Source organism: Manis javanica, chromosome 8, assembly GCF_040802235.1.
Source record: "Manis javanica isolate MJ-LG chromosome 8, MJ_LKY, whole genome shotgun sequence".
NCBI lineage: Eukaryota > Metazoa > Chordata > Mammalia > Pholidota > Manidae > Manis > Manis javanica.
This window is the reverse complement of record NC_133163.1, coordinates 79448629-79592807: the sequence shown is the minus strand read 5'-3', so window position 1 is coordinate 79592807 and position 144179 is coordinate 79448629.

Here is a 144179-nt window from a genome sequence, read left to right as displayed (position 1 = left end):
TTAGAGCTCAGTTACCCCAGAACAATTTTCCATTGCACGTTTGAATTAAGCCTCGCTAGCCATAAAGAGGAGCTTCCTTGACAGATTCTCCTAGTGCTGCCTGCTTTTCGCCTGTGGAACAGAACCTCCAAACGTCCTGCTTCCAATGAATGCTGTACAGAAAGCAACTTGCCCCGCCTCTTCCCCTGAGGCTGGGCGGAAGACCTCTTCACAGTATCCCTGTGTCTGGGAGTAGAAGTGTGTATAAGAAGCTCGCCTTGACACAGCAGTGTTTAGCTGCCAGTCTGGATATGGCTGAGCAGGAAATCCCTTGAACTGAGACAGCCTCAGATCCTTCTCTGCAGGACAACGGCCCTGACGCTTCGGGCCCATCCGCCACCAGGCTTTGCAGAAGCTTGCACACACCTCTCGCTGACATGATGGTTGGGGACTGAAGCCAATGGGCACTTAGTTTTCAAAGCTCAGACTGTGGCATGGGAAACCGGCTTACATACCACACAGACCAACCTGGGCCTCTCTGGAGCGGCCACGTAGTAGCAGACGAAAGCGACTTTTTGCACTGCCAAGCTAAATTCGTTGTATGCGGGCGTTTTCCTGACAGCCAGGCTTCCTCAGCAAGGCCTCGCGCGAATGGCCACCCAAGCGAGCGCACGCCGCTCAGCACACACAGAGCTCTGCGCAGCAGACTCCACTCAGGCGCTTAGAGTGCAGGCACACACGGCAGACACGGGAAGCACATTGCAAGCGGAATTCGTTGTATGCGGGCAACTTTCTGACAGCCAGGCTGCCTCAGCAAGGCCTCACGCGAATGGCCACCCAAGCGAGCGCACGCCGCTCGGCACACACAGAGCTCTGCGCAGCAGACTCCACTCAGGTGCTTAGAGTGCAGGCACACAGAGGGCAGACACGGGAAGCACTTTGCAAGCGGAATTCGTTGTATGCGGGCAACTTTCTGACAGCCAGGCTGCCTCAGCAAGGCCTCACGCGAATGGCCACCCAAGCGAGCGCACGCCGCTCGGCACACACAGAGCTCTGCGCAGCAGACGTCACTCAGGCGCTTAGAGTGCACGCGCACACGACAGACACGGAAAGCACATTGCAAGCTCAGTTTCAACTTCCACCGCCACGGCTTCAATGATTCCTTGGATGGGCCATCCCGCACTGGTTTCTTTCACTCACATAAGCTGAATCCATAGCTGGCTTGCCTCCACTGCTGTCATTTCAAAGCATCTTGTTCTGCAGCTTCCTGTGTGGCTAGTGCGAAGGCCTATTCGCGGCTCACTTCGGTCTCTGAGACAGAGGGCGTACAGAGAAGACCGCCTTCTACTGCAATGTTTACTGTTTTCCTTATCACGTAGGAGCAAGTTGCATGCAAGGCGAAAGCAGCCTAGTATTCTCTCAGGGAGGGTCTCCTCAGTGCACGGTGGATTGTTTCCCCAGCAGAGTTTGGCACAAGGCTCTCCCGCAGCAGTTTCTGACAGATTACTACAAAGGCATCGTCAGGGCCTTGCTATTAAAGGGATGACGTGGCTCTTTGCACCCTCAGGAAACAACGCCCTCCTGGAGGATTACAAACCTGTGGCGAAAACGGACAAGCATGAGAGGCTACCTTCTGTGCACTTGAATGCAGAAGTCCCTCAACGCACAGCACATCACACCGAGAACATAACTGCACGCTATACACATGAACCACGGTTCTCAGAGTGAACACAACACCCACAGTGAGGCCCACTGACCAAGCTTGACCATACACAGTACACGCATCACAAAGTACACTCATTGCTCAAGGAGCCAACCACGCACACAACCTGTCAAACACAACCACACACATAGCAACCCCCATGCAAAACACACACAAACCACCACAGAAAGAACACCGAATTTATGCAACACACATTTCACACAGTGCACACATCACTCCAAACACACATAAAACATACAGCACACAGAGCCTCGCAGAATGCACAATGCCAAACACGCAACATATACACAAGATATCGGTCCTAACACGCAATATCTCACTCAACTTGCAAAACACACAGACCACAGAACACACAGAGTAGGACACACACAGCACAAACACAAATCACAGAACAACACAGCACACGACACACACAGAAAGTACCACAACTCCTAACACACACGACACTCCCAAATCCATGGGCAAAACACATATAACCAACCAAGAAGACAAGTAGCACCCATTTCACACACTACGCACTACACACACAATCACGCACAGACACACCACACATACATCCTCACACAGGAGCACAACGCAGTGCACACACACACAACACAGAAACACGCCACACAACAGACACCATAAACACACCACACCCTTGAAAGGCAGGCACATAGCTACTGCTCACAATACGCGCGATAAACACTGCACAGACCGCAGACTGCGCACAAGAGACGTACAAAACAAGCACAACCACACACAGTCAACACATCTCACATCACGTGCATAACTCAAACAGCCAAACACACACACACAGCCTCTCTAACACAACAGCACACAAATCACAATCTCACACACACAAAACTGACACAGCACCTACAAGTGCACACACGCAACTGACGAAAACACATGCAACACACATAGAACGCACTACACACAACACGCACAACCACAAGCATACAATACTGCGCACACGCAGACCCACACGCAGACAGCACGAACGAAAACGCACAAACACACACACACAACATGCACATGCACACAACACGTCCGACACAAGGCAAACTCAACTTTGCACACAGTGCTCAAATTACACAGCCCACCCAACATCGACCCAGTATGCAACACACGGAAAGCCGAAAGACAGCACTCGCACAACCCAGAACACAGTACACAACACAGCAGACAACAGAAAGACCAGACACACATTTCACACTACACATTAGACGGGAAGCCACACACCAAACGCACAACATATGCAACCGCCAACAGAGAACTCATCAAAAAAGGCGAAATGTACAATGCACGAAGAACCACTCAACACACACCACTCACAAATACCAACATCTCACATAACACACAGCACAGTGAAAAATACACAGAACTGTGCACTCAGCAAGCAGTGAGGAACACATACCGCACATACTACATACAAGATACACACAGCACGGACAACACACAACACAGAAGACAAGCAGGTCCCGCAGGCCGTCGGCAATACATCGCCAAGCACACAAGAACACAGCGTACCGCAACAGAATTCTACTCTGTATTTGGCGATTCCACTCTGTATGAGTTAGGAGAAAGTAGCTGCAAGTGTTAGAGCGTGAAGTTAGAGCTCAGTTACCCCAGAACAATTTTCCATTGCACGTTTGAATTAAGCCTCGCTAGCCATAAAGAGGAGCTTCCTTGACAGATTCTCCTAGTGCTGCCTGCTTTTCGCCTGTGGAACAGAACCTCCAAACGTCCTGCTTCCAATGAATGCTGTACAGAAAGCAACTTGCCCCGCCTCTTCCCCTGAGGCTGGGCGGAAGACCTCTTCACAGTATCCCTGTGTCTGGGAGTAGAAGTGTGTATAAGAAGCTCGCCTTGACACAGCAGTGTTTAGCTGCCAGTCTGGATATGGCTGAGCAGGAAATCCCTTGAACTGAGACAGCCTCAGATCCTTCTCTGCAGGACAACGGCCCTGACGCTTAGGGCCCATCCGCCACCAGGCTTTGCAGAAGCTTGCACACACCTCTCGCTGACATGATGGTTGGGGACTGAAGCCAATGGGCACTTAGTTTTCAAAGCTCAGACTGTGGCATGGGAAACCGGCTTACATACCACACAGACCAACCTGGGCCTCTCTGGAGCGGCCACGTAGTAGCAGACGAAAGCGACTTTTTGCACTGCCAAGCTAAATTCGTTGTATGCGGGCGTTTTCCTGACAGCCAGGCTTCCTCAGCAAGGCCTCGCGCGAATGGCCACCCAAGCGAGCGCACGCCGCTCAGCACACACAGAGCTCTGCGCAGCAGACTCCACTCAGGCGCTTAGAGTGCAGGCACACACGGCAGACACGGGAAGCACATTGCAAGCGGAATTCGTTGTATGCGGGCAACTTTCTGACAGCCAGGCTGCCTCAGCAAGGCCTCACGCGAATGGCCACCCAAGCGAGCGCACGCCGCTCGGCACACACAGAGCTCTGCGCAGCAGACTCCACTCAGGTGCTTAGAGTGCAGGCACACAGAGGGCAGACACGGGAAGCACTTTGCAAGCGGAATTCGTTGTATGCGGGCAACTTTCTGACAGCCAGGCTGCCTCAGCAAGGCCTCACGCGAATGGCCACCCAAGCGAGCGCACGCCGCTCGGCACACACAGAGCTCTGCGCAGCAGACGTCACTCAGGCGCTTAGAGTGCACGCGCACACGACAGACACGGAAAGCACATTGCAAGCTCAGTTTCAACTTCCACCGCCACGGCTTCAATGATTCCTTGGATGGGCCATCCCGCACTGGTTTCTTTCACTCACATAAGCTGAATCCATAGCTGGCTTGCCTCCACTGCTGTCATTTCAAAGCATCTTGTTCTGCAGCTTCCTGTGTGGCTAGTGCGAAGGCCTATTCGCGGCTCACTTCGGTCTCTGAGACAGAGGGCGTACAGAGAAGACCGCCTTCTACTGCAATGTTTACTGTTTTCCTTATCACGTAGGAGCAAGTTGCATGCAAGGCGAAAGCAGCCTAGTATTCTCTCAGGGAGGGTCTCCTCAGTGCACGGTGGATTGTTTCCCCAGCAGAGTTTGGCACAAGGCTCTCCCGCAGCAGTTTCTGACAGATTACTACAAAGGCATCGTCAGGGCCTTGCTATTAAAGGGATGACGTGGCTCTTTGCACCCTCAGGAAACAACGCCCTCCTGGAGGATTACAAACCTGTGGCGAAAACGGACAAGCATGAGAGGCTACCTTCTGTGCACTTGAATGCAGAAGTCCCTCAACGCACAGCACATCACACCGAGAACATAACTGCACGCTATACACATGAACCACGGTTCTCAGAGTGAACACAACACCCACAGTGAGGCCCACTGACCAAGCTTGACCATACACAGTACACGCATCACAAAGTACACTCATTGCTCAAGGAGCCAACCACGCACACAACCTGTCAAACACAACCACACACATAGCAACCCCCATGCAAAACACACACAAACCACCACAGAAAGAACACCGAATTTATGCAACACACATTTCACACAGTGCACACATCACTCCAAACACACATAAAACATACAGCACACAGAGCCTCGCAGAATGCACAATGCCAAACACGCAACATATACACAAGATATCGGTCCTAACACGCAATATCTCACTCAACTTGCAAAACACACAGACCACAGAACACACAGAGTAGGACACACACAGCACAAACACAAATCACAGAACAACACAGCACACGACACACACAGAAAGTACCACAACTCCTAACACACACGACACTCCCAAATCCATGGGCAAAACACATATAACCAACCAAGAAGACAAGTAGCACCCATTTCACACACTACGCACTACACACACAATCACGCACAGACACACCACACATACATCCTCACACAGGAGCACAACGCAGTGCACACACACACAACACAGAAACACGCCACACAACAGACACCATAAACACACCACACCCTTGAAAGGCAGGCACATAGCTACTGCTCACAATACGCGCGATAAACACTGCACAGACCGCAGACTGCGCACAAGAGACGTACAAAACAAGCACAACCACACACAGTCAACACATCTCACATCACGTGCATAACTCAAACAGCCAAACACACACACACAGCCTCTCTAACACAACAGCACACAAATCACAATCTCACACACACAAAACTGACACAGCACCTACAAGTGCACACACGCAACTGACGAAAACACATGCAACACACATAGAACGCACTACACACAACACGCACAACCACAAGCATACAATACTGCGCACACGCAGACCCACACGCAGACAGCACGAACGAAAACGCACAAACACACACACACAACATGCACATGCACACAACACGTCCGACACAAGGCAAACTCAACTTTGCACACAGTGCTCAAATTACACAGCCCACCCAACATCGACCCAGTATGCAACACACGGAAAGCCGAAAGACAGCACTCGCACAACCCAGAACACAGTACACAACACAGCAGACAACAGAAAGACCAGACACACATTTCACACTACACATTAGACGGGAAGCCACACACCAAACGCACAACATATGCAACCGCCAACAGAGAACTCATCAAAAAAGGCGAAATGTACAATGCACGAAGAACCACTCAACACACACCACTCACAAATACCAACATCTCACATAACACACAGCACAGTGAAAAATACACAGAACTGTGCACTCAGCAAGCAGTGAGGAACACATACCGCACATACTACATACAAGATACACACAGCACGGACAACACACAACACAGAAGACAAGCAGGTCCCGCAGGCCGTCGGCAATACATCGCCAAGCACACAAGAACACAGCGTACCGCAACAGAATTCTACTCTGTATTTGGCGATTCCACTCTGTATGAGTTAGGAGAAAGTAGCTGCAAGTGTTAGAGCGTGAAGTTAGAGCTCAGTTACCCCAGAACAATTTTCCATTGCACGTTTGAATTAAGCCTCGCTAGCCATAAAGAGGAGCTTCCTTGACAGATTCTCCTAGTGCTGCCTGCTTTTCGCCTGTGGAACAGAACCTCCAAACGTCCTGCTTCCAATGAATGCTGTACAGAAAGCAACTTGCCCCGCCTCTTCCCCTGAGGCTGGGCGGAAGACCTCTTCACAGTATCCCTGTGTCTGGGAGTAGAAGTGTGTATAAGAAGCTCGCCTTGACACAGCAGTGTTTAGCTGCCAGTCTGGATATGGCTGAGCAGGAAATCCCTTGAACTGAGACAGCCTCAGATCCTTCTCTGCAGGACAACGGCCCTGACGCTTAGGGCCCATCCGCCACCAGGCTTTGCAGAAGCTTGCACACACCTCTCGCTGACATGATGGTTGGGGACTGAAGCCAATGGGCACTTAGTTTTCAAAGCTCAGACTGTGGCATGGGAAACCGGCTTACATACCACACAGACCAACCTGGGCCTCTCTGGAGCGGCCACGTAGTAGCAGACGAAAGCGACTTTTTGCACTGCCAAGCTAAATTCGTTGTATGCGGGCGTTTTCCTGACAGCCAGGCTTCCTCAGCAAGGCCTCGCGCGAATGGCCACCCAAGCGAGCGCACGCCGCTCAGCACACACAGAGCTCTGCGCAGCAGACTCCACTCAGGCGCTTAGAGTGCAGGCACACACGGCAGACACGGGAAGCACATTGCAAGCGGAATTCGTTGTATGCGGGCAACTTTCTGACAGCCAGGCTGCCTCAGCAAGGCCTCACGCGAATGGCCACCCAAGCGAGCGCACGCCGCTCGGCACACACAGAGCTCTGCGCAGCAGACTCCACTCAGGTGCTTAGAGTGCAGGCACACAGAGGGCAGACACGGGAAGCACTTTGCAAGCGGAATTCGTTGTATGCGGGCAACTTTCTGACAGCCAGGCTGCCTCAGCAAGGCCTCACGCGAATGGCCACCCAAGCGAGCGCACGCCGCTCGGCACACACAGAGCTCTGCGCAGCAGACGTCACTCAGGCGCTTAGAGTGCACGCGCACACGACAGACACGGAAAGCACATTGCAAGCTCAGTTTCAACTTCCACCGCCACGGCTTCAATGATTCCTTGGATGGGCCATCCCGCACTGGTTTCTTTCACTCACATAAGCTGAATCCATAGCTGGCTTGCCTCCACTGCTGTCATTTCAAAGCATCTTGTTCTGCAGCTTCCTGTGTGGCTAGTGCGAAGGCCTATTCGCGGCTCACTTCGGTCTCTGAGACAGAGGGCGTACAGAGAAGACCGCCTTCTACTGCAATGTTTACTGTTTTCCTTATCACGTAGGAGCAAGTTGCATGCAAGGCGAAAGCAGCCTAGTATTCTCTCAGGGAGGGTCTCCTCAGTGCACGGTGGATTGTTTCCCCAGCAGAGTTTGGCACAAGGCTCTCCCGCAGCAGTTTCTGACAGATTACTACAAAGGCATCGTCAGGGCCTTGCTATTAAAGGGATGACGTGGCTCTTTGCACCCTCAGGAAACAACGCCCTCCTGGAGGATTACAAACCTGTGGCGAAAACGGACAAGCATGAGAGGCTACCTTCTGTGCACTTGAATGCAGAAGTCCCTCAACGCACAGCACATCACACCGAGAACATAACTGCACGCTATACACATGAACCACGGTTCTCAGAGTGAACACAACACCCACAGTGAGGCCCACTGACCAAGCTTGACCATACACAGTACACGCATCACAAAGTACACTCATTGCTCAAGGAGCCAACCACGCACACAACCTGTCAAACACAACCACACACATAGCAACCCCCATGCAAAACACACACAAACCACCACAGAAAGAACACCGAATTTATGCAACACACATTTCACACAGTGCACACATCACTCCAAACACACATAAAACATACAGCACACAGAGCCTCGCAGAATGCACAATGCCAAACACGCAACATATACACAAGATATCGGTCCTAACACGCAATATCTCACTCAACTTGCAAAACACACAGACCACAGAACACACAGAGTAGGACACACACAGCACAAACACAAATCACAGAACAACACAGCACACGACACACACAGAAAGTACCACAACTCCTAACACACACGACACTCCCAAATCCATGGGCAAAACACATATAACCAACCAAGAAGACAAGTAGCACCCATTTCACACACTACGCACTACACACACAATCACGCACAGACACACCACACATACATCCTCACACAGGAGCACAACGCAGTGCACACACACACAACACAGAAACACGCCACACAACAGACACCATAAACACACCACACCCTTGAAAGGCAGGCACATAGCTACTGCTCACAATACGCGCGATAAACACTGCACAGACCGCAGACTGCGCACAAGAGACGTACAAAACAAGCACAACCACACACAGTCAACACATCTCACATCACGTGCATAACTCAAACAGCCAAACACACACACACAGCCTCTCTAACACAACAGCACACAAATCACAATCTCACACACACAAAACTGACACAGCACCTACAAGTGCACACACGCAACTGACGAAAACACATTCAACACACATAGAGCGCCCTACACACAACACGCACAACCACAAGCATACAATACTGCGCACACGCAGACCCACACGCAGACAGCACGAACGAAAACGCACAAACACACACACACAACATGCACATGCACACAACACGTCCGACACAAGGCAAACTCAACTTTGCACACAGTGCTCAAATTACACAGCCCACCCAACATCGACCCAGTATGCAACACACGGAAAGCCGAAAGACAGCACTCGCACAACCCAGAACACAGTACACAACACAGCAGACAACAGAAAGACCAGACACACATTTCACACTACACATTAGACGGGAAGCCACACACCAAACGCACAACATATGCAACCGCCAACAGAGAACTCATCAAAAAAGGCGAAATGTACAATGCACGAAGAACCACTCAACACACACCACTCACAAATACCAACATCTCACATAACACACAGCACAGTGAAAAATACACAGAACTGTGCACTCAGCAAGCAGTGAGGAACACATACCGCACATACTACATACAAGATACACACAGCACGGACAACACACAACACAGAAGACAAGCAGGTCCCGCAGGCCGTCGGCAATACATCGCCAAGCACACAAGAACACAGCGTACCGCAACAGAATTCTACTCTGTATTTGGCGATTCCACTCTGTATGAGTTAGGAGAAAGTAGCTGCAAGTGTTAGAGCGTGAAGTTAGAGCTCAGTTACCCCAGAACAATTTTCCATTGCACGTTTGAATTAAGCCTCGCTAGCCATAAAGAGGAGCTTCCTTGACAGATTCTCCTAGTGCTGCCTGCTTTTCGCCTGTGGAACAGAACCTCCAAACGTCCTGCTTCCAATGAATGCTGTACAGAAAGCAACTTGCCCCGCCTCTTCCCCTGAGGCTGGGCGGAAGACCTCTTCACAGTATCCCTGTGTCTGGGAGTAGAAGTGTGTATAAGAAGCTCGCCTTGACACAGCAGTGTTTAGCTGCCAGTCTGGATATGGCTGAGCAGGAAATCCCTTGAACTGAGACAGCCTCAGATCCTTCTCTGCAGGACAACGGCCCTGACGCTTAGGGCCCATCCGCCACCAGGCTTTGCAGAAGCTTGCACACACCTCTCGCTGACATGATGGTTGGGGACTGAAGCCAATGGGCACTTAGTTTTCAAAGCTCAGACTGTGGCATGGGAAACCGGCTTACATACCACACAGACCAACCTGGGCCTCTCTGGAGCGGCCACGTAGTAGCAGACGAAAGCGACTTTTTGCACTGCCAAGCTAAATTCGTTGTATGCGGGCGTTTTCCTGACAGCCAGGCTTCCTCAGCAAGGCCTCGCGCGAATGGCCACCCAAGCGAGCGCACGCCGCTCAGCACACACAGAGCTCTGCGCAGCAGACTCCACTCAGGCGCTTAGAGTGCAGGCACACACGGCAGACACGGGAAGCACATTGCAAGCGGAATTCGTTGTATGCGGGCAACTTTCTGACAGCCAGGCTGCCTCAGCAAGGCCTCACGCGAATGGCCACCCAAGCGAGCGCACGCCGCTCGGCACACACAGAGCTCTGCGCAGCAGACTCCACTCAGGTGCTTAGAGTGCAGGCACACAGAGGGCAGACACGGGAAGCACTTTGCAAGCGGAATTCGTTGTATGCGGGCAACTTTCTGACAGCCAGGCTGCCTCAGCAAGGCCTCACGCGAATGGCCACCCAAGCGAGCGCACGCCGCTCGGCACACACAGAGCTCTGCGCAGCAGACGTCACTCAGGCGCTTAGAGTGCACGCGCACACGACAGACACGGAAAGCACATTGCAAGCTCAGTTTCAACTTCCACCGCCACGGCTTCAATGATTCCTTGGATGGGCCATCCCGCACTGGTTTCTTTCACTCACATAAGCTGAATCCATAGCTGGCTTGCCTCCACTGCTGTCATTTCAAAGCATCTTGTTCTGCAGCTTCCTGTGTGGCTAGTGCGAAGGCCTATTCGCGGCTCACTTCGGTCTCTGAGACAGAGGGCGTACAGAGAAGACCGCCTTCTACTGCAATGTTTACTGTTTTCCTTATCACGTAGGAGCAAGTTGCATGCAAGGCGAAAGCAGCCTAGTATTCTCTCAGGGAGGGTCTCCTCAGTGCACGGTGGATTGTTTCCCCAGCAGAGTTTGGCACAAGGCTCTCCCGCAGCAGTTTCTGACAGATTACTACAAAGGCATCGTCAGGGCCTTGCTATTAAAGGGATGACGTGGCTCTTTGCACCCTCAGGAAACAACGCCCTCCTGGAGGATTACAAACCTGTGGCGAAAACGGACAAGCATGAGAGGCTACCTTCTGTGCACTTGAATGCAGAAGTCCCTCAACGCACAGCACATCACACCGAGAACATAACTGCACGCTATACACATGAACCACGGTTCTCAGAGTGAACACAACACCCACAGTGAGGCCCACTGACCAAGCTTGACCATACACAGTACACGCATCACAAAGTACACTCATTGCTCAAGGAGCCAACCACGCACACAACCTGTCAAACACAACCACACACATAGCAACCCCCATGCAAAACACACACAAACCACCACAGAAAGAACACCGAATTTATGCAACACACATTTCACACAGTGCACACATCACTCCAAACACACATAAAACATACAGCACACAGAGCCTCGCAGAATGCACAATGCCAAACACGCAACATATACACAAGATATCGGTCCTAACACGCAATATCTCACTCAACTTGCAAAACACACAGACCACAGAACACACAGAGTAGGACACACACAGCACAAACACAAATCACAGAACAACACAGCACACGACACACACAGAAAGTACCACAACTCCTAACACACACGACACTCCCAAATCCATGGGCAAAACACATATAACCAACCAAGAAGACAAGTAGCACCCATTTCACACACTACGCACTACACACACAATCACGCACAGACACACCACACATACATCCTCACACAGGAGCACAACGCAGTGCACACACACACAACACAGAAACACGCCACACAACAGACACCATAAACACACCACACCCTTGAAAGGCAGGCACATAGCTACTGCTCACAATACGCGCGATAAACACTGCACAGACCGCAGACTGCGCACAAGAGACGTACAAAACAAGCACAACCACACACAGTCAACACATCTCACATCACGTGCATAACTCAAACAGCCAAACACACACACACAGCCTCTCTAACACAACAGCACACAAATCACAATCTCACACACACAAAACTGACACAGCACCTACAAGTGCACACACGCAACTGACGAAAACACATGCAACACACATAGAACGCACTACACACAACACGCACAACCACAAGCATACAATACTGCGCACACGCAGACCCACACGCAGACAGCACGAACGAAAACGCACAAACACACACACACAACATGCACATGCACACAACACGTCCGACACAAGGCAAACTCAACTTTGCACACAGTGCTCAAATTACACAGCCCACCCAACATCGACCCAGTATGCAACACACGGAAAGCCGAAAGACAGCACTCGCACAACCCAGAACACAGTACACAACACAGCAGACAACAGAAAGACCAGACACACATTTCACACTACACATTAGACGGGAAGCCACACACCAAACGCACAACATATGCAACCGCCAACAGAGAACTCATCAAAAAAGGCGAAATGTACAATGCACGAAGAACCACTCAACACACACCACTCACAAATACCAACATCTCACATAACACACAGCACAGTGAAAAATACACAGAACTGTGCACTCAGCAAGCAGTGAGGAACACATACCGCACATACTACATACAAGATACACACAGCACGGACAACACACAACACAGAAGACAAGCAGGTCCCGCAGGCCGTCGGCAATACATCGCCAAGCACACAAGAACACAGCGTACCGCAACAGAATTCTACTCTGTATTTGGCGATTCCACTCTGTATGAGTTAGGAGAAAGTAGCTGCAAGTGTTAGAGCGTGAAGTTAGAGCTCAGTTACCCCAGAACAATTTTCCATTGCACGTTTGAATTAAGCCTCGCTAGCCATAAAGAGGAGCTTCCTTGACAGATTCTCCTAGTGCTGCCTGCTTTTCGCCTGTGGAACAGAACCTCCAAACGTCCTGCTTCCAATGAATGCTGTACAGAAAGCAACTTGCCCCGCCTCTTCCCCTGAGGCTGGGCGGAAGACCTCTTCACAGTATCCCTGTGTCTGGGAGTAGAAGTGTGTATAAGAAGCTCGCCTTGACACAGCAGTGTTTAGCTGCCAGTCTGGATATGGCTGAGCAGGAAATCCCTTGAACTGAGACAGCCTCAGATCCTTCTCTGCAGGACAACGGCCCTGACGCTTAGGGCCCATCCGCCACCAGGCTTTGCAGAAGCTTGCACACACCTCTCGCTGACATGATGGTTGGGGACTGAAGCCAATGGGCACTTAGTTTTCAAAGCTCAGACTGTGGCATGGGAAACCGGCTTACATACCACACAGACCAACCTGGGCCTCTCTGGAGCGGCCACGTAGTAGCAGACGAAAGCGACTTTTTGCACTGCCAAGCTAAATTCGTTGTATGCGGGCGTTTTCCTGACAGCCAGGCTTCCTCAGCAAGGCCTCGCGCGAATGGCCACCCAAGCGAGCGCACGCCGCTCAGCACACACAGAGCTCTGCGCAGCAGACTCCACTCAGGCGCTTAGAGTGCAGGCACACACGGCAGACACGGGAAGCACATTGCAAGCGGAATTCGTTGTATGCGGGCAACTTTCTGACAGCCAGGCTGCCTCAGCAAGGCCTCACGCGAATGGCCACCCAAGCGAGCGCACGCCGCTCGGCACACACAGAGCTCTGCGCAGCAGACGTCACTCAGGCGCTTAGAGTGCACGCGCACACGACAGACACGGAAAGCACATTGCAAGCTCAGTTTCAACTTCCACCGCCACGGCTACAATGATTCCTTGGATGGGCCATCCCGCACTGGTTTCTTTCACTCACATAAGCTGAATCCATAGCTGGCTTGCCTCCACTGCTGTCATTTCAAAGCATCTTGTTCTGCAGCTTCCTGTGTGGCTAGTGCGAAGGCCTATTCGCGGCTCACTTCGGTCTCTGAGACAGAGGGCGTACAGAGAAGACCGCCTTCTACTGCAATGTTTACTGTTTTCCTTATCACGTAGGAGCAAGTTGCATGCAAGGCGAAAGCAGCCTAGTATTCTCTCAGGGAGGGTCTCCTCAGTGCACGGTGGATTGTTTCCCCAGCAGAGTTTGGCACAAGGCTCTCCCGCAGCAGTTTCTGACAGATTACTACAAAGGCATCGTCAGGGCCTTGCTATTAAAGGGATGACGTGGCTCTTTGCACCCTCAGGAAACAACGCCCTCCTGGAGGATTACAAACCTGTGGCGAAAACGGACAAGCATGAGAGGCTACCTTCTGTGCACTTGAATGCAGAAGTCCCTCAACGCACAGCACATCACACCGAGAACATAACTGCACGCTATACACATGAACCACGGTTCTCAGAGTGAACACAACACCCACAGTGAGGCCCACTGACCAAGCTTGACCATACACAGTACACGCATCACAAAGTACACTCATTGCTCAAGGAGCCAACCACGCACACAACCTGTCAAACACAACCACACACATAGCAACCCCCATGCAAAACACACACAAACCACCACAGAAAGAACACCGAATTTATGCAACACACATTTCACACAGTGCACACATCACTCCAAACACACATAAAACATACAGCACACAGAGCCTCGCAGAATGCACAATGCCAAACACGCAACATATACACAAGATATCGGTCCTAACACGCAATATCTCACTCAACTTGCAAAACACACAGACCACAGAACACACAGAGTAGGACACACACAGCACAAACACAAATCACAGAACAACACAGCACACGACACACACAGAAAGTACCACAACTCCTAACACACACGACACTCCCAAATCCATGGGCAAAACACATATAACCAACCAAGAAGACAAGTAGCACCCATTTCACACACTACGCACTACACACACAATCACGCACAGACACACCACACATACATCCTCACACAGGAGCACAACGCAGTGCACACACACACAACACAGAAACACGCCACACAACAGACACCATAAACACACCACACCCTTGAAAGGCAGGCACATAGCTACTGCTCACAATACGCGCGATAAACACTGCACAGACCGCAGACTGCGCACAAGAGACGTACAAAACAAGCACAACCACACACAGTCAACACATCTCACATCACGTGCATAACTCAAACAGCCAAACACACACACACAGCCTCTCTAACACAACAGCACACAAATCACAATCTCACACACACAAAACTGACACAGCACCTACAAGTGCACACACGCAACTGACGAAAACACATGCAACACACATAGAACGCACTACACACAACACGCACAACCACAAGCATACAATACTGCGCACACGCAGACCCACACGCAGACAGCACGAACGAAAACGCACAAACACACACACACAACATGCACATGCACACAACACCTCCGACACAAGGCAAAGTCAACTTTGCACACAGTGCTCAAATTACACAGCCCAGCCAAGATCGAACCAGTATGCAACACACGGAAAGCGGAAAGACAGCAGTCGCACAACCCAGAACACAGTACACAACACAGCAGACAACAGAAAGACCAGACACACATTTCACACTACACATTAGACGGGAAGCCACACACCAAACGCACAACATATGCAACCGCCAACAGAGAACTCATCAAAAAAGGCGAAATGTACAATGCACGAAGAACCACTCAACACACACCACTCACAAATACCAACATCTCACATAACACACAGCACAGTGAAAAATACACAGAACTGTGCACTCAGCAAGCAGTGAGGAACACATACCGCACATACTACATACAAGATACACACAGCACGGACAACACACAACACAGAAGACAAGCAGGTCCCGCAGGCCGTCGGCAATACATCGCCAAGCACACAAGAACACAGCGTACCGCAACAGAATTCTACTCTGTATTTGGCGATTCCACTCTGTATGAGTTAGGAGAAAGTAGCTGCAAGTGTTAGAGCGTGAAGTTAGAGCTCAGTTACCCCAGAACAATTTTCCATTGCACGTTTGAATTAAGCCTCGCTAGCCATAAAGAGGAGCTTCCTTGACAGATTCTCCTAGTGCTGCCTGCTTTTCGCCTGTGGAACAGAACCTCCAAACGTCCTGCTTCCAATGAATGCTGTACAGAAAGCAACTTGCCCCGCCTCTTCCCCTGAGGCTGGGCGGAAGACCTCTTCACAGTATCCCTGTGTCTGGGAGTAGAAGTGTGTATAAGAAGCTCGCCTTGACACAGCAGTGTTTAGCTGCCAGTCTGGATATGGCTGAGCAGGAAATCCCTTGAACTGAGACAGCCTCAGATCCTTCTCTGCAGGACAACGGCCCTGACGCTTAGGGCCCATCCGCCACCAGGCTTTGCAGAAGCTTGCACACACCTCTCGCTGACATGATGGTTGGGGACTGAAGCCAATGGGCACTTAGTTTTCAAAGCTCAGACTGTGGCATGGGAAACCGGCTTACATACCACACAGACCAACCTGGGCCTCTCTGGAGCGGCCACGTAGTAGCAGACGAAAGCGACTTTTTGCACTGCCAAGCTAAATTCGTTGTATGCGGGCGTTTTCCTGACAGCCAGGCTTCCTCAGCAAGGCCTCGCGCGAATGGCCACCCAAGCGAGCGCACGCCGCTCAGCACACACAGAGCTCTGCGCAGCAGACTCCACTCAGGCGCTTAGAGTGCAGGCACACACGGCAGACACGGGAAGCACATTGCAAGCGGAATTCGTTGTATGCGGGCAACTTTCTGACAGCCAGGCTGCCTCAGCAAGGCCTCACGCGAATGGCCACCCAAGCGAGCGCACGCCGCTCGGCACACACAGAGCTCTGCGCAGCAGACTCCACTCAGGTGCTTAGAGTGCAGGCACACAGAGGGCAGACACGGGAAGCACTTTGCAAGCGGAATTCGTTGTATGCGGGCAACTTTCTGACAGCCAGGCTGCCTCAGCAAGGCCTCACGCGAATGGCCACCCAAGCGAGCGCACGCCGCTCGGCACACACAGAGCTCTGCGCAGCAGACGTCACTCAGGCGCTTAGAGTGCACGCGCACACGACAGACACGGAAAGCACATTGCAAGCTCAGTTTCAACTTCCACCGCCACGGCTTCAATGATTCCTTGGATGGGCCATCCCGCACTGGTTTCTTTCACTCACATAAGCTGAATCCATAGCTGGCTTGCCTCCACTGCTGTCATTTCAAAGCATCTTGTTCTGCAGCTTCCTGTGTGGCTAGTGCGAAGGCCTATTCGCGGCTCACTTCGGTCTCTGAGACAGAGGGCGTACAGAGAAGACCGCCTTCTACTGCAATGTTTACTGTTTTCCTTATCACGTAGGAGCAAGTTGCATGCAAGGCGAAAGCAGCCTAGTATTCTCTCAGGGAGGGTCTCCTCAGTGCACGGTGGATTGTTTCCCCAGCAGAGTTTGGCACAAGGCTCTCCCGCAGCAGTTTCTGACAGATTACTACAAAGGCATCGTCAGGGCCTTGCTATTAAAGGGATGACGTGGCTCTTTGCACCCTCAGGAAACAACGCCCTCCTGGAGGATTACAAACCTGTGGCGAAAACGGACAAGCATGAGAGGCTACCTTCTGTGCACTTGAATGCAGAAGTCCCTCAACGCACAGCACATCACACCGAGAACATAACTGCACGCTATACACATGAACCACGGTTCTCAGAGTGAACACAACACCCACAGTGAGGCCCACTGACCAAGCTTGACCATACACAGTACACGCATCACAAAGTACACTCATTGCTCAAGGAGCCAACCACGCACACAACCTGTCAAACACAACCACACACATAGCAACCCCCATGCAAAACACACACAAACCACCACAGAAAGAACACCGAATTTATGCAACACACATTTCACACAGTGCACACATCACTCCAAACACACATAAAACATACAGCACACAGAGCCTCGCAGAATGCACAATGCCAAACACGCAACATATACACAAGATATCGGTCCTAACACGCAATATCTCACTCAACTTGCAAAACACACAGACCACAGAACACACAGAGTAGGACACACACAGCACAAACACAAATCACAGAACAACACAGCACACGACACACACAGAAAGTACCACAACTCCTAACACACACGACACTCCCAAATCCATGGGCAAAACACATATAACCAACCAAGAAGACAAGTAGCACCCATTTCACACACTACGCACTACACACACAATCACGCACAGACACACCACACATACATCCTCACACAGGAGCACAACGCAGTGCACACACACACAACACAGAAACACGCCACACAACAGACACCATAAACACACCACACCCTTGAAAGGCAGGCACATAGCTACTGCTCACAATACGCGCGATAAACACTGCACAGACCGCAGACTGCGCACAAGAGACGTACAAAACAAGCACAACCACACACAGTCAACACATCTCACATCACGTGCATAACTCAAACAGCCAAACACACACACACAGCCTCTCTAACACAACAGCACACAAATCACAATCTCACACACACAAAACTGACACAGCACCTACAAGTGCACACACGCAACTGACGAAAACACATGCAACACACATAGAACGCACTACACACAACACGCACAACCACAAGCATACAATACTGCGCACACGCAGACCCACACGCAGACAGCACGAACGAAAACGCACAAACACACACACACAACATGCACATGCACACAACACGTCCGACACAAGGCAAACTCAACTTTGCACACAGTGCTCAAATTACACAGCCCACCCAACATCGACCCAGTATGCAACACACGGAAAGCCGAAAGACAGCACTCGCACAACCCAGAACACAGTACACAACACAGCAGACAACAGAAAGACCAGACACACATTTCACACTACACATTAGACGGGAAGCCACACACCAAACGCACAACATATGCAACCGCCAACAGAGAACTCATCAAAAAAGGCGAAATGTACAATGCACGAAGAACCACTCAACACACACCACTCACAAATACCAACATCTCACATAACACACAGCACAGTGAAAAATACACAGAACTGTGCACTCAGCAAGCAGTGAGGAACACATACCGCACATACTACATACAAGATACACACAGCACGGACAACACACAACACAGAAGACAAGCAGGTCCCGCAGGCCGTCGGCAATACATCGCCAAGCACACAAGAACACAGCGTACCGCAACAGAATTCTACTCTGTATTTGGCGATTCCACTCTGTATGAGTTAGGAGAAAGTAGCTGCAAGTGTTAGAGCGTGAAGTTAGAGCTCAGTTACCCCAGAACAATTTTCCATTGCACGTTTGAATTAAGCCTCGCTAGCCATAAAGAGGAGCTTCCTTGACAGATTCTCCTAGTGCTGCCTGCTTTTCGCCTGTGGAACAGAACCTCCAAACGTCCTGCTTCCAATGAATGCTGTACAGAAAGCAACTTGCCCCGCCTCTTCCCCTGAGGCTGGGCGGAAGACCTCTTCACAGTATCCCTGTGTCTGGGAGTAGAAGTGTGTATAAGAAGCTCGCCTTGACACAGCAGTGTTTAGCTGCCAGTCTGGATATGGCTGAGCAGGAAATCCCTTGAACTGAGACAGCCTCAGATCCTTCTCTGCAGGACAACGGCCCTGACGCTTAGGGCCCATCCGCCACCAGGCTTTGCAGAAGCTTGCACACACCTCTCGCTGACATGATGGTTGGGGACTGAAGCCAATGGGCACTTAGTTTTCAAAGCTCAGACTGTGGCATGGGAAACCGGCTTACATACCACACAGACCAACCTGGGCCTCTCTGGAGCGGCCACGTAGTAGCAGACGAAAGCGACTTTTTGCACTGCCAAGCTAAATTCGTTGTATGCGGGCGTTTTCCTGACAGCCAGGCTTCCTCAGCAAGGCCTCGCGCGAATGGCCACCCAAGCGAGCGCACGCCGCTCAGCACACACAGAGCTCTGCGCAGCAGACTCCACTCAGGCGCTTAGAGTGCAGGCACACACGGCAGACACGGGAAGCACATTGCAAGCGGAATTCGTTGTATGCGGGCAACTTTCTGACAGCCAGGCTGCCTCAGCAAGGCCTCACGCGAATGGCCACCCAAGCGAGCGCACGCCGCTCGGCACACACAGAGCTCTGCGCAGCAGACTCCACTCAGGTGCTTAGAGTGCAGGCACACAGAGGGCAGACACGGGAAGCACTTTGCAAGCGGAATTCGTTGTATGCGGGCAACTTTCTGACAGCCAGGCTGCCTCAGCAAGGCCTCACGCGAATGGCCACCCAAGCGAGCGCACGCCGCTCGGCACACACAGAGCTCTGCGCAGCAGACGTCACTCAGGCGCTTAGAGTGCACGCGCACACGACAGACACGGAAAGCACATTGCAAGCTCAGTTTCAACTTCCACCGCCACGGCTTCAATGATTCCTTGGATGGGCCATCCCGCACTGGTTTCTTTCACTCACATAAGCTGAATCCATAGCTGGCTTGCCTCCACTGCTGTCATTTCAAAGCATCTTGTTCTGCAGCTTCCTGTGTGGCTAGTGCGAAGGCCTATTCGCGGCTCACTTCGGTCTCTGAGACAGAGGGCGTACAGAGAAGACCGCCTTCTACTGCAATGTTTACTGTTTTCCTTATCACGTAGGAGCAAGTTGCATGCAAGGCGAAAGCAGCCTAGTATTCTCTCAGGGAGGGTCTCCTCAGTGCACGGTGGATTGTTTCCCCAGCAGAGTTTGGCACAAGGCTCTCCCGCAGCAGTTTCTGACAGATTACTACAAAGGCATCGTCAGGGCCTTGCTATTAAAGGGATGACGTGGCTCTTTGCACCCTCAGGAAACAACGCCCTCCTGGAGGATTACAAACCTGTGGCGAAAACGGACAAGCATGAGAGGCTACCTTCTGTGCACTTGAATGCAGAAGTCCCTCAACGCACAGCACATCACACCGAGAACATAACTGCACGCTATACACATGAACCACGGTTCTCAGAGTGAACACAACACCCACAGTGAGGCCCACTGACCAAGCTTGACCATACACAGTACACGCATCACAAAGTACACTCATTGCTCAAGGAGCCAACCACGCACACAACCTGTCAAACACAACCACACACATAGCAACCCCCATGCAAAACACACACAAACCACCACAGAAAGAACACCGAATTTATGCAACACACATTTCACACAGTGCACACATCACTCCAAACACACATAAAACATACAGCACACAGAGCCTCGCAGAATGCACAATGCCAAACACGCAACATATACACAAGATATCGGTCCTAACACGCAATATCTCACTCAACTTGCAAAACACACAGACCACAGAACACACAGAGTAGGACACACACAGCACAAACACAAATCACAGAACAACACAGCACACGACACACACAGAAAGTACCACAACTCCTAACACACACGACACTCCCAAATCCATGGGCAAAACACATATAACCAACCAAGAAGACAAGTAGCACCCATTTCACACACTACGCACTACACACACAATCACGCACAGACACACCACACATACATCCTCACACAGGAGCACAACGCAGTGCACACACACACAACACAGAAACACGCCACACAACAGACACCATAAACACACCACACCCTTGAAAGGCAGGCACATAGCTACTGCTCACAATACGCGCGATAAACACTGCACAGACCGCAGACTGCGCACAAGAGACGTACAAAACAAGCACAACCACACACAGTCAACACATCTCACATCACGTGCATAACTCAAACAGCCAAACACACACACACAGCCTCTCTAACACAACAGCACACAAATCACAATCTCACACACACAAAACTGACACAGCACCTACAAGTGCACACACGCAACTGACGAAAACACATGCAACACACATAGAACGCACTACACACAACACGCACAACCACAAGCATACAATACTGCGCACACGCAGACCCACACGCAGACAGCACGAACGAAAACGCACAAACACACACACACAACATGCACATGCACACAACACGTCCGACACAAGGCAAACTCAACTTTGCACACAGTGCTCAAATTACACAGCCCACCCAACATCGACCCAGTATGCAACACACGGAAAGCCGAAAGACAGCACTCGCACAACCCAGAACACAGTACACAACACAGCAGACAACAGAAAGACCAGACACACATTTCACACTACACATTAGACGGGAAGCCACACACCAAACGCACAACATATGCAACCGCCAACAGAGAACTCATCAAAAAAGGCGAAATGTACAATGCACGAAGAACCACTCAACACACACCACTCACAAATACCAACATCTCACATAACACACAGCACAGTGAAAAATACACAGAACTGTGCACTCAGCAAGCAGTGAGGAACACATACCGCACATACTACATACAAGATACACACAGCACGGACAACACACAACACAGAAGACAAGCAGGTCCCGCAGGCCGTCGGCAATACATCGCCAAGCACACAAGAACACAGCGTACCGCAACAGAATTCTACTCTGTATTTGGCGATTCCACTCTGTATGAGTTAGGAGAAAGTAGCTGCAAGTGTTAGAGCGTGAAGTTAGAGCTCAGTTACCCCAGAACAATTTTCCATTGCACGTTTGAATTAAGCCTCGCTAGCCATAAAGAGGAGCTTCCTTGACAGATTCTCCTAGTGCTGCCTGCTTTTCGCCTGTGGAACAGAACCTCCAAACGTCCTGCTTCCAATGAATGCTGTACAGAAAGCAACTTGCCCCGCCTCTTCCCCTGAGGCTGGGCGGAAGACCTCTTCACAGTATCCCTGTGTCTGGGAGTAGAAGTGTGTATAAGAAGCTCGCCTTGACACAGCAGTGTTTAGCTGCCAGTCTGGATATGGCTGAGCAGGAAATCCCTTGAACTGAGACAGCCTCAGATCCTTCTCTGCAGGACAACGGCCCTGACGCTTAGGGCCCATCCGCCACCAGGCTTTGCAGAAGCTTGCACACACCTCTCGCTGACATGATGGTTGGGGACTGAAGCCAATGGGCACTTAGTTTTCAAAGCTCAGACTGTGGCATGGGAAACCGGCTTACATACCACACAGACCAACCTGGGCCTCTCTGGAGCGGCCACGTAGTAGCAGACGAAAGCGACTTTTTGCACTGCCAAGCTAAATTCGTTGTATGCGGGCGTTTTCCTGACAGCCAGGCTTCCTCAGCAAGGCCTCGCGCGAATGGCCACCCAAGCGAGCGCACGCCGCTCAGCACACACAGAGCTCTGCGCAGCAGACTCCACTCAGGCGCTTAGAGTGCAGGCACACACGGCAGACACGGGAAGCACATTGCAAGCGGAATTCGTTGTATGCGGGCAACTTTCTGACAGCCAGGCTGCCTCAGCAAGGCCTCACGCGAATGGCCACCCAAGCGAGCGCACGCCGCTCGGCACACACAGAGCTCTGCGCAGCAGACTCCACTCAGGTGCTTAGAGTGCAGGCACACAGAGGGCAGACACGGGAAGCACTTTGCAAGCGGAATTCGTTGTATGCGGGCAACTTTCTGACAGCCAGGCTGCCTCAGCAAGGCCTCACGCGAATGGCCACCCAAGCGAGCGCACGCCGCTCGGCACACACAGAGCTCTGCGCAGCAGACGTCACTCAGGCGCTTAGAGTGCACGCGCACACGACAGACACGGAAAGCACATTGCAAGCTCAGTTTCAACTTCCACCGCCACGGCTTCAATGATTCCTTGGATGGGCCATCCCGCACTGGTTTCTTTCACTCACATAAGCTGAATCCATAGCTGGCTTGCCTCCACTGCTGTCATTTCAAAGCATCTTGTTCTGCAGCTTCCTGTGTGGCTAGTGCGAAGGCCTATTCGCGGCTCACTTCGGTCTCTGAGACAGAGGGCGTACAGAGAAGACCGCCTTCTACTGCAATGTTTACTGTTTTCCTTATCACGTAGGAGCAAGTTGCATGCAAGGCGAAAGCAGCCTAGTATTCTCTCAGGGAGGGTCTCCTCAGTGCACGGTGGATTGTTTCCCCAGCAGAGTTTGGCACAAGGCTCTCCCGCAGCAGTTTCTGACAGATTACTACAAAGGCATCGTCAGGGCCTTGCTATTAAAGGGATGACGTGGCTCTTTGCACCCTCAGGAAACAACGCCCTCCTGGAGGATTACAAACCTGTGGCGAAAACGGACAAGCATGAGAGGCTACCTTCTGTGCACTTGAATGCAGAAGTCCCTCAACGCACAGCACATCACACCGAGAACATAACTGCACGCTATACACATGAACCACGGTTCTCAGAGTGAACACAACACCCACAGTGAGGCCCACTGACCAAGCTTGACCATACACAGTACACGCATCACAAAGTACACTCATTGCTCAAGGAGCCAACCACGCACACAACCTGTCAAACACAACCACACACATAGCAACCCCCATGCAAAACACACACAAACCACCACAGAAAGAACACCGAATTTATGCAACACACATTTCACACAGTGCACACATCACTCCAAACACACATAAAACATACAGCACACAGAGCCTCGCAGAATGCACAATGCCAAACACGCAACATATACACAAGATATCGGTCCTAACACGCAATATCTCACTCAACTTGCAAAACACACAGACCACAGAACACACAGAGTAGGACACACACAGCACAAACACAAATCACAGAACAACACAGCACACGACACACACAGAAAGTACCACAACTCCTAACACACACGACACTCCCAAATCCATGGGCAAAACACATATAACCAACCAAGAAGACAAGTAGCACCCATTTCACACACTACGCACTACACACACAATCACGCACAGACACACCACACATACATCCTCACACAGGAGCACAACGCAGTGCACACACACACAACACAGAAACACGCCACACAACAGACACCATAAACACACCACACCCTTGAAAGGCAGGCACATAGCTACTGCTCACAATACGCGCGATAAACACTGCACAGACCGCAGACTGCGCACAAGAGACGTACAAAACAAGCACAACCACACACAGTCAACACATCTCACATCACGTGCATAACTCAAACAGCCAAACACACACACACAGCCTCTCTAACACAACAGCACACAAATCACAATCTCACACACACAAAACTGACACAGCACCTACAAGTGCACACACGCAACTGACGAAAACACATGCAACACACATAGAACGCACTACACACAACACGCACAACCACAAGCATACAATACTGCGCACACGCAGACCCACACGCAGACAGCACGAACGAAAACGCACAAACACACACACACAACATGCACATGCACACAACACGTCCGACACAAGGCAAACTCAACTTTGCACACAGTGCTCAAATTACACAGCCCACCCAACATCGACCCAGTATGCAACACACGGAAAGCCGAAAGACAGCACTCGCACAACCCAGAACACAGTACACAACACAGCAGACAACAGAAAGACCAGACACACATTTCACACTACACATTAGACGGGAAGCCACACACCAAACGCACAACATATGCAACCGCCAACAGAGAACTCATCAAAAAAGGCGAAATGTACAATGCACGAAGAACCACTCAACACACACCACTCACAAATACCAACATCTCACATAACACACAGCACAGTGAAAAATACACAGAACTGTGCACTCAGCAAGCAGTGAGGAACACATACCGCACATACTACATACAAGATACACACAGCACGGACAACACACAACACAGAAGACAAGCAGGTCCCGCAGGCCGTCGGCAATACATCGCCAAGCACACAAGAACACAGCGTACCGCAACAGAATTCTACTCTGTATTTGGCGATTCCACTCTGTATGAGTTAGGAGAAAGTAGCTGCAAGTGTTAGAGCGTGAAGTTAGAGCTCAGTTACCCCAGAACAATTTTCCATTGCACGTTTGAATTAAGCCTCGCTAGCCATAAAGAGGAGCTTCCTTGACAGATTCTCCTAGTGCTGCCTGCTTTTCGCCTGTGGAACAGAACCTCCAAACGTCCTGCTTCCAATGAATGCTGTACAGAAAGCAACTTGCCCCGCCTCTTCCCCTGAGGCTGGGCGGAAGACCTCTTCACAGTATCCCTGTGTCTGGGAGTAGAAGTGTGTATAAGAAGCTCGCCTTGACACAGCAGTGTTTAGCTGCCAGTCTGGATATGGCTGAGCAGGAAATCCCTTGAACTGAGACAGCCTCAGATCCTTCTCTGCAGGACAACGGCCCTGACGCTTAGGGCCCATCCGCCACCAGGCTTTGCAGAAGCTTGCACACACCTCTCGCTGACATGATGGTTGGGGACTGAAGCCAATGGGCACTTAGTTTTCAAAGCTCAGACTGTGGCATGGGAAACCGGCTTACATACCACACAGACCAACCTGGGCCTCTCTGGAGCGGCCACGTAGTAGCAGACGAAAGCGACTTTTTGCACTGCCAAGCTAAATTCGTTGTATGCGGGCGTTTTCCTGACAGCCAGGCTTCCTCAGCAAGGCCTCGCGCGAATGGCCACCCAAGCGAGCGCACGCCGCTCAGCACACACAGAGCTCTGCGCAGCAGACTCCACTCAGGCGCTTAGAGTGCAGGCACACACGGCAGACACGGGAAGCACATTGCAAGCGGAATTCGTTGTATGCGGGCAACTTTCTGACAGCCAGGCTGCCTCAGCAAGGCCTCACGCGAATGGCCACCCAAGCGAGCGCACGCCGCTCGGCACACACAGAGCTCTGCGCAGCAGACTCCACTCAGGTGCTTAGAGTGCAGGCACACAGAGGGCAGACACGGGAAGCACTTTGCAAGCGGAATTCGTTGTATGCGGGCAACTTTCTGACAGCCAGGCTGCCTCAGCAAGGCCTCACGCGAATGGCCACCCAAGCGAGCGCACGCCGCTCGGCACACACAGAGCTCTGCGCAGCAGACGTCACTCAGGCGCTTAGAGTGCACGCGCACACGACAGACACGGAAAGCACATTGCAAGCTCAGTTTCAACTTCCACCGCCACGGCTTCAATGATTCCTTGGATGGGCCATCCCGCACTGGTTTCTTTCACTCACATAAGCTGAATCCATAGCTGGCTTGCCTCCACTGCTGTCATTTCAAAGCATCTTGTTCTGCAGCTTCCTGTGTGGCTAGTGCGAAGGCCTATTCGCGGCTCACTTCGGTCTCTGAGACAGAGGGCGTACAGAGAAGACCGCCTTCTACTGCAATGTTTACTGTTTTCCTTATCACGTAGGAGCAAGTTGCATGCAAGGCGAAAGCAGCCTAGTATTCTCTCAGGGAGGGTCTCCTCAGTGCACGGTGGATTGTTTCCCCAGCAGAGTTTGGCACAAGGCTCTCCCGCAGCAGTTTCTGACAGATTACTACAAAGGCATCGTCAGGGCCTTGCTATTAAAGGGATGACGTGGCTCTTTGCACCCTCAGGAAACAACGCCCTCCTGGAGGATTACAAACCTGTGGCGAAAACGGACAAGCATGAGAGGCTACCTTCTGTGCACTTGAATGCAGAAGTCCCTCAACGCACAGCACATCACACCGAGAACATAACTGCACGCTATACACATGAACCACGGTTCTCAGAGTGAACACAACACCCACAGTGAGGCCCACTGACCAAGCTTGACCATACACAGTACACGCATCACAAAGTACACTCATTGCTCAAGGAGCCAACCACGCACACAACCTGTCAAACACAACCACACACATAGCAACCCCCATGCAAAACACACACAAACCACCACAGAAAGAACACCGAATTTATGCAACACACATTTCACACAGTGCACACATCACTCCAAACACACATAAAACATACAGCACACAGAGCCTCGCAGAATGCACAATGCCAAACACGCAACATATACACAAGATATCGGTCCTAACACGCAATATCTCACTCAACTTGCAAAACACACAGACCACAGAACACACAGAGTAGGACACACACAGCACAAACACAAATCACAGAACAACACAGCACACGACACACACAGAAAGTACCACAACTCCTAACACACACGACACTCCCAAATCCATGGGCAAAACACATATAACCAACCAAGAAGACAAGTAGCACCCATTTCACACACTACGCACTACACACACAATCACGCACAGACACACCACACATACATCCTCACACAGGAGCACAACGCAGTGCACACACACACAACACAGAAACACGCCACACAACAGACACCATAAACACACCACACCCTTGAAAGGCAGGCACATAGCTACTGCTCACAATACGCGCGATAAACACTGCACAGACCGCAGACTGCGCACAAGAGACGTACAAAACAAGCACAACCACACACAGTCAACACATCTCACATCACGTGCATAACTCAAACAGCCAAACACACACACACAGCCTCTCTAACACAACAGCACACAAATCACAATCTCACACACACAAAACTGACACAGCACCTACAAGTGCACACACGCAACTGACGAAAACACATGCAACACACATAGAACGCACTACACACAACACGCACAACCACAAGCATACAATACTGCGCACACGCAGACCCACACGCAGACAGCACGAACGAAAACGCACAAACACACACACACAACATGCACATGCACACAACACGTCCGACACAAGGCAAACTCAACTTTGCACACAGTGCTCAAATTACACAGCCCACCCAACATCGACCCAGTATGCAACACACGGAAAGCCGAAAGACAGCACTCGCACAACCCAGAACACAGTACACAACACAGCAGACAACAGAAAGACCAGACACACATTTCACACTACACATTAGACGGGAAGCCACACACCAAACGCACAACATATGCAACCGCCAACAGAGAACTCATCAAAAAAGGCGAAATGTACAATGCACGAAGAACCACTCAACACACACCACTCACAAATACCAACATCTCACATAACACACAGCACAGTGAAAAATACACAGAACTGTGCACTCAGCAAGCAGTGAGGAACACATACCGCACATACTACATACAAGATACACACAGCACGGACAACACACAACACAGAAGACAAGCAGGTCCCGCAGGCCGTCGGCAATACATCGCCAAGCACACAAGAACACAGCGTACCGCAACAGAATTCTACTCTGTATTTGGCGATTCCACTCTGTATGAGTTAGGAGAAAGTAGCTGCAAGTGTTAGAGCGTGAAGTTAGAGCTCAGTTACCCCAGAACAATTTTCCATTGCACGTTTGAATTAAGCCTCGCTAGCCATAAAGAGGAGCTTCCTTGACAGATTCTCCTAGTGCTGCCTGCTTTTCGCCTGTGGAACAGAACCTCCAAACGTCCTGCTTCCAATGAATGCTGTACAGAAAGCAACTTGCCCCGCCTCTTCCCCTGAGGCTGGGCGGAAGACCTCTTCACAGTATCCCTGTGTCTGGGAGTAGAAGTGTGTATAAGAAGCTCGCCTTGACACAGCAGTGTTTAGCTGCCAGTCTGGATATGGCTGAGCAGGAAATCCCTTGAACTGAGACAGCCTCAGATCCTTCTCTGCAGGACAACGGCCCTGACGCTTAGGGCCCATCCGCCACCAGGCTTTGCAGAAGCTTGCACACACCTCTCGCTGACATGATGGTTGGGGACTGAAGCCAATGGGCACTTAGTTTTCAAAGCTCAGACTGTGGCATGGGAAACCGGCTTACATACCACACAGACCAACCTGGGCCTCTCTGGAGCGGCCACGTAGTAGCAGACGAAAGCGACTTTTTGCACTGCCAAGCTAAATTCGTTGTATGCGGGCGTTTTCCTGACAGCCAGGCTTCCTCAGCAAGGCCTCGCGCGAATGGCCACCCAAGCGAGCGCACGCCGCTCAGCACACACAGAGCTCTGCGCAGCAGACTCCACTCAGGCGCTTAGAGTGCAGGCACACACGGCAGACACGGGAAGCACATTGCAAGCGGAATTCGTTGTATGCGGGCAACTTTCTGACAGCCAGGCTGCCTCAGCAAGGCCTCACGCGAATGGCCACCCAAGCGAGCGCACGCCGCTCGGCACACACAGAGCTCTGCGCAGCAGACTCCACTCAGGTGCTTAGAGTGCAGGCACACAGAGGGCAGACACGGGAAGCACTTTGCAAGCGGAATTCGTTGTATGCGGGCAACTTTCTGACAGCCAGGCTGCCTCAGCAAGGCCTCACGCGAATGGCCACCCAAGCGAGCGCACGCCGCTCGGCACACACAGAGCTCTGCGCAGCAGACGTCACTCAGGCGCTTAGAGTGCACGCGCACACGACAGACACGGAAAGCACATTGCAAGCTCAGTTTCAACTTCCACCGCCACGGCTTCAATGATTCCTTGGATGGGCCATCCCGCACTGGTTTCTTTCACTCACATAAGCTGAATCCATAGCTGGCTTGCCTCCACTGCTGTCATTTCAAAGCATCTTGTTCTGCAGCTTCCTGTGTGGCTAGTGCGAAGGCCTATTCGCGGCTCACTTCGGTCTCTGAGACAGAGGGCGTACAGAGAAGACCGCCTTCTACTGCAATGTTTACTGTTTTCCTTATCACGTAGGAGCAAGTTGCATGCAAGGCGAAAGCAGCCTAGTATTCTCTCAGGGAGGGTCTCCTCAGTGCACGGTGGATTGTTTCCCCAGCAGAGTTTGGCACAAGGCTCTCCCGCAGCAGTTTCTGACAGATTACTACAAAGGCATCGTCAGGGCCTTGCTATTAAAGGGATGACGTGGCTCTTTGCACCCTCAGGAAACAACGCCCTCCTGGAGGATTACAAACCTGTGGCGAAAACGGACAAGCATGAGAGGCTACCTTCTGTGCACTTGAATGCAGAAGTCCCTCAACGCACAGCACATCACACCGAGAACATAACTGCACGCTATACACATGAACCACGGTTCTCAGAGTGAACACAACACCCACAGTGAGGCCCACTGACCAAGCTTGACCATACACAGTACACGCATCACAAAGTACACTCATTGCTCAAGGAGCCAACCACGCACACAACCTGTCAAACACAACCACACACATAGCAACCCCCATGCAAAACACACACAAACCACCACAGAAAGAACACCGAATTTATGCAACACACATTTCACACAGTGCACACATCACTCCAAACACACATAAAACATACAGCACACAGAGCCTCGCAGAATGCACAATGCCAAACACGCAACATATACACAAGATATCGGTCCTAACACGCAATATCTCACTCAACTTGCAAAACACACAGACCACAGAACACACAGAGTAGGACACACACAGCACAAACACAAATCACAGAACAACACAGCACACGACACACACAGAAAGTACCACAACTCCTAACACACACGACACTCCCAAATCCATGGGCAAAACACATATAACCAACCAAGAAGACAAGTAGCACCCATTTCACACACTACGCACTACACACACAATCACGCACAGACACACCACACATACATCCTCACACAGGAGCACAACGCAGTGCACACACACACAACACAGAAACACGCCACACAACAGACACCATAAACACACCACACCCTTGAAAGGCAGGCACATAGCTACTGCTCACAATACGCGCGATAAACACTGCACAGACCGCAGACTGCGCACAAGAGACGTACAAAACAAGCACAACCACACACAGTCAACACATCTCACATCACGTGCATAACTCAAACAGCCAAACACACACACACAGCCTCTCTAACACAACAGCACACAAATCACAATCTCACACACACAAAACTGACACAGCACCTACAAGTGCACACACGCAACTGACGAAAACACATGCAACACACATAGAACGCACTACACACAACACGCACAACCACAAGCATACAATACTGCGCACACGCAGACCCACACGCAGACAGCACGAACGAAAACGCACAAACACACACACACAACATGCACATGCACACAACACGTCCGACACAAGGCAAACTCAACTTTGCACACAGTGCTCAAATTACACAGCCCACCCAACATCGACCCAGTATGCAACACACGGAAAGCCGAAAGACAGCACTCGCACAACCCAGAACACAGTACACAACACAGCAGACAACAGAAAGACCAGACACACATTTCACACTACACATTAGACGGGAAGCCACACACCAAACGCACAACATATGCAACCGCCAACAGAGAACTCATCAAAAAAGGCGAAATGTACAATGCACGAAGAACCACTCAACACACACCACTCACAAATACCAACATCTCACATAACACACAGCACAGTGAAAAATACACAGAACTGTGCACTCAGCAAGCAGTGAGGAACACATACCGCACATACTACATACAAGATACACACAGCACGGACAACACACAACACAGAAGACAAGCAGGTCCCGCAGGCCGTCGGCAATACATCGCCAAGCACACAAGAACACAGCGTACCGCAACAGAATTCTACTCTGTATTTGGCGATTCCACTCTGTATGAGTTAGGAGAAAGTAGCTGCAAGTGTTAGAGCGTGAAGTTAGAGCTCAGTTACCCCAGAACAATTTTCCATTGCACGTTTGAATTAAGCCTCGCTAGCCATAAAGAGGAGCTTCCTTGACAGATTCTCCTAGTGCTGCCTGCTTTTCGCCTGTGGAACAGAACCTCCAAACGTCCTGCTTCCAATGAATGCTGTACAGAAAGCAACTTGCCCCGCCTCTTCCCCTGAGGCTGGGCGGAAGACCTCTTCACAGTATCCCTGTGTCTGGGAGTAGAAGTGTGTATAAGAAGCTCGCCTTGACACAGCAGTGTTTAGCTGCCAGTCTGGATATGGCTGAGCAGGAAATCCCTTGAACTGAGACAGCCTCAGATCCTTCTCTGCAGGACAACGGCCCTGACGCTTAGGGCCCATCCGCCACCAGGCTTTGCAGAAGCTTGCACACACCTCTCGCTGACATGATGGTTGGGGACTGAAGCCAATGGGCACTTAGTTTTCAAAGCTCAGACTGTGGCATGGGAAACCGGCTTACATACCACACAGACCAACCTGGGCCTCTCTGGAGCGGCCACGTAGTAGCAGACGAAAGCGACTTTTTGCACTGCCAAGCTAAATTCGTTGTATGCGGGCGTTTTCCTGACAGCCAGGCTTCCTCAGCAAGGCCTCGCGCGAATGGCCACCCAAGCGAGCGCACGCCGCTCAGCACACACAGAGCTCTGCGCAGCAGACTCCACTCAGGCGCTTAGAGTGCAGGCACACACGGCAGACACGGGAAGCACATTGCAAGCGGAATTCGTTGTATGCGGGCAACTTTCTGACAGCCAGGCTGCCTCAGCAAGGCCTCACGCGAATGGCCACCCAAGCGAGCGCACGCCGCTCGGCACACACAGAGCTCTGCGCAGCAGACTCCACTCAGGTGCTTAGAGTGCAGGCACACAGAGGGCAGACACGGGAAGCACTTTGCAAGCGGAATTCGTTGTATGCGGGCAACTTTCTGACAGCCAGGCTGCCTCAGCAAGGCCTCACGCGAATGGCCACCCAAGCGAGCGCACGCCGCTCGGCACACACAGAGCTCTGCGCAGCAGACGTCACTCAGGCGCTTAGAGTGCACGCGCACACGACAGACACGGAAAGCACATTGCAAGCTCAGTTTCAACTTCCACCGCCACGGCTTCAATGATTCCTTGGATGGGCCATCCCGCACTGGTTTCTTTCACTCACATAAGCTGAATCCATAGCTGGCTTGCCTCCACTGCTGTCATTTCAAAGCATCTTGTTCTGCAGCTTCCTGTGTGGCTAGTGCGAAGGCCTATTCGCGGCTCACTTCGGTCTCTGAGACAGAGGGCGTACAGAGAAGACCGCCTTCTACTGCAATGTTTACTGTTTTCCTTATCACGTAGGAGCAAGTTGCATGCAAGGCGAAAGCAGCCTAGTATTCTCTCAGGGAGGGTCTCCTCAGTGCACGGTGGATTGTTTCCCCAGCAGAGTTTGGCACAAGGCTCTCCCGCAGCAGTTTCTGACAGATTACTACAAAGGCATCGTCAGGGCCTTGCTATTAAAGGGATGACGTGGCTCTTTGCACCCTCAGGAAACAACGCCCTCCTGGAGGATTACAAACCTGTGGCGAAAACGGACAAGCATGAGAGGCTACCTTCTGTGCACTTGAATGCAGAAGTCCCTCAACGCACAGCACATCACACCGAGAACATAACTGCACGCTATACACATGAACCACGGTTCTCAGAGTGAACACAACACCCACAGTGAGGCCCACTGACCAAGCTTGACCATACACAGTACACGCATCACAAAGTACACTCATTGCTCAAGGAGCCAACCACGCACACAACCTGTCAAACACAACCACACACATAGCAACCCCCATGCAAAACACACACAAACCACCACAGAAAGAACACCGAATTTATGCAACACACATTTCACACAGTGCACACATCACTCCAAACACACATAAAACATACAGCACACAGAGCCTCGCAGAATGCACAATGCCAAACACGCAACATATACACAAGATATCGGTCCTAACACGCAATATCTCACTCAACTTGCAAAACACACAGACCACAGAACACACAGAGTAGGACACACACAGCACAAACACAAATCACAGAACAACACAGCACACGACACACACAGAAAGTACCACAACTCCTAACACACACGACACTCCCAAATCCATGGGCAAAACACATATAACCAACCAAGAAGACAAGTAGCACCCATTTCACACACTACGCACTACACACACAATCACGCACAGACACACCACACATACATCCTCACACAGGAGCACAACGCAGTGCACACACACACAACACAGAAACACGCCACACAACAGACACCATAAACACACCACACCCTTGAAAGGCAGGCACATAGCTACTGCTCACAATACGCGCGATAAACACTGCACAGACCGCAGACTGCGCACAAGAGACGTACAAAACAAGCACAACCACACACAGTCAACACATCTCACATCACGTGCATAACTCAAACAGCCAAACACACACACACAGCCTCTCTAACACAACAGCACACAAATCACAATCTCACACACACAAAACTGACACAGCACCTACAAGTGCACACACGCAACTGACGAAAACACATGCAACACACATAGAACGCACTACACACAACACGCACAACCACAAGCATACAATACTGCGCACACGCAGACCCACACGCAGACAGCACGAACGAAAACGCACAAACACACACACACAACATGCACATGCACACAACACGTCCGACACAAGGCAAACTCAACTTTGCACACAGTGCTCAAATTACACAGCCCACCCAACATCGACCCAGTATGCAACACACGGAAAGCCGAAAGACAGCACTCGCACAACCCAGAACACAGTACACAACACAGCAGACAACAGAAAGACCAGACACACATTTCACACTACACATTAGACGGGAAGCCACACACCAAACGCACAACATATGCAACCGCCAACAGAGAACTCATCAAAAAAGGCGAAATGTACAATGCACGAAGAACCACTCAACACACACCACTCACAAATACCAACATCTCACATAACACACAGCACAGTGAAAAATACACAGAACTGTGCACTCAGCAAGCAGTGAGGAACACATACCGCACATACTACATACAAGATACACACAGCACGGACAACACACAACACAGAAGACAAGCAGGTCCCGCAGGCCGTCGGCAATACATCGCCAAGCACACAAGAACACAGCGTACCGCAACAGAATTCTACTCTGTATTTGGCGATTCCACTCTGTATGAGTTAGGAGAAAGTAGCTGCAAGTGTTAGAGCGTGAAGTTAGAGCTCAGTTACCCCAGAACAATTTTCCATTGCACGTTTGAATTAAGCCTCGCTAGCCATAAAGAGGAGCTTCCTTGACAGATTCTCCTAGTGCTGCCTGCTTTTCGCCTGTGGAACAGAACCTCCAAACGTCCTGCTTCCAATGAATGCTGTACAGAAAGCAACTTGCCCCGCCTCTTCCCCTGAGGCTGGGCGGAAGACCTCTTCACAGTATCCCTGTGTCTGGGAGTAGAAGTGTGTATAAGAAGCTCGCCTTGACACAGCAGTGTTTAGCTGCCAGTCTGGATATGGCTGAGCAGGAAATCCCTTGAACTGAGACAGCCTCAGATCCTTCTCTGCAGGACAACGGCCCTGACGCTTAGGGCCCATCCGCCACCAGGCTTTGCAGAAGCTTGCACACACCTCTCGCTGACATGATGGTTGGGGACTGAAGCCAATGGGCACTTAGTTTTCAAAGCTCAGACTGTGGCATGGGAAACCGGCTTACATACCACACAGACCAACCTGGGCCTCTCTGGAGCGGCCACGTAGTAGCAGACGAAAGCGACTTTTTGCACTGCCAAGCTAAATTCGTTGTATGCGGGCGTTTTCCTGACAGCCAGGCTTCCTCAGCAAGGCCTCGCGCGAATGGCCACCCAAGCGAGCGCACGCCGCTCAGCACACACAGAGCTCTGCGCAGCAGACTCCACTCAGGCGCTTAGAGTGCAGGCACACACGGCAGACACGGGAAGCACATTGCAAGCGGAATTCGTTGTATGCGGGCAACTTTCTGACAGCCAGGCTGCCTCAGCAAGGCCTCACGCGAATGGCCACCCAAGCGAGCGCACGCCGCTCGGCACACACAGAGCTCTGCGCAGCAGACTCCACTCAGGTGCTTAGAGTGCAGGCACACAGAGGGCAGACACGGGAAGCACTTTGCAAGCGGAATTCGTTGTATGCGGGCAACTTTCTGACAGCCAGGCTGCCTCAGCAAGGCCTCACGCGAATGGCCACCCAAGCGAGCGCACGCCGCTCGGCACACACAGAGCTCTGCGCAGCAGACGTCACTCAGGCGCTTAGAGTGCACGCGCACACGACAGACACGGAAAGCACATTGCAAGCTCAGTTTCAACTTCCACCGCCACGGCTTCAATGATTCCTTGGATGGGCCATCCCGCACTGGTTTCTTTCACTCACATAAGCTGAATCCATAGCTGGCTTGCCTCCACTGCTGTCATTTCAAAGCATCTTGTTCTGCAGCTTCCTGTGTGGCTAGTGCGAAGGCCTATTCGCGGCTCACTTCGGTCTCTGAGACAGAGGGCGTACAGAGAAGACCGCCTTCTACTGCAATGTTTACTGTTTTCCTTATCACGTAGGAGCAAGTTGCATGCAAGGCGAAAGCAGCCTAGTATTCTCTCAGGGAGGGTCTCCTCAGTGCACGGTGGATTGTTTCCCCAGCAGAGTTTGGCACAAGGCTCTCCCGCAGCAGTTTCTGACAGATTACTACAAAGGCATCGTCAGGGCCTTGCTATTAAAGGGATGACGTGGCTCTTTGCACCCTCAGGAAACAACGCCCTCCTGGAGGATTACAAACCTGTGGCGAAAACGGACAAGCATGAGAGGCTACCTTCTGTGCACTTGAATGCAGAAGTCCCTCAACGCACAGCACATCACACCGAGAACATAACTGCACGCTATACACATGAACCACGGTTCTCAGAGTGAACACAACACCCACAGTGAGGCCCACTGACCAAGCTTGACCATACACAGTACACGCATCACAAAGTACACTCATTGCTCAAGGAGCCAACCACGCACACAACCTGTCAAACACAACCACACACATAGCAACCCCCATGCAAAACACACACAAACCACCACAGAAAGAACACCGAATTTATGCAACACACATTTCACACAGTGCACACATCACTCCAAACACACATAAAACATACAGCACACAGAGCCTCGCAGAATGCACAATGCCAAACACGCAACATATACACAAGATATCGGTCCTAACACGCAATATCTCACTCAACTTGCAAAACACACAGACCACAGAACACACAGAGTAGGACACACACAGCACAAACACAAATCACAGAACAACACAGCACACGACACACACAGAAAGTACCACAACTCCTAACACACACGACACTCCCAAATCCATGGGCAAAACACATATAACCAACCAAGAAGACAAGTAGCACCCATTTCACACACTACGCACTACACACACAATCACGCACAGACACACCACACATACATCCTCACACAGGAGCACAACGCAGTGCACACACACACAACACAGAAACACGCCACACAACAGACACCATAAACACACCACACCCTTGAAAGGCAGGCACATAGCTACTGCTCACAATACGCGCGATAAACACTGCACAGACCGCAGACTGCGCACAAGAGACGTACAAAACAAGCACAACCACACACAGTCAACACATCTCACATCACGTGCATAACTCAAACAGCCAAACACACACACACAGCCTCTCTAACACAACAGCACACAAATCACAATCTCACACACACAAAACTGACACAGCACCTACAAGTGCACACACGCAACTGACGAAAACACATGCAACACACATAGAACGCACTACACACAACACGCACAACCACAAGCATACAATACTGCGCACACGCAGACCCACACGCAGACAGCACGAACGAAAACGCACAAACACACACACACAACATGCACATGCACACAACACGTCCGACACAAGGCAAACTCAACTTTGCACACAGTGCTCAAATTACACAGCCCACCCAACATCGACCCAGTATGCAACACACGGAAAGCCGAAAGACAGCACTCGCACAACCCAGAACACAGTACACAACACAGCAGACAACAGAAAGACCAGACACACATTTCACACTACACATTAGACGGGAAGCCACACACCAAACGCACAACATATGCAACCGCCAACAGAGAACTCATCAAAAAAGGCGAAATGTACAATGCACGAAGAACCACTCAACACACACCACTCACAAATACCAACATCTCACATAACACACAGCACAGTGAAAAATACACAGAACTGTGCACTCAGCAAGCAGTGAGGAACACATACCGCACATACTACATACAAGATACACACAGCACGGACAACACACAACACAGAAGACAAGCAGGTCCCGCAGGCCGTCGGCAATACATCGCCAAGCACACAAGAACACAGCGTACCGCAACAGAATTCTACTCTGTATTTGGCGATTCCACTCTGTATGAGTTAGGAGAAAGTAGCTGCAAGTGTTAGAGCGTGAAGTTAGAGCTCAGTTACCCCAGAACAATTTTCCATTGCACGTTTGAATTAAGCCTCGCTAGCCATAAAGAGGAGCTTCCTTGACAGATTCTCCTAGTGCTGCCTGCTTTTCGCCTGTGGAACAGAACCTCCAAACGTCCTGCTTCCAATGAATGCTGTACAGAAAGCAACTTGCCCCGCCTCTTCCCCTGAGGCTGGGCGGAAGACCTCTTCACAGTATCCCTGTGTCTGGGAGTAGAAGTGTGTATAAGAAGCTCGCCTTGACACAGCAGTGTTTAGCTGCCAGTCTGGATATGGCTGAGCAGGAAATCCCTTGAACTGAGACAGCCTCAGATCCTTCTCTGCAGGACAACGGCCCTGACGCTTAGGGCCCATCCGCCACCAGGCTTTGCAGAAGCTTGCACACACCTCTCGCTGACATGATGGTTGGGGACTGAAGCCAATGGGCACTTAGTTTTCAAAGCTCAGACTGTGGCATGGGAAACCGGCTTACATACCACACAGACCAACCTGGGCCTCTCTGGAGCGGCCACGTAGTAGCAGACGAAAGCGACTTTTTGCACTGCCAAGCTAAATTCGTTGTATGCGGGCGTTTTCCTGACAGCCAGGCTTCCTCAGCAAGGCCTCGCGCGAATGGCCACCCAAGCGAGCGCACGCCGCTCAGCACACACAGAGCTCTGCGCAGCAGACTCCACTCAGGCGCTTAGAGTGCAGGCACACACGGCAGACACGGGAAGCACATTGCAAGCGGAATTCGTTGTATGCGGGCAACTTTCTGACAGCCAGGCTGCCTCAGCAAGGCCTCACGCGAATGGCCACCCAAGCGAGCGCACGCCGCTCGGCACACACAGAGCTCTGCGCAGCAGACGTCACTCAGGCGCTTAGAGTGCACGCGCACACGAGAGACACGGAAAGCACATTGCAAGCTCAGTTTCAACTTCCCCCGCCACGGCTTCAATGATTCCTTGGATGGGCCATCCCGCACTGGTTTCTTTCACTCACATAAGCTGAATCCATAGCTGGCTTGCCTCCACTGCTGTCATTTCAAAGCATCTTGTTCTGCAGCTTCCTGTGTGGCTAGTGCGAAGGCCTATTCGCGGCTCACTTCGGTCTCTGAGACAGAGGGCGTACAGAGAAGACCGCCTTCTACTGCAATGTTTACTGTTTTCCTTATCACGTAGGAGCAAGTTGCATGCAAGGCGAAAGCAGCCTAGTATTCTCTCAGGGAGGGTCTCCTCAGTGCACGGTGGATTGTTTCCCCAGCAGAGTTTGGCACAAGGCTCTCCCGCAGCAGTTTCTGACAGATTACTACAAAGGCATCGTCAGGGCCTTGCTATTAAAGGGATGACGTGGCTCTTTGCACCCTCAGGAAACAACGCCCTCCTGGAGGATTACAAACCTGTGGCGAAAACGGACAAGCATGAGAGGCTACCTTCTGTGCACTTGAATGCAGAAGTCCCTCAACGCACAGCACATCACACCGAGAACATAACTGCACGCTATACACATGAACCACGGTTCTCAGAGTGAACACAACACCCACAGTGAGGCCCACTGACCAAGCTTGACCATACACAGTACACGCATCACAAAGTACACTCATTGCTCAAGGAGCCAACCACGCACACAACCTGTCAAACACAACCACACACATAGCAACCCCCATGCAAAACACACACAAACCACCACAGAAAGAACACCGAATTTATGCAACACACATTTCACACAGTGCACACATCACTCCAAACACACATAAAACATACAGCACACAGAGCCTCGCAGAATGCACAATGCCAAACACGCAACATATACACAAGATATCGGTCCTAACACGCAATATCTCACTCAACTTGCAAAACACACAGACCACAGAACACACAGAGTAGGACACACACAGCACAAACACAAATCACAGAACAACACAGCACACGACACACACAGAAAGTACCACAACTCCTAACACACACGACACTCCCAAATCCATGGGCAAAACACATATAACCAACCAAGAAGACAAGTAGCACCCATTTCACACACTACGCACTACACACACAATCACGCACAGACACACCACACATACATCCTCACACAGGAGCACAACGCAGTGCACACACACACAACACAGAAACACGCCACACAACAGACACCATAAACACACCACACCCTTGAAAGGCAGGCACATAGCTACTGCTCACAATACGCGCGATAAACACTGCACAGACCGCAGACTGCGCACAAGAGACGTACAAAACAAGCACAACCACACACAGTCAACACATCTCACATCACGTGCATAACTCAAACAGCCAAACACACACACACAGCCTCTCTAACACAACAGCACACAAATCACAATCTCACACACACAAAACTGACACAGCACCTACAAGTGCACACACGCAACTGACGAAAACACATGCAACACACATAGAACGCACTACACACAACACGCACAACCACAAGCATACAATACTGCGCACACGCAGACCCACACGCAGACAGCACGAACGAAAACGCACAAACACACACACACAACATGCACATGCACACAACACGTCCGACACAAGGCAAACTCAACTTTGCACACAGTGCTCAAATTACACAGCCCACCCAACATCGACCCAGTATGCAACACACGGAAAGCCGAAAGACAGCACTCGCACAACCCAGAACACAGTACACAACACAGCAGACAACAGAAAGACCAGACACACATTTCACACTACACATTAGACGGGAAGCCACACACCAAACGCACAACATATGCAACCGCCAACAGAGAACTCATCAAAAAAGGCGAAATGTACAATGCACGAAGAACCACTCAACACACACCACTCACAAATACCAACATCTCAGATAACACACAGCACAGTGAAAAATACACAGAACTGTGCACTCAGCAAGCAGTGAGGAACACATACCGCACATACTACATACAAGATACACACAGCACGGACAACACACAACACAGAAGACAAGCAGGTCCCGCAGGCCGTCGGCAATACATCGCCAAGCACACAAGAACACAGCGTACCGCAACAGAATTCTACTCTGTATTTGGCGATTCCACTCTGTATGAGTTAGGAGAAAGTAGCTGCAAGTGTTAGAGCGTGAAGTTAGAGCTCAGTTACCCCAGAACAATTTTCCATTGCACGTTTGAATTAAGCCTCGCTAGCCATAAAGAGGAGCTTCCTTGACAGATTCTCCTAGTGCTGCCTGCTTTTCGCCTGTGGAACAGAACCTCCAAACGTCCTGCTTCCAATGAATGCTGTACAGAAAGCAACTTGCCCCGCCTCTTCCCCTGAGGCTGGGCGGAAGACCTCTTCACAGTATCCCTGTGTCTGGGAGTAGAAGTGTGTATAAGAAGCTCGCCTTGACACAGCAGTGTTTAGCTGCCAGTCTGGATATGGCTGAGCAGGAAATCCCTTGAACTGAGACAGCCTCAGATCCTTCTCTGCAGGACAACGGCCCTGACGCTTAGGGCCCATCCGCCACCAGGCTTTGCAGAAGCTTGCACACACCTCTCGCTGACATGATGGTTGGGGACTGAAGCCAATGGGCACTTAGTTTTCAAAGCTCAGACTGTGGCATGGGAAACCGGCTTACATACCACACAGACCAACCTGGGCCTCTCTGGAGCGGCCACGTAGTAGCAGACGAAAGCGACTTTTTGCACTGCCAAGCTAAATTCGTTGTATGCGGGCGTTTTCCTGACAGCCAGGCTTCCTCAGCAAGGCCTCGCGCGAATGGCCACCCAAGCGAGCGCACGCCGCTCAGCACACACAGAGCTCTGCGCAGCAGACTCCACTCAGGCGCTTAGAGTGCAGGCACACACGGCAGACACGGGAAGCACATTGCAAGCGGAATTCGTTGTATGCGGGCAACTTTCTGACAGCCAGGCTGCCTCAGCAAGGCCTCACGCGAATGGCCACCCAAGCGAGCGCACGCCGCTCGGCACACACAGAGCTCTGCGCAGCAGACTCCACTCAGGTGCTTAGAGTGCAGGCACACAGAGGGCAGACACGGGAAGCACTTTGCAAGCGGAATTCGTTGTATGCGGGCAACTTTCTGACAGCCAGGCTGCCTCAGCAAGGCCTCACGCGAATGGCCACCCAAGCGAGCGCACGCCGCTCGGCACACACAGAGCTCTGCGCAGCAGACGTCACTCAGGCGCTTAGAGTGCACGCGCACACGACAGACACGGAAAGCACATTGCAAGCTCAGTTTCAACTTCCACCGCCACGGCTTCAATGATTCCTTGGATGGGCCATCCCGCACTGGTTTCTTTCACTCACATAAGCTGAATCCATAGCTGGCTTGCCTCCACTGCTGTCATTTCAAAGCATCTTGTTCTGCAGCTTCCTGTGTGGCTAGTGCGAAGGCCTATTCGCGGCTCACTTCGGTCTCTGAGACAGAGGGCGTACAGAGAAGACCGCCTTCTACTGCAATGTTTACTGTTTTCCTTATCACGTAGGAGCAAGTTGCATGCAAGGCGAAAGCAGCCTAGTATTCTCTCAGGGAGGGTCTCCTCAGTGCACGGTGGATTGTTTCCCCAGCAGAGTTTGGCACAAGGCTCTCCCGCAGCAGTTTCTGACAGATTACTACAAAGGCATCGTCAGGGCCTTGCTATTAAAGGGATGACGTGGCTCTTTGCACCCTCAGGAAACAACGCCCTCCTGGAGGATTACAAACCTGTGGCGAAAACGGACAAGCATGAGAGGCTACCTTCTGTGCACTTGAATGCAGAAGTCCCTCAACGCACAGCACATCACACCGAGAACATAACTGCACGCTATACACATGAACCACGGTTCTCAGAGTGAACACAACACCCACAGTGAGGCCCACTGACCAAGCTTGACCATACACAGTACACGCATCACAAAGTACACTCATTGCTCAAGGAGCCAACCACGCACACAACCTGTCAAACACAACCACACACATAGCAACCCCCATGCAAAACACACACAAACCACCACAGAAAGAACACCGAATTTATGCAACACACATTTCACACAGTGCACACATCACTCCAAACACACATAAAACATACAGCACACAGAGCCTCGCAGAATGCACAATGCCAAACACGCAACATATACACAAGATATCGGTCCTAACACGCAATATCTCACTCAACTTGCAAAACACACAGACCACAGAACACACAGAGTAGGACACACACAGCACAAACACAAATCACAGAACAACACAGCACACGACACACACAGAAAGTACCACAACTCCTAACACACACGACACTCCCAAATCCATGGGCAAAACACATATAACCAACCAAGAAGACAAGTAGCACCCATTTCACACACTACGCACTACACACACAATCACGCACAGACACACCACACATACATCCTCACACAGGAGCACAACGCAGTGCACACACACACAACACAGAAACACGCCACACAACAGACACCATAAACACACCACACCCTTGAAAGGCAGGCACATAGCTACTGCTCACAATACGCGCGATAAACACTGCACAGACCGCAGACTGCGCACAAGAGACGTACAAAACAAGCACAACCACACACAGTCAACACATCTCACATCACGTGCATAACTCAAACAGCCAAACACACACACACAGCCTCTCTAACACAACAGCACACAAATCACAATCTCACACACACAAAACTGACACAGCACCTACAAGTGCACACACGCAACTGACGAAAACACATGCAACACACATAGAACGCACTACACACAACACGCACAACCACAAGCATACAATACTGCGCACACGCAGACCCACACGCAGACAGCACGAACGAAAACGCACAAACACACACACACAACATGCACATGCACACAACACGTCCGACACAAGGCAAACTCAACTTTGCACACAGTGCTCAAATTACACAGCCCACCCAACATCGACCCAGTATGCAACACACGGAAAGCCGAAAGACAGCACTCGCACAACCCAGAACACAGTACACAACACAGCAGACAACAGAAAGACCAGACACACATTTCACACTACACATTAGACGGGAAGCCACACACCAAACGCACAACATATGCAACCGCCAACAGAGAACTCATCAAAAAAGGCGAAATGTACAATGCACGAAGAACCACTCAACACACACCACTCACAAATACCAACATCTCACATAACACACAGCACAGTGAAAAATACACAGAACTGTGCACTCAGCAAGCAGTGAGGAACACATACCGCACATACTACATACAAGATACACACAGCACGGACAACACACAACACAGAAGACAAGCAGGTCCCGCAGGCCGTCGGCAATACATCGCCAAGCACACAAGAACACAGCGTACCGCAACAGAATTCTACTCTGTATTTGGCGATTCCACTCTGTATGAGTTAGGAGAAAGTAGCTGCAAGTGTTAGAGCGTGAAGTTAGAGCTCAGTTACCCCAGAACAATTTTCCATTGCACGTTTGAATTAAGCCTCGCTAGCCATAAAGAGGAGCTTCCTTGACAGATTCTCCTAGTGCTGCCTGCTTTTCGCCTGTGGAACAGAACCTCCAAACGTCCTGCTTCCAATGAATGCTGTACAGAAAGCAACTTGCCCCGCCTCTTCCCCTGAGGCTGGGCGGAAGACCTCTTCACAGTATCCCTGTGTCTGGGAGTAGAAGTGTGTATAAGAAGCTCGCCTTGACACAGCAGTGTTTAGCTGCCAGTCTGGATATGGCTGAGCAGGAAATCCCTTGAACTGAGACAGCCTCAGATCCTTCTCTGCAGGACAACGGCCCTGACGCTTAGGGCCCATCCGCCACCAGGCTTTGCAGAAGCTTGCACACACCTCTCGCTGACATGATGGTTGGGGACTGAAGCCAATGGGCACTTAGTTTTCAAAGCTCAGACTGTGGCATGGGAAACCGGCTTACATACCACACAGACCAACCTGGGCCTCTCTGGAGCGGCCACGTAGTAGCAGACGAAAGCGACTTTTTGCACTGCCAAGCTAAATTCGTTGTATGCGGGCGTTTTCCTGACAGCCAGGCTTCCTCAGCAAGGCCTCGCGCGAATGGCCACCCAAGCGAGCGCACGCCGCTCAGCACACACAGAGCTCTGCGCAGCAGACTCCACTCAGGCGCTTAGAGTGCAGGCACACACGGCAGACACGGGAAGCACATTGCAAGCGGAATTCGTTGTATGCGGGCAACTTTCTGACAGCCAGGCTGCCTCAGCAAGGCCTCACGCGAATGGCCACCCAAGCGAGCGCACGCCGCTCGGCACACACAGAGCTCTGCGCAGCAGACTCCACTCAGGTGCTTAGAGTGCAGGCACACAGAGGGCAGACACGGGAAGCACTTTGCAAGCGGAATTCGTTGTATGCGGGCAACTTTCTGACAGCCAGGCTGCCTCAGCAAGGCCTCACGCGAATGGCCACCCAAGCGAGCGCACGCCGCTCGGCACACACAGAGCTCTGCGCAGCAGACGTCACTCAGGCGCTTAGAGTGCACGCGCACACGACAGACACGGAAAGCACATTGCAAGCTCAGTTTCAACTTCCACCGCCACGGCTTCAATGATTCCTTGGATGGGCCATCCCGCACTGGTTTCTTTCACTCACATAAGCTGAATCCATAGCTGGCTTGCCTCCACTGCTGTCATTTCAAAGCATCTTGTTCTGCAGCTTCCTGTGTGGCTAGTGCGAAGGCCTATTCGCGGCTCACTTCGGTCTCTGAGACAGAGGGCGTACAGAGAAGACCGCCTTCTACTGCAATGTTTACTGTTTTCCTTATCACGTAGGAGCAAGTTGCATGCAAGGCGAAAGCAGCCTAGTATTCTCTCAGGGAGGGTCTCCTCAGTGCACGGTGGATTGTTTCCCCAGCAGAGTTTGGCACAAGGCTCTCCCGCAGCAGTTTCTGACAGATTACTACAAAGGCATCGTCAGGGCCTTGCTATTAAAGGGATGACGTGGCTCTTTGCACCCTCAGGAAACAACGCCCTCCTGGAGGATTACAAACCTGTGGCGAAAACGGACAAGCATGAGAGGCTACCTTCTGTGCACTTGAATGCAGAAGTCCCTCAACGCACAGCACATCACACCGAGAACATAACTGCACGCTATACACATGAACCACGGTTCTCAGAGTGAACACAACACCCACAGTGAGGCCCACTGACCAAGCTTGACCATACACAGTACACGCATCACAAAGTACACTCATTGCTCAAGGAGCCAACCACGCACACAACCTGTCAAACACAACCACACACATAGCAACCCCCATGCAAAACACACACAAACCACCACAGAAAGAACACCGAATTTATGCAACACACATTTCACACAGTGCACACATCACTCCAAACACACATAAAACATACAGCACACAGAGCCTCGCAGAATGCACAATGCCAAACACGCAACATATACACAAGATATCGGTCCTAACACGCAATATCTCACTCAACTTGCAAAACACACAGACCACAGAACACACAGAGTAGGACACACACAGCACAAACACAAATCACAGAACAACACAGCACACGACACACACAGAAAGTACCACAACTCCTAACACACACGACACTCCCAAATCCATGGGCAAAACACATATAACCAACCAAGAAGACAAGTAGCACCCATTTCACACACTACGCACTACACACACAATCACGCACAGACACACCACACATACATCCTCACACAGGAGCACAACGCAGTGCACACACACACAACACAGAAACACGCCACACAACAGACACCATAAACACACCACACCCTTGAAAGGCAGGCACATAGCTACTGCTCACAATACGCGCGATAAACACTGCACAGACCGCAGACTGCGCACAAGAGACGTACAAAACAAGCACAACCACACACAGTCAACACATCTCACATCACGTGCATAACTCAAACAGCCAAACACACACACACAGCCTCTCTAACACAACAGCACACAAATCACAATCTCACACACACAAAACTGACACAGCACCTACAAGTGCACACACGCAACTGACGAAAACACATGCAACACACATAGAACGCACTACACACAACACGCACAACCACAAGCATACAATACTGCGCACACGCAGACCCACACGCAGACAGCAGGAACGAAAACGCACAAACACACACACACAACATGCACATGCACACAACACGTCCGACACAAGGCAAACTCAACTTTGCACACAGTGCTCAAATTACACAGCCCACCCAACATCGACCCAGTATGCAACACACGGAAAGCCGAAAGACAGCACTCGCACAACCCAGAACACAGTACACAACACAGCAGACAACAGAAAGACCAGACACACATTTCACACTACACATTAGACGGGAAGCCACACACCAAACGCACAACATATGCAACCGCCAACAGAGAACTCATCAAAAAAGGCGAAATGTACAATGCACGAAGAACCACTCAACACACACCACTCACAAATACCAACATCTCACATAACACACAGCACAGTGAAAAATACACAGAACTGTGCACTCAGCAAGCAGTGAGGAACACATACCGCACATACTACATACAAGATACACACAGCACGGACAACACACAACACAGAAGACAAGCAGGTCCCGCAGGCCGTCGGCAATACATCGCCAAGCACACAAGAACACAGCGTACCGCAACAGAATTCTACTCTGTATTTGGCGATTCCACTCTGTATGAGTTAGGAGAAAGTAGCTGCAAGTGTTAGAGCGTGAAGTTAGAGCTCAGTTACCCCAGAACAATTTTCCATTGCACGTTTGAATTAAGCCTCGCTAGCCATAAAGAGGAGCTTCCTTGACAGATTCTCCTAGTGCTGCCTGCTTTTCGCCTGTGGAACAGAACCTCCAAACGTCCTGCTTCCAATGAATGCTGTACAGAAAGCAACTTGCCCCGCCTCTTCCCCTGAGGCTGGGCGGAAGACCTCTTCACAGTATCCCTGTGTCTGGGAGTAGAAGTGTGTATAAGAAGCTCGCCTTGACACAGCAGTGTTTAGCTGCCAGTCTGGATATGGCTGAGCAGGAAATCCCTTGAACTGAGACAGCCTCAGATCCTTCTCTGCAGGACAACGGCCCTGACGCTTAGGGCCCATCCGCCACCAGGCTTTGCAGAAGCTTGCACACACCTCTCGCTGACATGATGGTTGGGGACTGAAGCCAATGGGCACTTAGTTTTCAAAGCTCAGACTGTGGCATGGGAAACCGGCTTACATACCACACAGACCAACCTGGGCCTCTCTGGAGCGGCCACGTAGTAGCAGACGAAAGCGACTTTTTGCACTGCCAAGCTAAATTCGTTGTATGCGGGCGTTTTCCTGACAGCCAGGCTTCCTCAGCAAGGCCTCGCGCGAATGGCCACCCAAGCGAGCGCACGCCGCTCAGCACACACAGAGCTCTGCGCAGCAGACTCCACTCAGGCGCTTAGAGTGCAGGCACACACGGCAGACACGGGAAGCACATTGCAAGCGGAATTCGTTGTATGCGGGCAACTTTCTGACAGCCAGGCTGCCTCAGCAAGGCCTCACGCGAATGGCCACCCAAGCGAGCGCACGCCGCTCGGCACACACAGAGCTCTGCGCAGCAGACTCCACTCAGGTGCTTAGAGTGCAGGCACACAGAGGGCAGACACGGGAAGCACTTTGCAAGCGGAATTCGTTGTATGCGGGCAACTTTCTGACAGCCAGGCTGCCTCAGCAAGGCCTCACGCGAATGGCCACCCAAGCGAGCGCACGCCGCTCGGCACACACAGAGCTCTGCGCAGCAGACGTCACTCAGGCGCTTAGAGTGCACGCGCACACGACAGACACGGAAAGCACATTGCAAGCTCAGTTTCAACTTCCACCGCCACGGCTTCAATGATTCCTTGGATGGGCCATCCCGCACTGGTTTCTTTCACTCACATAAGCTGAATCCATAGCTGGCTTGCCTCCACTGCTGTCATTTCAAAGCATCTTGTTCTGCAGCTTCCTGTGTGGCTAGTGCGAAGGCCTATTCGCGGCTCACTTCGGTCTCTGAGACAGAGGGCGTACAGAGAAGACCGCCTTCTACTGCAATGTTTACTGTTTTCCTTATCACGTAGGAGCAAGTTGCATGCAAGGCGAAAGCAGCCTAGTATTCTCTCAGGGAGGGTCTCCTCAGTGCACGGTGGATTGTTTCCCCAGCAGAGTTTGGCACAAGGCTCTCCCGCAGCAGTTTCTGACAGATTACTACAAAGGCATCGTCAGGGCCTTGCTATTAAAGGGATGACGTGGCTCTTTGCACCCTCAGGAAACAACGCCCTCCTGGAGGATTACAAACCTGTGGCGAAAACGGACAAGCATGAGAGGCTACCTTCTGTGCACTTGAATGCAGAAGTCCCTCAACGCACAGCACATCACACCGAGAACATAACTGCACGCTATACACATGAACCACGGTTCTCAGAGTGAACACAACACCCACAGTGAGGCCCACTGACCAAGCTTGACCATACACAGTACACGCATCACAAAGTACACTCATTGCTCAAGGAGCCAACCACGCACACAACCTGTCAAACACAACCACACACATAGCAACCCCCATGCAAAACACACACAAACCACCACAGAAAGAACACCGAATTTATGCAACACACATTTCACACAGTGCACACATCACTCCAAACACACATAAAACATACAGCACACAGAGCCTCGCAGAATGCACAATGCCAAACACGCAACATATACACAAGATATCGGTCCTAACACGCAATATCTCACTCAACTTGCAAAACACACAGACCACAGAACACACAGAGTAGGACACACACAGCACAAACACAAATCACAGAACAACACAGCACACGACACACACAGAAAGTACCACAACTCCTAACACACACGACACTCCCAAATCCATGGGCAAAACACATATAACCAACCAAGAAGACAAGTAGCACCCATTTCACACACTACGCACTACACACACAATCACGCACAGACACACCACACATACATCCTCACACAGGAGCACAACGCAGTGCACACACACACAACACAGAAACACGCCACACAACAGACACCATAAACACACCACACCCTTGAAAGGCAGGCACATAGCTACTGCTCACAATACGCGCGATAAACACTGCACAGACCGCAGACTGCGCACAAGAGACGTACAAAACAAGCACAACCACACACAGTCAACACATCTCACATCACGTGCATAACTCAAACAGCCAAACACACACACACAGCCTCTCTAACACAACAGCACACAAATCACAATCTCACACACACAAAACTGACACAGCACCTACAAGTGCACACACGCAACTGACGAAAACACATGCAACACACATAGAACGCACTACACACAACACGCACAACCACAAGCATACAATACTGCGCACACGCAGACCCACACGCAGACAGCACGAACGAAAACGCACAAACACACACACACAACATGCACATGCACACAACACGTCCGACACAAGGCAAACTCAACTTTGCACACAGTGCTCAAATTACACAGCCCACCCAACATCGACCCAGTATGCAACACACGGAAAGCCGAAAGACAGCACTCGCACAACCCAGAACACAGTACACAACACAGCAGACAACAGAAAGACCAGACACACATTTCACACTACACATTAGACGGGAAGCCACACACCAAACGCACAACATATGCAACCGCCAACAGAGAACTCATCAAAAAAGGCGAAATGTACAATGCACGAAGAACCACTCAACACACACCACTCACAAATACCAACATCTCACATAACACACAGCACAGTGAAAAATACACAGAACTGTGCACTCAGCAAGCAGTGAGGAACACATACCGCACATACTACATACAAGATACACACAGCACGGACAACACACAACACAGAAGACAAGCAGGTCCCGCAGGCCGTCGGCAATACATCGCCAAGCACACAAGAACACAGCGTACCGCAACAGAATTCTACTCTGTATTTGGCGATTCCACTCTGTATGAGTTAGGAGAAAGTAGCTGCAAGTGTTAGAGCGTGAAGTTAGAGCTCAGTTACCCCAGAACAATTTTCCATTGCACGTTTGAATTAAGCCTCGCTAGCCATAAAGAGGAGCTTCCTTGACAGATTCTCCTAGTGCTGCCTGCTTTTCGCCTGTGGAACAGAACCTCCAAACGTCCTGCTTCCAATGAATGCTGTACAGAAAGCAACTTGCCCCGCCTCTTCCCCTGAGGCTGGGCGGAAGACCTCTTCACAGTATCCCTGTGTCTGGGAGTAGAAGTGTGTATAAGAAGCTCGCCTTGACACAGCAGTGTTTAGCTGCCAGTCTGGATATGGCTGAGCAGGAAATCCCTTGAACTGAGACAGCCTCAGATCCTTCTCTGCAGGACAACGGCCCTGACGCTTAGGGCCCATCCGCCACCAGGCTTTGCAGAAGCTTGCACACACCTCTCGCTGACATGATGGTTGGGGACTGAAGCCAATGGGCACTTAGTTTTCAAAGCTCAGACTGTGGCATGGGAAACCGGCTTACATACCACACAGACCAACCTGGGCCTCTCTGGAGCGGCCACGTAGTAGCAGACGAAAGCGACTTTTTGCACTGCCAAGCTAAATTCGTTGTATGCGGGCGTTTTCCTGACAGCCAGGCTTCCTCAGCAAGGCCTCGCGCGAATGGCCACCCAAGCGAGCGCACGCCGCTCAGCACACACAGAGCTCTGCGCAGCAGACTCCACTCAGGCGCTTAGAGTGCAGGCACACACGGCAGACACGGGAAGCACATTGCAAGCGGAATTCGTTGTATGCGGGCAACTTTCTGACAGCCAGGCTGCCTCAGCAAGGCCTCACGCGAATGGCCACCCAAGCGAGCGCACGCCGCTCGGCACACACAGAGCTCTGCGCAGCAGACTCCACTCAGGTGCTTAGAGTGCAGGCACACAGAGGGCAGACACGGGAAGCACTTTGCAAGCGGAATTCGTTGTATGCGGGCAACTTTCTGACAGCCAGGCTGCCTCAGCAAGGCCTCACGCGAATGGCCACCCAAGCGAGCGCACGCCGCTCGGCACACACAGAGCTCTGCGCAGCAGACGTCACTCAGGCGCTTAGAGTGCACGCGCACACGACAGACACGGAAAGCACATTGCAAGCTCAGTTTCAACTTCCACCGCCACGGCTTCAATGATTCCTTGGATGGGCCATCCCGCACTGGTTTCTTTCACTCACATAAGCTGAATCCATAGCTGGCTTGCCTCCACTGCTGTCATTTCAAAGCATCTTGTTCTGCAGCTTCCTGTGTGGCTAGTGCGAAGGCCTATTCGCGGCTCACTTCGGTCTCTGAGACAGAGGGCGTACAGAGAAGACCGCCTTCTACTGCAATGTTTACTGTTTTCCTTATCACGTAGGAGCAAGTTGCATGCAAGGCGAAAGCAGCCTAGTATTCTCTCAGGGAGGGTCTCCTCAGTGCACGGTGGATTGTTTCCCCAGCAGAGTTTGGCACAAGGCTCTCCCGCAGCAGTTTCTGACAGATTACTACAAAGGCATCGTCAGGGCCTTGCTATTAAAGGGATGACGTGGCTCTTTGCACCCTCAGGAAACAACGCCCTCCTGGAGGATTACAAACCTGTGGCGAAAACGGACAAGCATGAGAGGCTACCTTCTGTGCACTTGAATGCAGAAGTCCCTCAACGCACAGCACATCACACCGAGAACATAACTGCACGCTATACACATGAACCACGGTTCTCAGAGTGAACACAACACCCACAGTGAGGCCCACTGACCAAGCTTGACCATACACAGTACACGCATCACAAAGTACACTCATTGCTCAAGGAGCCAACCACGCACACAACCTGTCAAACACAACCACACACATAGCAACCCCCATGCAAAACACACACAAACCACCACAGAAAGAACACCGAATTTATGCAACACACATTTCACACAGTGCACACATCACTCCAAACACACATAAAACATACAGCACACAGAGCCTCGCAGAATGCACAATGCCAAACACGCAACATATACACAAGATATCGGTCCTAACACGCAATATCTCACTCAACTTGCAAAACACACAGACCACAGAACACACAGAGTAGGACACACACAGCACAAACACAAATCACAGAACAACACAGCACACGACACACACAGAAAGTACCACAACTCCTAACACACACGACACTCCCAAATCCATGGGCAAAACACATATAACCAACCAAGAAGACAAGTAGCACCCATTTCACACACTACGCACTACACACACAATCACGCACAGACACACCACACATACATCCTCACACAGGAGCACAACGCAGTGCACACACACACAACACAGAAACACGCCACACAACAGACACCATAAACACACCACACCCTTGAAAGGCAGGCACATAGCTACTGCTCACAATACGCGCGATAAACACTGCACAGACCGCAGACTGCGCACAAGAGACGTACAAAACAAGCACAACCACACACAGTCAACACATCTCACATCACGTGCATAACTCAAACAGCCAAACACACACACACAGCCTCTCTAACACAACAGCACACAAATCACAATCTCACACACACAAAACTGACACAGCACCTACAAGTGCACACACGCAACTGACGAAAACACATGCAACACACATAGAACGCACTACACACAACACGCACAACCACAAGCATACAATACTGCGCACACGCAGACCCACACGCAGACAGCACGAACGAAAACGCACAAACACACACACACAACATGCACATGCACACAACACGTCCGACACAAGGCAAACTCAACTTTGCACACAGTGCTCAAATTACACAGCCCACCCAACATCGACCCAGTATGCAACACACGGAAAGCCGAAAGACAGCACTCGCACAACCCAGAACACAGTACACAACACAGCAGACAACAGAAAGACCAGACACACATTTCACACTACACATTAGACGGGAAGCCACACACCAAACGCACAACATATGCAACCGCCAACAGAGAACTCATCAAAAAAGGCGAAATGTACAATGCACGAAGAACCACTCAACACACACCACTCACAAATACCAACATCTCACATAACACACAGCACAGTGAAAAATACACAGAACTGTGCACTCAGCAAGCAGTGAGGAACACATACCGCACATACTACATACAAGATACACACAGCACGGACAACACACAACACAGAAGACAAGCAGGTCCCGCAGGCCGTCGGCAATACATCGCCAAGCACACAAGAACACAGCGTACCGCAACAGAATTCTACTCTGTATTTGGCGATTCCACTCTGTATGAGTTAGGAGAAAGTAGCTGCAAGTGTTAGAGCGTGAAGTTAGAGCTCAGTTACCCCAGAACAATTTTCCATTGCACGTTTGAATTAAGCCTCGCTAGCCATAAAGAGGAGCTTCCTTGACAGATTCTCCTAGTGCTGCCTGCTTTTCGCCTGTGGAACAGAACCTCCAAACGTCCTGCTTCCAATGAATGCTGTACAGAAAGCAACTTGCCCCGCCTCTTCCCCTGAGGCTGGGCGGAAGACCTCTTCACAGTATCCCTGTGTCTGGGAGTAGAAGTGTGTATAAGAAGCTCGCCTTGACACAGCAGTGTTTAGCTGCCAGTCTGGATATGGCTGAGCAGGAAATCCCTTGAACTGAGACAGCCTCAGATCCTTCTCTGCAGGACAACGGCCCTGACGCTTAGGGCCCATCCGCCACCAGGCTTTGCAGAAGCTTGCACACACCTCTCGCTGACATGATGGTTGGGGACTGAAGCCAATGGGCACTTAGTTTTCAAAGCTCAGACTGTGGCATGGGAAACCGGCTTACATACCACACAGACCAACCTGGGCCTCTCTGGAGCGGCCACGTAGTAGCAGACGAAAGCGACTTTTTGCACTGCCAAGCTAAATTCGTTGTATGCGGGCGTTTTCCTGACAGCCAGGCTTCCTCAGCAAGGCCTCGCGCGAATGGCCACCCAAGCGAGCGCACGCCGCTCAGCACACACAGAGCTCTGCGCAGCAGACTCCACTCAGGCGCTTAGAGTGCAGGCACACACGGCAGACACGGGAAGCACATTGCAAGCGGAATTCGTTGTATGCGGGCAACTTTCTGACAGCCAGGCTGCCTCAGCAAGGCCTCACGCGAATGGCCACCCAAGCGAGCGCACGCCGCTCGGCACACACAGAGCTCTGCGCAGCAGACGTCACTCAGGCGCTTAGAGTGCACGCGCACACGACAGACACGGAAAGCACATTGCAAGCTCAGTTTCAACTTCCACCGCCACGGCTTCAATGATTCCTTGGATGGGCCATCCCGCACTGGTTTCTTTCACTCACATAAGCTGAATCCATAGCTGGCTTGCCTCCACTGCTGTCATTTCAAAGCATCTTGTTCTGCAGCTTCCTGTGTGGCTAGTGCGAAGGCCTATTCGCGGCTCACTTCGGTCTCTGAGACAGAGGGCGTACAGAGAAGACCGCCTTCTACTGCAATGTTTACTGTTTTCCTTATCACGTAGGAGCAAGTTGCATGCAAGGCGAAAGCAGCCTAGTATTCTCTCAGGGAGGGTCTCCTCAGTGCACGGTGGATTGTTTCCCCAGCAGAGTTTGGCACAAGGCTCTCCCGCAGCAGTTTCTGACAGATTACTACAAAGGCATCGTCAGGGCCTTGCTATTAAAGGGATGACGTGGCTCTTTGCACCCTCAGGAAACAACGCCCTCCTGGAGGATTACAAACCTGTGGCGAAAACGGACAAGCATGAGAGGCTACCTTCTGTGCACTTGAATGCAGAAGTCCCTCAACGCACAGCACATCACACCGAGAACATAACTGCACGCTATACACATGAACCACGGTTCTCAGAGTGAACACAACACCCACAGTGAGGCCCACTGACCAAGCTTGACCATACACAGTACACGCATCACAAAGTACACTCATTGCTCAAGGAGCCAACCACGCACACAACCTGTCAAACACAACCACACACATAGCAACCCCCATGCAAAACACACACAAACCACCACAGAAAGAACACCGAATTTATGCAACACACATTTCACACAGTGCACACATCACTCCAAACACACATAAAACATACAGCACACAGAGCCTCGCAGAATGCACAATGCCAAACACGCAACATATACACAAGATATCGGTCCTAACACGCAATATCTCACTCAACTTGCAAAACACACAGACCACAGAACACACAGAGTAGGACACACACAGCACAAACACAAATCACAGAACAACACAGCACACGACACACACAGAAAGTACCACAACTCCTAACACACACGACACTCCCAAATCCATGGGCAAAACACATATAACCAACCAAGAAGACAAGTAGCACCCATTTCACACACTACGCACTACACACACAATCACGCACAGACACACCACACATACATCCTCACACAGGAGCACAACGCAGTGCACACACACACAACACAGAAACACGCCACACAACAGACACCATAAACACACCACACCCTTGAAAGGCAGGCACATAGCTACTGCTCACAATACGCGCGATAAACACTGCACAGACCGCAGACTGCGCACAAGAGACGTACAAAACAAGCACAACCACACACAGTCAACACATCTCACATCACGTGCATAACTCAAACAGCCAAACACACACACACAGCCTCTCTAACACAACAGCACACAAATCACAATCTCACACACACAAAACTGACACAGCACCTACAAGTGCACACACGCAACTGACGAAAACACATGCAACACACATAGAACGCACTACACACAACACGCACAACCACAAGCATACAATACTGCGCACACGCAGACCCACACGCAGACAGCACGAACGAAAACGCACAAACACACACACACAACATGCACATGCACACAACACGTCCGACACAAGGCAAACTCAACTTTGCACACAGTGCTCAAATTACACAGCCCACCCAACATCGACCCAGTATGCAACACACGGAAAGCCGAAAGACAGCACTCGCACAACCCAGAACACAGTACACAACACAGCAGACAACAGAAAGACCAGACACACAATTCACACTACACATTAGACGGGAAGCCACACACCAAACGCACAACATATGCAACCGCCAACAGAGAACTCATCAAAAAAGGCGAAATGTACAATGCACGAAGAACCACTCAACACACACCACTCACAAATACCAACATCTCACATAACACACAGCACAGTGAAAAATACACAGAACTGTGCACTCAGCAAGCAGTGAGGAACACATACCGCACATACTACATACAAGATACACACAGCACGGACAACACACAACACAGAAGACAAGCAGGTCCCGCAGGCCGTCGGCAATACATCGCCAAGCACACAAGAACACAGCGTACCGCAACAGAATTCTACTCTGTATTTGGCGATTCCACTCTGTATGAGTTAGGAGAAAGTAGCTGCAAGTGTTAGAGCGTGAAGTTAGAGCTCAGTTACCCCAGAACAATTTTCCATTGCACGTTTGAATTAAGCCTCGCTAGCCATAAAGAGGAGCTTCCTTGACAGATTCTCCTAGTGCTGCCTGCTTTTCGCCTGTGGAACAGAACCTCCAAACGTCCTGCTTCCAATGAATGCTGTACAGAAAGCAACTTGCCCCGCCTCTTCCCCTGAGGCTGGGCGGAAGACCTCTTCACAGTATCCCTGTGTCTGGGAGTAGAAGTGTGTATAAGAAGCTCGCCTTGACACAGCAGTGTTTAGCTGCCAGTCTGGATATGGCTGAGCAGGAAATCCCTTGAACTGAGACAGCCTCAGATCCTTCTCTGCAGGACAACGGCCCTGACGCTTAGGGCCCATCCGCCACCAGGCTTTGGAGAAGCTTGCACACACCTCTCGCTGACATGATGGTTGGGGACTGAAGCCAATGGGCACTTAGTTTTCAAAGCTCAGACTGTGGCATGGGAAACCGGCTTACATACCACACAGACCAACCTGGGCCTCTCTGGAGCGGCCACGTAGTAGCAGACGAAAGCGACTTTTTGCACTGCCAAGCTAAATTCGTTGTATGCGGGCGTTTTCCTGACAGCCAGGCTTCCTCAGCAAGGCCTCGCGCGAATGGCCACCCAAGCGAGCGCACGCCGCTCAGCACACACAGAGCTCTGCGCAGCAGACTCCACTCAGGCGCTTAGAGTGCAGGCACACACGGCAGACACGGGAAGCACATTGCAAGCGGAATTCGTTGTATGCGGGCAACTTTCTGACAGCCAGGCTGCCTCAGCAAGGCCTCACGCGAATGGCCACCCAAGCGAGCGCACGCCGCTCGGCACACACAGAGCTCTGCGCAGCAGACTCCACTCAGGTGCTTAGAGTGCAGGCACACAGAGGGCAGACACGGGAAGCACTTTGCAAGCGGAATTCGTTGTATGCGGGCAACTTTCTGACAGCCAGGCTGCCTCAGCAAGGCCTCACGCGAATGGCCACCCAAGCGAGCGCACGCCGCTCGGCACACACAGAGCTCTGCGCAGCAGACGTCACTCAGGCGCTTAGAGTGCACGCGCACACGACAGACACGGAAAGCACATTGCAAGCTCAGTTTCAACTTCCACCGCCACGGCTTCAATGATTCCTTGGATGGGCCATCCCGCACTGGTTTCTTTCACTCACATAAGCTGAATCCATAGCTGGCTTGCCTCCACTGCTGTCATTTCAAAGCATCTTGTTCTGCAGCTTCCTGTGTGGCTAGTGCGAAGGCCTATTCGCGGCTCACTTCGGTCTCTGAGACAGAGGGCGTACAGAGAAGACCGCCTTCTACTGCAATGTTTACTGTTTTCCTTATCACGTAGGAGCAAGTTGCATGCAAGGCGAAAGCAGCCTAGTATTCTCTCAGGGAGGGTCTCCTCAGTGCACGGTGGATTGTTTCCCCAGCAGAGTTTGGCACAAGGCTCTCCCGCAGCAGTTTCTGACAGATTACTACAAAGGCATCGTCAGGGCCTTGCTATTAAAGGGATGACGTGGCTCTTTGCACCCTCAGGAAACAACGCCCTCCTGGAGGATTACAAACCTGTGGCGAAAACGGACAAGCATGAGAGGCTACCTTCTGTGCACTTGAATGCAGAAGTCCCTCAACGCACAGCACATCACACCGAGAACATAACTGCACGCTATACACATGAACCACGGTTCTCAGAGTGAACACAACACCCACAGTGAGGCCCACTGACCAAGCTTGACCATACACAGTACACGCATCACAAAGTACACTCATTGCTCAAGGAGCCAACCACGCACACAACCTGTCAAACACAACCACACACATAGCAACCCCCATGCAAAACACACACAAACCACCACAGAAAGAACACCGAATTTATGCAACACACATTTCACACAGTGCACACATCACTCCAAACACACATAAAACATACAGCACACAGAGCCTCGCAGAATGCACAATGCCAAACACGCAACATATACACAAGATATCGGTCCTAACACGCAATATCTCACTCAACTTGCAAAACACACAGACCACAGAACACACAGAGTAGGACACACACAGCACAAACACAAATCACAGAACAACACAGCACACGACACACACAGAAAGTACCACAACTCCTAACACACACGACACTCCCAAATCCATGGGCAAAACACATATAACCAACCAAGAAGACAAGTAGCACCCATTTCACACACTACGCACTACACACACAATCACGCACAGACACACCACACATACATCCTCACACAGGAGCACAACGCAGTGCACACACACACAACACAGAAACACGCCACACAACAGACACCATAAACACACCACACCCTTGAAAGGCAGGCACATAGCTACTGCTCACAATACGCGCGATAAACACTGCACAGACCGCAGACTGCGCACAAGAGACGTACAAAACAAGCACAACCACACACAGTCAACACATCTCACATCACGTGCATAACTCAAACAGCCAAACACACACACACAGCCTCTCTAACACAACAGCACACAAATCACAATCTCACACACACAAAACTGACACAGCACCTACAAGTGCACACACGCAACTGACGAAAACACATGCAACACACATAGAACGCACTACACACAACACGCACAACCACAAGCATACAATACTGCGCACACGCAGACCCACACGCAGACAGCACGAACGAAAACGCACAAACACACACACACAACATGCACATGCACACAACACGTCCGACACAAGGCAAACTCAACTTTGCACACAGTGCTCAAATTACACAGCCCACCCAACATCGACCCAGTATGCAACACACGGAAAGCCGAAAGACAGCACTCGCACAACCCAGAACACAGTACACAACACAGCAGACAACAGAAAGACCAGACACACATTTCACACTACACATTAGACGGGAAGCCACACACCAAACGCACAACATATGCAACCGCCAACAGAGAACTCATCAAAAAAGGCGAAATGTACAATGCACGAAGAACCACTCAACACACACCACTCACAAATACCAACATCTCACATAACACACAGCACAGTGAAAAATACACAGAACTGTGCACTCAGCAAGCAGTGAGGAACACATACCGCACATACTACATACAAGATACACACAGCACGGACAACACACAACACAGAAGACAAGCAGGTCCCGCAGGCCGTCGGCAATACATCGCCAAGCACACAAGAACACAGCGTACCGCAACAGAATTCTACTCTGTATTTGGCGATTCCACTCTGTATGAGTTAGGAGAAAGTAGCTGCAAGTGTTAGAGCGTGAAGTTAGAGCTCAGTTACCCCAGAACAATTTTCCATTGCACGTTTGAATTAAGCCTCGCTAGCCATAAAGAGGAGCTTCCTTGACAGATTCTCCTAGTGCTGCCTGCTTTTCGCCTGTGGAACAGAACCTCCAAACGTCCTGCTTCCAATGAATGCTGTACAGAAAGCAACTTGCCCCGCCTCTTCCCCTGAGGCTGGGCGGAAGACCTCTTCACAGTATCCCTGTGTCTGGGAGTAGAAGTGTGTATAAGAAGCTCGCCTTGACACAGCAGTGTTTAGCTGCCAGTCTGGATATGGCTGAGCAGGAAATCCCTTGAACTGAGACAGCCTCAGATCCTTCTCTGCAGGACAACGGCCCTGACGCTTAGGGCCCATCCGCCACCAGGCTTTGCAGAAGCTTGCACACACCTCTCGCTGACATGATGGTTGGGGACTGAAGCCAATGGGCACTTAGTTTTCAAAGCTCAGACTGTGGCATGGGAAACCGGCTTACATACCACACAGACCAACCTGGGCCTCTCTGGAGCGGCCACGTAGTAGCAGACGAAAGCGACTTTTTGCACTGCCAAGCTAAATTCGTTGTATGCGGGCGTTTTCCTGACAGCCAGGCTTCCTCAGCAAGGCCTCGCGCGAATGGCCACCCAAGCGAGCGCACGCCGCTCAGCACACACAGAGCTCTGCGCAGCAGACTCCACTCAGGCGCTTAGAGTGCAGGCACACACGGCAGACACGGGAAGCACATTGCAAGCGGAATTCGTTGTATGCGGGCAACTTTCTGACAGCCAGGCTGCCTCAGCAAGGCCTCACGCGAATGGCCACCCAAGCGAGCGCACGCCGCTCGGCACACACAGAGCTCTGCGCAGCAGACTCCACTCAGGTGCTTAGAGTGCAGGCACACAGAGGGCAGACACGGGAAGCACTTTGCAAGCGGAATTCGTTGTATGCGGGCAACTTTCTGACAGCCAGGCTGCCTCAGCAAGGCCTCACGCGAATGGCCACCCAAGCGAGCGCACGCCGCTCGGCACACACAGAGCTCTGCGCAGCAGACGTCACTCAGGCGCTTAGAGTGCACGCGCACACGACAGACACGGAAAGCACATTGCAAGCTCAGTTTCAACTTCCACCGCCACGGCTTCAATGATTCCTTGGATGGGCCATCCCGCACTGGTTTCTTTCACTCACATAAGCTGAATCCATAGCTGGCTTGCCTCCACTGCTGTCATTTCAAAGCATCTTGTTCTGCAGCTTCCTGTGTGGCTAGTGCGAAGGCCTATTCGCGGCTCACTTCGGTCTCTGAGACAGAGGGCGTACAGAGAAGACCGCCTTCTACTGCAATGTTTACTGTTTTCCTTATCACGTAGGAGCAAGTTGCATGCAAGGCGAAAGCAGCCTAGTATTCTCTCAGGGAGGGTCTCCTCAGTGCACGGTGGATTGTTTCCCCAGCAGAGTTTGGCACAAGGCTCTCCCGCAGCAGTTTCTGACAGATTACTACAAAGGCATCGTCAGGGCCTTGCTATTAAAGGGATGACGTGGCTCTTTGCACCCTCAGGAAACAACGCCCTCCTGGAGGATTACAAACCTGTGGCGAAAACGGACAAGCATGAGAGGCTACCTTCTGTGCACTTGAATGCAGAAGTCCCTCAACGCACAGCACATCACACCGAGAACATAACTGCACGCTATACACATGAACCACGGTTCTCAGAGTGAACACAACACCCACAGTGAGGCCCACTGACCAAGCTTGACCATACACAGTACACGCATCACAAAGTACACTCATTGCTCAAGGAGCCAACCACGCACACAACCTGTCAAACACAACCACACACATAGCAACCCCCATGCAAAACACACACAAACCACCACAGAAAGAACACCGAATTTATGCAACACACATTTCACACAGTGCACACATCACTCCAAACACACATAAAACATACAGCACACAGAGCCTCGCAGAATGCACAATGCCAAACACGCAACATATACACAAGATATCGGTCCTAACACGCAATATCTCACTCAACTTGCAAAACACACAGACCACAGAACACACAGAGTAGGACACACACAGCACAAACACAAATCACAGAACAACACAGCACACGACACACACAGAAAGTACCACAACTCCTAACACACACGACACTCCCAAATCCATGGGCAAAACACATATAACCAACCAAGAAGACAAGTAGCACCCATTTCACACACTACGCACTACACACACAATCACGCACAGACACACCACACATACATCCTCACACAGGAGCACAACGCAGTGCACACACACACAACACAGAAACACGCCACACAACAGACACCATAAACACACCACACCCTTGAAAGGCAGGCACATAGCTACTGCTCACAATACGCGCGATAAACACTGCACAGACCGCAGACTGCGCACAAGAGACGTACAAAACAAGCACAACCACACACAGTCAACACATCTCACATCACGTGCATAACTCAAACAGCCAAACACACACACACAGCCTCTCTAACACAACAGCACACAAATCACAATCTCACACACACAAAACTGACACAGCACCTACAAGTGCACACACGCAACTGACGAAAACACATGCAACACACATAGAACGCACTACACACAACACGCACAACCACAAGCATACAATACTGCGCACACGCAGACCCACACGCAGACAGCACGAACGAAAACGCACAAACACACACACACAACATGCACATGCACACAACACGTCCGACACAAGGCAAACTCAACTTTGCACACAGTGCTCAAATTACACAGCCCACCCAACATCGACCCAGTATGCAACACACGGAAAGCCGAAAGACAGCACTCGCACAACCCAGAACACAGTACACAACACAGCAGACAACAGAAAGACCAGACACACATTTCACACTACACATTAGACGGGAAGCCACACACCAAACGCACAACATATGCAACCGCCAACAGAGAACTCATCAAAAAAGGCGAAATGTACAATGCACGAAGAACCACTCAACACACACCACTCACAAATACCAACATCTCACATAACACACAGCACAGTGAAAAATACACAGAACTGTGCACTCAGCAAGCAGTGAGGAACACATACCGCACATACTACATACAAGATACACACAGCACGGACAACACACAACACAGAAGACAAGCAGGTCCCGCAGGCCGTCGGCAATACATCGCCAAGCACACAAGAACACAGCGTACCGCAACAGAATTCTACTCTGTATTTGGCGATTCCACTCTGTATGAGTTAGGAGAAAGTAGCTGCAAGTGTTAGAGCGTGAAGTTAGAGCTCAGTTACCCCAGAACAATTTTCCATTGCACGTTTGAATTAAGCCTCGCTAGCCATAAAGAGGAGCTTCCTTGACAGATTCTCCTAGTGCTGCCTGCTTTTCGCCTGTGGAACAGAACCTCCAAACGTCCTGCTTCCAATGAATGCTGTACAGAAAGCAACTTGCCCCGCCTCTTCCCCTGAGGCTGGGCGGAAGACCTCTTCACAGTATCCCTGTGTCTGGGAGTAGAAGTGTGTATAAGAAGCTCGCCTTGACACAGCAGTGTTTAGCTGCCAGTCTGGATATGGCTGAGCAGGAAATCCCTTGAACTGAGACAGCCTCAGATCCTTCTCTGCAGGACAACGGCCCTGACGCTTAGGGCCCATCCGCCACCAGGCTTTGCAGAAGCTTGCACACACCTCTCGCTGACATGATGGTTGGGGACTGAAGCCAATGGGCACTTAGTTTTCAAAGCTCAGACTGTGGCATGGGAAACCGGCTTACATACCACACAGACCAACCTGGGCCTCTCTGGAGCGGCCACGTAGTAGCAGACGAAAGCGACTTTTTGCACTGCCAAGCTAAATTCGTTGTATGCGGGCGTTTTCCTGACAGCCAGGCTTCCTCAGCAAGGCCTCGCGCGAATGGCCACCCAAGCGAGCGCACGCCGCTCAGCACACACAGAGCTCTGCGCAGCAGACTCCACTCAGGCGCTTAGAGTGCAGGCACACACGGCAGACACGGGAAGCACATTGCAAGCGGAATTCGTTGTATGCGGGCAACTTTCTGACAGCCAGGCTGCCTCAGCAAGGCCTCACGCGAATGGCCACCCAAGCGAGCGCACGCCGCTCGGCACACACAGAGCTCTGCGCAGCAGACTCCACTCAGGTGCTTAGAGTGCAGGCACACAGAGGGCAGACACGGGAAGCACTTTGCAAGCGGAATTCGTTGTATGCGGGCAACTTTCTGACAGCCAGGCTGCCTCAGCAAGGCCTCACGCGAATGGCCACCCAAGCGAGCGCACGCCGCTCGGCACACACAGAGCTCTGCGCAGCAGACGTCACTCAGGCGCTTAGAGTGCACGCGCACACGACAGACACGGAAAGCACATTGCAAGCTCAGTTTCAACTTCCACCGCCACGGCTTCAATGATTCCTTGGATGGGCCATCCCGCACTGGTTTCTTTCACTCACATAAGCTGAATCCATAGCTGGCTTGCCTCCACTGCTGTCATTTCAAAGCATCTTGTTCTGCAGCTTCCTGTGTGGCTAGTGCGAAGGCCTATTCGCGGCTCACTTCGGTCTCTGAGACAGAGGGCGTACAGAGAAGACCGCCTTCTACTGCAATGTTTACTGTTTTCCTTATCACGTAGGAGCAAGTTGCATGCAAGGCGAAAGCAGCCTAGTATTCTCTCAGGGAGGGTCTCCTCAGTGCACGGTGGATTGTTTCCCCAGCAGAGTTTGGCACAAGGCTCTCCCGCAGCAGTTTCTGACAGATTACTACAAAGGCATCGTCAGGGCCTTGCTATTAAAGGGATGACGTGGCTCTTTGCACCCTCAGGAAACAACGCCCTCCTGGAGGATTACAAACCTGTGGCGAAAACGGACAAGCATGAGAGGCTACCTTCTGTGCACTTGAATGCAGAAGTCCCTCAACGCACAGCACATCACACCGAGAACATAACTGCACGCTATACACATGAACCACGGTTCTCAGAGTGAACACAACACCCACAGTGAGGCCCACTGACCAAGCTTGACCATACACAGTACACGCATCACAAAGTACACTCATTGCTCAAGGAGCCAACCACGCACACAACCTGTCAAACACAACCACACACATAGCAACCCCCATGCAAAACACACACAAACCACCACAGAAAGAACACCGAATTTATGCAACACACATTTCACACAGTGCACACATCACTCCAAACACACATAAAACATACAGCACACAGAGCCTCGCAGAATGCACAATGCCAAACACGCAACATATACACAAGATATCGGTCCTAACACGCAATATCTCACTCAACTTGCAAAACACACAGACCACAGAACACACAGAGTAGGACACACACAGCACAAACACAAATCACAGAACAACACAGCACACGACACACACAGAAAGTACCACAACTCCTAACACACACGACACTCCCAAATCCATGGGCAAAACACATATAACCAACCAAGAAGACAAGTAGCACCCATTTCACACACTACGCACTACACACACAATCACGCACAGACACACCACACATACATCCTCACACAGGAGCACAACGCAGTGCACACACACACAACACAGAAACACGCCACACAACAGACACCATAAACACACCACACCCTTGAAAGGCAGGCACATAGCTACTGCTCACAATACGCGCGATAAACACTGCACAGACCGCAGACTGCGCACAAGAGACGTACAAAACAAGCACAACCACACACAGTCAACACATCTCACATCACGTGCATAACTCAAACAGCCAAACACACACACACAGCCTCTCTAACACAACAGCACACAAATCACAATCTCACACACACAAAACTGACACAGCACCTACAAGTGCACACACGCAACTGACGAAAACACATGCAACACACATAGAACGCACTACACACAACACGCACAACCACAAGCATACAATACTGCGCACACGCAGACCCACACGCAGACAGCACGAACGAAAACGCACAAACACACACACACAACATGCACATGCACACAACACGTCCGACACAAGGCAAACTCAACTTTGCACACAGTGCTCAAATTACACAGCCCACCCAACATCGACCCAGTATGCAACACACGGAAAGCCGAAAGACAGCACTCGCACAACCCAGAACACAGTACACAACACAGCAGACAACAGAAAGACCAGACACACATTTCACACTACACATTAGACGGGAAGCCACACACCAAACGCACAACATATGCAACCGCCAACAGAGAACTCATCAAAAAAGGCGAAATGTACAATGCACGAAGAACCACTCAACACACACCACTCACAAATACCAACATCTCACATAACACACAGCACAGTGAAAAATACACAGAACTGTGCACTCAGCAAGCAGTGAGGAACACATACCGCACATACTACATACAAGATACACACAGCACGGACAACACACAACACAGAAGACAAGCAGGTCCCGCAGGCCGTCGGCAATACATCGCCAAGCACACAAGAACACAGCGTACCGCAACAGAATTCTACTCTGTATTTGGCGATTCCACTCTGTATGAGTTAGGAGAAAGTAGCTGCAAGTGTTAGAGCGTGAAGTTAGAGCTCAGTTACCCCAGAACAATTTTCCATTGCACGTTTGAATTAAGCCTCGCTAGCCATAAAGAGGAGCTTCCTTGACAGATTCTCCTAGTGCTGCCTGCTTTTCGCCTGTGGAACAGAACCTCCAAACGTCCTGCTTCCAATGAATGCTGTACAGAAAGCAACTTGCCCCGCCTCTTCCCCTGAGGCTGGGCGGAAGACCTCTTCACAGTATCCCTGTGTCTGGGAGTAGAAGTGTGTATAAGAAGCTCGCCTTGACACAGCAGTGTTTAGCTGCCAGTCTGGATATGGCTGAGCAGGAAATCCCTTGAACTGAGACAGCCTCAGATCCTTCTCTGCAGGACAACGGCCCTGACGCTTAGGGCCCATCCGCCACCAGGCTTTGCAGAAGCTTGCACACACCTCTCGCTGACATGATGGTTGGGGACTGAAGCCAATGGGCACTTAGTTTTCAAAGCTCAGACTGTGGCATGGGAAACCGGCTTACATACCACACAGACCAACCTGGGCCTCTCTGGAGCGGCCACGTAGTAGCAGACGAAAGCGACTTTTTGCACTGCCAAGCTAAATTCGTTGTATGCGGGCGTTTTCCTGACAGCCAGGCTTCCTCAGCAAGGCCTCGCGCGAATGGCCACCCAAGCGAGCGCACGCCGCTCAGCACACACAGAGCTCTGCGCAGCAGACTCCACTCAGGCGCTTAGAGTGCAGGCACACACGGCAGACACGGGAAGCACATTGCAAGCGGAATTCGTTGTATGCGGGCAACTTTCTGACAGCCAGGCTGCCTCAGCAAGGCCTCACGCGAATGGCCACCCAAGCGAGCGCACGCCGCTCGGCACACACAGAGCTCTGCGCAGCAGACTCCACTCAGGTGCTTAGAGTGCAGGCACACAGAGGGCAGACACGGGAAGCACTTTGCAAGCGGAATTCGTTGTATGCGGGCAACTTTCTGACAGCCAGGCTGCCTCAGCAAGGCCTCACGCGAATGGCCACCCAAGCGAGCGCACGCCGCTCGGCACACACAGAGCTCTGCGCAGCAGACGTCACTCAGGCGCTTAGAGTGCACGCGCACACGACAGACACGGAAAGCACATTGCAAGCTCAGTTTCAACTTCCACCGCCACGGCTTCAATGATTCCTTGGATGGGCCATCCCGCACTGGTTTCTTTCACTCACATAAGCTGAATCCATAGCTGGCTTGCCTCCACTGCTGTCATTTCAAAGCATCTTGTTCTGCAGCTTCCTGTGTGGCTAGTGCGAAGGCCTATTCGCGGCTCACTTCGGTCTCTGAGACAGAGGGCGTACAGAGAAGACCGCCTTCTACTGCAATGTTTACTGTTTTCCTTATCACGTAGGAGCAAGTTGCATGCAAGGCGAAAGCAGCCTAGTATTCTCTCAGGGAGGGTCTCCTCAGTGCACGGTGGATTGTTTCCCCAGCAGAGTTTGGCACAAGGCTCTCCCGCAGCAGTTTCTGACAGATTACTACAAAGGCATCGTCAGGGCCTTGCTATTAAAGGGATGACGTGGCTCTTTGCACCCTCAGGAAACAACGCCCTCCTGGAGGATTACAAACCTGTGGCGAAAACGGACAAGCATGAGAGGCTACCTTCTGTGCACTTGAATGCAGAAGTCCCTCAACGCACAGCACATCACACCGAGAACATAACTGCACGCTATACACATGAACCACGGTTCTCAGAGTGAACACAACACCCACAGTGAGGCCCACTGACCAAGCTTGACCATACACAGTACACGCATCACAAAGTACACTCATTGCTCAAGGAGCCAACCACGCACACAACCTGTCAAACACAACCACACACATAGCAACCCCCATGCAAAACACACACAAACCACCACAGAAAGAACACCGAATTTATGCAACACACATTTCACACAGTGCACACATCACTCCAAACACACATAAAACATACAGCACACAGAGCCTCGCAGAATGCACAATGCCAAACACGCAACATATACACAAGATATCGGTCCTAACACGCAATATCTCACTCAACTTGCAAAACACACAGACCACAGAACACACAGAGTAGGACACACACAGCACAAACACAAATCACAGAACAACACAGCACACGACACACACAGAAAGTACCACAACTCCTAACACACACGACACTCCCAAATCCATGGGCAAAACACATATAACCAACCAAGAAGACAAGTAGCACCCATTTCACACACTACGCACTACACACACAATCACGCACAGACACACCACACATACATCCTCACACAGGAGCACAACGCAGTGCACACACACACAACACAGAAACACGCCACACAACAGACACCATAAACACACCACACCCTTGAAAGGCAGGCACATAGCTACTGCTCACAATACGCGCGATAAACACTGCACAGACCGCAGACTGCGCACAAGAGACGTACAAAACAAGCACAACCACACACAGTCAACACATCTCACATCACGTGCATAACTCAAACAGCCAAACACACACACACAGCCTCTCTAACACAACAGCACACAAATCACAATCTCACACACACAAAACTGACACAGCACCTACAAGTGCACACACGCAACTGACGAAAACACATGCAACACACATAGAACGCACTACACACAACACGCACAACCACAAGCATACAATACTGCGCACACGCAGACCCACACGCAGACAGCACGAACGAAAACGCACAAACACACACACACAACATGCACATGCACACAACACGTCCGACACAAGGCAAACTCAACTTTGCACACAGTGCTCAAATTACACAGCCCACCCAACATCGACCCAGTATGCAACACACGGAAAGCCGAAAGACAGCACTCGCACAACCCAGAACACAGTACACAACACAGCAGACAACAGAAAGACCAGACACACATTTCACACTACACATTAGACGGGAAGCCACACACCAAACGCACAACATATGCAACCGCCAACAGAGAACTCATCAAAAAAGGCGAAATGTACAATGCACGAAGAACCACTCAACACACACCACTCACAAATACCAACATCTCACATAACACACAGCACAGTGAAAAATACACAGAACTGTGCACTCAGCAAGCAGTGAGGAACACATACCGCACATACTACATACAAGATACACACAGCACGGACAACACACAACACAGAAGACAAGCAGGTCCCGCAGGCCGTCGGCAATACATCGCCAAGCACACAAGAACACAGCGTACCGCAACAGAATTCTACTCTGTATTTGGCGATTCCACTCTGTATGAGTTAGGAGAAAGTAGCTGCAAGTGTTAGAGCGTGAAGTTAGAGCTCAGTTACCCCAGAACAATTTTCCATTGCACGTTTGAATTAAGCCTCGCTAGCCATAAAGAGGAGCTTCCTTGACAGATTCTCCTAGTGCTGCCTGCTTTTCGCCTGTGGAACAGAACCTCCAAACGTCCTGCTTCCAATGAATGCTGTACAGAAAGCAACTTGCCCCGCCTCTTCCCCTGAGGCTGGGCGGAAGACCTCTTCACAGTATCCCTGTGTCTGGGAGTAGAAGTGTGTATAAGAAGCTCGCCTTGACACAGCAGTGTTTAGCTGCCAGTCTGGATATGGCTGAGCAGGAAATCCCTTGAACTGAGACAGCCTCAGATCCTTCTCTGCAGGACAACGGCCCTGACGCTTAGGGCCCATCCGCCACCAGGCTTTGCAGAAGCTTGCACACACCTCTCGCTGACATGATGGTTGGGGACTGAAGCCAATGGGCACTTAGTTTTCAAAGCTCAGACTGTGGCATGGGAAACCGGCTTACATACCACACAGACCAACCTGGGCCTCTCTGGAGCGGCCACGTAGTAGCAGACGAAAGCGACTTTTTGCACTGCCAAGCTAAATTCGTTGTATGCGGGCGTTTTCCTGACAGCCAGGCTTCCTCAGCAAGGCCTCGCGCGAATGGCCACCCAAGCGAGCGCACGCCGCTCAGCACACACAGAGCTCTGCGCAGCAGACTCCACTCAGGCGCTTAGAGTGCAGGCACACACGGCAGACACGGGAAGCACATTGCAAGCGGAATTCGTTGTATGCGGGCAACTTTCTGACAGCCAGGCTGCCTCAGCAAGGCCTCACGCGAATGGCCACCCAAGCGAGCGCACGCCGCTCGGCACACACAGAGCTCTGCGCAGCAGACTCCACTCAGGTGCTTAGAGTGCAGGCACACAGAGGGCAGACACGGGAAGCACTTTGCAAGCGGAATTCGTTGTATGCGGGCAACTTTCTGACAGCCAGGCTGCCTCAGCAAGGCCTCACGCGAATGGCCACCCAAGCGAGCGCACGCCGCTCGGCACACACAGAGCTCTGCGCAGCAGACGTCACTCAGGCGCTTAGAGTGCACGCGCACACGACAGACACGGAAAGCACATTGCAAGCTCAGTTTCAACTTCCACCGCCACGGCTTCAATGATTCCTTGGATGGGCCATCCCGCACTGGTTTCTTTCACTCACATAAGCTGAATCCATAGCTGGCTTGCCTCCACTGCTGTCATTTCAAAGCATCTTGTTCTGCAGCTTCCTGTGTGGCTAGTGCGAAGGCCTATTCGCGGCTCACTTCGGTCTCTGAGACAGAGGGCGTACAGAGAAGACCGCCTTCTACTGCAATGTTTACTGTTTTCCTTATCACGTAGGAGCAAGTTGCATGCAAGGCGAAAGCAGCCTAGTATTCTCTCAGGGAGGGTCTCCTCAGTGCACGGTGGATTGTTTCCCCAGCAGAGTTTGGCACAAGGCTCTCCCGCAGCAGTTTCTGACAGATTACTACAAAGGCATCGTCAGGGCCTTGCTATTAAAGGGATGACGTGGCTCTTTGCACCCTCAGGAAACAACGCCCTCCTGGAGGATTACAAACCTGTGGCGAAAACGGACAAGCATGAGAGGCTACCTTCTGTGCACTTGAATGCAGAAGTCCCTCAACGCACAGCACATCACACCGAGAACATAACTGCACGCTATACACATGAACCACGGTTCTCAGAGTGAACACAACACCCACAGTGAGGCCCACTGACCAAGCTTGACCATACACAGTACACGCATCACAAAGTACACTCATTGCTCAAGGAGCCAACCACGCACACAACCTGTCAAACACAACCACACACATAGCAACCCCCATGCAAAACACACACAAACCACCACAGAAAGAACACCGAATTTATGCAACACACATTTCACACAGTGCACACATCACTCCAAACACACATAAAACATACAGCACACAGAGCCTCGCAGAATGCACAATGCCAAACACGCAACATATACACAAGATATCGGTCCTAACACGCAATATCTCACTCAACTTGCAAAACACACAGACCACAGAACACACAGAGTAGGACACACACAGCACAAACACAAATCACAGAACAACACAGCACACGACACACACAGAAAGTACCACAACTCCTAACACACACGACACTCCCAAATCCATGGGCAAAACACATATAACCAACCAAGAAGACAAGTAGCACCCATTTCACACACTACGCACTACACACACAATCACGCACAGACACACCACACATACATCCTCACACAGGAGCACAACGCAGTGCACACACACACAACACAGAAACACGCCACACAACAGACACCATAAACACACCACACCCTTGAAAGGCAGGCACATAGCTACTGCTCACAATACGCGCGATAAACACTGCACAGACCGCAGACTGCGCACAAGAGACGTACAAAACAAGCACAACCACACACAGTCAACACATCTCACATCACGTGCATAACTCAAACAGCCAAACACACACACACAGCCTCTCTAACACAACAGCACACAAATCACAATCTCACACACACAAAACTGACACAGCACCTACAAGTGCACACACGCAACTGACGAAAACACATGCAACACACATAGAACGCACTACACACAACACGCACAACCACAAGCATACAATACTGCGCACACGCAGACCCACACGCAGACAGCACGAACGAAAACGCACAAACACACACACACAACATGCACATGCACACAACACGTCCGACACAAGGCAAACTCAACTTTGCACACAGTGCTCAAATTACACAGCCCACCCAACATCGACCCAGTATGCAACACACGGAAAGCCGAAAGACAGCACTCGCACAACCCAGAACACAGTACACAACACAGCAGACAACAGAAAGACCAGACACACATTTCACACTACACATTAGACGGGAAGCCACACACCAAACGCACAACATATGCAACCGCCAACAGAGAACTCATCAAAAAAGGCGAAATGTACAATGCACGAAGAACCACTCAACACACACCACTCACAAATACCAACATCTCACATAACACACAGCACAGTGAAAAATACACAGAACTGTGCACTCAGCAAGCAGTGAGGAACACATACCGCACATACTACATACAAGATACACACAGCACGGACAACACACAACACAGAAGACAAGCAGGTCCCGCAGGCCGTCGGCAATACATCGCCAAGCACACAAGAACACAGCGTACCGCAACAGAATTCTACTCTGTATTTGGCGATTCCACTCTGTATGAGTTAGGAGAAAGTAGCTGCAAGTGTTAGAGCGTGAAGTTAGAGCTCAGTTACCCCAGAACAATTTTCCATTGCACGTTTGAATTAAGCCTCGCTAGCCATAAAGAGGAGCTTCCTTGACAGATTCTCCTAGTGCTGCCTGCTTTTCGCCTGTGGAACAGAACCTCCAAACGTCCTGCTTCCAATGAATGCTGTACAGAAAGCAACTTGCCCCGCCTCTTCCCCTGAGGCTGGGCGGAAGACCTCTTCACAGTATCCCTGTGTCTGGGAGTAGAAGTGTGTATAAGAAGCTCGCCTTGACACAGCAGTGTTTAGCTGCCAGTCTGGATATGGCTGAGCAGGAAATCCCTTGAACTGAGACAGCCTCAGATCCTTCTCTGCAGGACAACGGCCCTGACGCTTAGGGCCCATCCGCCACCAGGCTTTGCAGAAGCTTGCACACACCTCTCGCTGACATGATGGTTGGGGACTGAAGCCAATGGGCACTTAGTTTTCAAAGCTCAGACTGTGGCATGGGAAACCGGCTTACATACCACACAGACCAACCTGGGCCTCTCTGGAGCGGCCACGTAGTAGCAGACGAAAGCGACTTTTTGCACTGCCAAGCTAAATTCGTTGTATGCGGGCGTTTTCCTGACAGCCAGGCTTCCTCAGCAAGGCCTCGCGCGAATGGCCACCCAAGCGAGCGCACGCCGCTCAGCACACACAGAGCTCTGCGCAGCAGACTCCACTCAGGCGCTTAGAGTGCAGGCACACACGGCAGACACGGGAAGCACATTGCAAGCGGAATTCGTTGTATGCGGGCAACTTTCTGACAGCCAGGCTGCCTCAGCAAGGCCTCACGCGAATGGCCACCCAAGCGAGCGCACGCCGCTCGGCACACACAGAGCTCTGCGCAGCAGACTCCACTCAGGTGCTTAGAGTGCAGGCACACAGAGGGCAGACACGGGAAGCACTTTGCAAGCGGAATTCGTTGTATGCGGGCAACTTTCTGACAGCCAGGCTGCCTCAGCAAGGCCTCACGCGAATGGCCACCCAAGCGAGCGCACGCCGCTCGGCACACACAGAGCTCTGCGCAGCAGACGTCACTCAGGCGCTTAGAGTGCACGCGCACACGACAGACACGGAAAGCACATTGCAAGCTCAGTTTCAACTTCCACCGCCACGGCTTCAATGATTCCTTGGATGGGCCATCCCGCACTGGTTTCTTTCACTCACATAAGCTGAATCCATAGCTGGCTTGCCTCCACTGCTGTCATTTCAAAGCATCTTGTTCTGCAGCTTCCTGTGTGGCTAGTGCGAAGGCCTATTCGCGGCTCACTTCGGTCTCTGAGACAGAGGGCGTACAGAGAAGACCGCCTTCTACTGCAATGTTTACTGTTTTCCTTATCACGTAGGAGCAAGTTGCATGCAAGGCGAAAGCAGCCTAGTATTCTCTCAGGGAGGGTCTCCTCAGTGCACGGTGGATTGTTTCCCCAGCAGAGTTTGGCACAAGGCTCTCCCGCAGCAGTTTCTGACAGATTACTACAAAGGCATCGTCAGGGCCTTGCTATTAAAGGGATGACGTGGCTCTTTGCACCCTCAGGAAACAACGCCCTCCTGGAGGATTACAAACCTGTGGCGAAAACGGACAAGCATGAGAGGCTACCTTCTGTGCACTTGAATGCAGAAGTCCCTCAACGCACAGCACATCACACCGAGAACATAACTGCACGCTATACACATGAACCACGGTTCTCAGAGTGAACACAACACCCACAGTGAGGCCCACTGACCAAGCTTGACCATACACAGTACACGCATCACAAAGTACACTCATTGCTCAAGGAGCCAACCACGCACACAACCTGTCAAACACAACCACACACATAGCAACCCCCATGCAAAACACACACAAACCACCACAGAAAGAACACCGAATTTATGCAACACACATTTCACACAGTGCACACATCACTCCAAACACACATAAAACATACAGCACACAGAGCCTCGCAGAATGCACAATGCCAAACACGCAACATATACACAAGATATCGGTCCTAACACGCAATATCTCACTCAACTTGCAAAACACACAGACCACAGAACACACAGAGTAGGACACACACAGCACAAACACAAATCACAGAACAACACAGCACACGACACACACAGAAAGTACCACAACTCCTAACACACACGACACTCCCAAATCCATGGGCAAAACACATATAACCAACCAAGAAGACAAGTAGCACCCATTTCACACACTACGCACTACACACACAATCACGCACAGACACACCACACATACATCCTCACACAGGAGCACAACGCAGTGCACACACACACAACACAGAAACACGCCACACAACAGACACCATAAACACACCACACCCTTGAAAGGCAGGCACATAGCTACTGCTCACAATACGCGCGATAAACACTGCACAGACCGCAGACTGCGCACAAGAGACGTACAAAACAAGCACAACCACACACAGTCAACACATCTCACATCACGTGCATAACTCAAACAGCCAAACACACACACACAGCCTCTCTAACACAACAGCACACAAATCACAATCTCACACACACAAAACTGACACAGCACCTACAAGTGCACACACGCAACTGACGAAAACACATGCAACACACATAGAACGCACTACACACAACACGCACAACCACAAGCATACAATACTGCGCACACGCAGACCCACACGCAGACAGCACGAACGAAAACGCACAAACACACACACACAACATGCACATGCACACAACACGTCCGACACAAGGCAAACTCAACTTTGCACACAGTGCTCAAATTACACAGCCCACCCAACATCGACCCAGTATGCAACACACGGAAAGCCGAAAGACAGCACTCGCACAACCCAGAACACAGTACACAACACAGCAGACAACAGAAAGACCAGACACACATTTCACACTACACATTAGACGGGAAGCCACACACCAAACGCACAACATATGCAACCGCCAACAGAGAACTCATCAAAAAAGGCGAAATGTACAATGCACGAAGAACCACTCAACACACACCACTCACAAATACCAACATCTCACATAACACACAGCACAGTGAAAAATACACAGAACTGTGCACTCAGCAAGCAGTGAGGAACACATACCGCACATACTACATACAAGATACACACAGCACGGACAACACACAACACAGAAGACAAGCAGGTCCCGCAGGCCGTCGGCAATACATCGCCAAGCACACAAGAACACAGCGTACCGCAACAGAATTCTACTCTGTATTTGGCGATTCCACTCTGTATGAGTTAGGAGAAAGTAGCTGCAAGTGTTAGAGCGTGAAGTTAGAGCTCAGTTACCCCAGAACAATTTTCCATTGCACGTTTGAATTAAGCCTCGCTAGCCATAAAGAGGAGCTTCCTTGACAGATTCTCCTAGTGCTGCCTGCTTTTCGCCTGTGGAACAGAACCTCCAAACGTCCTGCTTCCAATGAATGCTGTACAGAAAGCAACTTGCCCCGCCTCTTCCCCTGAGGCTGGGCGGAAGACCTCTTCACAGTATCCCTGTGTCTGGGAGTAGAAGTGTGTATAAGAAGCTCGCCTTGACACAGCAGTGTTTAGCTGCCAGTCTGGATATGGCTGAGCAGGAAATCCCTTGAACTGAGACAGCCTCAGATCCTTCTCTGCAGGACAACGGCCCTGACGCTTAGGGCCCATCCGCCACCAGGCTTTGCAGAAGCTTGCACACACCTCTCGCTGACATGATGGTTGGGGACTGAAGCCAATGGGCACTTAGTTTTCAAAGCTCAGACTGTGGCATGGGAAACCGGCTTACATACCACACAGACCAACCTGGGCCTCTCTGGAGCGGCCACGTAGTAGCAGACGAAAGCGACTTTTTGCACTGCCAAGCTAAATTCGTTGTATGCGGGCGTTTTCCTGACAGCCAGGCTTCCTCAGCAAGGCCTCGCGCGAATGGCCACCCAAGCGAGCGCACGCCGCTCAGCACACACAGAGCTCTGCGCAGCAGACTCCACTCAGGCGCTTAGAGTGCAGGCACACACGGCAGACACGGGAAGCACATTGCAAGCGGAATTCGTTGTATGCGGGCAACTTTCTGACAGCCAGGCTGCCTCAGCAAGGCCTCACGCGAATGGCCACCCAAGCGAGCGCACGCCGCTCGGCACACACAGAGCTCTGCGCAGCACACGTCACTCAGGCGCTTAGAGTGCACGCGCACACGACAGACACGGAAAGCACATTGCAAGCTCAGTTTCAACTTCCACCGCCACGCCTTCAATGATTCCTTGGATGGGCCATCCCGCACTGGTTTCTTTCACTCACATAAGCTGAATCCATAGCTGGCTTGCCTCCACTGCTGTCATTTCAAAGCATCTTGTTCTGCAGCTTCCTGTGTGGCTAGTGCGAAGGCCTATTCGCGGCTCACTTCGGTCTCTGAGACAGAGGGCGTACAGAGAAGACCGCCTTCTACTGCAATGTTTACTGTTTTCCTTATCACGTAGGAGCAAGTTGCATGCAAGGCGAAAGCAGCCTAGTATTCTCTCAGGGAGGGTCTCCTCAGTGCACGGTGGATTGTTTCCCCAGCAGAGTTTGGCACAAGGCTCTCCCGCAGCAGTTTCTGACAGATTACTACAAAGGCATCGTCAGGGCCTTGCTATTAAAGGGATGACGTGGCTCTTTGCACCCTCAGGAAACAACGCCCTCCTGGAGGATTACAAACCTGTGGCGAAAACGGACAAGCATGAGAGGCTACCTTCTGTGCACTTGAATGCAGAAGTCCCTCAACGCACAGCACATCACACCGAGAACATAACTGCACCCTATACACATGAACCACGGTTCTCAGAGTGAACACAACACCCACAGTGGGGCCCACTGACCAAGCTTGACCATACACAGTACACGCATCACAAAGTACACTCATTGCTCAAGGAGCCAACCACGCACACAACCTGTCAAACACAACCACACACATAGCAACCCCCATGCAAAACACACACAAACCACCACAGAAAGAACACCGAATTTATGCAACACACATTTCACACAGTGCACACATCACTCCAAACACACATAAAACATACAGCACACAGAGCCTCGCAGAATGCACAATGCCAAACACGCAACATATACACAAGATATCGGTCCTAACACGCAATATCTCACTCAACTTGCAAAACACACAGACCACAGAACACACAGAGTAGGACACACACAGCACAAACACAAATCACAGAACAACACAGCACACGACACACACAGAAAGTACCACAACTCCTAACACACACGACACTCCCAAATCCATGGGCAAAACACATATAACCAACCAAGAAGACAAGTAGCACCCATTTCACACACTACGCACTACACACACAATCACGCACAGACACACCACACATACATCCTCACACAGGAGCACAACGCAGTGCACACACACACAACACAGAAACACGCCACACAACAGACACCATAAACACACCACACCCTTGAAAGGCAGGCACATAGCTACTGCTCACAATACGCGCGATAAACACTGCACAGACCGCAGACTGCGCACAAGAGACGTACAAAACAAGCACAACCACACACAGTCAACACATCTCACATCACGTGCATAACTCAAACAGCCAAACACACACACACAGCCTCTCTAACACAACAGCACACAAATCACAATCTCACACACACAAAACTGACACAGCACCTACAAGTGCACACACGCAACTGACGAAAACACATGCAACACACATAGAACGCACTACACACAACACGCACAACCACAAGCATACAATACTGCGCACACGCAGACCCACACGCAGACAGCACGAACGAAAACGCACAAACACACACACACAACATGCACATGCACACAACACGTCCGACACAAGGCAAACTCAACTTTGCACACAGTGCTCAAATTACACAGCCCACCCAACATCGACCCAGTATGCAACACACGGAAAGCCGAAGGACAGCACTCGCACAACCCAGAACACAGTACACAACACAGCAGACAACAGAAAGACCAGACACACATTTCACACTACACATTAGACGGGAAGCCACACACCAAACGCACAACATATGCAACCGCCAACAGAGAACTCATCAAAAAAGGCGAAATGTACAATGCACGAAGAACCACTCAACACACACCACTCACAAATACCAACATCTCACATAACACACAGCACAGTGAAAAATACACAGAACTGTGCACTCAGCAAGCAGTGAGGAACACATACCGCACATACTACATACAAGATACACACAGCACGGACAACACACAACACAGAAGACAAGCAGGTCCCGCAGGCCGTCGGCAATACATCGCCAAGCACACAAGAACACAGCGTACCGCAACAGAATTCTACTCTGTATTTGGCGATTCCACTCTGTATGAGTTAGGAGAAAGTAGCTGCAAGTGTTAGAGCGTGAAGTTAGAGCTCAGTTACCCCAGAACAATTTTCCAATGCACGTTTGAATTAAGCCTCGCTAGCCATAAAGAGGAGCTTCCTTGACAGATTCTCCTAGTGCTGCCTGCTTTTCGCCTGTGGAACAGAACCTCCAAACGTCCTGCTTCCAATGAATGCTGTACAGAAAGCAACTTGCCCCGCCTCTTCCCCTGAGGCTGGGCGGAAGACCTCTTCACAGTATCCCTGTGTCTGGGAGTAGAAGTGTGTATAAGAAGCTCGCCTTGACACAGCAGTGTTTAGCTGCCAGTCTGGATATGGCTGAGCAGGAAATCCCTTGAACTGAGACAGCCTCAGATCCTTCTCTGCAGGACAACGGCCCTGACGCTTAGGGCCCATCCGCCACCAGGCTTTGCAGAAGCTTGCACACACCTCTCGCTGACATGATGGTTGGGGACTGAAGCCAATGGGCACTTAGTTTTCAAAGCTCAGACTGTGGCATGGGAAACCGGCTTACATACCACACAGACCAACCTGGGCCTCTCTGGAGCGGCCACGTAGTAGCAGACGAAAGCGACTTTTTGCACTGCCAAGCTAAATTCGTTGTATGCGGGCGTTTTCCTGACAGCCAGGCTTCCTCAGCAAGGCCTCGCGCGAATGGCCACCCAAGCGAGCGCACGCCGCTCAGCACACAGAGCTCTGCGCAGCAGACTCCACTCAGGCGCTTAGAGTGCAGGCACACACGGCAGACACGGGAAGCACATTGCAAGCGGAATTCGTTGTATGCGGGCAACTTTCTGACAGCCAGGCTGCCTCAGCAAGGCCTCACGCGAATGGCCACCCAAGCGAGCGCACGCCGCTCGGCACACACAGAGCTCTGCGCAGCAGACTCCACTCAGGTGCTTAGAGTGCAGGCACACAGGGCAGACACGGGAAGCACTTTGCAAGCGGAATTCGTTGTATGCGGGCAACTTTCTGACAGCCAGGCTGCCTCAGCAAGGCCTCACGCGAATGGCCACCCAAGCGAGCGCACGCCGCTCGGCACACACAGAGCTCTGCGCAGCAGACGTCACTCAGGCGCTTAGAGTGCACGCGCACACGACAGACACGGAAAGCACATTGCAAGCTCAGTTTCAACTTCCACCGCCACGGCTTCAATGATTCCTTGGATGGGCCATCCCGCACTGGTTTCTTTCACTCACATAAGCTGAATCCATAGCTGGCTTGCCTCCACTGCTGTCATTTCAAAGCATCTTGTTCTGCAGCTTCCTGTGTGGCTAGTGCGAAGGCCTATTCGCGGCTCACTTCGGTCTCTGAGACAGAGGGCGTACAGAGAAGACCGCCTTCTACTGCAATGTTTACTGTTTTCCTTATCACGTAGGAGCAAGTTGCATGCAAGGCGAAAGCAGCCTAGTATTCTCTCAGGGAGGGTCTCCTCAGTGCACGGTGGATTGTTTCCCCAGCAGAGTTTGGCACAAGGCTCTCCCGCAGCAGTTTCTGACAGATTACTACAAAGGCATCGTCAGGGCCTTGCTATTAAAGGGATGACGTGGCTCTTTGCACCCTCAGGAAACAACGCCCTCCTGGAGGATTACAAACCTGTGGCGAAAACGGACAAGCATGAGAGGCTACCTTCTGTGCACTTGAATGCAGAAGTCCCTCAACGCACAGCACATCACACCGAGAACATAACTGCACGCTATACACATGAACCACGGTTCTCAGAGTGAACACAACACCCACAGTGAGGCCCACTGACCAAGCTTGACCATACACAGTACACGCATCACAAAGTACACTCATTGCTCAAGGAGCCAACCACGCACACAACCTGTCAAACACAACCACACACATAGCAACCCCCATGCAAAACACACACAAACCACCACAGAAAGAACACCGAATTTATGCAACACACATTTCACACAGTGCACACATCACTCCAAACACACATAAAACATACAGCACACAGAGCCTCGCAGAATGCACAATGCCAAACACGCAACATATACACAAGATATCGGTCCTAACACGCAATATCTCACTCAACTTGCAAAACACACAGACCACAGAACACACAGAGTAGGACACACACAGCACAAACACAAATCACAGAACAACACAGCACACGACACACACAGAAAGTACCACAACTCCTAACACACACGACACTCCCAAATCCATGGGCAAAACACATATAACCAACCAAGAAGACAAGTAGCACCCATTTCACACACTACGCACTACACACACAATCACGCACAGACACACCACACATACATCCTCACACAGGAGCACAACGCAGTGCACACACACACAACACAGAAACACGCCACACAACAGACACCATAAACACACCACACCCTTGAAAGGCAGGCACATAGCTACTGCTCACAATACGCGCGATAAACACTGCACAGACCGCAGACTGCGCACAAGAGACGTACAAAACAAGCACAACCACACACAGTCAACACATCTCACATCACGTGCATAACTCAAACAGCCAAACACACACACACAGCCTCTCTAACACAACAGCACACAAATCACAATCTCACACACACAAAACTGACACAGCACCTACAACTGCACACACGCAACTGACGAGAACACATGCAACACACATAGAACGCACTACACACAACACGCACGACCACGAGCATACAATACTGCTCACACGCAGTCTCACACGCAGACAGCACGAACGAAAACGCACACACACACACACACAACATGCACATGCACACAACACGTCCGACACAAGGCAAACTCAACTTTGCACACAGTGCGCAAATTACACAGAACACCCAACATCGACCCAGTATGCAACACACGGAAAGCCGAAAGACAGCACTCGCACAACCCAGAACACAGTACACAACACAGCAGACAACAGAAAGACCAGACACACATTTCACACTACACATTAGACGGGAAGCCACACACCAAACGCACAACATATGCAACCGCCAACAGAGAACTCATCAAAAAAGGCGAAATGTACAATGCACGAAGAACCACTCAACACACACCACTCACAAATACCAACATCTCACATAACACACAGCACAGTGAAAAATACACAGAACTGTGCACTCAGCAAGCAGTGAGGAACACATACCGCACATACTACATACAAGATACACACAGCACGGACAACACACAACACAGAAGACAAGCAGGTCCCGCAGGCCGTCGGCAATACATCGCCAAGCACACAAGAACACAGCGTACCGCAACACAATTCTACTCTGTATTTGGCGATTCCACTCTGTATGAGTTAGGAGAAAGTAGCTGCAAGTGTTAGAGCGTGAAGTTAGAGCTCAGTTACCCCAGAACAATTTTCCATTGCACGTTTGAATTAAGCCTCGCTAGCCATAAAGAGGAGCTTCCTTGACAGATTCTCCTAGTGCTGCCTGCTTTTCGCCTGTGGAACAGAACCTCCAAACGTCCTGCTTCCAATGAATGCTGTACAGAAAGCAACTTGCCCCGCCTCTTCCCCTGAGGCTGGGCGGAAGACCTCTTCACAGTATCCCTGTGTCTGGGAGTAGAAGTGTGTATAAGAAGCTCGCCTTGACACAGCAGTGTTTAGCTGCCAGTCTGGATATGGCTGAGCAGGAAATCCCTTGAACTGAGACAGCCTCAGATCCTTCTCTGCAGGACAATGGCCCTGACGCTTAGGGCCCATCCGCCACCAGGCTTTGCAGAAGCTTGCACACACCTCTCGCTGACATGATGGTTGGGGACTGAAGCCAATGGGCACTTAGTTTTCAAAGCTCAGACTGTGGCATGGGAAACCGGCTTACATACCACACAGACCAACCTGGGCCTCTCTGGAGCGGCCACGTAGTAGCAGACGAAAGCGACTTTTTGCACTGCCAAGCTAAATTCGTTGTATGCGGGCGTTTTCCTGACAGCCAGGCTTCCTCAGCAAGGCCTCGCGCGAATGGCCACCCAAGCGAGCGCACGCCGCTCAGCACACACAGAGCTCTGCGCAGCAGACTCCACTCAGGCGCTTAGAGTGCAGGCACACACGGCAGACACGGGAAGCACATTGCAAGCGGAATTCGTTGTATGCGGGCAACTTTCTGACAGCCAGGCTGCCCCAGCAAGGCCTCACGCGAATGGCCACCCAAGCGAGCGCACGCCGCTCGGCACACACAGAGCTCTGCGCAGCAGACTCCACTCAGGTGCTTAGAGTGCAGGCACACAGAGGGCAGACACGGGAAGCACTTTGCAAGCGGAATTCGTTGTATGCGGGCAACTTTCTGACAGCCAGGCTGCCTCAGCAAGGCCTCACGCGAATGGCCACCCAAGCGAGCGCACGCCGCTCGGCACACACAGAGCTCTGCGCAGCAGACGTCACTCAGGCGCTTAGAGTGCACGCGCACACGACAGACACGGAAAGCACATTGCAAGCTCAGTTTCAACTTCCACCGCCACGGCTTCAATGATTCCTTGGATGGGCCATCCCGCACTGGTTTCTTTCACTCACATAAGCTGAATCCATAGCTGGCTTGCCTCCACTGCTGTCATTTCAAAGCATCTTGTTCTGCAGCTTCCTGTGTGGCTAGTGCGAAGGCCTATTCGCGGCTCACTTCGGTCTCTGAGACAGAGGGCGTACAGAGAAGACCGCCTTCTACTGCAATGTTTACTGTTTTCCTTATCACGTAGGAGCAAGTTGCATGCAAGGCGAAAGCAGCCTAGTATTCTCTCAGGGAGGGTCTCCTCAGTGCACGGTGGATTGTTTCCCCAGCAGAGTTTGGCACAAGGCTCTCCCGCAGCAGTTTCTGACAGATTACTACAAAGGCATCGTCAGGGCCTTGCTATTAAAGGGATGACGTGGCTCTTTGCACCCTCAGGAAACAACGCCCTCCTGGAGGATTACAAACCTGTGGCGAAAACGGACAAGCATGAGAGGCTACCTTCTGTGCACTTGAATGCAGAAGTCCCTCAACGCACAGCACATCACACCGAGAACATAACTGCACGCTATACACATGAACCACGGTTCTCAGAGTGAACACAACACCCACAGTGAGGCCCACTGACCAAGCTTGACCATACACAGTACACGCATCACAAAGTACACTCATTGCTCAAGGAGCCAACCACGCACACAACCTGTCAAACACAACCACACACATAGCAACCCCCATGCAAAACACACACAAACCACCACAGAAAGAACACCGAATTTATGCAACACACATTTCACACAGTGCACACATCACTCCAAACACACATAAAACATACAGCACACAGAGCCTCGCAGAATGCACAATGCCAAACACGCAACATATACACAAGATATCGGTCCTAACACGCAATATCTCACTCAACTTGCAAAACACACAGACCACAGAACACACAGAGTAGGACACACACAGCACAAACACAAATCACAGAACAACACAGCACACGACACACACAGAAAGTACCACAACTCCTAACACACACGACACTCCCAAATCCATGGGCAAAACACATATAACCAACCAAGAAGACAAGTAGCACCCATTTCACACACTACGCACTACACACACAATCACGCACAGACACACCACACATACATCCTCACACAGGAGCACAACGCAGTGCACACACACACAACACAGAAACACGCCACACAACAGACACCATAAACACACCACACCCTTGAAAGGCAGGCACATAGCTACTGCTCACAATACGCGCGATAAACACTGCACAGACCGCAGACTGCGCACAAGAGACGTACAAAACAAGCACAACCACACACAGTCAACACATCTCACATCACGTGCATAACTCAAACAGCCAAACACACACACACAGCCTCTCTAACACAACAGCACACAAATCACAATCTCACACACACAAAACTGACACAGCACCTACAAGTGCACACACGCAACTGACGAAAACACATGCAACACACATAGAACGCACTACACACAACACGCACAACCACAAGCATACAATACTGCGCACACGCAGACCCACACGCAGACAGCACGAACGAAAACGCACAAACACACACACACAACATGCACATGCACACAACACGTCCGACACAAGGCAAACTCAACTTTGCACACAGTGCTCAAATTACACAGCCCACCCAACATCGACCCAGTATGCAACACACGGAAAGCCGAAAGACAGCACTCGCACAACCCAGAACACAGTACACAACACAGCAGACAACAGAAAGACCAGACACACATTTCACACTACACATTAGACGGGAAGCCACACACCAAACGCACAACATATGCAACCGCCAACAGAGAACTCATCAAAAAAGGCGAAATGTACAATGCACGAAGAACCACTCAACACACACCACTCACAAATACCAACATCTCACATAACACACAGCACAGTGAAAAATACACAGAACTGTGCACTCAGCAAGCAGTGAGGAACACATACCGCACATACTACATACAAGATACACACAGCACGGACAACACACAACACAGAAGACAAGCAGGTCCCGCAGGCCGTCGGCAATACATCGCCAAGCACACAAGAACACAGCGTACCGCAACAGAATTCTACTCTGTATTTGGCGATTCCACTCTGTATGAGTTAGGAGAAAGTAGCTGCAAGTGTTAGAGCGTGAAGTTAGAGCTCAGTTACCCCAGAACAATTTTCCATTGCACGTTTGAATTAAGCCTCGCTAGCCATAAAGAGGAGCTTCCTTGACAGATTCTCCTAGTGCTGCCTGCTTTTCGCCTGTGGAACAGAACCTCCAAACGTCCTGCTTCCAATGAATGCTGTACAGAAAGCAACTTGCCCCGCCTCTTCCCCTGAGGCTGGGCGGAAGACCTCTTCACAGTATCCCTGTGTCTGGGAGTAGAAGTGTGTATAAGAAGCTCGCCTTGACACAGCAGTGTTTAGCTGCCAGTCTGGATATGGCTGAGCAGGAAATCCCTTGAACTGAGACAGCCTCAGATCCTTCTCTGCAGGACAACGGCCCTGACGCTTAGGGCCCATCCGCCACCAGGCTTTGCAGAAGCTTGCACACACCTCTCGCTGACATGATGGTTGGGGACTGAAGCCAATGGGCACTTAGTTTTCAAAGCTCAGACTGTGGCATGGGAAACCGGCTTACATACCACACAGACCAACCTGGGCCTCTCTGGAGCGGCCACGTAGTAGCAGACGAAAGCGACTTTTTGCACTGCCAAGCTAAATTCGTTGTATGCGGGCGTTTTCCTGACAGCCAGGCTTCCTCAGCAAGGCCTCGCGCGAATGGCCACCCAAGCGAGCGCACGCCGCTCAGCACACACAGAGCTCTGCGCAGCAGACTCCACTCAGGCGCTTAGAGTGCAGGCACACACGGCAGACACGGGAAGCACATTGCAAGCGGAATTCGTTGTATGCGGGCAACTTTCTGACAGCCAGGCTGCCTCAGCAAGGCCTCACGCGAATGGCCACCCAAGCGAGCGCACGCCGCTCGGCACACACAGAGCTCTGCGCAGCAGACTCCACTCAGGTGCTTAGAGTGCAGGCACACAGAGGGCAGACACGGGAAGCACTTTGCAAGCGGAATTCGTTGTATGCGGGCAACTTTCTGACAGCCAGGCTGCCTCAGCAAGGCCTCACGCGAATGGCCACCCAAGCGAGCGCACGCCGCTCGGCACACACAGAGCTCTGCGCAGCAGACGTCACTCAGGCGCTTAGAGTGCACGCGCACACGACAGACACGGAAAGCACATTGCAAGCTCAGTTTCAACTTCCACCGCCACGGCTTCAATGATTCCTTGGATGGGCCATCCCGCACTGGTTTCTTTCACTCACATAAGCTGAATCCATAGCTGGCTTGCCTCCACTGCTGTCATTTCAAAGCATCTTGTTCTGCAGCTTCCTGTGTGGCTAGTGCGAAGGCCTATTCGCGGCTCACTTCGGTCTCTGAGACAGAGGGCGTACAGAGAAGACCGCCTTCTACTGCAATGTTTACTGTTTTCCTTATCACGTAGGAGCAAGTTGCATGCAAGGCGAAAGCAGCCTAGTATTCTCTCAGGGAGGGTCTCCTCAGTGCACGGTGGATTGTTTCCCCAGCAGAGTTTGGCACAAGGCTCTCCCGCAGCAGTTTCTGACAGATTACTACAAAGGCATCGTCAGGGCCTTGCTATTAAAGGGATGACGTGGCTCTTTGCACCCTCAGGAAACAACGCCCTCCTGGAGGATTACAAACCTGTGGCGAAAACGGACAAGCATGAGAGGCTACCTTCTGTGCACTTGAATGCAGAAGTCCCTCAACGCACAGCACATCACACCGAGAACATAACTGCACGCTATACACATGAACCACGGTTCTCAGAGTGAACACAACACCCACAGTGAGGCCCACTGACCAAGCTTGACCATACACAGTACACGCATCACAAAGTACACTCATTGCTCAAGGAGCCAACCACGCACACAACCTGTCAAACACAACCACACACATAGCAACCCCCATGCAAAACACACACAAACCACCACAGAAAGAACACCGAATTTATGCAACACACATTTCACACAGTGCACACATCACTCCAAACACACATAAAACATACAGCACACAGAGCCTCGCAGAATGCACAATGCCAAACACGCAACATATACACAAGATATCGGTCCTAACACGCAATATCTCACTCAACTTGCAAAACACACAGACCACAGAACACACAGAGTAGGACACACACAGCACAAACACAAATCACAGAACAACACAGCACACGACACACACAGAAAGTACCACAACTCCTAACACACACGACACTCCCAAATCCATGGGCAAAACACATATAACCAACCAAGAAGACAAGTAGCACCCATTTCACACACTACGCACTACACACACAATCACGCACAGACACACCACACATACATCCTCACACAGGAGCACAACGCAGTGCACACACACACAACACAGAAACACGCCACACAACAGACACCATAAACACACCACACCCTTGAAAGGCAGGCACATAGCTACTGCTCACAATACGCGCGATAAACACTGCACAGACCGCAGACTGCGCACAAGAGACGTACAAAACAAGCACAACCACACACAGTCAACACATCTCACATCACGTGCATAACTCAAACAGCCAAACACACACACACAGCCTCTCTAACACAACAGCACACAAATCACAATCTCACACACACAAAACTGACACAGCACCTACAAGTGCACACACGCAACTGACGAAAACACATGCAACACACATAGAACGCACTACACACAACACGCACAACCACAAGCATACAATACTGCGCACACGCAGACCCACACGCAGACAGCACGAACGAAAACGCACAAACACACACACACAACATGCACATGCACACAACACGTCCGACACAAGGCAAACTCAACTTTGCACACAGTGCTCAAATTACACAGCCCACCCAACATCGACCCAGTATGCAACACACGGAAAGCCGAAAGACAGCACTCGCACAACCCAGAACACAGTACACAACACAGCAGACAACAGAAAGACCAGACACACATTTCACACTACACATTAGACGGGAAGCCACACACCAAACGCACAACATATGCAACCGCCAACAGAGAACTCATCAAAAAAGGCGAAATGTACAATGCACGAAGAACCACTCAACACACACCACTCACAAATACCAACATCTCACATAACACACAGCACAGTGAAAAATACACAGAACTGTGCACTCAGCAAGCAGTGAGGAACACATACCGCACATACTACATACAAGATACACACAGCACGGACAACACACAACACAGAAGACAAGCAGGTCCCGCAGGCCGTCGGCAATACATCGCCAAGCACACAAGAACACAGCGTACCGCAACAGAATTCTACTCTGTATTTGGCGATTCCACTCTGTATGAGTTAGGAGAAAGTAGCTGCAAGTGTTAGAGCGTGAAGTTAGAGCTCAGTTACCCCAGAACAATTTTCCATTGCACGTTTGAATTAAGCCTCGCTAGCCATAAAGAGGAGCTTCCTTGACAGATTCTCCTAGTGCTGCCTGCTTTTCGCCTGTGGAACAGAACCTCCAAACGTCCTGCTTCCAATGAATGCTGTACAGAAAGCAACTTGCCCCGCCTCTTCCCCTGAGGCTGGGCGGAAGACCTCTTCACAGTATCCCTGTGTCTGGGAGTAGAAGTGTGTATAAGAAGCTCGCCTTGACACAGCAGTGTTTAGCTGCCAGTCTGGATATGGCTGAGCAGGAAATCCCTTGAACTGAGACAGCCTCAGATCCTTCTCTGCAGGACAACGGCCCTGACGCTTAGGGCCCATCCGCCACCAGGCTTTGCAGAAGCTTGCACACACCTCTCGCTGACATGATGGTTGGGGACTGAAGCCAATGGGCACTTAGTTTTCAAAGCTCAGACTGTGGCATGGGAAACCGGCTTACATACCACACAGACCAACCTGGGCCTCTCTGGAGCGGCCACGTAGTAGCAGACGAAAGCGACTTTTTGCACTGCCAAGCTAAATTCGTTGTATGCGGGCGTTTTCCTGACAGCCAGGCTTCCTCAGCAAGGCCTCGCGCGAATGGCCACCCAAGCGAGCGCACGCCGCTCAGCACACACAGAGCTCTGCGCAGCAGACTCCACTCAGGCGCTTAGAGTGCAGGCACACACGGCAGACACGGGAAGCACATTGCAAGCGGAATTCGTTGTATGCGGGCAACTTTCTGACAGCCAGGCTGCCTCAGCAAGGCCTCACGCGAATGGCCACCCAAGCGAGCGCACGCCGCTCGGCACACACAGAGCTCTGCGCAGCAGACTCCACTCAGGTGCTTAGAGTGCAGGCACACAGAGGGCAGACACGGGAAGCACTTTGCAAGCGGAATTCGTTGTATGCGGGCAACTTTCTGACAGCCAGGCTGCCTCAGCAAGGCCTCACGCGAATGGCCACCCAAGCGAGCGCACGCCGCTCGGCACACACAGAGCTCTGCGCAGCAGACGTCACTCAGGCGCTTAGAGTGCACGCGCACACGACAGACACGGAAAGCACATTGCAAGCTCAGTTTCAACTTCCACCGCCACGGCTTCAATGATTCCTTGGATGGGCCATCCCGCACTGGTTTCTTTCACTCACATAAGCTGAATCCATAGCTGGCTTGCCTCCACTGCTGTCATTTCAAAGCATCTTGTTCTGCAGCTTCCTGTGTGGCTAGTGCGAAGGCCTATTCGCGGCTCACTTCGGTCTCTGAGACAGAGGGCGTACAGAGAAGACCGCCTTCTACTGCAATGTTTACTGTTTTCCTTATCACGTAGGAGCAAGTTGCATGCAAGGCGAAAGCAGCCTAGTATTCTCTCAGGGAGGGTCTCCTCAGTGCACGGTGGATTGTTTCCCCAGCAGAGTTTGGCACAAGGCTCTCCCGCAGCAGTTTCTGACAGATTACTACAAAGGCATCGTCAGGGCCTTGCTATTAAAGGGATGACGTGGCTCTTTGCACCCTCAGGAAACAACGCCCTCCTGGAGGATTACAAACCTGTGGCGAAAACGGACAAGCATGAGAGGCTACCTTCTGTGCACTTGAATGCAGAAGTCCCTCAACGCACAGCACATCACACCGAGAACATAACTGCACGCTATACACATGAACCACGGTTCTCAGAGTGAACACAACACCCACAGTGAGGCCCACTGACCAAGCTTGACCATACACAGTACACGCATCACAAAGTACACTCATTGCTCAAGGAGCCAACCACGCACACAACCTGTCAAACACAACCACACACATAGCAACCCCCATGCAAAACACACACAAACCACCACAGAAAGAACACCGAATTTATGCAACACACATTTCACACAGTGCACACATCACTCCAAACACACATAAAACATACAGCACACAGAGCCTCGCAGAATGCACAATGCCAAACACGCAACATATACACAAGATATCGGTCCTAACACGCAATATCTCACTCAACTTGCAAAACACACAGACCACAGAACACACAGAGTAGGACACACACAGCACAAACACAAATCACAGAACAACACAGCACACGACACACACAGAAAGTACCACAACTCCTAACACACACGACACTCCCAAATCCATGGGCAAAACACATATAACCAACCAAGAAGACAAGTAGCACCCATTTCACACACTACGCACTACACACACAATCACGCACAGACACACCACACATACATCCTCACACAGGAGCACAACGCAGTGCACACACACACAACACAGAAACACGCCACACAACAGACACCATAAACACACCACACCCTTGAAAGGCAGGCACATAGCTACTGCTCACAATACGCGCGATAAACACTGCACAGACCGCAGACTGCGCACAAGAGACGTACAAAACAAGCACAACCACACACAGTCAACACATCTCACATCACGTGCATAACTCAAACAGCCAAACACACACACACAGCCTCTCTAACACAACAGCACACAAATCACAATCTCACACACACAAAACTGACACAGCACCTACAAGTGCACACACGCAACTGACGAAAACACATGCAACACACATAGAACGCACTACACACAACACGCACAACCACAAGCATACAATACTGCGCACACGCAGACCCACACGCAGACAGCACGAACGAAAACGCACAAACACACACACACAACATGCACATGCACACAACACGTCCGACACAAGGCAAACTCAACTTTGCACACAGTGCTCAAATTACACAGCCCACCCAACATCGACCCAGTATGCAACACACGGAAAGCCGAAAGACAGCACTCGCACAACCCAGAACACAGTACACAACACAGCAGACAACAGAAAGACCAGACACACATTTCACACTACACATTAGACGGGAAGCCACACACCAAACGCACAACATATGCAACCGCCAACAGAGAACTCATCAAAAAAGGCGAAATGTACAATGCACGAAGAACCACTCAACACACACCACTCACAAATACCAACATCTCACATAACACACAGCACAGTGAAAAATACACAGAACTGTGCACTCAGCAAGCAGTGAGGAACACATACCGCACATACTACATACAAGATACACACAGCACGGACAACACACAACACAGAAGACAAGCAGGTCCCGCAGGCCGTCGGCAATACATCGCCAAGCACACAAGAACACAGCGTACCGCAACAGAATTCTACTCTGTATTTGGCGATTCCACTCTGTATGAGTTAGGAGAAAGTAGCTGCAAGTGTTAGAGCGTGAAGTTAGAGCTCAGTTACCCCAGAACAATTTTCCATTGCACGTTTGAATTAAGCCTCGCTAGCCATAAAGAGGAGCTTCCTTGACAGATTCTCCTAGTGCTGCCTGCTTTTCGCCTGTGGAACAGAACCTCCAAACGTCCTGCTTCCAATGAATGCTGTACAGAAAGCAACTTGCCCCGCCTCTTCCCCTGAGGCTGGGCGGAAGACCTCTTCACAGTATCCCTGTGTCTGGGAGTAGAAGTGTGTATAAGAAGCTCGCCTTGACACAGCAGTGTTTAGCTGCCAGTCTGGATATGGCTGAGCAGGAAATCCCTTGAACTGAGACAGCCTCAGATCCTTCTCTGCAGGACAACGGCCCTGACGCTTAGGGCCCATCCGCCACCAGGCTTTGCAGAAGCTTGCACACACCTCTCGCTGACATGATGGTTGGGGACTGAAGCCAATGGGCACTTAGTTTTCAAAGCTCAGACTGTGGCATGGGAAACCGGCTTACATACCACACAGACCAACCTGGGCCTCTCTGGAGCGGCCACGTAGTAGCAGACGAAAGCGACTTTTTGCACTGCCAAGCTAAATTCGTTGTATGCGGGCGTTTTCCTGACAGCCAGGCTTCCTCAGCAAGGCCTCGCGCGAATGGCCACCCAAGCGAGCGCACGCCGCTCAGCACACACAGAGCTCTGCGCAGCAGACTCCACTCAGGCGCTTAGAGTGCAGGCACACACGGCAGACACGGGAAGCACATTGCAAGCGGAATTCGTTGTATGCGGGCAACTTTCTGACAGCCAGGCTGCCTCAGCAAGGCCTCACGCGAATGGCCACCCAAGCGAGCGCACGCCGCTCGGCACACACAGAGCTCTGCGCAGCAGACTCCACTCAGGTGCTTAGAGTGCAGGCACACAGAGGGCAGACACGGGAAGCACTTTGCAAGCGGAATTCGTTGTATGCGGGCAACTTTCTGACAGCCAGGCTGCCTCAGCAAGGCCTCACGCGAATGGCCACCCAAGCGAGCGCACGCCGCTCGGCACACACAGAGCTCTGCGCAGCAGACGTCACTCAGGCGCTTAGAGTGCACGCGCACACGACAGACACGGAAAGCACATTGCAAGCTCAGTTTCAACTTCCACCGCCACGGCTTCAATGATTCCTTGGATGGGCCATCCCGCACTGGTTTCTTTCACTCACATAAGCTGAATCCATAGCTGGCTTGCCTCCACTGCTGTCATTTCAAAGCATCTTGTTCTGCAGCTTCCTGTGTGGCTAGTGCGAAGGCCTATTCGCGGCTCACTTCGGTCTCTGAGACAGAGGGCGTACAGAGAAGACCGCCTTCTACTGCAATGTTTACTGTTTTCCTTATCACGTAGGAGCAAGTTGCATGCAAGGCGAAAGCAGCCTAGTATTCTCTCAGGGAGGGTCTCCTCAGTGCACGGTGGATTGTTTCCCCAGCAGAGTTTGGCACAAGGCTCTCCCGCAGCAGTTTCTGACAGATTACTACAAAGGCATCGTCAGGGCCTTGCTATTAAAGGGATGACGTGGCTCTTTGCACCCTCAGGAAACAACGCCCTCCTGGAGGATTACAAACCTGTGGCGAAAACGGACAAGCATGAGAGGCTACCTTCTGTGCACTTGAATGCAGAAGTCCCTCAACGCACAGCACATCACACCGAGAACATAACTGCACGCTATACACATGAACCACGGTTCTCAGAGTGAACACAACACCCACAGTGAGGCCCACTGACCAAGCTTGACCATACACAGTACACGCATCACAAAGTACACTCATTGCTCAAGGAGCCAACCACGCACACAACCTGTCAAACACAACCACACACATAGCAACCCCCATGCAAAACACACACAAACCACCACAGAAAGAACACCGAATTTATGCAACACACATTTCACACAGTGCACACATCACTCCAAACACACATAAAACATACAGCACACAGAGCCTCGCAGAATGCACAATGCCAAACACGCAACATATACACAAGATATCGGTCCTAACACGCAATATCTCACTCAACTTGCAAAACACACAGACCACAGAACACACAGAGTAGGACACACACAGCACAAACACAAATCACAGAACAACACAGCACACGACACACACAGAAAGTACCACAACTCCTAACACACACGACACTCCCAAATCCATGGGCAAAACACATATAACCAACCAAGAAGACAAGTAGCACCCATTTCACACACTACGCACTACACACACAATCACGCACAGACACACCACACATACATCCTCACACAGGAGCACAACGCAGTGCACACACACACAACACAGAAACACGCCACACAACAGACACCATAAACACACCACACCCTTGAAAGGCAGGCACATAGCTACTGCTCACAATACGCGCGATAAACACTGCACAGACCGCAGACTGCGCACAAGAGACGTACAAAACAAGCACAACCACACACAGTCAACACATCTCACATCACGTGCATAACTCAAACAGCCAAACACACACACACAGCCTCTCTAACACAACAGCACACAAATCACAATCTCACACACACAAAACTGACACAGCACCTACAAGTGCACACACGCAACTGACGAAAACACATGCAACACACATAGAACGCACTACACACAACACGCACAACCACAAGCATACAATACTGCGCACACGCACACCCACACGCAGACAGCACGAACGAAAACGCACAAACACACACACACAACATGCACATGCACACAACACGTCCGACACAAGGCAAACTCAACTTTGCACACAGTGCTCAAATTACACAGCCCACCCAACATCGACCCAGTATGCAACACACGGAAAGCCGAAAGACAGCACTCGCACAACCCAGAACACAGTACACAACACAGCAGACAACAGAAAGACCAGACACACATTTCACACTACACATTAGACGGGAAGCCACACACCAAACGCACAACATATGCAACCGCCAACAGAGAACTCATCAAAAAAGGCGAAATGTACAATGCACGAAGAACCACTCAACACACACCACTCACAAATACCAACATCTCACATAACACACAGCACAGTGAAAAATACACAGAACTGTGCACTCAGCAAGCAGTGAGGAACACATACCGCACATACTACATACAAGATACACACAGCACGGACAACACACAACACAGAAGACAAGCAGGTCCCGCAGGCCGTCGGCAATACATCGCCAAGCACACAAGAACACAGCGTACCGCAACAGAATTCTACTCTGTATTTGGCGATTCCACTCTGTATGAGTTAGGAGAAAGTAGCTGCAAGTGTTAGAGCGTGAAGTTAGAGCTCAGTTACCCCAGAACAATTTTCCATTGCACGTTTGAATTAAGCCTCGCTAGCCATAAAGAGGAGCTTCCTTGACAGATTCTCCTAGTGCTGCCTGCTTTTCGCCTGTGGAACAGAACCTCCAAACGTCCTGCTTCCAATGAATGCTGTACAGAAAGCAACTTGCCCCGCCTCTTCCCCTGAGGCTGGGCGGAAGACCTCTTCACAGTATCCCTGTGTCTGGGAGTAGAAGTGTGTATAAGAAGCTCGCCTTGACACAGCAGTGTTTAGCTGCCAGTCTGGATATGGCTGAGCAGGAAATCCCTTGAACTGAGACAGCCTCAGATCCTTCTCTGCAGGACAACGGCCCTGACGCTTAGGGCCCATCCGCCACCAGGCTTTGCAGAAGCTTGCACACACCTCTCGCTGACATGATGGTTGGGGACTGAAGCCAATGGGCACTTAGTTTTCAAAGCTCAGACTGTGGCATGGGAAACCGGCTTACATACCACACAGACCAACCTGGGCCTCTCTGGAGCGGCCACGTAGTAGCAGACGAAAGCGACTTTTTGCACTGCCAAGCTAAATTCGTTGTATGCGGGCGTTTTCCTGACAGCCAGGCTTCCTCAGCAAGGCCTCGCGCGAATGGCCACCCAAGCGAGCGCACGCCGCTCAGCACACACAGAGCTCTGCGCAGCAGACTCCACTCAGGCGCTTAGAGTGCAGGCACACACGGCAGACACGGGAAGCACATTGCAAGCGGAATTCGTTGTATGCGGGCAACTTTCTGACAGCCAGGCTGCCTCAGCAAGGCCTCACGCGAATGGCCACCCAAGCGAGCGCACGCCGCTCGGCACACACAGAGCTCTGCGCAGCAGACTCCACTCAGGTGCTTAGAGTGCAGGCACACAGAGGGCAGACACGGGAAGCACTTTGCAAGCGGAATTCGTTGTATGCGGGCAACTTTCTGACAGCCAGGCTGCCTCAGCAAGGCCTCACGCGAATGGCCACCCAAGCGAGCGCACGCCGCTCGGCACACACAGAGCTCTGCGCAGCAGACGTCACTCAGGCGCTTAGAGTGCACGCGCACACGACAGACACGGAAAGCACATTGCAAGCTCAGTTTCAACTTCCACCGCCACGGCTTCAATGATTCCTTGGATGGGCCATCCCGCACTGGTTTCTTTCACTCACATAAGCTGAATCCATAGCTGGCTTGCCTCCACTGCTGTCATTTCAAAGCATCTTGTTCTGCAGCTTCCTGTGTGGCTAGTGCGAAGGCCTATTCGCGGCTCACTTCGGTCTCTGAGACAGAGGGCGTACAGAGAAGACCGCCTTCTACTGCAATGTTTACTGTTTTCCTTATCACGTAGGAGCAAGTTGCATGCAAGGCGAAAGCAGCCTAGTATTCTCTCAGGGAGGGTCTCCTCAGTGCACGGTGGATTGTTTCCCCAGCAGAGTTTGGCACAAGGCTCTCCCGCAGCAGTTTCTGACAGATTACTACAAAGGCATCGTCAGGGCCTTGCTATTAAAGGGATGACGTGGCTCTTTGCACCCTCAGGAAACAACGCCCTCCTGGAGGATTACAAACCTGTGGCGAAAACGGACAAGCATGAGAGGCTACCTTCTGTGCACTTGAATGCAGAAGTCCCTCAACGCACAGCACATCACACCGAGAACATAACTGCACGCTATACACATGAACCACGGTTCTCAGAGTGAACACAACACCCACAGTGAGGCCCACTGACCAAGCTTGACCATACACAGTACACGCATCACAAAGTACACTCATTGCTCAAGGAGCCAACCACGCACACAACCTGTCAAACACAACCACACACATAGCAACCCCCATGCAAAACACACACAAACCACCACAGAAAGAACACCGAATTTATGCAACACACATTTCACACAGTGCACACATCACTCCAAACACACATAAAACATACAGCACACAGAGCCTCGCAGAATGCACAATGCCAAACACGCAACATATACACAAGATATCGGTCCTAACACGCAATATCTCACTCAACTTGCAAAACACACAGACCACAGAACACACAGAGTAGGACACACACAGCACAAACACAAATCACAGAACAACACAGCACACGACACACACAGAAAGTACCACAACTCCTAACACACACGACACTCCCAAATCCATGGGCAAAACACATATAACCAACCAAGAAGACAAGTAGCACCCATTTCACACACTACGCACTACACACACAATCACGCACAGACACACCACACATACATCCTCACACAGGAGCACAACGCAGTGCACACACACACAACACAGAAACACGCCACACAACAGACACCATAAACACACCACACCCTTGAAAGGCAGGCACATAGCTACTGCTCACAATACGCGCGATAAACACTGCACAGACCGCAGACTGCGCACAAGAGACGTACAAAACAAGCACAACCACACACAGTCAACACATCTCACATCACGTGCATAACTCAAACAGCCAAACACACACACACAGCCTCTCTAACACAACAGCACACAAATCACAATCTCACACACACAAAACTGACACAGCACCTACAAGTGCACACACGCAACTGACGAAAACACATGCAACACACATAGAACGCACTACACACAACACGCTCAACCACAAGCATACAATACTGCGCACACGCAGACAGCACGAACGAAAACGCACAAACACACACACACAACATGCACATGCACACAACACGTCCGACACAAGGCAAACTCAACTTTGCACACAGTGCTCAAATTACACAGCCCACCCAACATCGACCCAGTATGCAACACACGGAAAGCCGAAAGACAGCACTCGCACAACCCAGAACACAGTACACAACACAGCAGACAACAGAAAGACCAGACACACATTTCACACTACACATTAGACGGGAAGCCACACACCAAACGCACAACATATGCAACCGCCAACAGAGAACTCATCAAAAAAGGCGAAATGTACAATGCACGAAGAACCACTCAACACACACCACTCACAAATACCAACATCTCACATAACACACAGCACAGTGAAAAATACACAGAACTGTGCACTCAGCAAGCAGTGAGGAACACATACCGCACATACTACATACAAGATACACACAGCACGGACAACACACAACACAGAAGACAAGCAGGTCCCGCAGGCCGTCGGCAATACATCGCCAAGCACACAAGAACACAGCGTACCGCAACAGAATTCTACTCTGTATTTGGCGATTCCACTCTGTATGAGTTAGGAGAAAGTAGCTGCAAGTGTTAGAGCGTGAAGTTAGAGCTCAGTTACCCCAGAACAATTTTCCATTGCACGTTTGAATTAAGCCTCGCTAGCCATAAAGAGGAGCTTCCTTGACAGATTCTCCTAGTGCTGCCTGCTTTTCGCCTGTGGAACAGAACCTCCAAACGTCCTGCTTCCAATGAATGCTGTACAGAAAGCAACTTGCCCCGCCTCTTCCCCTGAGGCTGGGCGGAAGACCTCTTCACAGTATCCCTGTGTCTGGGAGTAGAAGTGTGTATAAGAAGCTCGCCTTGACACAGCAGTGTTTAGCTGCCAGTCTGGATATGGCTGAGCAGGAAATCCCTTGAACTGAGACAGCCTCAGATCCTTCTCTGCAGGACAACGGCCCTGACGCTTAGGGCCCATCCGCCACCAGGCTTTGCAGAAGCTTGCACACACCTCTCGCTGACATGATGGTTGGGGACTGAAGCCAATGGGCACTTAGTTTTCAAAGCTCAGACTGTGGCATGGGAAACCGGCTTACATACCACACAGACCAACCTGGGCCTCTCTGGAGCGGCCACGTAGTAGCAGACGAAAGCGACTTTTTGCACTGCCAAGCTAAATTCGTTGTATGCGGGCGTTTTCCTGACAGCCAGGCTTCCTCAGCAAGGCCTCGCGCGAATGGCCACCCAAGCGAGCGCACGCCGCTCAGCACACACAGAGCTCTGCGCAGCAGACTCCACTCAGGCGCTTAGAGTGCAGGCACACACGGCAGACACGGGAAGCACATTGCAAGCGGAATTCGTTGTATGCGGGCAACTTTCTGACAGCCAGGCTGCCTCAGCAAGGCCTCACGCGAATGGCCACCCAAGCGAGCGCACGCCGCTCGGCACACACAGAGCTCTGCGCAGCAGACTCCACTCAGGTGCTTAGAGTGCAGGCACACAGAGGGCAGACACGGGAAGCACTTTGCAAGCGGAATTCGTTGTATGCGGGCAACTTTCTGACAGCCAGGCTGCCTCAGCAAGGCCTCACGCGAATGGCCACCCAAGCGAGCGCACGCCGCTCGGCACACACAGAGCTCTGCGCAGCAGACGTCACTCAGGCGCTTAGAGTGCACGCGCACACGACAGACACGGAAAGCACATTGCAAGCTCAGTTTCAACTTCCACCGCCACGGCTTCAATGATTCCTTGGATGGGCCATCCCGCACTGGTTTCTTTCACTCACATAAGCTGAATCCATAGCTGGCTTGCCTCCACTGCTGTCATTTCAAAGCATCTTGTTCTGCAGCTTCCTGTGTGGCTAGTGCGAAGGCCTATTCGCGGCTCACTTCGGTCTCTGAGACAGAGGGCGTACAGAGAAGACCGCCTTCTACTGCAATGTTTACTGTTTTCCTTATCACGTAGGAGCAAGTTGCATGCAAGGCGAAAGCAGCCTAGTATTCTCTCAGGGAGGGTCTCCTCAGTGCACGGTGGATTGTTTCCCCAGCAGAGTTTGGCACAAGGCTCTCCCGCAGCAGTTTCTGACAGATTACTACAAAGGCATCGTCAGGGCCTTGCTATTAAAGGGATGACGTGGCTCTTTGCACCCTCAGGAAACAACGCCCTCCTGGAGGATTACAAACCTGTGGCGAAAACGGACAAGCATGAGAGGCTACCTTCTGTGCACTTGAATGCAGAAGTCCCTCAACGCACAGCACATCACACCGAGAACATAACTGCACGCTATACACATGAACCACGGTTCTCAGAGTGAACACAACACCCACAGTGAGGCCCACTGACCAAGCTTGACCATACACAGTACACGCATCACAAAGTACACTCATTGCTCAAGGAGCCAACCACGCACACAACCTGTCAAACACAACCACACACATAGCAACCCCCATGCAAAACACACACAAACCACCACAGAAAGAACACCGAATTTATGCAACACACATTTCACACAGTGCACACATCACTCCAAACACACATAAAACATACAGCACACAGAGCCTCGCAGAATGCACAATGCCAAACACGCAACATATACACAAGATATCGGTCCTAACACGCAATATCTCACTCAACTTGCAAAACACACAGACCACAGAACACACAGAGTAGGACACACACAGCACAAACACAAATCACAGAACAACACAGCACACGACACACACAGAAAGTACCACAACTCCTAACACACACGACACTCCCAAATCCATGGGCAAAACACATATAACCAACCAAGAAGACAAGTAGCACCCATTTCACACACTACGCACTACACACACAATCACGCACAGACACACCACACATACATCCTCACACAGGAGCACAACGCAGTGCACACACACACAACACAGAAACACGCCACACAACAGACACCATAAACACACCACACCCTTGAAAGGCAGGCACATAGCTACTGCTCACAATACGCGCGATAAACACTGCACAGACCGCAGACTGCGCACAAGAGACGTACAAAACAAGCACAACCACACACAGTCAACACATCTCACATCACGTGCATAACTCAAACAGCCAAACACACACACACAGCCTCTCTAACACAACAGCACACAAATCACAATCTCACACACACAAAACTGACACAGCACCTACAAGTGCACACACGCAACTGACGAAAACACATGCAACACACATAGAACGCACTACACACAACACGCTCAACCACAAGCATACAATACTGCGCACACGCAGACAGCACGAACGAAAACGCACAAACACACACACACAACATGCACATGCACACAACACGTCCGACACAAGGCAAACTCAACTTTGCACACAGTGCTCAAATTACACAGCCCACCCAACATCGACCCAGTATGCAACACACGGAAAGCCGAAAGACAGCACTCGCACAACCCAGAACACAGTACACAACACAGCAGACAACAGAAAGACCAGACACACATTTCACACTACACATTAGACGGGAAGCCACACACCAAACGCACAACATATGCAACCGCCAACAGAGAACTCATCAAAAAAGGCGAAATGTACAATGCACGAAGAACCACTCAACACACACCACTCACAAATACCAACATCTCACATAACACACAGCACAGTGAAAAATACACAGAACTGTGCACTCAGCAAGCAGTGAGGAACACATACCGCACATACTACATACAAGATACACACAGCACGGACAACACACAACACAGAAGACAAGCAGGTCCCGCAGGCCGTCGGCAATACATCGCCAAGCACACAAGAACACAGCGTACCGCAACAGAATTCTACTCTGTATTTGGCGATTCCACTCTGTATGAGTTAGGAGAAAGTAGCTGCAAGTGTTAGAGCGTGAAGTTAGAGCTCAGTTACCCCAGAACAATTTTCCATTGCACGTTTGAATTAAGCCTCGCTAGCCATAAAGAGGAGCTTCCTTGACAGATTCTCCTAGTGCTGCCTGCTTTTCGCCTGTGGAACAGAACCTCCAAACGTCCTGCTTCCAATGAATGCTGTACAGAAAGCAACTTGCCCCGCCTCTTCCCCTGAGGCTGGGCGGAAGACCTCTTCACAGTATCCCTGTGTCTGGGAGTAGAAGTGTGTATAAGAAGCTCGCCTTGACACAGCAGTGTTTAGCTGCCAGTCTGGATATGGCTGAGCAGGAAATCCCTTGAACTGAGACAGCCTCAGATCCTTCTCTGCAGGACAACGGCCCTGACGCTTAGGGCCCATCCGCCACCAGGCTTTGCAGAAGCTTGCACACACCTCTCGCTGACATGATGGTTGGGGACTGAAGCCAATGGGCACTTAGTTTTCAAAGCTCAGACTGTGGCATGGGAAACCGGCTTACATACCACACAGACCAACCTGGGCCTCTCTGGAGCGGCCACGTAGTAGCAGACGAAAGCGACTTTTTGCACTGCCAAGCTAAATTCGTTGTATGCGGGCGTTTTCCTGACAGCCAGGCTTCCTCAGCAAGGCCTCGCGCGAATGGCCACCCAAGCGAGCGCACGCCGCTCAGCACACACAGAGCTCTGCGCAGCAGACTCCACTCAGGCGCTTAGAGTGCAGGCACACACGGCAGACACGGGAAGCACATTGCAAGCGGAATTCGTTGTATGCGGGCAACTTTCTGACAGCCAGGCTGCCTCAGCAAGGCCTCACGCGAATGGCCACCCAAGCGAGCGCACGCCGCTCGGCACACACAGAGCTCTGCGCAGCAGACTCCACTCAGGTGCTTAGAGTGCAGGCACACAGAGGGCAGACACGGGAAGCACTTTGCAAGCGGAATTCGTTGTATGCGGGCAACTTTCTGACAGCCAGGCTGCCTCAGCAAGGCCTCACGCGAATGGCCACCCAAGCGAGCGCACGCCGCTCGGCACACACAGAGCTCTGCGCAGCAGACGTCACTCAGGCGCTTAGAGTGCACGCGCACACGACAGACACGGAAAGCACATTGCAAGCTCAGTTTCAACTTCCACCGCCACGGCTTCAATGATTCCTTGGATGGGCCATCCCGCACTGGTTTCTTTCACTCACATAAGCTGAATCCATAGCTGGCTTGCCTCCACTGCTGTCATTTCAAAGCATCTTGTTCTGCAGCTTCCTGTGTGGCTAGTGCGAAGGCCTATTCGCGGCTCACTTCGGTCTCTGAGACAGAGGGCGTACAGAGAAGACCGCCTTCTACTGCAATGTTTACTGTTTTCCTTATCACGTAGGAGCAAGTTGCATGCAAGGCGAAAGCAGCCTAGTATTCTCTCAGGGAGGGTCTCCTCAGTGCACGGTGGATTGTTTCCCCAGCAGAGTTTGGCACAAGGCTCTCCCGCAGCAGTTTCTGACAGATTACTACAAAGGCATCGTCAGGGCCTTGCTATTAAAGGGATGACGTGGCTCTTTGCACCCTCAGGAAACAACGCCCTCCTGGAGGATTACAAACCTGTGGCGAAAACGGACAAGCATGAGAGGCTACCTTCTGTGCACTTGAATGCAGAAGTCCCTCAACGCACAGCACATCACACCGAGAACATAACTGCACGCTATACACATGAACCACGGTTCTCAGAGTGAACACAACACCCACAGTGAGGCCCACTGACCAAGCTTGACCATACACAGTACACGCATCACAAAGTACACTCATTGCTCAAGGAGCCAACCACGCACACAACCTGTCAAACACAACCACACACATAGCAACCCCCATGCAAAACACACACAAACCACCACAGAAAGAACACCGAATTTATGCAACACACATTTCACACAGTGCACACATCACTCCAAACACACATAAAACATACAGCACACAGAGCCTCGCAGAATGCACAATGCCAAACACGCAACATATACACAAGATATCGGTCCTAACACGCAATATCTCACTCAACTTGCAAAACACACAGACCACAGAACACACAGAGTAGGACACACACAGCACAAACACAAATCACAGAACAACACAGCACACGACACACACAGAAAGTACCACAACTCCTAACACACACGACACTCCCAAATCCATGGGCAAAACACATATAACCAACCAAGAAGACAAGTAGCACCCATTTCACACACTACGCACTACACACACAATCACGCACAGACACACCACACATACATCCTCACACAGGAGCACAACGCAGTGCACACACACACAACACAGAAACACGCCACACAACAGACACCATAAACACACCACACCCTTGAAAGGCAGGCACATAGCTACTGCTCACAATACGCGCGATAAACACTGCACAGACCGCAGACTGCGCACAAGAGACGTACAAAACAAGCACAACCACACACAGTCAACACATCTCACATCACGTGCATAACTCAAACAGCCAAACACACACACACAGCCTCTCTAACACAACAGCACACAAATCACAATCTCACACACACAAAACTGACACAGCACCTACAAGTGCACACACGCAACTGACGAAAACACATGCAACACACATAGAACGCACTACACACAACACGCTCAACCACAAGCATACAATACTGCGCACACGCAGACAGCACGAACGAAAACGCACAAACACACACACACAACATGCACATGCACACAACACGTCCGACACAAGGCAAACTCAACTTTGCACACAGTGCTCAAATTACACAGCCCACCCAACATCGACCCAGTATGCAACACACGGAAAGCCGAAAGACAGCACTCGCACAACCCAGAACACAGTACACAACACAGCAGACAACAGAAAGACCAGACACACATTTCACACTACACATTAGACGGGAAGCCACACACCAAACGCACAACATATGCAACCGCCAACAGAGAACTCATCAAAAAAGGCGAAATGTACAATGCACGAAGAACCACTCAACACACACCACTCACAAATACCAACATCTCACATAACACACAGCACAGTGAAAAATACACAGAACTGTGCACTCAGCAAGCAGTGAGGAACACATACCGCACATACTACATACAAGATACACACAGCACGGACAACACACAACACAGAAGACAAGCAGGTCCCGCAGGCCGTCGGCAATACATCGCCAAGCACACAAGAACACAGCGTACCGCAACAGAATTCTACTCTGTATTTGGCGATTCCACTCTGTATGAGTTAGGAGAAAGTAGCTGCAAGTGTTAGAGCGTGAAGTTAGAGCTCAGTTACCCCAGAACAATTTTCCATTGCACGTTTGAATTAAGCCTCGCTAGCCATAAAGAGGAGCTTCCTTGACAGATTCTCCTAGTGCTGCCTGCTTTTCGCCTGTGGAACAGAACCTCCAAACGTCCTGCTTCCAATGAATGCTGTACAGAAAGCAACTTGCCCCGCCTCTTCCCCTGAGGCTGGGCGGAAGACCTCTTCACAGTATCCCTGTGTCTGGGAGTAGAAGTGTGTATAAGAAGCTCGCCTTGACACAGCAGTGTTTAGCTGCCAGTCTGGATATGGCTGAGCAGGAAATCCCTTGAACTGAGACAGCCTCAGATCCTTCTCTGCAGGACAACGGCCCTGACGCTTAGGGCCCATCCGCCACCAGGCTTTGCAGAAGCTTGCACACACCTCTCGCTGACATGATGGTTGGGGACTGAAGCCAATGGGCACTTAGTTTTCAAAGCTCAGACTGTGGCATGGGAAACCGGCTTACATACCACACAGACCAACCTGGGCCTCTCTGGAGCGGCCACGTAGTAGCAGACGAAAGCGACTTTTTGCACTGCCAAGCTAAATTCGTTGTATGCGGGCGTTTTCCTGACAGCCAGGCTTCCTCAGCAAGGCCTCGCGCGAATGGCCACCCAAGCGAGCGCACGCCGCTCAGCACACACAGAGCTCTGCGCAGCAGACTCCACTCAGGCGCTTAGAGTGCAGGCACACACGGCAGACACGGGAAGCACATTGCAAGCGGAATTCGTTGTATGCGGGCAACTTTCTGACAGCCAGGCTGCCTCAGCAAGGCCTCACGCGAATGGCCACCCAAGCGAGCGCACGCCGCTCGGCACACACAGAGCTCTGCGCAGCAGACTCCACTCAGGTGCTTAGAGTGCAGGCACACAGAGGGCAGACACGGGAAGCACTTTGCAAGCGGAATTCGTTGTATGCGGGCAACTTTCTGACAGCCAGGCTGCCTCAGCAAGGCCTCACGCGAATGGCCACCCAAGCGAGCGCACGCCGCTCGGCACACACAGAGCTCTGCGCAGCAGACGTCACTCAGGCGCTTAGAGTGCACGCGCACACGACAGACACGGAAAGCACATTGCAAGCTCAGTTTCAACTTCCACCGCCACGGCTTCAATGATTCCTTGGATGGGCCATCCCGCACTGGTTTCTTTCACTCACATAAGCTGAATCCATAGCTGGCTTGCCTCCACTGCTGTCATTTCAAAGCATCTTGTTCTGCAGCTTCCTGTGTGGCTAGTGCGAAGGCCTATTCGCGGCTCACTTCGGTCTCTGAGACAGAGGGCGTACAGAGAAGACCGCCTTCTACTGCAATGTTTACTGTTTTCCTTATCACGTAGGAGCAAGTTGCATGCAAGGCGAAAGCAGCCTAGTATTCTCTCAGGGAGGGTCTCCTCAGTGCACGGTGGATTGTTTCCCCAGCAGAGTTTGGCACAAGGCTCTCCCGCAGCAGTTTCTGACAGATTACTACAAAGGCATCGTCAGGGCCTTGCTATTAAAGGGATGACGTGGCTCTTTGCACCCTCAGGAAACAACGCCCTCCTGGAGGATTACAAACCTGTGGCGAAAACGGACAAGCATGAGAGGCTACCTTCTGTGCACTTGAATGCAGAAGTCCCTCAACGCACAGCACATCACACCGAGAACATAACTGCACGCTATACACATGAACCACGGTTCTCAGAGTGAACACAACACCCACAGTGAGGCCCACTGACCAAGCTTGACCATACACAGTACACGCATCACAAAGTACACTCATTGCTCAAGGAGCCAACCACGCACACAACCTGTCAAACACAACCACACACATAGCAACCCCCATGCAAAACACACACAAACCACCACAGAAAGAACACCGAATTTATGCAACACACATTTCACACAGTGCACACATCACTCCAAACACACATAAAACATACAGCACACAGAGCCTCGCAGAATGCACAATGCCAAACACGCAACATATACACAAGATATCGGTCCTAACACGCAATATCTCACTCAACTTGCAAAACACACAGACCACAGAACACACAGAGTAGGACACACACAGCACAAACACAAATCACAGAACAACACAGCACACGACACACACAGAAAGTACCACAACTCCTAACACACACGACACTCCCAAATCCATGGGCAAAACACATATAACCAACCAAGAAGACAAGTAGCACCCATTTCACACACTACGCACTACACACACAATCACGCACAGACACACCACACATACATCCTCACACAGGAGCACAACGCAGTGCACACACACACAACACAGAAACACGCCACACAACAGACACCATAAACACACCACACCCTTGAAAGGCAGGCACATAGCTACTGCTCACAATACGCGCGATAAACACTGCACAGACCGCAGACTGCGCACAAGAGACGTACAAAACAAGCACAACCACACACAGTCAACACATCTCACATCACGTGCATAACTCAAACAGCCAAACACACACACACAGCCTCTCTAACACAACAGCACACAAATCACAATCTCACACACACAAAACTGACACAGCACCTACAAGTGCACACACGCAACTGACGAAAACACATGCAACACACATAGAACGCACTACACACAACACGCTCAACCACAAGCATACAATACTGCGCACACGCAGACAGCACGAACGAAAACGCACAAACACACACACACAACATGCACATGCACACAACACGTCCGACACAAGGCAAACTCAACTTTGCACACAGTGCTCAAATTACACAGCCCACCCAACATCGACCCAGTATGCAACACACGGAAAGCCGAAAGACAGCACTCGCACAACCCAGAACACAGTACACAACACAGCAGACAACAGAAAGACCAGACACACATTTCACACTACACATTAGACGGGAAGCCACACACCAAACGCACAACATATGCAACCGCCAACAGAGAACTCATCAAAAAAGGCGAAATGTACAATGCACGAAGAACCACTCAACACACACCACTCACAAATACCAACATCTCACATAACACACAGCACAGTGAAAAATACACAGAACTGTGCACTCAGCAAGCAGTGAGGAACACATACCGCACATACTACATACAAGATACACACAGCACGGACAACACACAACACAGAAGACAAGCAGGTCCCGCAGGCCGTCGGCAATACATCGCCAAGCACACAAGAACACAGCGTACCGCAACAGAATTCTACTCTGTATTTGGCGATTCCACTCTGTATGAGTTAGGAGAAAGTAGCTGCAAGTGTTAGAGCGTGAAGTTAGAGCTCAGTTACCCCAGAACAATTTTCCATTGCACGTTTGAATTAAGCCTCGCTAGCCATAAAGAGGAGCTTCCTTGACAGATTCTCCTAGTGCTGCCTGCTTTTCGCCTGTGGAACAGAACCTCCAAACGTCCTGCTTCCAATGAATGCTGTACAGAAAGCAACTTGCCCCGCCTCTTCCCCTGAGGCTGGGCGGAAGACCTCTTCACAGTATCCCTGTGTCTGGGAGTAGAAGTGTGTATAAGAAGCTCGCCTTGACACAGCAGTGTTTAGCTGCCAGTCTGGATATGGCTGAGCAGGAAATCCCTTGAACTGAGACAGCCTCAGATCCTTCTCTGCAGGACAACGGCCCTGACGCTTAGGGCCCATCCGCCACCAGGCTTTGCAGAAGCTTGCACACACCTCTCGCTGACATGATGGTTGGGGACTGAAGCCAATGGGCACTTAGTTTTCAAAGCTCAGACTGTGGCATGGGAAACCGGCTTACATACCACACAGACCAACCTGGGCCTCTCTGGAGCGGCCACGTAGTAGCAGACGAAAGCGACTTTTTGCACTGCCAAGCTAAATTCGTTGTATGCGGGCGTTTTCCTGACAGCCAGGCTTCCTCAGCAAGGCCTCGCGCGAATGGCCACCCAAGCGAGCGCACGCCGCTCAGCACACACAGAGCTCTGCGCAGCAGACTCCACTCAGGCGCTTAGAGTGCAGGCACACACGGCAGACACGGGAAGCACATTGCAAGCGGAATTCGTTGTATGCGGGCAACTTTCTGACAGCCAGGCTGCCTCAGCAAGGCCTCACGCGAATGGCCACCCAAGCGAGCGCACGCCGCTCGGCACACACAGAGCTCTGCGCAGCAGACTCCACTCAGGTGCTTAGAGTGCAGGCACACAGAGGGCAGACACGGGAAGCACTTTGCAAGCGGAATTCGTTGTATGCGGGCAACTTTCTGACAGCCAGGCTGCCTCAGCAAGGCCTCACGCGAATGGCCACCCAAGCGAGCGCACGCCGCTCGGCACACACAGAGCTCTGCGCAGCAGACGTCACTCAGGCGCTTAGAGTGCACGCGCACACGACAGACACGGAAAGCACATTGCAAGCTCAGTTTCAACTTCCACCGCCACGGCTTCAATGATTCCTTGGATGGGCCATCCCGCACTGGTTTCTTTCACTCACATAAGCTGAATCCATAGCTGGCTTGCCTCCACTGCTGTCATTTCAAAGCATCTTGTTCTGCAGCTTCCTGTGTGGCTAGTGCGAAGGCCTATTCGCGGCTCACTTTGGTCTCTGAGACAGAGGGCGTACAGAGAAGACCGCCTTCTACTGCAATGTTTACTGTTTTCCTTATCACGTAGGAGCAAGTTGCATGCAAGGCGAAAGCAGCCTAGTATTCTCTCAGGGAGGGTCTCCTCAGTGCACGGTGGATTGTTTCCCCAGCAGAGTTTGGCACAAGGCTCTCCCGCAGCAGTTTCTGACAGATTACTACAAAGGCATCGTCAGGGCCTTGCTATTAAAGGGATGACGTGGCTCTTTGCACCCTCAGGAAACAACGCCCTCCTGGAGGATTACAAACCTGTGGCGAAAACGGACAAGCATGAGAGGCTACCTTCTGTGCACTTGAATGCAGAAGTCCCTCAACGCACAGCACATCACACCGAGAACATAACTGCACGCTATACACATGAACCACGGTTCTCAGAGTGAACACAACACCCACAGTGAGGCCCACTGACCAAGCTTGACCATACACAGTACACGCATCACAAAGTACACTCATTGCTCAAGGAGCCAACCACGCACACAACCTGTCAAACACAACCACACACATAGCAACCCCCATGCAAAACACACACAAACCACCACAGAAAGAACACCGAATTTATGCAACACACATTTCACACAGTGCACACATCACTCCAAACACACATAAAACATACAGCACACAGAGCCTCGCAGAATGCACAATGCCAAACACGCAACATATACACAAGATATCGGTCCTAACACGCAATATCTCACTCAACTTGCAAAACACACAGACCACAGAACACACAGAGTAGGACACACACAGCACAAACACAAATCACAGAACAACACAGCACACGACACACACAGAAAGTACCACAACTCCTAACACACACGACACTCCCAAATCCATGGGCAAAACACATATAACCAACCAAGAAGACAAGTAGCACCCATTTCACACACTACGCACTACACACACAATCACGCACAGACACACCACACATACATCCTCACACAGGAGCACAACGCAGTGCACACACACACAACACAGAAACACGCCACACAACAGACACCATAAACACACCACACCCTTGAAAGGCAGGCACATAGCTACTGCTCACAATACGCGCGATAAACACTGCACAGACCGCAGACTGCGCACAAGAGACGTACAAAACAAGCACAACCACACACAGTCAACACATCTCACATCACGTGCATAACTCAAACAGCCAAACACACACACACAGCCTCTCTAACACAACAGCACACAAATCACAATCTCACACACACAAAACTGACACAGCACCTACAAGTGCACACACGCAACTGACGAAAACACATGCAACACACATAGAACGCACTACACACAACACGCTCAACCACAAGCATACAATACTGCGCACACGCAGACAGCACGAACGAAAACGCACAAACACACACACACAACATGCACATGCACACAACACGTCCGACACAAGGCAAACTCAACTTTGCACACAGTGCTCAAATTACACAGCCCACCCAACATCGACCCAGTATGCAACACACGGAAAGCCGAAAGACAGCACTCGCACAACCCAGAACACAGTACACAACACAGCAGACAACAGAAAGACCAGACACACATTTCACACTACACATTAGACGGGAAGCCACACACCAAACGCACAACATATGCAACCGCCAACAGAGAACTCATCAAAAAAGGCGAAATGTACAATGCACGAAGAACCACTCAACACACACCACTCACAAATACCAACATCTCACATAACACACAGCACAGTGAAAAATACACAGAACTGTGCACTCAGCAAGCAGTGAGGAACACATACCGCACATACTACATACAAGATACACACAGCACGGACAACACACAACACAGAAGACAAGCAGGTCCCGCAGGCCGTCGGCAATACATCGCCAAGCACACAAGAACACAGCGTACCGCAACAGAATTCTACTCTGTATTTGGCGATTCCACTCTGTATGAGTTAGGAGAAAGTAGCTGCAAGTGTTAGAGCGTGAAGTTAGAGCACAGTTACCCCAGAACAATTTTCCATTGCACGTTTGAATTAAGCCTCGCTAGCCATAAAGAGGAGCTTCCTTGACAGATTCTCCTAGTGCTGCCTGCTTTTCGCCTGTGGAACAGAACCTCCAAACGTCCTGCTTCCAATGAATGCTGTACAGAAAGCAACTTGCCCCGCCTCTTCCCCTGAGGCTGGGCGGAAGACCTCTTCACAGTATCCCTGTGTCTGGGAGTAGAAGTGTGTATAAGAAGCTCGCCTTGACACAGCAGTGTTTAGCTGCCAGTCTGGATATGGCTGAGCAGGAAATCCCTTGAACTGAGACAGCCTCAGATCCTTCTCTGCAGGACAACGGCCCTGACGCTTAGGGCCCATCCGCCACCAGGCTTTGCAGAAGCTTGCACACACCTCTCGCTGACATGATGGTTGGGGACTGAAGCCAATGGGCACTTAGTTTTCAAAGCTCAGACTGTGGCATGGGAAACCGGCTTACATACCACACAGACCAACCTGGGCCTCTCTGGAGCGGCCACGTAGTAGCAGACGAAAGCGACTTTTTGCACTGCCAAGCTAAATTCGTTGTATGCGGGCGTTTTCCTGACAGCCAGGCTTCCTCAGCAAGGCCTCGCGCGAATGGCCACCCAAGCGAGCGCACGCCGCTCAGCACACACAGAGCTCTGCGCAGCAGACTCCACTCAGGCGCTTAGAGTGCAGGCACACACGGCAGACACGGGAAGCACATTGCAAGCGGAATTCGTTGTATGCGGGCAACTTTCTGACAGCCAGGCTGCCTCAGCAAGGCCTCACGCGAATGGCCACCCAAGCGAGCGCACGCCGCTCGGCACACACAGAGCTCTGCGCAGCAGACTCCACTCAGGTGCTTAGAGTGCAGGCACACAGAGGGCAGACACGGGAAGCACTTTGCAAGCGGAATTCGTTGTATGCGGGCAACTTTCTGACAGCCAGGCTGCCTCAGCAAGGCCTCACGCGAATGGCCACCCAAGCGAGCGCACGCCGCTCGGCACACACAGAGCTCTGCGCAGCAGACGTCACTCAGGCGCTTAGAGTGCACGCGCACACGACAGACACGGAAAGCACATTGCAAGCTCAGTTTCAACTTCCACCGCCACGGCTTCAATGATTCCTTGGATGGGCCATCCCGCACTGGTTTCTTTCACTCACATAAGCTGAATCCATAGCTGGCTTGCCTCCACTGCTGTCATTTCAAAGCATCTTGTTCTGCAGCTTCCTGTGTGGCTAGTGCGAAGGCCTATTCGCGGCTCACTTCGGTCTCTGAGACAGAGGGCGTACAGAGAAGACCGCCTTCTACTGCAATGTTTACTGTTTTCCTTATCACGTAGGAGCAAGTTGCATGCAAGGCGAAAGCAGCCTAGTATTCTCTCAGGGAGGGTCTCCTCAGTGCACGGTGGATTGTTTCCCCAGCAGAGTTTGGCACAAGGCTCTCCCGCAGCAGTTTCTGACAGATTACTACAAAGGCATCGTCAGGGCCTTGCTATTAAAGGGATGACGTGGCTCTTTGCACCCTCAGGAAACAACGCCCTCCTGGAGGATTACAAACCTGTGGCGAAAACGGACAAGCATGAGAGGCTACCTTCTGTGCACTTGAATGCAGAAGTCCCTCAACGCACAGCACATCACACCGAGAACATAACTGCACGCTATACACATGAACCACGGTTCTCAGAGTGAACACAACACCCACAGTGAGGCCCACTGACCAAGCTTGACCATACACAGTACACGCATCACAAAGTACACTCATTGCTCAAGGAGCCAACCACGCACACAACCTGTCAAACACAACCACACACATAGCAACCCCCATGCAAAACACACACAAACCACCACAGAAAGAACACCGAATTTATGCAACACACATTTCACACAGTGCACACATCACTCCAAACACACATAAAACATACAGCACACAGAGCCTCGCAGAATGCACAATGCCAAACACGCAACATATACACAAGATATCGGTCCTAACACGCAATATCTCACTCAACTTGCAAAACACACAGACCACAGAACACACAGAGTAGGACACACACAGCACAAACACAAATCACAGAACAACACAGCACACGACACACACAGAAAGTACCACAACTCCTAACACACACGACACTCCCAAATCCATGGGCAAAACACATATAACCAACCAAGAAGACAAGTAGCACCCATTTCACACACTACGCACTACACACACAATCACGCACAGACACACCACACATACATCCTCACACAGGAGCACAACGCAGTGCACACACACACAACACAGAAACACGCCACACAACAGACACCATAAACACACCACACCCTTGAAAGGCAGGCACATAGCTACTGCTCACAATACGCGCGATAAACACTGCACAGACCGCAGACTGCGCACAAGAGACGTACAAAACAAGCACAACCACACACAGTCAACACATCTCACATCACGTGCATAACTCAAACAGCCAAACACACACACACAGCCTCTCTAACACAACAGCACACAAATCACAATCTCACACACACAAAACTGACACAGCACCTACAAGTGCACACACGCAACTGACGAAAACACATGCAACACACATAGAACGCACTACACACAACACGCTCAACCACAAGCATACAATACTGCGCACACGCAGACAGCACGAACGAAAACGCACAAACACACACACACAACATGCACATGCACACAACACGTCCGACACAAGGCAAACAACTTTGCACACAGTGCTCAAATTACACAGCCCACCCAACATCGACCCAGTATGCAACACACGGAAAGCCGAAAGACAGCACTCGCACAACCCAGAACACAGTACACAACACAGCAGACAACAGAAAGACCAGACACACATTTCACACTACACATTAGACGGGAAGCCACACACCAAACGCACAACATATGCAACCGCCAACAGAGAACTCATCAAAAAAGGCGAAATGTACAATGCACGAAGAACCACTCAACACACACCACTCACAAATACCAACATCTCACATAACACACAGCACAGTGAAAAATACACAGAACTGTGCACTCAGCAAGCAGTGAGGAACACATACCGCACATACTACATACAAGATACACACAGCACGGACAACACACAACACAGAAGACAAGCAGGTCCCGCAGGCCGTCGGCAATACATCGCCAAGCACACAAGAACACAGCGTACCGCAACAGAATTCTACTCTGTATTTGGCGATTCCACTCTGTATGAGTTAGGAGAAAGTAGCTGCAAGTGTTAGAGCGTGAAGTTAGAGCACAGTTACCACAGAACAATTTTCCATTGCACGTTTGAATTAAGCCTCGCTAGCCATAAAGAGGAGCTTCCTTGACAGATTCTCCTAGTGCTGCCTGCTTTTCGCCTGTGGAACAGAACCTCCAAACGTCCTGCTTCCAATGAATGCTGTACAGAAAGCAACTTGCCCCGCCTCTTCCCCTGAGGCTGGGCGGAAGACCTGTTCACAGTATCCCTGTGTCTGGGAGTAGAAGTGTGTATAAGAAGCTCGCCTTGACACAGCAGTGTTTAGCTGCCAGTCTGGATATGGCTGAGCAGGAAATCCCTTGAACTGAGACAGCCTCAGATCCTTCTCTGCAGGACAACGGCCCTGACGCTTAGGGCCCATCCGCCACCAGGCTTTGCAGAAGCTTGCACACACCTCTCGCTGACATGATGGTTGGGGACTGAAGCCAATGGGCACTTAGTTTTCAAAGCTCAGACTGTGGCATGGGAAACCGGCTTACATACCACACAGACCAACCTGGGCCTCTCTGGAGCGGCCACGTAGTAGCAGACGAAAGCGACTTTTTGCACTGCCAAGCTAAATTCGTTGTATACGGGCGTTTTCCTGACAGCCAGGCTTCCTCAGCAAGGCCTCGCGCGAATGGCCACCCAAGCGAGCGCACGCCGCTCGGCACACACAGAGCTCTGCGCAGCAGACTCCACTCAGGCGCTTAGAGTGCAGGCACACACGGCAGACACGGGAAGCACATTGCAAGAGGAATTCGTTGTATGCGGGCAACTTTCTGACAGCCAGGCTGCCTCAGCAAGGCCTCACGCGAATGGCCACCCAAGCGAGCGCACGCCGCTCGGCACACACAGAGCTCTGCGCAGCAGACGTCACTCAGGCGCTTAGCGTGCACGCGCACACGACAGACACGGAAAGCACATTGCAAGCTCAGTTTCAACTTCCACCGCCACGGCTTCAATGATTCCTTGGATGGGCCATCCCGCACTGGTTTCTTTCACTCACATAAGCTGAATCCATAGCTGGCTTGCCTCCACTGCTGTCATTTCAAAGCATCTTGTTCTGCAGCTTCCTGTGTGGCTAGTGCGAAGGCCTATTCGCGGCTCACTTCGGTCTCTGAGACAGAGGGCGTACAGAGAAGACCGCCTTCTACTGCAATGTTTACTGTTTTCCTTATCACGTAGGAGCAAGTTGCATGCAAGGCGAAAGCAGCCTAGTATTCTCTCAGGGAGGGTCTCCTCAGTGCACGGTGGATTGTTTCCCCAGCAGAGTTTGGCACAAGGCTCTCCCGCAGCAGTTTCTGACAGATTACTACAAAGGCATCGTCAGGGCCTTGCTATTAAAGGGATGACGTGGCTCTTTGCACCCTCAGGAAACAACGCCCTCCTGGAGGATTACAAACCTGTGGCGAAAACGGACAAGCATGAGAGGCTACCTTCTGTGCACTTGAATGCAGAAGTCCCTCAACGCACAGCACATCACACCGAGAACATAACTGCACGCTATACACATGAACCACGGTTCTCAGAGTGAACACAACACCCACAGTGAGGCCCACTGACCAAGCTTGACCATACACAGTACACGCATCACAAAGTACACTCATTGCTCAAGGAGCCAACCACGCACACAACCTGTCAAACACAACCACACACATAGCAACCCCCATGCAAAACACACACAAACCACCACAGAAAGAACACCGAATTTATGCAACACACATTTCACACAGTGCACACATCACTCCAAACACACATAAAACATACAGCACACAGAGCCTCGCAGAATGCACAATGCCAAACACGCAACATATACACAAGATATCGGTCCTAACACGCAATATCTCACTCAACTTGCAAAACACACAGACCACAGAACACACAGAGTAGGACACACACAGCACAAACACAAATCACAGAACAACACAGCACACGACACACACAGAAAGTACCACAACTCCTAACACACACGACACTCCCAAATCCATGGGCAAAACACATATAACCAACCAAGAAGACAAGTAGCACCCATTTCACACACTACGCACTACACACACAATCACGCACAGACACACCACACATACATCCTCACACAGGAGCACAACGCAGTGCACACACACACAACACAGAAACACGCCACACAACAGACACCATAAACACACCACACCCTTGAAAGGCAGGCACATAGCTACTGCTCACAATACGCGCGATAAACACTGCACAGACCGCAGACTGCGCACAAGAGACGTACAAAACAAGCACAACCACACACAGTCAACACATCTCACATCACGTGCATAACTCAAACAGCCAAACACACACACACAGCCTCTCTAACACAACAGCACACAAATCACAATCTCACACACACAAAACTGACACAGCACCTACAAGTGCACACACGCAACTGACGAAAACACATGCAACACACATAGAACGCACTACACACAACACGCTCAACCACAAGCATACAATACTGCGCACACGCAGACCCACACGCAGACAGCACGAACGAAAACGCACAAACACACACACACAACATGCACATGCACACAACACGTCCGACACAAGGCAAACTCAACTTTGCACACAGTGCTCAAATTACACAGCCCACCCAACATCGACCCAGTATGCAACACACGGAAAGCCGAAAGACAGCACTCGCACAACCCAGAACACAGTACACAACACAGCAGACAACAGAAAGACCAGACACACATTTCACACTACACATTAGACGGGAAGCCACACACCAAACGCACAACATATGCAACCGCCAACAGAGAACTCATCAAAAAAGGCGAAATGTACAATGCACGAAGAACCACTCAACACACACCACTCACAAATACCAACATCTCACATAACACACAGCACAGTGAAAAATACACAGAACTGTGCACTCAGCAAGCAGTGAGGAACACATACCGCACATACTACATACAAGATACACACAGCACGGACAACACACAACACAGAAGACAAGCAGGTCCCGCAGGCCGTCGGCAATACATCGCCAAGCACACAAGAACACAGCGTACCGCAACAGAATTCTACTCTGTATTTGGCGATTCCACTCTGTATGAGTTAGGAGAAAGTAGCTGCAAGTGTTAGAGCGTGAAGTTAGAGCACAGTTACCCCAGAACAATTTTCCATTGCACGTTTGAATTAAGCCTCGCTAGCCATAAAGAGGAGCTTCCTTGACAGATTCTCCTAGTGCTGCCTGCTTTTCGCCTGTGGAACAGAACCTCCAAACGTCCTGCTTCCAATGAATGCTGTACAGAAAGCAACTTGCCCCGCCTCTTCCCCTGAGGCTGGGCGGAAGACCTGTTCACAGTATCCCTGTGTCTGGGAGTAGAAGTGTGTATAAGAAGCTCGCCTTGACACAGCAGTGTTTAGCTGCCAGTCTGGATATGGCTGAGCAGGAAATCCCTTGAACTGAGACAGCCTCAGATCCTTCTCTGCAGGACAACGGCCCTGACGCTTAGGGCCCATCCGCCACCAGGCTTTGCAGAAGCTTGCACACACCTCTCGCTGACATGATGGTTGGGGACTGAAGCCAATGGGCACTTAGTTTTCAAAGCTCAGACTGTGGCATGGGAAACCGGCTTACATACCACACAGACCAACCTGGGCCTCTCTGGAGCGGCCACGTAGTAGCAGACGAAAGCGACTTTTTGCACTGCCAAGCTAAATTCGTTGTATACGGGCGTTTTCCTGACAGCCAGGCTTCCTCAGCAAGGCCTCGCGCGAATGGCCACCCAAGCGAGCGCACGCCGCTCGGCACACACAGAGCTCTGCGCAGCAGACTCCACTCAGGCGCTTAGAGTGCAGGCACACACGGCAGACACGGGAAGCACATTGCAAGAGGAATTCGTTGTATGCGGGCAACTTTCTGACAGCCAGGCTGCCTCAGCAAGGCCTCACGCGAATGGCCACCCAAGCGAGCGCACGCCGCTCGGCACACACAGAGCTCTGCGCAGCAGACGTCACTCAGGCGCTTAGAGTGCACGCGCACACGACAGACACGGAAAGCACATTGCAAGCTCAGTTTCAACTTCCACCGCCACGGCTTCAATGATTCCTTGGATGGGCCATCCCGCACTGGTTTCTTTCACTCACATAAGCTGAATCCATAGCTGGCTTGCCTCCACTGCTGTCATTTCAAAGCATCTTGTTCTGCAGCTTCCTGTGTGGCTAGTGCGAAGGCCTATTCGCGGCTCACTTCGGTCTCTGAGACAGAGGGCGTACAGAGAAGACCGCCTTCTACTGCAATGTTTACTGTTTTCCTTATCACGTAGGAGCAAGTTGCATGCAAGGCGAAAGCAGCCTAGTATTCTCTCAGGGAGGGTCTCCTCAGTGCACGGTGGATTGTTTCCCCAGCAGAGTTTGGCACAAGGCTCTCCCGCAGCAGTTTCTGACAGATTACTACAAAGGCATCGTCAGGGCCTTGCTATTAAAGGGATGACGTGGCTCTTTGCACCCTCAGGAAACAACGCCCTCCTGGAGGATTACAAACCTGTGGCGAAAACGGACAAGCATGAGAGGCTACCTTCTGTGCACTTGAATGCAGAAGTCCCTCAACGCACAGCACATCACACCGAGAACATAACTGCACGCTATACACATGAACCACGGTTCTCAGAGTGAACCCAACACCCACAGTGAGGCCCACTGACCAAGCTTGACCATACACAGTACACGCATCACAAAGTACACTCATTGCTCAAGGAGCCAACCACGCACACAACCTGTCAAACACAACCACACACATAGCAACCCCCATGCAAAACACACACAAACCACCACAGAAAGAACACCGAATTTATGCAACACACATTTCACACAGTGCACACATCACTCCAAACACACATAAAACATACAGCACACAGAGCCTCGCAGAATGCACAATGCCAAACACGCAACATATACACAAGATATCGGTCCTAACACGCAATATCTCACTCAACTTGCAAAACACACAGACCACAGAACACACAGAGTAGGACACACACAGCACAAACACAAATCACAGAACAACACAGCACACGACACACACAGAAAGTACCACAACTCCTAACACACACGACACTCCCAAATCCATGGGCAAAACACATATAACCAACCAAGAAGACAAGTAGCACCCATTTCACACACTACGCACTACACACACAATCACGCACAGACACACCACACATACATCCTCACACAGGAGCACAACGCAGTGCACACACACACAACACAGAAACACGCCACACAACAGACACCATAAACACACCACACCCTTGAAAGGCAGGCACATAGCTACTGCTCACAATACGCGCGATAAACACTGCACAGACCGCAGACTGCGCACAAGAGACGTACAAAACAAGCACAACCACACACAGTCAACACATCTCACATCACGTGCATAACTCAAACAGCCAAACACACACACACAGCCTCTCTAACACAACAGCACACAAATCACAATCTCACACACACAAAACTGACACAGCACCTACAAGTGCACACACGCAACTGACGAAAACACATGCAACACACATAGAACGCACTACACACAACACGCTCAACCACAAGCATACAATACTGCGCACACGCAGACCCACACGCAGACAGCACGAACGAAAACGCACAAACACACACACACAACATGCACATGCACACAACACGTCCGACACAAGGCAAACTCAACTTTGCACACAGTGCTCAAATTACACAGCCCACCCAACATCGACCCAGTATGCAACACACGGAAAGCCGAAAGACAGCACTCGCACAACCCAGAACACAGTACACAACACAGCAGACAACAGAAAGACCAGACACACATTTCACACTACACATTAGACGGGAAGCCACACACCAAACGCACAACATATGCAACCGCCAACAGAGAACTCATCAAAAAAAGGCGAAATGTACAATGCACGAAGAACCACTCAACACACACCACTCACAAATACCAACATCTCACATAACACACAGCACAGTGAAAAATACACAGAACTGTGCACTCAGCAAGCAGTGAGGAACACATACCGCACATACTACATACAAGATACACACAGCACGGACAACACACAACACAGAAGACAAGCAGGTCCCGCAGGCCGTCGGCAATACATCGCCAAGCACACAAGAACACAGCGTACCGCAACAGAATTCTACTCTGTATTTGGCGATTCCACTCTGTATGAGTTAGGAGAAAGTAGCTGCAAGTGTTAGAGCGTGAAGTTAGAGCTCAGTTACCCCAGAACAATTTTCCATTGCACGTTTGAATTAAGCCTCGCTAGCCATAAAGAGGAGCTTCCTTGACAGATTCTCCTAGTGCTGCCTGCTTTTCGCCTGTGGAACAGAACCTCCAAACGTCCTGCTTCCAATGAATGCTGTACAGAAAGCAACTTGCCCCGCCTCTTCCCCTGAGGCTGGGCGGAAGACCTCTTCACAGTATCCCTGTGTCTGGGAGTAGAAGTGTGTATAAGAAGCTCGCCTTGACACAGCAGTGTTTAGCTGCCAGTCTGGATATGGCTGAGCAGGAAATCCCTTGAACTGAGACAGCCTCAGATCCTTCTCTGCAGGACAACGGCCCTGACGCTTAGGGCCCATCCGCCACCAGGCTTTGCAGAAGCTTGCACACACCCCTCGCTGACATGATGGTTGGGGACTGAAGCCAATGGGCACTTAGTTTTCAAAGCTCAGACTGTGGCATGGGAAACCGGCTTACATACCACACAGACCAACCTGGGCCTCTCTGGAGCGGCCACGTAGTAGCAGACGAAAGCGACTTTTTGCACTGCCAAGCTAAATTCGTTGTATGCGGGCGTTTTCCTGACAGCCAGGCTTCCTCAGCAAGGCCTCGCGCGAATGGCCACCCAAGCGAGCGCACGCCGCTCAGCACACACAGAGCTCTGCGCAGCAGACTCCACTCAGGCGCTTAGAGTGCAGGCACACACGGCAGACACGGGAAGCACATTGCAAGCGGAATTCGTTGTATGCGGGCAACTTTCTGACAGCCAGGCTGCCTCAGCAAGGCCTCACGCGAATGGCCACCCAAGCGAGCGCACGCCGCTCGGCACACACAGAGCTCTGCGCAGCAGACTCCACTCAGGTGCTTAGAGTGCAGGCACACAGGGCAGACACGGGAAGCACTTTGCAAGCGGAATTCGTTGTATGCGGGCAACTTTCTGACAGCCAGGCTGCCTCAGCAAGGCCTCACGCGAATGGCCACCCAAGCGAGCGCACGCCGCTCGGCACACACAGAGCTCTGCGCAGCAGACGTCACTCAGGCGCTTAGAGTGCACGCGCACACGACAGACACGGAAAGCACATTGCAAGCTCAGTTTCAACTTCCACCGCCACGGCTTCAATGATTCCTTGGATGGGCCATCCCGCACTGGTTTCTTTCACTCACATAAGCTGAATCCATAGCTGGCTTGCCTCCACTGCTGTCATTTCAAAGCATCTTGTTCTGCAGCTTCCTGTGTGGCTAGTGCGAAGGCCTATTCGCGGCTCACTTCGGTCTCTGAGACAGAGGGCGTACAGAGAAGACCGCCTTCTACTGCAATGTTTACTGTTTTCCTTATCACGTAGGAGCAAGTTGCATGCAAGGCGAAAGCAGCCTAGTATTCTCTCAGGGAGGGTCTCCTCAGTGCACGGTGGATTGTTTCCCCAGCAGAGTTTGGCACAAGGCTCTCCCGCAGCAGTTTCTGACAGATTACTACAAAGGCATCGTCAGGGCCTTGCTATTAAAGGGATGACGTGGCTCTTTGCACCCTCAGGAAACAACGCCCTCCTGGAGGATTACAAACCTGTGGCGAAAACGGACAAGCATGAGAGGCTACCTTCTGTGCACTTGAATGCAGAAGTCCCTCAACGCACAGCACATCACACCGAGAACATAACTGCACGCTATACACATGAACCACGGTTCTCAGAGTGAACACAACACCCACAGTGAGGCCCACTGACCAAGCTTGACCATACACAGTACACGCATCACAAAGTACACTCATTGCTCAAGGAGCCAACCACGCACACAACCTGTCAAACACAACCACACACATAGCAACCCCCATGCAAAACACACACAAACCACCACAGAAAGAACACCGAATTTATGCAACACACATTTCACACAGTGCACACATCACTCCAAACACACATAAAACATACAGCACACAGAGCCTCGCAGAATGCACAATGCCAAACACGCAACATATACACAAGATATCGGTCCTAACACGCAATATCTCACTCAACTTGCAAAACACACAGACCACAGAACACACAGAGTAGGACACACACAGCACAAACACAAATCACAGAACAACACAGCACACGACACACACAGAAAGTACCACAACTCCTAACACACACGACACTCCCAAATCCATGGGCAAAACACATATAACCAACCAAGAAGACAAGTAGCACCCATTTCACACACTACGCACTACACACACAATCACGCACAGACACACCACACATACATCCTCACACAGGAGCACAACGCAGTGCACACACACACAACACAGAAACACGCCACACAACAGACACCATAAACACACCACACCCTTGAAAGGCAGGCACATAGCTACTGCTCACAATACGCGCGATAAACACTGCACAGACCGCAGACTGCGCACAAGAGACGTACAAAACAAGCACAACCACACACAGTCAACACATCTCACATCACGTGCATAACTCAAACAGCCAAACACACACACACAGCCTCTCTAACACAACAGCACACAAATCACAATCTCACACACACAAAACTGACACAGCACCTACAAGTGCACACACGCAACTGACGAAAACACATGCAACACACATAGAACGCACTACACACAACACGCACAACCACAAGCATACAATACTGCGCACACGCAGACAGCACGAACGAAAACGCACAAACACACACACACAACATGCACATGCACACAACACGTCCGACACAAGGCAAACTCAACTTTGCACACAGTGCTCAAATTACACAGCCCACCCAACATCGACCCAGTATGCAACACACGGAAAGCCGAAAGACAGCACTCGCACAACCCAGAACACAGTACACAACACAGCAGACAACAGAAAGACCAGACACACATTTCACACTACACATTAGACGGGAAGCCACACACCAAACGCACAACATATGCAACCGCCAACAGAGAACTCATCAAAAAAGGCGAAATGTACAATGCACGAAGAACCACTCAACACACACCACTCACAAATACCAACATCTCACATAACACACAGCACAGTGAAAAATACACAGAACTGTGCACTCAGCAAGCAGTGAGGAACACATACCGCACATACTACATACAAGATACACACAGCACGGACAACACACAACACAGAAGACAAGCAGGTCCCGCAGGCCGTCGGCAATACATCGCCAAGCACACAAGAACACAGCGTACCGCAACAGAATTCTACTCTGTATTTGGCGATTCCACTCTGTATGAGTTAGGAGAAAGTAGCTGCAAGTGTTAGAGCGTGAAGTTAGAGCTCAGTTACCCCAGAACAATTTTCCATTGCACGTTTGAATTAAGCCTCGCTAGCCATAAAGAGGAGCTTCCTTGACAGATTCTCCTAGTGCTGCCTGCTTTTCGCCTGTGGAACAGAACCTCCAAACGTCCTGCTTCCAATGAATGCTGTACAGAAAGCAACTTGCCCCGCCTCTTCCCCTGAGGCTGGGCGGAAGACCTCTTCACAGTATCCCTGTGTCTGGGAGTAGAAGTGTGTATAAGAAGCTCGCCTTGACACAGCAGTGTTTAGCTGCCAGTCTGGATATGGCTGAGCAGGAAATCCCTTGAACTGAGACAGCCTCAGATCCTTCTCTGCAGGACAACGGCCCTGACGCTTAGGGCCCATCCGCCACCAGGCTTTGCAGAAGCTTGCACACACCTCTCGCTGACATGATGGTTGGGGACTGAAGCCAATGGGCACTTAGTTTTCAAAGCTCAGACTGTGGCATGGGAAACCGGCTTACATACCACACAGACCAACCTGGGCCTCTCTGGAGCGGCCACGTAGTAGCAGACGAAAGCGACTTTTTGCACTGCCAAGCTAAATTCGTTGTATGCGGGCGTTTTCCTGACAGCCAGGCTTCCTCAGCAAGGCCTCGCGCGAATGGCCACCCAAGCGAGCGCACGCCGCTCAGCACACACAGAGCTCTGCGCAGCAGACTCCACTCAGGCGCTTAGAGTGCAGGCACACACGGCAGACACGGGAAGCACATTGCAAGCGGAATTCGTTGTATGCGGGCAACTTTCTGACAGCCAGGCTGCCTCAGCAAGGCCTCACGCGAATGGCCACCCAAGCGAGCGCACGCCGCTCGGCACACACAGAGCTCTGCGCAGCAGACTCCACTCAGGTGCTTAGAGTGCAGGCACACAGAGGGCAGACACGGGAAGCACTTTGCAAGCGGAATTCGTTGTATGCGGGCAACTTTCTGACAGCCAGGCTGCCTCAGCAAGGCCTCACGCGAATGGCCACCCAAGCGAGCGCACGCCGCTCGGCACACACAGAGCTCTGCGCAGCAGACGTCACTCAGGCGCTTAGAGTGCACGCGCACACGACAGACACGGAAAGCACATTGCAAGCTCAGTTTCAACTTCCACCGCCACGGCTTCAATGATTCCTTGGATGGGCCATCCCGCACTGGTTTCTTTCACTCACATAAGCTGAATCCATAGCTGGCTTGCCTCCACTGCTGTCATTTCAAAGCATCTTGTTCTGCAGCTTCCTGTGTGGCTAGTGCGAAGGCCTATTCGCGGCTCACTTCGGTCTCTGAGACAGAGGGCGTACAGAGAAGACCGCCTTCTACTGCAATGTTTACTGTTTTCCTTATCACGTAGGAGCAAGTTGCATGCAAGGCGAAAGCAGCCTAGTATTCTCTCAGGGAGGGTCTCCTCAGTGCACGGTGGATTGTTTCCCCAGCAGAGTTTGGCACAAGGCTCTCCCGCAGCAGTTTCTGACAGATTACTACAAAGGCATCGTCAGGGCCTTGCTATTAAAGGGATGACGTGGCTCTTTGCACCCTCAGGAAACAACGCCCTCCTGGAGGATTACAAACCTGTGGCGAAAACGGACAAGCATGAGAGGCTACCTTCTGTGCACTTGAATGCAGAAGTCCCTCAACGCACAGCACATCACACCGAGAACATAACTGCACGCTATACACATGAACCACGGTTCTCAGAGTGAACACAACACCCACAGTGAGGCCCACTGACCAAGCTTGACCATACACAGTACACGCATCACAAAGTACACTCATTGCTCAAGGAGCCAACCACGCACACAACCTGTCAAACACAACCACACACATAGCAACCCCCATGCAAAACACACACAAACCACCACAGAAAGAACACCGAATTTATGCAACACACATTTCACACAGTGCACACATCACTCCAAACACACATAAAACATACAGCACACAGAGCCTCGCAGAATGCACAATGCCAAACACGCAACATATACACAAGATATCGGTCCTAACACGCAATATCTCACTCAACTTGCAAAACACACAGACCACAGAACACACAGAGTAGGACACACACAGCACAAACACAAATCACAGAACAACACAGCACACGACACACACAGAAAGTACCACAACTCCTAACACACACGACACTCCCAAATCCATGGGCAAAACACATATAACCAACCAAGAAGACAAGTAGCACCCATTTCACACACTACGCACTACACACACAATCACGCACAGACACACCACACATACATCCTCACACAGGAGCACAACGCAGTGCACACACACACAACACAGAAACACGCCACACAACAGACACCATAAACACACCACACCCTTGAAAGGCAGGCACATAGCTACTGCTCACAATACGCGCGATAAACACTGCACAGACCGCAGACTGCGCACAAGAGACGTACAAAACAAGCACAACCACACACAGTCAACACATCTCACATCACGTGCATAACTCAAACAGCCAAACACACACACACAGCCTCTCTAACACAACAGCACACAAATCACAATCTCACACACACAAAACTGACACAGCACCTACAAGTGCACACACGCAACTGACGAAAACACATGCAACACACATAGAACACACTACACACAACACGCACAACCACAAGCATCCAATACTGCGCACACGCAGACCCACACGCAGACAGCACGAACGAAAACGCACAAACACACACACACAACATGCACATGCACACAACACGTCCGACACAAGGCAAACTCAACTTTGCACACAGTGCTCAAATTACACAGCCCACCCAACATCGACCCAGTATGCAACACACGGAAAGCCGAAAGACAGCACTCGCACAACCCAGAACACAGTACACAACACAGCAGACAACAGAAAGACCAGACACACATTTCACACTACACATTAGACGGGAAGCCACACACCAAACGCACAACATATGCAACCGCCAACAGAGAACTCATCAAAAAAGGCGAAATGTACAATGCACGAAGAAACACTCAACACACACCACTCACAAATACCAACATCTCACATAACACACAGCACAGTGAAAAATACACACAACTGTCCACTCAGCAAGCAGTGAGGAACACATACCGCACATACTACATACAAGATACACACAGCACGGACAACACACAACACAGAAGACAAGCAGGCCCCGCAGGCCGTCGGCAATACATCGCCAAGCACACAAGAACACAGCGTACCGCAACAGAATTCTACTCTGTATTTGGCGATTCCACTCTGTATGAGTTAGGAGAAAGTAGCTGCAAGTGTTAGAGCGTGAAGTTAGAGCTCAGTTACCCCAGAACAATTTTCCATTGCACGTTTGAATTAAGCCTCGCTAGCCATAAAGAGGAGCTTCCTTGACAGATTCTCCTAGTGCTGCCTGCTTTTCGCCTGTGGAACAGAACCTCCAAACGTCCTGCTTCCAATGAATGCTGTACAGAAAGCAACTTGCCCCGCCTCTTCCCCTGAGGCTGGGCGGAAGACCTCTTCACAGTATCCCTGTGTCTGGGAGTAGAAGTGTGTATAAGAAGCTCGCCTTGACACAGCAGTGTTTAGCTGCCAGTCTGGATATGGCTGAGCAGGAAATCCCTTGAACTGAGACAGCCTCAGATCCTTCTCTGCAGGACAACGGCCCTGATGCTTAGGGCCCATCCGCCACCAGGCTTTGCAGAAGCTTGCACACACCTCTCGCTGACATGATGGTTGGGGACTGAAGCCAATGGGCACTTAGTTTTCAAAGCTCAGACTGTGGCATGGGAAACCGGCTTACATACCACACAGACCAACCTGGGCCTCTCTGGAGCGGCCACGTAGTAGCAGACGAAAGCGACTTTTTGCACTGCCAAGCTAAATTCGTTGTATGCGGGCGTTTTCCTGACAGCCAGGCTTCCTCAGCAAGGCCTCGCGCGAATGGCCACCCAAGCGAGCGCACGCCGCTCAGCACACACAGAGCTCTGCGCAGCAGACTCCACTCAGGCGCTTAGAGTGCAGGCACACACGGCAGACACGGGAAGCACATTGCAAGCGGAATTCGTTGTATGCGGGCAACTTTCTGACAGCCAGGCTGCCTCAGCAAGGCCTCACGCGAATGGCCACCCAAGCGAGCGCACGCCGCTCGGCACACACAGAGCTCTGCGCAGCAGACTCCACTCAGGTGCTTAGAGTGCAGGCACACAGAGGGCAGACACGGGAAGCACTTTGCAAGCGGAATTCGTTGTATGCGGGCAACTTTCTGACAGCCAGGCTGCCTCAGCAAGGCCTCACACGAATGGCCACCCAAGCGAGCGCACGCCGCTCGGCACACACAGAGCTCTGCGCAGCAGACGTCACTCAGGCGCTTAGAGTGCACGCGCACACGACAGACACGGAAAGCACATTGCAAGCTCAGTTTCAACTTCCACCGCCACGGCTTCAATGATTCCTTGGATGGGCCATCCCGCACTGGTTTCTTTCACTCACATAAGCTGAATCCATAGCTGGCTTGCCTCCACTGCTGTCATTTCAAAGCATCTTGTTCTGCAGCTTCCTGTGTGGCTAGTGCGAAGGCCTATTCGCGGCTCACTTCGGTCTCTGAGACAGAGGGCGTACAGAGAAGACCGCCTTCTACTGCAATGTTTACTGTTTTCCTTATCACGTAGGAGCAAGTTGCATGCAAGGCAAAAGCAGCCTAGTATTCTCTCAGGGAGGGTCTCCTCAGTGCACGGTGGATTGTTTCCCCAGCAGAGTTTGGCACAAGGCTCTCCCGCAGCAGTTTCTGACAGATTACTACAAAGGCATCGTCAGGGCCTTGCTATTAAAGGGATGATGTGGCTCTTTGCACCCTCAGGAAACAACGCCCTCCTGGAGGATTACAAACCTGTGGCGAAAACGGACAAGCATGAGAGGCTACCTTCTGTGCACTTGAATGCAGAAGTCCCTCAACGCACAGCACATCACACCGAGAACATAACTGCACGCTATACACATGAACCACGGTTCTCAGAGTGAACACAACACCCACAGTGAGGCCCACTGACCAAGCTTGACCATACACAGTACACGCATCACAAAGTACACTCATTGCTCAAGGAGCCAACCACGCACACAACCTGTCAAACACAACCACACACATAGCAACCCCCATGCAAAACACACACAAACCACCACAGAAAGAACACCGAATTTATGCAACACACATTTCACACAGTGCACACATCACTCCAAACACACATAAAACATACAGCACACAGAGCCTCGCAGAATGCACAATGCCAAACACGCAACATATACACAAGATATCGGTCCTAACACGCAATATCTCACTCAACTTGCAAAACACACAGACCACAGAACACACAGAGTAGGACACACACAGCACAAACACAAATCACAGAACAACACAGCACACGACACACACAGAAAGTACCACAACTCCTAACACACACGACACTCCCAAATCCATGGGCAAAACACATATAACCAACCAAGAAGACAAGTAGCACCCATTTCACACACTACGCACTACACACACAATCACGCACAGACACACCACACATACATCCTCACACAGGAGCACAACGCAGTGCACACACACACAACACAGAAACACGCCACACAACAGACACCATAAACACACCACACCCTTGAAAGGCAGGCACATAGCTACTGCTCACAATACGCGCGATAAACACTGCACAGACCGCAGACTGCGCACAAGAGACGTACAAAACAAGCACAACCACACACAGTCAACACATCTCACATCACGTGCATAACTCAAACAGCCAAACACACACACACAGCCTCTCTAACACAACAGCACACAAATCACAATCTCACACACACAAAACTGACACAGCACCTACAAGTGCACACACGCAACTGACGAAAACACATGCAACACACATAGAACGCACTACACACAACACGCACAACCACAAGCATACAATACTGCGCACACGCAGACCCACACGCAGACAGCACGAACGAAAACGCACAAACACACACACACAACATGCACATGCACACAACACGTCCGACACAAGGCAAACTCAACTTTGCACACAGTGCTCAAATTACACAGCCCACCCAACATCGACCCACTATGCAACACACGGAAAGCCGAAAGACAGCACTCGCACAACCCAGAACACAGTACACAACACAGCAGACAACAGAAAGACCAGACACACATTTCACACTACACATTAGACGGGAAGCCACACACCAAACGCACAACATATGCAACCGCCAACAGAGAACTCATCAAAAAAGGCGAAATGTACAATGCACGAAGAACCACTCAACACACACCACTCACAAATACCAACATCTCACATAACACACAGCACAGTGAAAAATACACAGAACTGTGCACTCAGCAAGCAGTGAGGAACACATACCGCACATACTACATACAAGATACACACAGCACGGACAACACACAACACAGAAGACAAGCAGGTCCCGCAGGCCGTCGGCAATACATCGCCAAGCACACAAGAACACAGCGTACCGCAACAGAATTCTACTCTGTATTTGGCGATTCCACTCTGTATGAGTTAGGAGAAAGTAGCTGCAAGTGTTAGAGCGTGAAGTTAGAGCTCAGTTACCCCAGAACAATTTTCCATTGCACGTTTGAATTAAGCCTCGCTAGCCATAAAGAGGAGCTTCCTTGACAGATTCTCCTAGTGCTGCCTGCTTTTCGCCTGTGGAACAGAACCTCCAAACGTCCTGCTTCCAATGAATGCTGTACAGAAAGCAACTTGCCCCGCCTCTTCCCCTGAGGCTGGGCGGAAGACCTCTTCACAGTATCCCTGTGTCTGGGAGTAGAAGTGTGTATAAGAAGCTCGCCTTGACACAGCAGTGTTTAGCTGCCAGTCTGGATATGGCTGAGCAGGAAATCCCTTGAACTGAGACAGCCTCAGATCCTTCTCTGCAGGACAACGGCCCTGATGCTTAGGGCCCATCCGCCACCAGGCTTTGCAGAAGCTTGCACACACCTCTCGCTGACATGATGGTTGGGGACTGAAGCCAATGGGCACTTAGTTTTCAAAGCTCAGACTGTGGCATGGGAAACCGGCTTACATACCACACAGACCAACCTGGGCCTCTCTGGAGCGGCCACGTAGTAGCAGACGAAAGCGACTTTTTGCACTGCCAAGCTAAATTCGTTGTATGCGGGCGTTTTCCTGACAGCCAGGCTTCCTCAGCAAGGCCTCGCGCGAATGGCCACCCAAGCGAGCGCACGCCGCTCAGCACACACAGAGCTCTGCGCAGCAGACTCCACTCAGGCGCTTAGAGTGCAGGCACACACGGCAGACACGGGAAGCACATTGCAAGCGGAATTCGTTGTATGCGGGCAACTTTCTGACAGCCAGGCTGCCTCAGCAAGGCCTCACGCGAATGGCCACCCAAGCGAGCGCACGCCGCTCGGCACACACAGAGCTCTGCGCAGCAGACTCCACTCAGGTGCTTAGAGTGCAGGCACACAGAGGGCAGACACGGGAAGCACTTTGCAAGCGGAATTCGTTGTATGCGGGCAACTTTCTGACAGCCAGGCTGCCTCAGCAAGGCCTCACACGAATGGCCACCCAAGCGAGCGCACGCCGCTCGGCACACACAGAGCTCTGCGCAGCAGACGTCACTCAGGCGCTTAGAGTGCACGCGCACACGACAGACACGGAAAGCACATTGCAAGCTCAGTTTCAACTTCCACCGCCACGGCTTCAATGATTCCTTGGATGGGCCATCCCGCACTGGTTTCTTTCACTCACATAAGCTGAATCCATAGCTGGCTTGCCTCCACTGCTGTCATTTCAAAGCATCTTGTTCTGCAGCTTCCTGTGTGGCTAGTGCGAAGGCCTATTCGCGGCTCACTTCGGTCTCTGAGACAGAGGGCGTACAGAGAAGACCGCCTTCTACTGCAATGTTTACTGTTTTCCTTATCACGTAGGAGCAAGTTGCATGCAAGGCAAAAGCAGCCTAGTATTCTCTCAGGGAGGGTCTCCTCAGTGCACGGTGGATTGTTTCCCCAGCAGAGTTTGGCACAAGGCTCTCCCGCAGCAGTTTCTGACAGATTACTACAAAGGCATCGTCAGGGCCTTGCTATTAAAGGGATGACGTGGCTCTTTGCACCCTCAGGAAACAACGCCCTCCTGGAGGATTACAAACCTGTGGCGAAAACGGACAAGCATGAGAGGCTACCTTCTGTGCACTTGAATGCAGAAGTCCCTCAACGCACAGCACATCACACCGAGAACATAACTGCACGCTATACACATGAACCACGGTTCTCAGAGTGAACACAACACCCACAGTGAGGCCCACTGACCAAGCTTGACCATCCACAGTACACGCATCACAAAGTACACTCATTGCTCAAGGAGCCAACCACGCACACAACCTGTCAAACACAACCACACACATAGCAACCCCCATGCAAAACACACACAAACCACCACAGAAAGAACACCGAATTTATGCAACACACATTTCACACAGTGCACACATCACTCCAAACACACATAAAACATACAGCACACAGAGCCTCGCAGAATGCACAATGCCAAACACGCAACATATACACAAGATATCGGTCCTAACACGCAATATCTCACTCAACTTGCAAAACACACAGACCACAGAACACACAGAGTAGGACACACACAGCACAAACACAAATCACAGAACAACACAGCACACGACACACACAGAAAGTACCACAACTCCTAACACACACGACACTCCCAAATCCATGGGCAAAACACATATAACCAACCAAGAAGACAAGTAGCACCCATTTCACACACTACGCACTACACACACAATCACGCACAGACACACCACACATACATCCTCACACAGGAGCACAACGCAGTGCACACACACACAACACAGAAACACGCCACACAACAGACACCATAAACACACCACACCCTTGAAAGGCAGGCACATAGCTACTGCTCACAATACGCGCGATAAACACTGCACAGACCGCAGACTGCGCACAAGAGACGTACAAAACAAGCACAACCACACACAGTCAACACATCTCACATCACGTGCATAACTCAAACAGCCAAACACACACACACAGCCTCTCTAACACAACAGCACACAAATCACAATCTCACACACACAAAACTGACACAGCACCTACAAGTGCACACACGCAACTGACGAAAACACATGCAACACACATAGAACGCACTACACACAACACGCTCAACCACAAGCATACAATACTGCGCACACGCAGACAGCACGAACGAAAACGCACAAACACACACACACAAGATGCACATGCACACAACACGTCCGACACAAGGCAAACTCAACTTTGCACACAGTGCTCAAATTACACAGCCCACCCAACATCGACCCAGTATGCAACACACGGAAAGCCGAAAGACAGCACTCGCACAACCCAGAACACAGTACACAACACAGCAGACAACAGAAAGACCAGACACACATTTCACACTACACATTAGACGGGAAGCCACACACCAAACGCACAACATATGCAACCGCCAACAGAGAACTCATCAAAAAAGGCGAAATGTACAATGCACGAAGAACCACTCAACACACACCACTCACAAATACCAACATCTCACATAACACACAGCACAGTGAAAAATACACAGAACTGTGCACTCAGCAAGCAGTGAGGAACACATACCGCACATACTACATACAAGATACACACAGCACGGACAACACACAACACAGAAGACAAGCAGGTCCCGCAGGCCGTCGGCAATACATCGCCAAGCACACAAGAACACAGCGTACCGCAACAGAATTCTACTCTGTATTTGGCGATTCCACTCTGTATGAGTTAGGAGAAAGTAGCTGCAAGTGTTAGAGCGTGAAGTTAGAGCTCAGTTACCCCAGAACAATTTTCCATTGCACGTTTGAATTAAGCCTCGCTAGCCATAAAGAGGAGCTTCCTTGACAGATTCTCCTAGTGCTGCCTGCTTTTCGCCTGTGGAACAGAACCTCCAAACGTCCTGCTTCCAATGAATGCTGTACAGAAAGCAACTTGCCCCGCCTCTTCCCCTGAGGCTGGGCGGAAGACCTCTTCACAGTATCCCTGTGTCTGGGAGTAGAAGTGTGTATAAGAAGCTCGCCTTGACACAGCAGTGTTTAGCTGCCAGTCTGGATATGGCTGAGCAGGAAATCCCTTGAACTGAGACAGCCTCAGATCCTTCTCTGCAGGACAACGGCCCTGACGCTTAGGGCCCATCCGCCACCAGGCTTTGCAGAAGCTTGCACACACCTCTCGCTGACATGATGGTTGGGGACTGAAGCCAATGGGCACTTAGTTTTCAAAGCTCAGACTGTGGCATGGGAAACCGGCTTACATACCACACAGACCAACCTGGGCCTCTCTGGAGCGGCCACGTAGTAGCAGACGAAAGCGACTTTTTGCACTGCCAAGCTAAATTCGTTGTATGCGGGCGTTTTCCTGACAGCCAGGCTTCCTCAGCAAGGCCTCGCGCGAATGGCCACCCAAGCGAGCGCACGCCGCTCGGCACACACAGTGCTCTGCGCAGCAGACTCCACTCAGGTGCTTAGAGTGCAGGCACACAGGGCAGACACGGGAAGCACTTTGCAAGCGGAATTCGTTGTATGCGGGCAACTTTCTGACAGCCAGGCTGCCTCAGCAAGGCCTCACGCGAATGGCCACCCAAGCGAGCGCACGCCGCTCGGCACACACAGAGCTCTGCGCAGCAGACGTCACTCAGGCGCTTAGAGTGCACGCGCACACGACAGACACGGAAAGCACATTGCAAGCTCAGTTTCAACTTCCACCGCCACGGCTTCAATGATTCCTTGGATGGGCCATCCCGCACTGGTTTCTTTCACTCACATAAGCTGAATCCATAGCTGGCTTGCCTCCACTGCTGTCATTTCAAAGCATCTTGTTCTGCAGCTTCCTGTGTGGCTAGTGCGAAGGCCTATTCGCGGCTCACTTCGGTCTCTGAGACAGAGGGCGTACAGAGAAGACCGCCTTCTACTGCAATGTTTACTGTTTTCCTTATCACGTAGGAGCAAGTTGCATGCAAGGCGAAAGCAGCCTAGTATTCTCTCAGGGAGGGTCTCCTCAGTGCACGGTGGATTGTTTCCCCAGCAGAGTTTGGCACAAGGCTCTCCCGCAGCAGTTTCTGACAGATTACTACAAAGGCATCGTCAGGGCCTTGCTATTAAAGGGATGACGTGGCTCTTTGCACCCTCAGGAAACAACGCCCTCCTGGAGGATTACAAACCTGTGGCGAAAACGGACAAGCATGAGAGGCTACCTTCTGTGCACTTGAATGCAGAAGTCCCTCAACGCACAGCACATCACACCGAGAACATAACTGCACGCTATACACATGAACCACGGTTCTCAGAGTGAACACAACACCCACAGTGAGGCCCACTGACCAAGCTTGACCATACACAGTACACGCATCACAAAGTACACTCATTGCTCAAGGAGCCAACCACGCACACAACCTGTCAAACACAACCACACACATAGCAACCCCCATGCAAAACACACACAAACCACCACAGAAAGAACACCGAATTTATGCAACACACATTTCACACAGTGCACACATCACTCCAAACACACATAAAACATACAGCACACAGAGCCTCGCAGAATGCACAATGCCAAACACGCAACATATACACAAGATATCGGTCCTAACACGCAATATCTCACTCAACTTGCAAAACACACAGACCACAGAACACACAGAGTAGGACACACACAGCACAAACACAAATCACAGAACAACACAGCACACGACACACACAGAAAGTACCACAACTCCTAACACACACGACACTCCCAAATCCATGGGCAAAACACATATAACCAACCAAGAAGACAAGTAGCACCCATTTCACACACTACGCACTACACACACAATCACGCACAGACACACCACACATACATCCTCACACAGGAGCACAACGCAGTGCACACACACACAACACAGAAACACGCCACACAACAGACACCATAAACACACCACACCCTTGAAAGGCAGGCACATAGCTACTGCTCACAATACGCGCGATAAACACTGCACAGACCGCAGACTGCGCACAAGAGACGTACAAAACAAGCACAACCACACACAGTCAACACATCTCACATCACGTGCATAACTCAAACAGCCAAACACACACACACAGCCTCTCTAACACAACAGCACACAAATCACAATCTCACACACACAAAACTGACACAGCACCTACAAGTGCACACACGCAACTGACGAAAACACATGCAACACACATAGAACGCACTACACACAACACGCTCAACCACAAGCATACAATACTGCGCACACGCAGACAGCACGAACGAAAACGCACAAACACACACACACAACATGCACATGCACACAACACGTCCGACACAAGGCAAACTCAACTTTGCACACAGTGCTCAAATTACACAGCCCACCCAACATCGACCCAGTATGCAACACACGGAAAGCCGAAAGACAGCACTCGCACAACCCAGAACACAGTACACAACACAGCAGACAACAGAAAGACCAGACACACATTTCACACTACACATTAGACGGGAAGCCACACACCAAACGCACAACATATGCAACCGCCAACAGAGAACTCATCAAAAAAGGCGAAATGTACAATGCACGAAGAACCACTCAACACACACCACTCACAAATACCAACATCTCACATAACACACAGCACAGTGAAAAATACACAGAACTGTGCACTCAGCAAGCAGTGAGGAACACATACCGCACATACTACATACAAGATACACACAGCACGGACAACACACAACACAGAAGACAAGCAGGTCCCGCAGGCCGTCGGCAATACATCGCCAAGCACACAAGAACACAGCGTACCGCAACAGAATTCTACTCTGTATTTGGCGATTCCACTCTGTATGAGTTAGGAGAAAGTAGCTGCAAGTGTTAGAGCGTGAAGTTAGAGCTCAGTTACCCCAGAACAATTTTCCATTGCACGTTTGAATTAAGCCTCGCTAGCCATAAAGAGGAGCTTCCTTGACAGATTCTCCTAGTGCTGCCTGCTTTTCGCCTGTGGAACAGAACCTCCAAACGTCCTGCTTCCAATGAATGCTGTACAGAAAGCAACTTGCCCCGCCTCTTCCCCTGAGGCTGGGCGGAAGACCTCTTCACAGTATCCCTGTGTCTGGGAGTAGAAGTGTGTATAAGAAGCTCGCCTTGACACAGCAGTGTTTAGCTGCCAGTCTGGATATGGCTGAGCAGGAAATCCCTTGAACTGAGACAGCCTCAGATCCTTCTCTGCAGGACAACGGCCCTGACGCTTAGGGCCCATCCGCCACCAGGCTTTGCAGAAGCTTGCACACACCTCTCGCTGACATGATGGTTGGGGACTGAAGCCAATGGGCACTTAGTTTTCAAAGCTCAGACTGTGGCATGGGAAACCGGCTTACATACCACACAGACCAACCTGGGCCTCTCTGGAGCGGCCACGTAGTAGCAGACGAAAGCGACTTTTTGCACTGCCAAGCTAAATTCGTTGTATGCGGGCGTTTTCCTGACAGCCAGGCTTCCTCAGCAAGGCCTCGCGCGAATGGCCACCCAAGCGAGCGCACGCCGCTCAGCACACACAGAGCTCTGCGCAGCAGACTCCACTCAGGCGCTTAGAGTGCAGGCACACACGGCAGACACGGGAAGCACATTGCAAGCGGAATTCGTTGTATGCGGGCAACTTTCTGACAGCCAGGCTGCCTCAGCAAGGCCTCACGCGAATGGCCACCCAAGCGAGCGCACGCCGCTCGGCACACACAGAGCTCTGCGCAGCAGACTCCACTCAGGTGCTTAGAGTGCAGGCACACAGAGGGCAGACACGGGAAGCACTTTGCAAGCGGAATTCGTTGTATGCGGGCAACTTTCTGACAGCCAGGCTGCCTCAGCAAGGCCTCACGCGAATGGCCACCCAAGCGAGCGCACGCCGCTCGGCACACACAGAGCTCTGCGCAGCAGACGTCACTCAGGCGCTTAGAGTGCACGCGCACACGACAGACACGGAAAGCACATTGCAAGCTCAGTTTCAACTTCCACCGCCACGGCTTCAATGATTCCTTGGATGGGCCATCCCGCACTGGTTTCTTTCACTCACATAAGCTGAATCCATAGCTGGCTTGCCTCCACTGCTGTCATTTCAAAGCATCTTGTTCTGCAGCTTCCTGTGTGGCTAGTGCGAAGGCCTATTCGCGGCTCACTTCGGTCTCTGAGACAGAGGGCGTACAGAGAAGACCGCCTTCTACTGCAATGTTTACTGTTTTCCTTATCACGTAGGAGCAAGTTGCATGCAAGGCGAAAGCAGCCTAGTATTCTCTCAGGGAGGGTCTCCTCAGTGCACGGTGGATTGTTTCCCCAGCAGAGTTTGGCACAAGGCTCTCCCGCAGCAGTTTCTGACAGATTACTACAAAGGCATCGTCAGGGCCTTGCTATTAAAGGGATGACGTGGCTCTTTGCACCCTCAGGAAACAACGCCCTCCTGGAGGATTACAAACCTGTGGCGAAAACGGACAAGCATGAGAGGCTACCTTCTGTGCACTTGAATGCAGAAGTCCCTCAACGCACAGCACATCACACCGAGAACATAACTGCACGCTATACACATGAACCACGGTTCTCAGAGTGAACACAACACCCACAGTGAGGCCCACTGACCAAGCTTGACCATACACAGTACACGCATCACAAAGTACACTCATTGCTCAAGGAGCCAACCACGCACACAACCTGTCAAACACAACCACACACATAGCAACCCCCATGCAAAACACACACAAACCACCACAGAAAGAACACCGAATTTATGCAACACACATTTCACACAGTGCACACATCACTCCAAACACACATAAAACATACAGCACACAGAGCCTCGCAGAATGCACAATGCCAAACACGCAACATATACACAAGATATCGGTCCTAACACGCAATATCTCACTCAACTTGCAAAACACACAGACCACAGAACACACAGAGTAGGACACACACAGCACAAACACAAATCACAGAACAACACAGCACACGACACACACAGAAAGTACCACAACTCCTAACACACACGACACTCCCAAATCCATGGGCAAAACACATATAACCAACCAAGAAGACAAGTAGCACCCATTTCACACACTACGCACTACACACACAATCACGCACAGACACACCACACATACATCCTCACACAGGAGCACAACGCAGTGCACACACACACAACACAGAAACACGCCACACAACAGACACCATAAACACACCACACCCTTGAAAGGCAGGCACATAGCTACTGCTCACAATACGCGCGATAAACACTGCACAGACCGCAGACTGCGCACAAGAGACGTACAAAACAAGCACAACCACACACAGTCAACACATCTCACATCACGTGCATAACTCAAACAGCCAAACACACACACACAGCCTCTCTAACACAACAGCACACAAATCACAATCTCACACACACAAAACTGACACAGCACCTACAAGTGCACACACGCAACTGACGAAAACACATGCAACACACATAGAACGCACTACACACAACACGCTCAACCACAAGCATACAATACTGCGCACACGCAGACAGCACGAACGAAAACGCACAAACACACACACACAACATGCACATGCACACAACACGTCCGACACAAGGCAAACTCAACTTTGCACACAGTGCTCAAATTACACAGCCCACCCAACATCGACCCAGTATGCAACACACGGAAAGCCGAAAGACAGCACTCGCACAACCCAGAACACAGTACACAACACAGCAGACAACAGAAAGACCAGACACACATTTCACACTACACATTAGACGGGAAGCCACACACCAAACGCACAACATATGCAACCGCCAACAGAGAACTCATCAAAAAAGGCGAAATGTACAATGCACGAAGAACCACTCAACACACACCACTCACAAATACCAACATCTCACATAACACACAGCACAGTGAAAAATACACAGAACTGTGCACTCAGCAAGCAGTGAGGAACACATACCGCACATACTACATACAAGATACACACAGCACGGACAACACACAACACAGAAGACAAGCAGGTCCCGCAGGCCGTCGGCAATACATCGCCAAGCACACAAGAACACAGCGTACCGCAACAGAATTCTACTCTGTATTTGGCGATTCCACTCTGTATGAGTTAGGAGAAAGTAGCTGCAAGTGTTAGAGCGTGAAGTTAGAGCACAGTTACCCCAGAACAATTTTCCATTGCACGTTTGAATTAAGCCTCGCTAGCCATAAAGAGGAGCTTCCTTGACAGATTCTCCTAGTGCTGCCTGCTTTTCGCCTGTGGAACAGAACCTCCAAACGTCCTGCTTCCAATGAATGCTGTACAGAAAGCAACTTGCCCCGCCTCTTCCCCTGAGGCTGGGCGGAAGACCTCTTCACAGTATCCCTGTGTCTGGGAGTAGAAGTGTGTATAAGAAGCTCGCCTTGACACAGCAGTGTTTAGCTGCCAGTCTGGATATGGCTGAGCAGGAAATCCCTTGAACTGAGACAGCCTCAGATCCTTCTCTGCAGGACAACGGCCCTGACGCTTAGGGCCCATCCGCCACCAGGCTTTGCAGAAGCTTGCACACACCTCTCGCTGACATGATGGTTGGGGACTGAAGCCAATGGGCACTTAGTTTTCAAAGCTCAGACTGTGGCATGGGAAACCGGCTTACATACCACACAGACCAACCTGGGCCTCTCTGGAGCGGCCACGTAGTAGCAGAC